The 144,179-nt window shown below is 36.8% G+C and overlaps 6 protein-coding genes across 9 annotated transcripts in view; 4 read left to right on the top strand and 2 right to left on the bottom strand.

Annotated features, from left to right (window-relative positions):
- Positions 1–9,442, top strand: part of LOC136841008 (GATA-binding factor 1-A-like) — a 149,074-nt gene extending 139,632 nt beyond the window's left edge. Inside the window, 1 exon segment of the mRNA XM_067108045.1 lies at positions 8,940–9,442. Within this exon segment, the coding sequence (XP_066964146.1) occupies positions 8,940–9,302 (363 nt within the window). The 3' untranslated portion in view covers positions 9,303–9,442.
- A 29,933-nt stretch (positions 9,443–39,375) lies between these two features.
- Positions 39,376–62,824, top strand: LOC136841007 (uncharacterized). The gene is made up of 3 exons (XM_067108044.1): positions 39,376–39,477; positions 50,135–50,297; positions 62,146–62,824. Exons 2-3 carry the CDS (start codon positions 50,135–50,137, stop codon positions 62,319–62,321), a joined length of 339 nt encoding a protein of 112 aa, XP_066964145.1. The 5' UTR covers positions 39,376–39,477; the 3' UTR covers positions 62,322–62,824.
- A 5,006-nt stretch (positions 62,825–67,830) lies between these two features.
- LOC136841006 (uncharacterized) lies at positions 67,831–97,718 on the top strand. Of its 2 annotated transcripts, none has more exons than XM_067108043.1 (11): positions 67,831–67,936; positions 89,288–89,416; positions 90,753–90,901; positions 91,778–91,927; positions 92,299–92,467; positions 92,932–93,009; positions 93,266–93,408; positions 94,338–94,487; positions 95,499–95,661; positions 96,284–96,334; positions 97,423–97,718. In XM_067108043.1, exons 2-11 carry the CDS (start codon positions 89,311–89,313, stop codon positions 97,611–97,613), a joined length of 1,350 nt encoding a protein of 449 aa, XP_066964144.1. In that variant the 5' UTR covers positions 67,831–67,936; positions 89,288–89,310; the 3' UTR covers positions 97,614–97,718. The 2 variants fall into 2 exon arrangements, with proteins under 2 accessions (XP_066964144.1, XP_066964143.1); XM_067108042.1 differs by lacking the exon at positions 67,831–67,936 and adding an exon at positions 84,042–84,440.
- Positions 97,719–105,137: 7,419 nt separating this feature from the next.
- Positions 105,138–126,785, bottom strand: LOC136841005 (alpha-ketoglutarate-dependent dioxygenase alkB homolog 6). 3 transcript variants are annotated; one of them, XM_067108039.1, is made up of 5 exons: positions 126,659–126,774; positions 125,175–125,226; positions 124,130–124,306; positions 108,137–108,241; positions 105,138–106,432 (listed from the first exon to the last, which is right to left on the bottom strand). In XM_067108039.1, the coding sequence occupies exons 2-5, from the start codon at positions 125,202–125,204 to the stop codon at positions 106,055–106,057; spliced, it is 690 nt and encodes a 229-aa protein (XP_066964140.1). In that variant the 5' UTR covers positions 125,205–125,226; positions 126,659–126,774; the 3' UTR covers positions 105,138–106,054. The 3 variants fall into 3 exon arrangements, with proteins under 3 accessions (XP_066964140.1, XP_066964141.1, XP_066964142.1); XM_067108040.1 differs by lacking the exon at positions 126,659–126,774 and adding an exon at positions 126,418–126,554; XM_067108041.1 differs by lacking the exon at positions 108,137–108,241 and having other exon boundaries at positions 126,659–126,785.
- Positions 126,786–129,862: 3,077 nt separating this feature from the next.
- On the bottom strand, positions 129,863–130,531 carry LOC136841200 (uncharacterized). Its single transcript, XM_067108237.1, has 2 exons — positions 130,112–130,531; positions 129,863–129,946 (listed from the first exon to the last, which is right to left on the bottom strand). Exons 1-2 carry the CDS (start codon positions 130,529–130,531, stop codon positions 129,863–129,865), a joined length of 504 nt encoding a protein of 167 aa, XP_066964338.1.
- Positions 130,532–140,593: 10,062 nt separating this feature from the next.
- The window catches only part of LOC136841199 (uncharacterized), a 272,290-nt gene continuing 268,704 nt past the window's right edge, over positions 140,594–144,179 (top strand). Inside the window, exon 1 of the mRNA XM_067108236.1 lies at positions 140,594–141,223. Within this exon, the coding sequence (XP_066964337.1) occupies positions 140,728–141,223 (496 nt within the window). The 5' untranslated portion in view covers positions 140,594–140,727. The remainder of the gene's footprint in view (positions 141,224–144,179) is intronic.

Raw genomic sequence — 144,179 nt, 5'->3', positions numbered from 1 at the left:
TCCATGACATTGAATGATGAATAATTGTCAACGTTCCGTGTCACTGAATAACGAAAAATTGTCAACATTCCATGACACTGAATAAATGAAAAATTGTCAACGTTCCATGACACTGAATAATGAAAAATTGTCAACGTTCCGTGACACTGAGTAATGAAAAATTATCAGTGTTCTGTGACACTGAATAATGAAAAATTGTCAACATCCCGTGACACTGAATAATGAAAAATTATCAACGTTCCGTGACACTGAATAATGAAAAATTGTCAACGTTCCGTGACACTGAATAATGAAAAATTGTCAACGTTCCATGACAATGAATAATGAAAAGTTGCCAATGTTCCATGACACTGAATGATGAAAAATTGTCACCGTTTCATGACACTCAATAATGAAAAATTGTCAACATTCCTTGACACTAAATAATGAAAAATTGTCAACGTTGCGTGCGACTGAATAATGAAAAATTGTGAACTTTCAGTGACAATGAATAATGAAAAAATTGTCAATGTTCTGTGACACTCAGTAATGAAAAATTGTCAATGTTCTGTGATAATGAATAATGAAAAATTGTCAATGTTCTGTAACACTGAATAATGAAAAATTGCCAACTATCCGTGACACTTAAAAATTAAAAATTGTCTATGTTCTATGACACTGAATAATGAAAAATTGTCAACGATCCATGACAATGAATAATGAAAAATTGTCAATGTTCTGTGACACTGAATAATGAAAAAATGACAACGTTGCCTAACACTGAGTAATAGAAAATTGTCAACATTTCGAGACATTGAATAATGAAAAATTGTCAACGATCCGTGACACTGAATAATGAAAAATTATCATCGTTCCTTGAAACTGAATAATGAAAAATTGTCAATGTTCTGCGACCAGTGAATTAAGAAAAATTGCCTACGTTACGTGATTCTGAATAATAGAAAATTGTCAACATTGGCTGACACTGGATAATGAAAAACTGTCAATGTTCCGTGAGATTGCATAATGGAAAATTGATAACGTTCCGTGATATTGACTTATGTGAAATTATCAGCCTTCCGTGACACTGAATAATGAAAAATTGTCAACTTTACATGACACTGAATAATGAAAAATTGGTAGTGTTCCGTGGCACTAAGTAATGAAAAATTGTCAATGTTCTGTGACACAGAATAATAGAAAATTGTCAACGTTCCATGACACTGAATAATGAAAAATTGTTATTGTTGCTTCACACTGAATAATGAAAAAATTGTTAGTGTTCTGTGATACTGAATAATGAAAAATTGTCAATATTCAGTGATAATGAATAATGGAAAGTAGTCGATGTTCCGTGGCACTAAATAATGAAAAATTGTCAGCGTTCCATGACACTAAATATAAAAAAATTGTAAATGTTCCGTGACACAGAATAATAGAAAATTGTCAACGTTCCATGGCACTGAATAATGAAAAATTGTCAATGCTCCATGACACTGAATAATGAAAAATTGTCAACGTTCCATGACACTGAGTAATGGAAAATTGTTATTTTTGCTTCACACTGAATAATAAAAAAATTTAAATATTCCATGACACTGAATAATGAAAAATTGTTATTATTGCTTCACACCGAATAATAAAAAATTGTCAGTGTTCCGTGATACTGAATAATAAAAAATTGTCAACATTCAGTGATAATTAATAACGGAAAATAGTCGATGTTCCATGGCACTGAATAATGAAAAATTGTCAACGGTCCTTGACACTGAATAATGAAAAATTGTCAACGTTCCGTGACACTGAATAATGAAAAATTGTTTATGTTCCGTGATACTGAATAATGAAAAATTGTCAACATTCCGTGACACTGAATTATAAGAAATTGTTAACGTTCCGTGACGCCGAATAATGAAAAATTTTCAATGTTCCGTTACACTGAATAATGAAAATATTCAATGTTCCGTGACACTTAATAATGAAAAATTGTCAATGTTTCGTGACACTGAATAGTGAAAAATTGTCAGTGTTCCTTGACAATGAATAATGAAAATTCTTAACGTTCCGTGACACTGACTGATGAAAAATTGTTAACATTCCGTGACACTGAATAATAAAAAAATTTTAACATTCCGTGACAGTGAATAATGAAAAATTGTCAACGTTCCGTGACACTGAACAATGAAAAATTGTCATCATTGCGTGACGCTGAAAATGAAAAATTGTCACCATTCCGTGACACTGAATAATGAAAAATTGTCAACGTTCCGTGACGCTGAATAATGAAAAATTGTCACCGTTCCGTGACAGTGAGTAATTTAAAATTGTCGGTGTTCCATGACAATGAATAATGAAAAATTGTTAGCTTTCCATGAAACTGAACAATGAAGAGTTGTCACAATTCCGTGACACTGAATAATGAAAAATTTTCAATGTTCCTTGCCACTTGATAATAAAAAATTGTCAATGTTCTGTGACTTTGAACAATGAAAAATTGTCATTGTTCCATGACACTTAATAATATAAAATTGTCAACGTTCCGTGACACTGAATGATGAAAAATTATCAATGTTCCGTGACACTAAATAATGAAAAATTGTCAATGTTCCGTGACACTGAATAATGGAAAATTATCAACGTTCCGTGACACTGAATAATGAAAAAATGTCAGTGTTCCGTGACACTGAATAATGAAAAATTGTCAACGTTCCGTGACACTGAATAATGAAAAATTGTCAACATTCCATGACACTGAATAATGAAAAATTGTCAATGTTCCGTGACACTGAATGATGAAAAATTGTCTCCGTTTCATGACAGTGAATAGTGAAAATTTGTCAACGTTCCTTGACACTAAATAATGAAAAATTAGCAACGCTGCGTGAGACTGAATAATGAAAAATTGTGAACTTAAGTGACACTGAATAATGGAAAAATTATCAATGTTCTGTGACAATGAATAATGAAAAATTGTCAATGGTCTGTGACATTGAATAATGAAAAATTGCCAACGATCCGTGACACTGAATAATGAAAAATTTTCAATGTTCTGTGACACTGAACAATGAAAAATTGCCAACGATCCGTGACAATGAATAATGAAAAATTGTCAATGTTCTGTGACACTGAATAATGAACAATTTCCAGCGTTGCCTGACACTGAGTAATAGAAAATTGTCAACATTTCGAGACACTGAATAATGAAAAATTGTCAACATTCCATGACACTGAATAAGGAAAAATTGTCATCGTTCCATGATACTGAATAATGAAAAATTGTCAAGGTTCTGCGACCAGTGAATAATGAAAAATTGTCAACGTTGCGTGACACTGAATAACAGAAAATTGTCAACATTGGCTGACACTGAATAATGAACAACTGTCAATGTTCCGCGACATTGCTTAATGGAAAATTGTTAATGTTCCGTGATATTGAATTATGTGAAATTATCAGCCTTCCGTGACACTGAATAATGAAAAATTGTCAACGTTCCGTGACACTGAATAATGAAAAATTGGTAGTGTTCCGTGACACTTAATAATGAAAAATTGTCAACGTTGCGTGACATTGAATAATGAAACATTGTCAACGTTCCATGACACTAAATAATAAAAAATTGTCAATGTTCCGTGACATTGAAAAATAGAAAATTGTCAATCTTCCATGACATTGAATAATGAAAATTATTATTGTTGCTTCACACTGAATAATAAAAAGTTGTCAGTGTTCCGTGACACTGAACAATGAAAAATTGTCAATATCCAATGATAATGAATAATGGAAAATAGTCCATTTTCCATGGCACTGAATAATGAAAAATTTTCAACGCTCCATAACACTGAATAATGAAAAATTGTCAACGTTCCATGACACTGAATAATGAGAAATTTTTACTGTTGCTTCATACCAAATAATAAAAAATTTTCAGTGTTCCGTGACACTGAATAATGAAAAACTGTCAACATTCAATGATAATGAATGATGGTAAATAGTCAATGTTCCATGGCACTGAATAATGAAAAATTGTCAACGTTCCTTGGCACTGAATATTGGAAAATTGTCAACGTTCCGTGACACTGAATAATGAAAAATTGTTTAGGTTTCGTGGTACTGAATAATGAAAAATTTTTAACATTCCGTGACACTGAATAATGAAAAATTGTCAACATTCCGTGACACTGAGTAATGAAAAATTTTCAACATTCTGTGACATTGAATAATGAAAAATTGTTAACATTCCGTGACGCCGAATAATGAAAAATTTTCAGTGTTCCGTGACACTGAATAATGGAAAATATTCAGTGTTCGGTGACACTTAATAATCAAAAATTGTCAATGTTCCGTGACACTTAATAATGAAAAATTGTCAGTGTTCCGTGACACTGATTGATGAAAAATTGTCAATGTTCCGTGACACTGAATAATGAAAAATTGTCAACACATATATATATGCATATATAAATACATATATATACATACATATACATATACATATACATATATACATATACATATACATATACATATATATATATATATATATATATATATATATATATATATATATATATATATATATATATATATTATATATATATATATATATATATATATGTATATTCTTTTTACTTTTCTGTAAAAGAAAACTATTGAGATGACTTTCTCTGTCCATCTGCTTCTTTTTTTTTTGTCTGCACTTTTCTTTCCACACTTTTTCTGTCCGCCTTCAGATCTTAAATACCACCGAGGCTAGATTGCTGCAAATTGGTATGTTGATCATCCACCCACCAATCATCAAACATACCAAATTGCAGCCCTCTGGCTCCAGAAGCTTTTATTTTATTTAAGGTTAAATTTAGCCATAATCATACTTCTGGCACCTCTATAGGAACCAACAACACAAGCCACCACCGGACAGTGGCTGATTTTCATTGGCCACGGTTAAGAGTTTCATGGGCCGTGTCTGATGCCATCAAAGGACCGTGGCTGAGTTTCATGGGCCGCGGCTGAACGTTTCTTACAGCATTATACACTGTGCAGAAAACGCGATTGCGCCACAGGAACTTCTGCGCATTTTTTACCCTCTTTTTTTTTGTATCCTTACATAGTGGTGGTCATAGCATAACCTGTAGGTTTATATTCTATCATCTCTTCAGTGGTGGTTGCGAACTATGGCTCTCTGCCCTTCCATCATCCGATCGCCTTGAATTTTCGCGAGTTAATATTTTCTGGCAATCATTACTGAGTAAGAACGACTTCTGCAAAGAAAGTCTGTGCAGTTTGTAGAGATACCGTCAATGCTTCCGTAATATTTTTAGTTTTCTGTAAAAGAAAACTATTGTGCCGGCTTTGTCTGTCCGTCCGCACTTTTTCTGTCCGCCCTCACACCTTAAAAACTACTGAGGCTAGAGGGCTGCCAATTGGTAAGTTGATCTCCACCCTCCAATCATCAAACTTACCAAATTGCAGTCCTCTAGCCTCAGTAGTTTTTATTTTATTTAAGATTAAAGTTAGCCATAATCGTGCGTCTGGCAGTGATATAGGACAGGGCACCACCGGGCCGTGGTTAAAGTTTCTTGGGCCGCGATCCCATATAGCATTATACCGAGACCACCGAAAGATAGATCTATTTTTGGTGGCCTTGATTATACGCTATACGGAAAACTCGATTGTGCCGAAGAAACTTCGGCGCATTTTTTTACTTGTTTGATTTCGTGAATAAATCGTTTGACTTTGCAGCATCATTGGCCGTCAAGTGTTTCTTTGCTGGGATTGAAAGAAAGTACTGAACTTTGTCTGAATCTCAAAGTCTTTTGTTAACAAAGAGAGTACTCAGATTACATCGATCCTGTAAAGATCATATATTTCAAAAATCCTAAACATACTTCTAAAATGCTTTAGTAAGCAAAAGCAATCGACTATTTAAGAGTTTTCAGATTTCTTCTTACTTTCCTTACAATCAGCGCATGATTCAGGTTGCTTTTAAAAGATGATTTTATAGTTATAAGTTCTCTTCTTGATCTTAGTTACTAAATCTTATATTACCTTTATCCTTCCATATTTGGTCGCCTTCTCTTTTCATCTCCTTGTCCAAATTGTTTGAATCAAAGGCAATTTCATTTGAGCAATGTCGCTCTCCTTATTTCGTTTTTAGATATTTTCCTATTCTGCAAACTGGAGATTCTCTGTCTCCTTTCTGCCGGTACTCTTTAATCATTGTTCCATTGACTACTGTCAGACTACCACCCCACTCATATACTGTACATAACGTACCTCAGTAATCCATGATTGTCCAGTGAAATGACTTTGTTTCTTTCCCTAATCTGCCAAACACTGGAATGCCTTTCTTTGCGGTTTCCCTTATTCTTGTAATGTTTCTTATTTCCTTCCGTGTGAGGCCTCACACTTGACTAAAAAACTGCAGTTTTTCCCTTCCTTTTTAAAAATCAGTTTTATTGTTGTATTTTGATTAAGGAAGCTTTTTCAAGTAAACTTCATTAATTGGGTGTCTTCGGGGCTTACGTCTTTTCTTGGATTTGTGATAATCTCTTCCATTTGCCTTTCCCATGTATTGGTCTAAATTAAGGAAGGATATACTCTCTCTCTCTCTCTCTCTCTCTCTCTCTCTCTCTCTCTCTCTCTCTCTCTCTCTCTCTCTCTCTCCAGGTCTTCTTTAAATCATCGCCACAAAAATGTAATTTTAGTGAATCCAGAGCAGTGTCAGATTTATCCGCATTTCAGTATACTTGTATTCGTGGCCTTGTCTTATTTGTTACGGCAGCTGTTAAACCTTGCTATAATGTTGTTGAATGTATTTTTTGACATGAAAAATCAAAACCAAGTAGGTATTACGAGAAATTATTCGTGGTCAATGAATAATTCAAACATTACCATTTGACATATTTAAGACTTATGTTGAAGCAGCTTTTCTGAAAGCTGTTTCTTTGCTGCAGTTCGTTACATATAACGTACCTTAGTAATATGTTAATTTTTTTTTTTTCAACATAAAAACGAACCATCCTGTTACAACTTCATGTCATTAAGATTAGGACCGGCAAATGCATGATTTCAAGAAATAACATCCACTGAACCAGAAAGAAGACGAAATTTAATGGAAACTTTGCTTCATTTAGCACTTCACTGAATCTGTCAGTCGAGGAGAGGAAGTTCGATTTGGCCGGTGGCGTCATTGACCTATACCGTCTACTCTAAATTACTTTTAACCCCAACCTCTCGCGCCCCCACTCTCCTCCGACCTTTCCTCCGGAAGTACCTTATGATCGCTGCCCTTATCAGCTCTTCCCCTTCACCCTGGGGCCCCTGAACTCTTCCCCTGCACCACTTCTGCCTCCCGCCCCCAATGTTTCTTCAGACCGCTTGGGTCGTTATCGCTACGCCAATCACCGCTTACCACCTGTTTTCGGCAACCAATCACCTATCAGCAGGATGATTTGGAGGGACCAGCGGCTTCCGCAAGAACATTGAAGAGTTAACGTTTGGCCTTTCAAAACCCTCTTCTTTTTTCTTCTTTATTCAAAGGCTGTCAGTTTACAAAGGGGTTCCCGTTTCTAAATCCAGGGGTGTATTTGATTGTTTATCTTGAATCTCACCAAGCAATCTATTCAGGTAAGATGACGTTAATGTCTCCTGGTTTCCAATTTTCTATTTTGAAGATGTAGCAATTTATAATTTATTACTGCAGTGTGTTTTATTATCCATTTTTGTTTAATAACGACAATATATCAAAGATGAAGCATTCCATCATAGAAATGAAATATTACCTAAGAAGCGCCAGAAGTATTGTGACTGACTAAAGAGGAGTTGAAGTGGTCTATTAGATTTACATTTCACTAGTGGTGAGCGTCTACTTGAAATCGATAGCTTTCATCTTGACTTAGTGAAGCAGATCTTTAATCATCTTTTCATGGGTTTTATCCCATGAAGACGCCGGCCGTGGTTAAAGTTTTCAGTCAGACACGGGAAGCAGAGGCTAGTTCTTTGATGTTTTTAGAGGCACTTCTCTCCCTTTAGACCTAAAGAAGGTCCAGCTCACCAGAAACTGTGTTGGTCCTTTTATGCTATTCGTAAAAAAAAATGAGTAAGCTAGTGTAAGAACAAGAGAGAATCCACGGCGATTGTTGGTGGATCTGCCCAGGAATGTTCACATCGTTTAAACGAGTTTTCAGCTCGTATTCCTTTGCGAACTTTGCTTGATTTAAGACTGTGGCACTCTCTCTCTCTCTCTCTCTCTCTCTCTCTCTCTCTCTCTCTCTCTCTCTCTCTCTCTCTCTCTCTCTCGTTAAGTTTAGCAAAGAAGTTGATCCTATGTTCGTAAACAATTGTTGGTCTTTCAGTGTGAATTTACCCGCATTCATTTGTCAGAACTTTTTCAGTTTATATTCACGGGCATACTAAATTTCTACGAATTGATTCCTAGCACTCTTCTGGTATATTTTTTGCTACATACTTAACAATAACAATATCTATACTTTGATAATGCATCATAAATCTACCTTAAGTGAATCGGCTATAGCAAATTAAGGCGAGTAACATAAGGGGCCTTTCCATCACTCTGATTGAATTATGCTTTTTAACCTTCTAATAAAATTAGACTAATATAATATTATTTGTAGTTTTTCAAGGCCGTATTTTCATTATTTATTCTAACAGCTCTATTCTTTTCCGTATTAGTCTGTTTACTAGACGAATAAAGATTACCATTTTGACATGCGAGTGTCAACAATTAACCTTTTTACATAGTTCTACCTTTTTTTTTCTGGTACTCTGTAGAATTGGTCTTTATTCTGTTATAATGTTGAACACAGGGAGCTTTCTTTAAAAACTACCATTCACCAGTATAATATAAAGGAACATCCATCCATTTTAGGTTTAACTAATGTTCGTAGTAAGACGCCTGCCGTAAGCCACGAGTTACTCACTTTCTCTCTTTGCCTTGCAGGTGCCTCGGCCGCTTTCCATGAAGAAGGAAGGCATCCAGACCCGCAACCGAAAATTGAGTTCTAAATCGAAGAAGAAGAAGGGAATGCTTGGTTTCCCTGATATGCTGAAGCCCTTGGACAAAGGAGGCTTCGGGGGTTTTGGCACGGGAGGTTCAGGCTTCGGATCCATGTCCCACTACATGTACGGAGGGCAGATGCACGGTTCTTCCATGGCCGGAGGCTTCATGTCAGCGCCGCCAATGCACGGGATGTCAATGTCCGGCGTGGGGCTGGGTCTCTCTTCCACATCTCAGATTCAGATTCCCTCGGCGTCCAGCTTAGGTCTCTCTTCGTCCAACAGTATAGTAGGTGCGATGGCCTAGGGACACGCCTCCGCCGACGGCCGCAGTAACCTGCTTGCCAGTCTCAGTCGGGAGGGCGCCGCAGCCGCTGCTTGTTTCGCTTCTGCCACGCAGGCGATGGAAGTAGCGGAACCTCAGCCTTCCTATAGCGGTGCCCACCTCTACTCCTCCGAGGGCGTGTCGAGTTCCTCCGGTGGTTTAGGTGGTGGACGCAGTGGCACTGGTCAAGCAGGATGCGGAGATGGGGGCACGAGCAGTGGTTACCTGGGGTCTAACGTGCCCCACCACCTGTCCTCCTCCTCGGGTGCCACCTGATGTGGTGCTCGCAGCAGTCGTCGCGCGGACCAACTGCACAGCAGCCCAGTCGGCGTCCAAGTCTTTCAGGTGCTAGTGATGTAGGCAGAGAGTGTCCAGGGTGTCTATGCTGTGTGTCCTGAACTCAAGTCACACTCGCAGTCACTCCCCCTTCAAGCGTGCGGTCTTCACCTCATTCCACTGACGCTGTGATTAGCATTACCTTTCTGAGGTCACTATTTATTAGAAGGCGTGAGAGAACTGACGGAGAAAAAACCAAGAGGAAAGGAAAGCCAAAAAAGAAGCATACTGGCGGAATGCTCCTTGACCAAGTGACAGATACTAAGTCGAATTAAAAATGACCTACGAAAGAGACGAATGCCCACTTCCGGAAAAAAGAAAAAAAAAGGAAGCACAGGCCTATGAATCAGTGATGAGCGGAAAGACATGGCTGAAAACATTTTGCCAGGTGTCGTCTGAAGCAACTTAGCCAGGTTGTGCCGGGCTTAGGCCTATCTGTCTGTTTCCTGGCCCACCGCTGGGATCTTTCCTGCATACCCAAATATTTTTTTCTGCACAGTGGCAAGTGTGGACTACTGAGTCTCCTCTTAGAAAGAAAAATACTTTATAAATTAACCCCCTCCTGACTTCTGAAGTCGGATTCTGATATTAGTAGCATCTACTAAACAGTGCATAATGTATAAAAACGAGCCAATGTTCATTGGAATTAAACATAAAAACAAAAAATCAAGAAAAAAAACTTGGTTGACCTTGGGACAGGTCAAAAGGTTAGTTTGTTTGTTTGTGTGTCCGACGACGCACGGAATCTTGTACAGTACGAATGGCGAGATGTAGATAAGTGACTGAATGTAAATTTGTTTATCTCTATAATTACTAGTCGGCTATTTTTATTATTATAACGTGTTTCCTTGCTGCATTTACCCTGGCCAAAATACAAATAATGTTACATTTTGAATAATATTTTGTCCAGTAACATGAATCTTTAGAAACAAATATATTTGTATATTTAAAGCAATGATATTGACTTTATATCACAAAGTAATTCAATGTAAATATAATGCTATATATATGTAGACTATGTGACACTCTTAGTGCACATGAGATTAGGTAAGTACATGGAGGGAGAAAAGGGATTTCAGTTTCACTCCGCTGAAAAACAAAACACGGAAAATTCACTTCTGGTGTGCTCGTACCTAAGGCTCATCTTCACTTGTCACAAAACGCGTCACTGGCCAGGGTAAGGACGAAGTTTCTGTGGTTTCTGGAATATTTATGTAGTATGCGAGACTTACTCATTTGTTTGTAACCATGAATAGCATTGCAAAAATCAACAAGAGATTTTTGTGCTGTACTGTGATGCGAACATCGTCCGGGGCTGATTAGCACTCAAAGGAATACAAGGGAGGAAGAAGAAGTCGTGTTCATCTGGGTCGGAGTCATCCGTTTTCTTTATGTTTTCGAAAGACCAACATTTTCGATCACAGTGCTTTGGTAGCTTTCGACCAGACGAACTGGACGAAGGTGATTCAGTTCTCGACTGCTTTGATTCCAAACAAGTATTTACTGATACACGTATATATATATATATATATATATATATATATATATATATATATATATATATATATATATATATATATATATATATATATATATATATACAGTATATATATACTGTATATATACAGTATATATATATATATATATATATATATATATATATATATATATATATATATATATATATATACTTGTGCATATATGTTCGTAAATACAGTTATATGTATTATATACGAGAAAACAATGTGTACATATATGCATGTATTTACTGTATAGATATGTGTATGTATACTCGTAAATACGTGTATATGTATCATATATATGCACAGGTATAGGTGCGTTTATATGTATATATATATATATATATATATATATATATATATATATATATATATATATATATATATATATATATATATAAAGATATATATACAGTATATATATATATATATATATATATTTGTATATATATATATATATATATATATATATATAATTATATACATATATCATATCTATATATATTTTCTGACTACGTCCAAATGCACGCATTTAACGGAAAGCTCGAGGCCTGTGAATAATACATAAATAAAAATCTTTAAACAAGGAATGTATATTTCACGCTTTAAAACCTTGATAAATACTCATGGTTTGAGATCTTCCGACAAAACTTAAAAGAACCTTTTTTTACAGTTTGAAATTAATTAATCATACCACCTTATTTTTTAGCTTATTAAGTGATACGTAAATTATGTCGTTCAATTTACCTCAGCATATATGGTATACATATTTAACCCGCATTTCTGAGTGTTAATCTTCTGAATTAAGTTGTATGTGTGTAAGATACAGACAAAACTATGTCAATTCTGTTTTTCATTTCTATCATGTTAAAACTAGAGTTTTTTTAATGGATGTTTATTTAACTACTTACAAGTCCAGTAATGCTAAAGGACAGTGAAAACTACTTAATGTATGTCTTTTTTATTGTATTTTATTTATTGATTTTTTGGTAGAAAGCCACGAAAATTTTGACAGCCTACTTAACTTGCGGAAAAGTTTTTAATTAAACCTTCACAGATCCACCAGTAAAATAGCGATAATTTTTGAGCAACAACGAATTTGCGATCCAGAAAATGAGCATTTCAAGAAATAGGAATTATGGCATCACGGCATTTATGTTTTGATTGAATAAAGATTTGTATAATGATCGGCTGTGTTTTATTTATGTGAGTTATCCCCCTTCGAGTATAACCTGTCTCTTGTTCTAGCTGCGTGCACATAACATGAATTGCAAAGTTGGACGCACAAAGGTCCGGCATTCAAGGAGATGATGGAATCCCAAGCTGATACTCCACAGCATATTCATTACTCATGAGAAGGAACATCACTCTGAACTTCCGCTGTAAGGAACATCCCTACCTAGAAAAGTAGAACGCAGGAACCATTAAGAACTTTAATATCAGCGGAGTGAACAAAGATAAAAAAGCGAGGCAAAATTCCAGCCGAATAGTTCAAATTATTGGGGCTTTCTTTCTTTGGCCTCGAGAAGTCACACACCATTTCTTGGTATTTTGTCGCTGTTAAACACCTCCCAAAACTAGTATCAAAGGAGAAATGATAAGATATGCATTCCTTTTTATCAAAGAGGTACAGTAGTGAAAATGGAGCAAAATCATACTGTTAATAAGGCCAGGCATTGTTCTTCCCTTTTAGAAGCAGGTCATGTGCTGGCTTCACATTATACTGTCTGTGGAAATGATTCCATAACCATATGCCAGTATCTGTAAAGTAAAAACTCCAAACCTGGAGTCGGTAAACAGCCCGAGGAGAATGACCTCAAATTTCCTCTTTCTAGAACTGTTGACACCAAAGTCTGATCAAAGTTGAGAATATCTCAGTCTTTCATTTTGTGATAAACAGACGAAAGTTTTTCGTACAACTTTTGCCAAGAAGCTTATTCGGTCGATTTAACTGTGGAGCTGACAAAAGTCCCTCTAAATTATATACATCCCTCTGGAAGTTCGGACAGAGCTATATCTCCTAAATTAAACTCGTCAGCATAACAACTAAACTGAAATTATTTGATTTAGCTGACAGCTTCGGATTCAGAAAATGTTTTGGGCCTTTTAGGACATTATCCATTGCAGGTGGTCTTTGTAATGAGCAGTCAACTAACCTTAGGTTTTTTTGTGTTGTGATATTCAAAAGTTCGCCTATGAATCCAAAATTAATGTTCGAAGAGATAGCAATTCCGTGATATCGAGGAAGGTGGCAAGACTGAAGGATATTGCTGCTTCTCCGCCTCTTACTGTTAGTATTTAATAAATAAATTGTTTAGCCCTTGTTTCGGAGCATGAACAAACCACCCGACATCGCATCAATAATCACAGCATTATTGATAGATTTACTACAGGCTTTAAACCTTGCTCTCAAATCTGAGGAAATTCCTATTTTATTCAGACTTCAACTAGTTTTTGGATGTGCTGAATCAGCTTAATGTGCTTAATACATTTTGTTGGATCACGTGCGCTTGAAATGAAAAATTTACTTTATTTGCACTTTATGCACACATGCTGATTGGTGAATCTGAAACATTAACAGAAAACATACGTATCATTAACACAACATCAAATCGATAGCACTTATCAATTCAGTCACCTGACGTCGATGAATTTAAATCAAGAAACGTAACAAGATAACGAAAGAAAATCATCAAACATATTAAGCAAATCAAAAACAAAATAACACCTACAAACTTATGTGTAATATTGTAAACACACGTTCCAGATCGACCTTAAGTGGATTTACTTAGTAAAGCTTGAAGTTGAATGTAAGTGTTTTGACTTTAGTTACAAACTTTTCTGAAATGGCAGCTACCGCTAATACAAAACGAGATGACGTTAAGCAAGTGACTTTAAGCGATAAAAGCTGCACTTCCACTGGCCATAGCAAGAACGACCGCTGTAAGTCAACGGCCCTACGACGACAGTGTTGGATTTGCAACAGAACAAAGATAAACTAGAATATAACAATTTAGAGGCAAACACCAACAAGCAAAATATGCTTGCCAATAATAATAACCGAAAACTACATAGTTAAACTCTTAAACAGTTTCGTATAACTTTAAAGGTACACGTTTTAAGATGTGCTTTTTTTTAAACAAACATAATTCATTTGTAGCTTACAACACATTTCATTCTTCAACCCAGTCACTCGAGGATGGCACTTTCGCCTCTCCTGACGACTTAAGCCTCATCCAATTGTTTGGTTCCTGCCATGTTGGGATCCTTTGAAATGAGCCGGTCGATAATGAGGCAAGAGCTTCTGCATTATTTGAAAAAGGGAAATATGAAAAGATTCCCCATTATGGTATGACGCATGGAAATATGAGATAGTTTTTAGCGTGGGTCTCTCTCATTCCATTTTAATAGGTTAACAAAGGTGGTCGCAACGGTGGTCGGGAAATTTGATCTCGAAAAAATTCATGCTGCTACATAAATGGAATGCGTAGATTTGATGCAATTATAGCTCGGAGTTTGTATGCGAACTTACTTGATGTAGAAACATTAGAATATGCCGTGATTAGCTTATCAGTAGAATATGCCGTGATTAGCTTATCAGTACAGCCTCTATCGTTCCTTGAATATGTAAGACAAAAACGTCCAGTATAGGTTGACTTTATGGATCCAATCCACAGCCCTCTAAACATTCAAGCATGAAAGATATTCGATAACAGAAAGACCGTCAAGTCCCATTGCCAGAACCTTACTTAAATTCTGTTACCCAGTGAAGTACTATCTGTTGATTAAACTTCCGTTATGGTAAAAATCTACTGGGGTCGGTGCAGTTTACATATTTAGTTTTCCCAGTGATCAGCATCAGAAGATTAGTTGTAACCCATTTCTCAATCATTTATCATGGCTTCTGAACTCTTCCTCTTGCAAGGTGTGATTTGCTCCTCCCTTTTGGCTTATGTGTCTAGGTCATCTACGTTCACATCAAAATGTGGAATCTAGTTCGAAGGTGCCCCTCCTGATGCTACTGTGAACAGCTTTCTTAGGCTTTAGGTGTAACCTACACTGGCTCTAGATCAAGGGGACCATGAGTAAGTCAGCCTCACGCAGTCTTAATCTCATACCAAAAAAATTTCAAACAATCCTTCATAACACTATCTCACCACCTAGATAAAATGCCTAGATAAAATACCTAGATAAAAGGGACAGTCACCAGAGTAATACCTGGATAAAAGGGACAGTCACCACAGTAATACCTGGATAAAATGGACAGTCACCAGAGTAATATCTGGATAAAATGGACAGTCACCATGGTAATATCTGGATAAAAGGGACAGTCACAACAGTAATACCTGGGTAAAAGGGACAGTCACCACAGTAATGCCAAGATAAAAGGGACAGACAGCACAGTAATACCTGGCTAAAGGGGACAGTCAACACAGTAATATTTGGATAAAAGGGACGGGACAGTCAACACAGTAATATCTGGATAAAAGTGACAGGACAGTCACCAAAGTAATACCTGATAAAAGGACAGTCAACACAGTAATACCTGGATAAAAGTGACAGACACCACAATAATACCTATATAAAATGGACAGTCACCACAGTAATACCAGGATAAAAGGGACAGTGACAACAGTAATACCAGAATAAAAGGGACAGTCACCACAGTAAAACCCAGGTAAACAGGACAGTCGCCACAGTAATAACTGGATAAAAAGGACAGTCACCATAGTAATACCTGGATAAAAGGGACAGTCACCACAGTAATACCTGGATAAGAGGGACAGTCATCATCCTAATACCTGGATAAAAGGGACAGCCACCACAGTAATGCCTGGGTAAAAGAGGCAGTCACCATAGTAATAACTTGATAAAAGGGACAGTCACAAAAGAATTACCTAAAAAAATGGGACAGTCACCACAGTAACCACCTGGATAAATGGGACAGTCACCACAATAACACCTGGATAAAAGGGACATACAGCACAGTAATACCTGGATAAAAGGAACAGTCACCATAGTAATATCTGGATAAAAGGGACAGTCACAACAGTAATACCTGAATACAAGGGACAGTCACCATAGTAATACCTAGATAAAAAGGGACAGTCACAACAGTAATACCTAGATAAAAGGGACAGTCACAACAGTAATATCTGAATAAAAGGGACAGTCACCATAGTAATATCTGGATAAAAGGGACAGTCACAACAGTAATACCTGGATAAAAGGGACAGTCACAACAGTAACATCTGAATAAAAGAGACAGTCACCATAGTAATATCTGATAAAAGGGACAGTCACAGCCTCTAATACCTGGATAAAAGGGACAGTCACACAGTAATAGGTCTGAATAAAAGGGACAGTCACCATAGTAATATCTGGATAAAGGGACAGTCACAACAGTAATACCTGGATAAAAGGACATTTACAGACAGTAACATCTGAATAAAAGGACCCAGTGATAGTAATATCTGTTGATTGGACACAACAGTAATACCTGGATAAAACAGACAGCACAGTAATACCCTGGTTATAAAAGGGACAGAGTTATCTGATGAAAGGAACAGTCACAACAGTGATACCTGGATAAAGGGACATTCACCAATAGTAATATCTGGATAAAAGGAACAGTCACCACAAAATACCAGTGACAGACACCACAGTAATACCTGAATAAAAGGTCATCTACAGACACAGTAATATCTGGATATCTAGGACAGACAGCCCCAGTAATGCTAGGATAAAAGTGACAGACAGCAGTAACACCTGGCTAAAAGGGTACACCACAGTAATACTGGATAAAAGGGACAGACAGCACAGTAATACCTGCATAAAAGGGACAGTCTTAATCTAATACCTGGATCAAAGGAACAGTCACCACAGTAATAACTGGATAAAAGGGACAGATCAAAATACCTGGATAAAAGGGACAGTCACCACAGTAATACCTGGATAAAAGGACAGTCACCACATTAATACCTGGATAAAATGGACAGTCACTCATACTAATACCTGGATAAAAGGGACAGTCACCACATAATACCTGGATAAAAGGGACAGACAGCACAGCAATAACTGGATAAAAGGACAGACAGCACAGAAATGCCTGGATAAAAGGACAGACATCACAGTAATACCTTGATAAATGGGACAGTCACCACAGTAATACCTGGATAAAAGGACAGGTCACCACAGTAATACCTGGATAAAAGGGACATCACCACAGTAATACCTGGATAAAAGGACAGTCAACAGTCACCTGGATAAAAGTGACAGACACCACAATAATACAGGATAAAAGGACAGTCACCACAGTAATACTGGATAAAAGGGATGACCATAGTAATACCTGGAATAAAGGGACAGTCACCACAGTAATACCTGATAAAAGGACAGACATCACAGTAATACCTGGATAAAAGGGACAGTCACCACAGTAATGCCTGGATAAAAGAGGACAGTCACCACAGTAATAACTGGATAAAAGGGACAGTCACAAAGAATTTCTAAAAGATAAAAGGGACAGTCACCACAGTAACACCTGATAAAGGACAGTCACCACAGTAATCTGATAAAAGGGACAGACAACACAGTAATACCTGATAAAAGGACAGTCACCAGTAATATCTGGATAAAAGGGACAGTCACACAATAATACCTGGATAAAAGGACAGACACATAGTAATACCTGGATAAAAGGGGACAGACAGCAACAGTAATACCTGGATAAAAGGGACAGTCACCACAGTAATATCTGGATAAAAGGGACAGTCACACAGTAATACCTGATAAAAGGACAGTCACAACAGTAATACCTGATAAAAGGACAGTCACAACAGTAATACCTGATCTGGATAAAAGGACAGTCAGAACAGTAATTACCTGGATAAAAAAGTCACAACAGACTGAATAAAAGGGACAGTCACCATAGTAATATCTGGATAAAAGGGACAGTCACAACAGTAATACCTGGATAAAAGGGACAGACAGCACAGTAATACCTGGATAAAAGCGACAGTCACCATAGTAATATCTGGATGAAAGGAACAGTCACAACAGTGATACCTGGATAAAGGAAGACAGAACAGTAACTGGATAAAAGGACAGTCACCACAGGATGAAAGGAACAGTCACAACAGTGATACCTGGATAAAAGCGACATTCACCATAGTAATATCTGGATAAAAGGAACAGTCACAACAGTGATACCTGGATAAAAGAGCTGGTCACCACAGTAGTACCTGAATAAAAGTGACAGACACCACAATAATATCTGGATAACAGGGACAGACAGCACAGTAATACTAGGATAAAAGGAACAGTCACCAGAGTAATACCTGGATAAAAGGGACAGCCACCATAGTAATACCAGGATAAAAGGAACAGTCACTACAGTAATACCTGCATAAAAGGGACAGTGACCACAGTAATACCAGGATAAAAAGAACAAAGTAACAGACATAAAAGGTACAGTCACCATACAGATAAAAGAACATCACCACAATAATACCAGAATAAAAGGGACAGTCACCACATTAATACCTGGATAAAAGGGACATACTAATACCTGGATAACAGAACAATAATACCTGGATAAAGGACAGTCACCTGAGTAACAACTGATAAAAGGACAGACAGAAACAGTAATACCTGAATAAATGGACAGTCATCAGAGATTAATGTTTAAAATGGGACAGTCACCACAATAATGGATAAAAGGGACAGACAGCACAGCCTGGCATAAAAGGAGACAGTCACCACAGTAATATCTGGATAAAATGGACAGACAAAAAGGAATACCTGGATAAAAGGGACAATCAGCACAGTAATACCTGGATAAAAGGGACAGTCAATTATATTACATGGATAAGGTACAGACCAGTAATACCAGGATGAAAGGGACAGTCACAACAGGGCTGGCCAGAAGGGATTGAAGTATTTTCTGGATAAGAGGGACAGTCACAACAGCAATACCTTAAAAGGACAGACAGAATAGTAATACCTGGATAAAGGGACAGTCATCAACAGTAATACCAGCATAAAAGGGACAGTCAACACAATAATACCTGGATAAAAGGACAGTCACCACAGCAATACCTGATAAAAGTGACAGAGACCAGTCACCACAGTAATACCTCGGATGAAAGGACAGTCACCTAACTGCATAAAAGGACAGCCAGCACAGTAATACCTTTTTAAAGGGACAGACAGACAGTAATGCCTGGATAAAAAGGGACAGTCCTTAGTAATACCTGAATAAAAGGACATTCAGAAACAGTAATACCAGGATAAAAGGGACAGTCACCACAGTAATACCAGGATAAATGGGACAGTCACCATAGTAATACCTAGATAAAAAGGACAGTCTCCAAAGTAAAACCTGGATAAAAGGGACAGTCACCATACTAATACCAGGATAAAAGATAGAGTTACTACAGTTATACCTGAATAAAAGGACAGTCACCACAGTAATACCTGGATAACAGGGACAAAAAGTGAGTCCACTCTGAACATAAAGGGTCATCACAGTAATACTGGATAAAAGGGACAGTCACCATAGTAATACCTGGATAAAAGGGACAGTCAGCACAGTAACATCTGGCTAAAAGGGCAGTCACCACAGTAATATCTGAATAAAAGGGACAGTCAACACAGTAATACCTGGATGAAATGGACAGTCACAATAGTAACACCTAGATAAAAGGGGCAGTCAACACAATAATACATGAATAAAAGGACATTCACCATAGTAATACCTGGATAAAATGGACAGTCACCAGAGTAATAACAGGATAAAAAGAACAGTCACTACTTTAATATCTGGATAAAAGGGACAGTCACCACATAATACCTGGATAAAAAGGACAGTCACCAGAGTAATACCTGGATAAAAAGGCCAGTCACCAGAGTAATAACAGGATAAAAAGGATAGTCACTAGAGTAATACCTGGATAAAAAGGCCAGTCACCAGAGTAATAACAGGATAAAAAGAACAGTCACCACTCTCATATCTGGATAAAAGGGACAGTCACCACGTAATACCTGCATAAAAAGGACGGTCCACCATAGTTATACTTGGATAAAAGGGACAGTCAGCACAGTAATATCTGGATAAAAGGGACAGTCACCATAGTAATACCTGGATAAGAGAGACAGTTACCACAGTAATGTCTGAATAAAAGGGACAGTTACCACAGTAATACGTAGATATAAGGGACAGTCACCAAAGTAATACCTGGGTGAAAGAAACAGTCACCACAGTAATACCAGTATAAAAGGAACAATCACCATACTAATGCCTGGATAAAAGGGACAGTCACCAGAGTAATACCTGGATAAACGGGACAGTCACCATAGTAGTACCTAGGATAAAAGGGACAGAGCACAGTAATACCTGGATAAAAGAGACATTCACCACAGTAATACCTGGATAAAAGGAACAGTCACCACAGTAATACCTGGATAAAAGGGACAGTCACCACAGTAATACCTGGATAAAAGGGACAGACAGCACAGTAATGCCTGGCTAAAGGGAACAGACAGCACAATAATACCTGGATAAAAGGGAAAGTCACCATAGTAATATCTGAATAAAAAGGGACAGACAGCACATTAATGCCTGGTTAAAGGGGATAGACAGCACAGTAATACTGGATGAAAGGGACAGTCACCACAGTATTACATGGATAAAATGGACAGTCACCACAGTAATGCCTGGATAAAAGGGACGGCCACCATAGTAATACCTGGATAAAAGGGACAAACAGCACTGTAATACCTGGATAAAAGGGACAGACAGTACAGTAATATTTGGATAAAAGGGACAGTCACCACAGTAATACCTGGATAAAGTGGACTGTCACCACAGTAAGCCAAGTCGGGTCTAACTAGAGCATTGGATAAAGTTACTATCATCTGTTTTTAATAAGTAAATTGACGTTTAATGTATTCTAGTAGTTTATGGGCTTGTTTTCAACGTTTATACATTACGTAGAAGGTTGTACGTCACTAGTGACACTGACTCCTAGATTTTTCTGACAATGCTCTGTCTGCTTACTAATACAGTAGGTCATATTTAACATTCTTGGTTTTATAATGGATGAGCATGATTGCATTAATATAGGTTGATGGCCTTGGCCATTGTACTGACCATTCAGAAATTTTCGACAGATCTTTTTGCAACTGTTTGTATCAGCAGACTTGTTTATTTTGCTAATCAGCCCCAAGTCTAGGTCATTTATGTAGACAATGGAGGGCACAGGATCAAGGCCCAAACCTCTAGGTTCTGTATCACTGATATTTTGTTAGAGATGTCCCGTTAATGAAGATGCTTTTCCTTCTGTTATTAGCTAGTGCTCTGTGAAATTTTTTCTCATCTTTAACGCCCAGACTCCTTTCTTTTACCACTAGAGTTTTGTGGGGCACCGTATCAAATGCCTCCTGGAAACCCAGATAATGTATGTCTAAGTTTCTCATTTTTTCATACGTACCAGACATGTTATGCACAGTCTAAAAGGTCGGTTAGGCACGGCCTTCCATTACGAAATCTATGTTGGCTATCTAAAATTAGGCTGATTGAATCTGTCTCATTATGTCGTCTGCTTTGATACATCATTGTATTTTTCGAGGAGCTGAAGACAGACTGATAGTCATGCATTTTCCTGGTTCATCCGTTGAACCAGTCTAGGATACTACTTTTCTTTTCTCCAAGGATGCTTTGTCTTCTTTGTTTACCATTGGATGGAATTCATCTGGACCTGAGAACTTACTTTGGTTCGGCTTTATAATGTTTGTTATTGCAATTTCTTCTGATATTTCTATTCCTCGTGAAAATCATTTCCTAGGCATCTTACTGGGGCATTAGGAATATCTGAGGTATCGCCTTCAGTGTACACACTGGGAAAGTACTCATTCCATAGATCTACTACAACTGTATCACTACTATTAATATTACCCTCTTATCTTTTGAACGCCTTATTATAGCCTACTTTTGAGTGGTTTTGTGATGTCCACAAGTGCAAAACATTCTTTAATGTTTACTTCTGCTCAAAATGCAGTCCTGTCTTCGTGTTAAAACAGTACTTTTCCATATGATTACTCTATCCTCCAGCAATCTTCTTTTATGTGACAAGAGAGAGAGAGAGAGAGAGAGAGAGAGAGAGAGATTAGCTTCCAGTCATGAAGTTCACAGTCCTGTTATATATGATTAGGCTAGATATATGATCTAACATCATTATTTCGACTTGGAATTTAAACCCTCAAACAATCATCTTTGTAACAATATAAATTCCTTGTGTGAGATTACCTGGATAAACGTCAATCCTCGATCAATGTTGATAACAAGGTATAACACTATCCGTAGATACTTTAACAATGTAAATTATCATTTGTCAAATAGAAGAGTTGTAAAACGACTCTCCTGTATAGCGAAAGGAATGAAACCGCAGTCAAACATCTTTGACGGTTTCAAATTTGTCAAATTCTCCTGGTATTTGACTCTCTTAGCAATTTATGTCTGAGATTGGCCTCACCGTCGAAGGAACGTTTAGCTTTAAAATGTACAAAAGGTAATCAAAATTGGTATTTTTATATTCTCCATTTATTTATTTATTTATTTATTTATTTATTTATTTATTTATTTATCACCAGAGCTGTCAAAGAGATAGTTATTCACTTCGCTTTGAGAAATCCCAACTGACAGGACATTAGTAGGCTATTGCATGTACATATAGACTCCTTTGTGTGATCTACACAATTTGACTATTCGGCAGGAATAATACAGTGCGAAGACGGCTAATTTTTCAGCCCCTTGACCTCAAGGATTAAAATCCAGGGAGTGCTTGAGTGTGTGCAACTGAAGTATAATCAAGAGTCGGTGCACATAAAAATATGTCCCTTTTTTGTACTAAATAAATGGTAGATGTAGGATTCACAGCGTAACTGATGGATTAATAACGCCTCATGGCCTTGTGTTTCCATTTCCATAGCCGTTACAACATCAATATCCGTGAATTACTCATTAATCAATCTTCCTCGGGTTCTAGAATAAAAGGAAACCAAACAAAAGAATTGATCTTCGGAATTATTCTTCCACTTCCATTTTCCCAATTTGTTAACATCCCTACTTCCATCGAAGAGCAAATTCGGGTCGCGACCCACCCTTTTCCATTGCAAATCTGTTATCATGAGGCATTATGAAAGATGGTCACTTGTTGCAATTCTGTTGTTAAAGCAAGATTTTCAGGAGAGCTCATTCTACTCTACTTCTAAAACCATTCTTTATCCTCCTTAATCACCCCCACTCCCTCCACATCCCCCCCTCCCACTCCCCACAACTATAGACTCCATCTCGACACTATTGATCGTTACCTTAGCATATAATCCAGTCAGTAATGAGGGGCGGAGTCTTCCCACATTCTGTTTTTATTGGTCCATTCCATGAGGTAGGTTATTTCACGATAGGTGATTGGTCGGTGTGAGGTAATTGGTGTCCGGCAAAGTGACAGATGGCTAAGGTGTCCGTCCATTCTTGTCTATAACGAAGCCTCAACGATGCAACTGTCGCTCCGTCTTACGTAAGTTTGGCTCATTAAGTGACTTTTTATGTTTCTTTTTTTTTATTTTATCCCTTTTTTGTGTTGTGACGTTGATCGGAGAGGCTTCCGCTTGTCATGCTTAAAGTCTTATGAAAGTATGTGTATGAGGTTGTCCATATGTAGAGTTCGAAAACTGAAATCAAAATATCTTTTGCTTGTTGTCGAATCATTGATTGTTCGGTGATTGTTATGAATGTACAAAAGTTTTGGGCTAAATTGTTATTAACAGGTCTTACGGATCTACCATCATCTGGGATTAAGAAACTTAGTATGAACCCTAATATGTTTTTTTAATGCTTTACCATCCAAATGACAAGTAGCCTATAGTTAGATGATTTTTACGGAACGTTCATGAGGTTTATTTAAATTACAGCCATAGATTCTAGAATATTCAGTTATACCATGAAACTCAGTGGAATCAGCAGAGAAGAGTAGGTGCTGTTCAGCAGTGGACAGTTACAAACGGTACTGTCTGGGAATTCTAATGTGGTCTTGTGGTCAGAGTACTTTTCCCACCAGCGAGTTTTAGGGCTCAGTTACCAGGCGAGATGGAGCTCTTGAAGCACACTAAGTTAAATTCCATCGCGCCCTTTCATCTAAACAGCAAATTAAGTTCCTGGTAGATAGATACCTGGCAGATGGATATTCTGGTGAGGGCACATTGTTCTTGAAGCTACTCAGTTCATTCAAGTCCTTCATATTTAAGACCTCTGTTAAGGTCCTTACTCGGCCGTGTAGTCCTCGTGAGTCAACAAAACTTCTTATATATAGGGACCTAGGTAAATCAGATTCAGTTGCAACTAAGAGCATGACTCTTTCAATACAAAACACACTCACGGCCTATTTTATATATATATATATATATATATATATATATATATATAGTATATATATAAATATATATATATATGTATATATATATATATATATATATATATATATATATATATATATATATATATATATATATATATATATACATATATATATATATATATATTTATATATATATATTAAGAGAGAGCTATTACTATTACATATTATATGCACAAATATATATATATATATATATATATATATATATATATATATATATATATATATATATATATATATATATAAAGAGAGAGAGAGAGAGAGAGAGGTTACGTGTTTTCCTATAGGCATTTTCTCCCTTAGAAGGAGTGGCTTGTATGTTTGTTGTGGGATCTGAGATTTTACATTCGTCAAACTGTTGGCAGACTTCAAACTAGGTTTGTCTAGAAGCAGCGTAAAAGAAAAAAAGCGCTGGAGCTGGGCGGACGATAGCACCTTCTACCTATTATTCACTAAGAGACGTCACTATGCCCGGTCTTTGTTTTAAATATCCTGAGACAGCTAACTGATGGGAAGCCAGAAATCCTGAATGTTTGGGAACCAACATATTTTTCTTTACTCCACGGTGGTCTTTTCAAGATCTCAGAGCTTGAATGGACAGGTCTATTTGACAGTATGGGAGTTAGAATATATGTCCTTCCACTGCTTATATCTCACATGCCGTCTGAGGGAGAACGATCAACTTTTTCCAAGTCTTAATCCCCTACTCAAGGGCAATTAAAGTTTCCAGTCAGAATCAGTTCACAAGAAAAGCATAAAATTCAAGTATTGTATTTAAAATGGTAGAATCGTAATTTAGAGTTGATTTATAAGCGTACTACAATTACAAAAAATCAACTCAAGGACCATGAGAAGGAAGTTAATGACCAAAAAAAAGTGGCCCTTGTCGAACGCAAAGGGCGAAACTTTTTCATATGATTCAAATAACCATTAGACCTAAAACAGGAAAAACACGAATTACCCTGGACCTTTTAATCTCAGTACTAACACGTAAAATATTAACATATAGAATTCTGTAATGAAATGCTCACATGTACCTTTATAAAGTTACTTGTATTCTGAGAATTATACCCTGTGTTACAGACCCACATACACAATGTAGAAATCATTCACACAAATAATCCGAGTGTCAAAGAAAACTGCCAATGGTAAAGTAAGATCTGCAGCTTTTGGACTAGATATCAGAATTGTACTCTGCCCTTTTCAGGTCCTTTGGAGCCACTGCAAGAAAAAATGAAGAACACTGAGTGGCATTCGCATTTAATAACGGAAATTCAGTTGTGAGCACGCAGTGTTCTGAAGCTACTCAGTCCATCCAAATACTTGCTAATTAAGCCCTCCGTTAGGGGCAGTGCTTTGCCCTTTTATCGCCATGAGTCCATAGGACATCTATGTTAATCATTGTTTTACATAGAGCTAAGATTATTTACAATCATTGTCTATAGAGTTATGGACTGGTGTGGCTTCCAGTTATTCTGAGTCCTTTGAAAGTAAGAGTGCCTCCAGACTTTGTTTATAAACATGAGGTTGCCTCACTCAGTAGGTCCGTAGATATATCCCTGACATAGGTTTTGACTTACTAAATTAAGAAATACATTTGACAATTTTGGTTACTGTCTTACCATGGCAGATCATAACACCCGAGCAACTAAAAAAATGGAATAACTACAATTATAAATTTCCTCTAAAACTCCATGCATATTTGGACACTCAAACGAACCAAATTTGCAGTGTCTGAGGGGGGTATTATGACTAAAATATTTGTCCAATGACTCACTTCCCACAATTACCCATTTTATTATTTCATTTTCTCAAAGGCCTTATGCTCTTACCCATTTTATTATTTCATTTTCTCAAAGGCCTTATGCTCTTCTTCTTTGATACATATTATTTCGGGATACTGTTCATTCGCAGTATATCACACATGCAGCACTTTTATTACACTGCAAATGCATCATCGTGCTTACTCAACTAGACATGTTATTGCAAGTGTTCTACCCATTATTTGAGCTTACAAGGTACTCTGAATTCTGCCATTTGTAAGTTCAGTACTAGTCAGTGATCAGGTGAGTAAAAGCTCTCTCGAATTTATGCATTCCCTTACTATAACAAATGCTTCCTTGTTGACAGACCCATGCTTCATTTTTCATAAATAGTTTCTTTGGTGAAAACACCATGTACAGAGACTCAGCTTTCATCCATTGAAAGCTGGAGCAGGACAGCACTTACTCCATAGCCCATGATCTGTGTAAATCAATGGCTGGCCTTCCAGTTGATTTGTCAATGGGGCCATTGATGTTGAGAAATGCTGGAAGAACTTTCAATAGAAGTCCAAACTACCAGGTTATCCATTGCCATTATATTGCAATGCCTCTGCCTAACTTTGATGGCCCACCCTCAGTAATGCTAGTGGCTCTCAAACTATGCACCAAAGTTAAACGGATAAAGCCCATGCCTATTTGAGGAAGGTTTGCCATAAGATTTTTTCATGGAGCTTCTTACAAAGTGCTTTGAAGTAGCAGTGTGCCATTTACTAGAGGTTACTCTTAGAGGATCGGGGACTGCAAGGCCCCTGATTTTCTCACATCCATGAATAACCTTTGGTACAAAAATTGAACTCCTCCTTGACTTCCACTGATGCTCCATTTTGGAGGCTGCCTCTGGGGACCACTTGTTGAGAGTCATAGTTTCTTTGGGCCAGAGTAAATCAGGTTCAGTAAACAACAATGTCAGGTAAAGTTTGTCTAGTTGCCATAGCTGAATGTTCCCGCAGTTCTGTGTTGTTTGCTATGCCAGACTTTATACTTGTCTTTGGTTCAGGAATAGGTTTTGCAGCCATAGACAATTTCATAGGTTTAGGAACAGGTTCAGCGGTCACAGACACTTTCGTCGAGTAGTTCTGGGCCTTTGGCATTTCCAGAATTATGCTTTTTTATTTTTTACTAATATTTTTGAATATTATTATTCAAAAGAGTGCTTCAGTTTCTTCTCAGCAATTCGTCACCATTACTTATGATTCAGTATGTGTTGTATAACCCTATATAAGTTTTTCTCAGGATAACCAGGAATTAGATTATCGAGGAGGTTAATCTACCATCTTCATCATGGTTCCATTTAGAGGCTCTAAATCGACAAACACAGCCTCCAACTTTCTACGGCGCTACTAGTAGCAGGCATTATGATTTTAGATAATGGTTGTAACCATGGATTCCTCTGCACTGAAAAGGCCATTTATATCAAAGAAGAGAATCCTAAATTGATTCACAATATGAGGAGCTATTATTTTACCAGCTCTAAAACACTTTCACAACAGTTCCTCGATCTCCTCGTTGATTGATCAATGCTTGTCATCTTCCCAGCCCCACTATCATCCACCTGCTTGACATTTTAGCTAACGTTATCCCCGATCGTAGATTGGTCAGTTTATATCCCATGTCAAGTGCATTTTATAAAGATGCCCGTGAGCTGTATTATTTTTGCTTAGTCTCTGCCGAGGATGAAGTCCGGTACCTTCAAACACGTCGGGATATGTAAAACTGTTTTAAAACTTCAATATTTGTATATGTGCTCTTGTGTATATATACATATATATATATATATATACATATATATAGTACGCAAGTTTAGGTGCAGTACATGTCTTTACTTTACGCGTGAATGTGTATATGAATGTGCTTGTGTGAGTTTAAACTTTTGTGCACACAAAAAACATGTACCTCTACGTTTGAATATATTCAGACACGAGAAAGAAAATAAACTATAATTCCAGATGAAAAAGTAAAATAAAATTTCAATGATATCTTTAACCTTCGACTTTCGGAACCTTAGTTGAAATACAAAACATTGCAGAATACAAATAACAGAATTAAGCGCTTCTAATTTATTTTGCTGCTTTACAACTGACGAGGTAAAAAAAAAAAAAAGACACGAACAATCATCAAGCGCACTTAATAGTCAGAATTTTCCTTTTCTCACAGAATGCCTTCAAGACTAGATTACAAAATTCTTCCGCATACAAGAAGCAGAGCATAATATGAAGAGAAAGGACAAAAAATCATACAAAATATTCATCAAAATTAGGGGTGAAGCACTTCGCAAGGATTGTGTAAAGCGATTTAGAGACCAAGAGAGAGAGAGAGAGAGAGAAGGTATAGGACTAAGAAAGCGCGAGAATTATGCTAAGGTTCCTTTCTAGAGCAATTTTCTGGCAGCAATTTTAAGAACAACAATCAAGATGAAATTCCTTCACTGGAGTAGGTGAAGAAATTTCACCTTGATTGTTGCTCTTAAAACTGATGGCAGAAAAGTGCTCTAAAAGGAGCCTCAGTAATTCATTTCATGTTGGTTGCTGGGTTGCTCCACCACTGATCCACAAACGTGAGGTCACAGCCCCCTGTAAGTCTGTCAGTCAAGCAAATCCATGTGCTGAGCTGAAGCGCTGGGTGATTTGACCAAAAGTGGTTTGAAAAACGTTGCTTTCCTCATGACTGCTGACTTTTTTTTGTGGGTTTATAAAGACAAATATGCATTAAGTGATGTGATGCACTCGGAGGATAATTCATTTTACGAGATCAAAGTTGTCACCACACCTTTAAACACGCTTACACCAAAACAAATCAGTCACTTCCCTGTATTAATAATTTGAAACACGCTTCACTTGTGTCATAAAAATGTTGAATCACTCTCAGCAACTTATCTTTTATACCAAACAGCTTCAGCGCCTTCCTAATTGCCTTTCTGTCACTTCTATTAAAAGCTTTCTCTGTGTATTCAACGAATACCTTTTCTCCTTACTTTCAAATGTCTCACATAACAGTTTTCCAGCACGAGGAATCCTCTTTCTATTCTAACCCTACCCTGTTCTTCCCCTCTCTCACTCAGAATCCCGACATTCACCTTCCCTGGAATACTAAGCAATGTTAAGCCCCCATAAATCTTGCAGTCTACCACCTGTATCTGTATATAAGGGTAACAATCATTCTTATTACATATTCTTTCAGAACATTTCCGTCACCCAGATGTACCTTACAAACCTCGGTCAGGTACTCAATACATTTTCACCATAATGCAATGGCCTATTACTTGTAATTTCGTGAACTCCTGGCATCTGCCGTCTTCACCCTTTTAAATTGGCCTTCCTATGTCATCAGTCTATTCTAAAAACATTCACAAACTTACAATTACCTTTTCCATTCTTTTTATTTTGTATATTTCACATTCAACAAGCCTCCAAAATCTAATGAGCCAGAACTGCAGTCACTTCACATATCTTTCCATTTGCATTTTTTATTCTGGTGGTCCATCAGTTCCTTTACTTTTCTCGTTGCATCTTGATTTAAAACAGTTTATTCTCCAGAAAGCCTTCTGTCTCCTCCTCCCCTCTGTTTTTATGACATGCCTCCTTTTTCCTCTCTCACTTTTTTCTTTTTATTTTATTAAAGAAATCCATATGGCCCAAAATATTACCACCAGATGTATCACGTAACTCTTACAATACCATTTGGCCTTACCTCCGCGTAATCCATTATCTGATCTCTCAGTCTCATGCTATGGCCAACATATGAGGCTGGATCATCCTTGCTACTTTCAGGTCAAAATGTGTTTGAGACAACCATTTCAAGTATTTGTCATGTTGCATCACGGAAGCTTTAGCAACATTCACTTGCCTCTTGTACTAATTTGATCAAGCACCTTAAATGTTATTCTAACGAAGTTTTACAATAATACAATGTTAGCCTCATATATACTTCAGCTTTCGGTAACCGAGGAAAGGACCAGATAATAAAAGATGAAATGGAATTATCGGAATGGAAGAGTCATTGTAAGTAAAAATGGAGTGAAATGAAATAGGATGCCATAACAGAAGAGAAAGATGCTTGAGAAATAATGATATCCTGTCTTCTGACACTAATCCAGTCAAACTCCTAAGAATGGCATTCTCTTACAGACTACTTGTATCACAGATATGGCTGATTTCTTCAGAAGGCAACTTACACCCAACGATATCCATCAGTAAGATAACAGTACAAATATTTTTTGCTTCAGCTTTACAAAGACAATGCCGTGCGTGTACCGGAAAATAAGTCTAATATGCAATACACATTACTGACAGCATGCACAGATGTAGATCATTTGAGAATTAAACAGTAAGAGATGTATTAGATGTGTTATTTATTTTTACCACTAAGCTGTTTCTCCCAAAGGGGAATCGCCAAGAAAAAATATCACAACAGTCACTGCCACATTCAAATTCCATGTACGTTGAGTATGTATGAAGCCCTTGAGTAGTAACTTCACACCCCTACACAGAAGGCTCATCAGCAGCACGTCATTACCTCAACCCTTACACGCATCCCGGCACCATTGATCTTGCTCACACTCTTGCAATTTCTTTTTATATAAAAGCCCTTCCTTTCCAGTTCCTCTTTCATTCCATTTATACAGAATTTTCTATGTCTTCCTTTCTTCCCCCTCCCTAAAAATTCTGAATTATATTATCTATCTTCCGAATTTTTTTCCACGTGACCAAATCATCTCGAAAAACTGGGATCCAAAATATAACCTATGATGAACTTGTTACCACAACGACATATCTTCATATTTATCCTTTCAGTTCTTAGCCTTGTATACTATGAAGACAGTTCATCCGGAGATCGTCAGCCTTTTCCTTTTCGTTTACATTAAACATCCACTTCATTCCATAAAGAAGATTGTCTGTACAATCCCTCATACATTCCAGCCTTACTTCCAAAGAAACTCCAAGTTTCTTCCCAGTCTTTCACACACACCTGCCATCATCCTTGCTTCACCTTTTCTGATACTCACTCTTATTTCATCCAGCTGTCAGATGTTAAATTTCCTCGCAAATACCTATATGAATCTGCCACCTTCATTCTTCCACCATAACTCATTAACATTCTTGGGTCCATCAGTCTGTTTTCAGATTTACTCCTAGATCCTACTAGTGCTCACATTTACTCTCAGCTTTCTCTGCTTTGCACTTTCAAACTTTCCACTAGCTCTGCAGTTCTTCATAAGAATCCACAGTCAGTAGGCTACTGTTTCATCTGCAAGTATGATCCATTGTACATACCATTCATGACTCATTCTTATCCCACAGCTTTGCACCCGCAGTATATCTAATTTCCTTTTCCTGACTCCTCATATATATCAGTTCATCCGCAAAGATATCAAACAGCCATGGAGACTCAAAACACCTTTGTTTCATACCCATTTTTTATATATTCCCATCTACATATTCTAACATGCTTTGATGCCGTCATGGAAACTTCTAATCGTTGACACCCAATCTACTATACCATGTATACGTCGTCAACACCCTTCACATTGCATCTTTAACAAACCTGCCATAACCATTTACTAGGTCCTTACATGTCACAAAAAAACTTTTCTCTTTACTTCCAAACTTCTCACATAGTTATTTTACAACAAACACTTGATCCTTGCATCCTCTTTCTTGTCTATACCACACGGTTCTTTCCCCTAACAATCCTTCAGTCTTACTCTTTCATTCAAAAGTGTGCCATATATACACCTTCCCTGGCATACTTAGTAGAAGTATGCCCTTATAATTCTTACTGTCTTCTAAGTTACCTTCATCTGTACACTACAGTGTAACAATTCTTATTCTCACCAATTCATTCGGAACCTTTCCCACATACCTTACAAACCCTGGTTATCTTCTCAGTTTCACAGTCACAACTGAATCACACATCCCACTTGCAATCCAGTCAGCGACTGATGTTTCCCATTCTTCAACATCTTATAATTCTTAAATGCCATCTACATGTCTTCAGCAGTCACTTCCATTAACATTCTCAAATTTACAAGATACTATACCACTCTTGCATTATATACGTATATGTATATGTATATATATATATATATATATATATATATATATATATATATATATATATATATATATATATATATAGCGAATTGAGGGTGGTTCTATCAATCCAGCAAACAACAATTTAGTGCGAGGGAAGGACACTTCTTTATTCCTTTCTAGGTGCTTTATTTGCTGCTGACGTTTCAAGACGTTCAGTCCCATTTTTCAAAGCTATATAATAAGAAACATATATTAAAAAACAGACTCGGAATAACATAACATAAAATTATAACATAAAAGTATCAGTATGTTAAAAGGAAGAGTGTTTATTACCAAGTGGTGCTGAAAAAGCACAGACCGAAGTGACAGTCCGGGTCAGGTTCAGCTTCGACGTGAACTCACGAGAGGTATAGAGGTGTTGAGGTGGTCTAAAGTATTTAGTTGGGGACTGGTTGTTTAATAAAAGTGATTCTAAAATTGCTAGTTGTTGGTCGTTGGGAGTTCGGCCTATGATTTTAAAATCTTTGTAGTTAATATCGGCTTTGCATTTCTTTGCATGTTCACGTATGCAAAGAGAATTCTGGGTTAGATAATTTAACACCCGTTCTGTAACTCACGCCTCGATGAAGATCAATCTCACTTTTAACAACCTGCGGGTGGAGCCGACATATTTCCCAGGTTACATCTGGGGCAATTAAATAGGTAAATGACTCCCGGGTCATCAAAGGAAGAAGACTCTCTTTGTGTTTGAATAAGGACCTAATTGTCAATGGATTAGAAGGTATTAGCTTTAGGTCAATTGCTGAAAAAAACTGTTTATTATCTGTAATTCTCGATAGAAATTTCATCATGGATGAGCGGGACGCTTGCGTATAGTCGTAATTTAGGTACGGTTGGTATTTTTCACATTTGGATGGAAAATATTATTTAGAAATTTGTAGAGATGTTTATGAAACAGTTTGGATGGAAGAAAAGCAGTTGTCAATAAAGTACTGGTGGAGGGTGAGTGTTTCGTTAAGTTTACGACTGAGTACGAAAAAAAACAAACTTCCTTTCCAGATGTAATGGTTTAGACACGATGATCATTTAATACTACAGTTTTTGAAAGAAAAACTTTTTTACTGGCCTGGGTTCTAATTTTTATAGTCATTGTTTTATCATTTTAAACTGAATTCTTTATCTACCCTCTTCCACAGGGCTTTCAGTATAACATCCGACTGGAACAATTTCCATAACGAAATCCTCTACCTCCACTGTACTTTATTGACAACACTTTCCATCCAAACTGTTTTTCATAAACATCTCTACAAATTTCTAAATAATATTTTCCATCCAAAATGTGAAATACCAACCGTACCTAAATTACGACTATACGCAAGCGTCGCTCATCCATGATGAAAATTTCTATCGAGAATTACGGCAGATAATAGCTTAGTTTTTCAGCAATTGACCTAAAGCTAATACCTTCTAATCCATTGACAATTAGGTCCTTATTCAAACACAAAGAGAGTCTTCTCCTTTGATGACCTCAGGAGTCATTTACCTATTTAATTGCCCCAGATGTAACCTGGGAAATATGTCGCTCCACCCGCAGGTTGTTAAAAGTGAGATTGGATTCTCATCGAGGCGTGAGTTACAGAACGGGTGTTAAATTATCTAACCCAGAATTCTCTTGCATACGTGAACATGCAAAGAAATGCAAAACCGATATTAACTACAAAGATTTTAAAATCATAGGCCGAACTCCCAACGACCAACAACTAGCAATTTTAGAATCACTTTTTATTAAACAACTTGTCCCCCCAACTAAATACTCAGACCACCTCAACACCTCTATACCTCGTGAGTTCACGTCGAAGCTGAACCTGACCGGACTGTCACTGATCTGTGCTTTCAGCACCACTTGGTAAATAAACACTCTTCCTTTTAACATACTGATACTTTATGTTTATAATTTTATGTTATGTATTTATTCCGAGTCTGTTTTTAATATATGTTTCTTTTATTATATAGCTTTGAAAATGGGAGGAAACGTCTTGAAACGTCAGCAGCTAAATAAAGCACCTAGAAAGGAATAAGTGTCCTTCTCTCACTAAATTGCTATATATATATATATATATATATATATATATATATATATATATGTGTTTATGTATATATATATATATATATATATATATATATATATATATATATATATATATATATATATATATATATATATACATATATATATATACATATATAGAGAGAGAGAGAGAGAGAGAGAGAGAGAGAGAGAGAGAGAGAATCATTGCTTCTTTGAAGCATCTCAGCTTTTCAAGCTTGGCAGATGAAATTGTTATTTCTTTATTTTGGTCATCAAATGTTTCATTTGCAATAAAAACGATACTGATCAGGTCAGTATTGTTCTCCTTGAAGCCGTTTTCAAAGGTGCGGTACTCGAATGTGTTAAGTTGTTATTGACTGGTGATCGTAAAATTACGTTTGCTTTCTTAAGAGGTGTATTTTTTAAAATTTGCCCTGTATAACATTTACATGGATAACAATAACCTGGACTCACCCATTCATAATAAAGTACCTGAAATCATTTTAAAGGAGTGAGTGATAAAGAACGAATATGGCCATGAGCGCAAAACCGTGAATTTAAAATGCATTGCAAACCTAAGTATTTTGATTTTGCAGTTACATTCATACTCAAAGTCAGTCAAATCAGGAGCTGAGGTTTTTTTGTTTACGTAACTCCTAACTGATTCACTACAAGTTGTTGGATGAAAATCATGGTGGTGGAACCGACATTTTTATCGAAATGTGGAATTCTTGTATTAATCACTCTGTTGCTAAAGCACTTTCCTTTGATTTATGTTACATGGTTTTTTTTTAAATCCTAAACCTGTTTTATTTTTGCTCCAAGGATGTGATAACATTATTTTCTATTTTCAATAAATTCCAATGTGTTCTTTTCAAACTTAGAAAGAATATTTTTGTCAGGTAAACCTTACGAGCAAATCAAAAAATTCTCTTGTTAGCAGTGTTTCCTATGCATTGACTCGTTTTGATTTTAATTGAAAGAAACAACGCTATTTGAACTACGTAATGAGGGGATAAACAAACATCAAACTATTTTTATCCTTAAAGAGCATAAACTCAGTTCTCCATTTTCAAACCGAAGAACATTCAGCAGCCCTCCGTTTATATACTTCCTGCAACCCGTCATGATGTAATCGTCTCTCATCGGAGTTCAATTGACATCAAGAGCCGAGTTAAGGTATCACGTGAGAGGTTATCTCTCTCCCTCTGCCTCTGCTTTGACGACATTACTTTTTGATGCTTCTCGATGAAGATGAAACGAAATCTTTATGGTGGGTCTTTGCTGGGCTGAGCCAGTCGCCAGCCCGTCACATGCCGAGCGTTACAGGCGTGTCACGATTGGCCAATCTTGCTCTCATCTTTGATTGGCTCATCGATACGGAACTCATTGTTTCATCAGCCAATGGCATCGCTCTTATCTGATGATGAGCAGCGTTGCCAATGCCTCCATCTATCGATACGTCTGGTTTTATTCCTTTCCGTTTTTCAGCCCGTTGCAAGTTCCCGAGGTACTGTAATGGGAAGCGTTGTCTGAGTCATGGCTATTCTGCCCTACTGAAAAATAGATTTTGATAAAAATATCTTTCATGCCGACGCGATTCGACTCGGAGAAAAAGAAGGCAGTGCTGCCACACCATACCATTGGCTCCTCACTCTGTTCTCCATGAAACAGAACAAAACGTTCATCTGAGCCTCCGTATCGTTGTGTTAATTGATCGTAGACGCTCCATTGTTCCCGTGGTGCGGCAAGTCAAAATTCACACGCGGTTTTTAACATCGGAATGACATGCGGGGCCACAATAACGAGGTCGGGGACGCTTGTGTGAAGTCGCCGCGGGCTATAGGAGGGATTTTGGCTGATGCCCATCAGGGCACACCAAAGACGATTTGAAATGAAGTGAGAACAGGCCAGGCAGGGGGACGGGGGAGAGGAGAGGGTTACAAAGGTGGCCTGTCCCCACACATTCACTCACAATTACTCTAATAGATGTTTCTTTTTTCGTCTTCACATCTTCGCATCGGTGTCAGATGTACACTTGTTTGTTTTTTGTTTGTTTTTTATCGTTTTCGTTAAGTAGATTGTGAAGACTCACCCAATATTTATAAATAATAATATACATACATACATATTATTCGTGTTAGGCTTCCATAAATTAAAGAATCCAGATTCTGAACCATCCCGTCTTCTTGAAGCCTAACACGATTAATATGAATATATAATATATATGCCCAGTGAAGTTACGTGGCTATTTTATGATAACATATGTATGTATAAATATATATATATATATATATATATATATATATATATATATATATATATATATATATGTATGTGTGTGTGCGTGCGTGTGTGTGTACGTGTGTGTGTAAACCTGAAGAAAGAAATTCCATATATGAGTAAAGCAAAGGGGAAAACAGAAGCGTTATATTCCGTAAAATGTATTTACGCCCCTATAGTTCTCCCATTCCTTTCATTTAAACTGATATTTCTTCTTCGTTATGATATATGTATATAGATATATACTGTATATATATATATATATATATATATATATATATATATATATATATATATATATATATATATATATATATATATATATATATACATTATATACATATATATATGTATGCATATATATGTGTATGTATATTTATGTATTATATATACATTTATATATACACATATTTGTATATATGTATATATATGCATACATATATATATATGTATATTTTTATGCATCTGTAATATATACATACAGATTATATATAATTACATATATATATATATTTATATATATATATATATGTGTGTGTGTGTGTGTGTGTGTGTATGACACTACTTTTATGCTATCAAATATTAAACAACAAATCACCCATTACTTCGAATTCAGTTTACCTAGGAAATAACTAATACCCAAGGGGAAATATAGATGATTAGTGCTCCCGCTCTATTTGGGTTCAAACATCCGATGGCAGTGCCTTAATGTACTCAGCCAATAAAAGATTTATAAGATGATTTCGACTTTACTGTACACTTTTTATCAAATTCTGGTTCTGGACTTAGAATCGAAATCAAGCCATTTACGTCGTGATGGATACATACATACATATGTACATACATACACACATACATATATATACATATATATTTACATATTAACTTTATCACATACACAATTGTTCTGTGCATTAGTAGAATTATTATCAAGTGTTTGTCCAAGAAAGCTTGTAACTTTTTCTGAATAAAAAACTCCGTTAGATACCATCCAGTTTGAATGAGGTCCTTTCAGTAATATGTACATATATATGTAAATATATATAATATGACAGTTTGTCACTTTACTCATCATATCTCATGCTTTCAAATAATGATTAAGTTTCAAATAATTCATTAATATCGAATTCACTTTGCCTTGGGGAAGTGAATCAAATATGATAAGAACAGAGCCCAGATTCGACTGGAATATTTACTGCAGAGTAAATACAACTTCCATCTCTTCTGATGTCCAGGAACATTAAATCAGTGTCGTTCAGGTTTCAAACTAGAGAGGTATAGGTTTGAATCATGATCAAGGTAGGAATACTCTCAGTACTGCAGACATCCATGAATGGGAGAATACTTAAGAAAGTAAAAAGAAATGGCGACGTTAAAGTGATGAAAAAGGCTTTTCAAGAATATGGATCTAGGCCCATCGAACTTCCAGACATTGGTCGTTCCCTGTTTTTTGTCGATTTTACTCAAAAAGTTGATGAGAAGAAATGCCCGCCGGCACCCTTTCTTTAAAAAAGCATCTTTGGATACGTTTTTAGAAACATGATAAACCTTTGGTAATAATTTAATAATTCACTTTTATATACCTGTAGTCTGCTTACTGATTACTTACGGCTATGTGAAGTGCATAAGAAGTTACAGCCCGCGCTGGCACAACTCCACCTTATTCTAAGAACAGTATTAAACTTGTTGAAACTCATATGCATAATGTATAGTGTTGTGGAACAACCCAAAGGAATATTCACTTGAGTAACAAGATTTCACACCAGTGAATGCCCTTGTGAAAAAAGAGAAGGCAAAGGAAATAGTATCTTAGGGGTAAAATTGATGTGCAGACTCTAACTCGTTTAGAATTATCAAAATAAATGAAAGGTAATATGCACATTCTAAGAATGAAAATTTAGTCTCTTTGCGATTGCTTAAATTAACTTTTATGCAACTCGTAACTTTGAAGATTAGCTAGGGTTTGTAGAAAAGCCTCCGTGACATTTATAAACAATTATGGCCAACATTCTTATCACAGGATGCTCGGATAACGAGATAAGGCCTCTTCGCGTTAGACAGTTGCTTCATTGCGAAATAAAGAATAAAAGGTGATCTCCTCATTTGTCTATATACTTCAGAAATGTGTTTATCTATCGTACCGACACGTACAAACAATGTGGCTGTAAAGAGGAACGTACGAACAGTAAAGACGAAAATACTGCAATAAAAATGAAATGTACAGAGCTACAATCAGTAACTAGCATTATCTCTGTTGCCCAACCAGACATTGGGTCCATCCTGTTGTACCTAAATGTCACAGTGGAAATTACATGTAGTTTTCTCCAGACAAATAAATAGTTAGTTTAATTCATCAAAAGGTTTCTGCAAATTTAACAAAGTTCCAATACAAAAATAGTGATTAGATCAGGGTTTCTGTTCAGTAGCTCTTTTTAATAACTGAGCATCAGGTGGCATCAAATCCATATCTACATCCTGTGAGACTCAAGGAGTCAGTAGTTTGAGTAATCCCATTCTGTGTCCGTCCGTCCGTCTGTCCAGCAGCCTCCTCTCTCAGCTCTCTCAAGAAGTCTTACTGGTGAACCTCTCCTTCTCCAAGGTATTTCCATTTTGAATTCTTGCTGCCGAATTTACAAAAAAAAAAAAAAAAAAAAATGTTGTCTGGAAAATAAGTGCTTAATAAATTTCTCTTCTCAGAGGACGACAAAGTCCATTTAGAACGAGAGGTTACACTATCTAGAAAAAGGGTTTACTTCTTCTTACGTATTCCAGCAATCTATTTTCATGTTACCAGTGTTGCCCTTCAGAGGAACATTGCTGTTTTTGAGCAGCAGCTTAAGTAGCAAAACTGTGAACAGGTAAAGTTTATTTTCTAACAGCTCATCTCTGGTTTCAATAACATAATGCATTCTGCCCTTCAGTGGAACTTTTCTAGCCTAGTACAGTTTACACTCATGCCCTAAAAGAAATATAAATATACATACATACAAACGAACATTCATATATACTGTATATGTATATATATATATATATATATATATATATATATATATATATATATATATATATATATATATATATATATATATATATATATACTTATGATATATACATGCATATATAAATACAGTATATATATATATATATATATATATATATATATATATATATATATATATATATATATATATATATATATATATATACAGTATATATATAAGTATATGCAGATATAATGTATATAAAGACAGACATATATTAGCATTATCAGTGCAATGGTGACGTCTTTACGCAAACATTTAACGTAGTAACGAAGTTCAACCACAGAAATAAAATCTTAAAAATAAGAGAGTAATGTCATATACTTCCAAACATTTCTTTCTCATTATTATGCAAATTTGAGCTGTAAAATTAGCCATTTTATTAAACTACACAAGAGCCTCATCAGCTGCACGTCCAACTCCCACAACAAACATCAACATTCTCTATCAGTAGTTTGGCTCTGAGGTCTCATAAGGGTGTGGCCATGTCACAGCCCAGAGATTTGTTATGTCTTTGTCTCTGTCTCTCTCTCCGCCTCCCAGGATATCTTTATTTTTGTTGTTGAGATATTAAAGCATTATATCTACAATAAATAAAACCTATTGCGCCTCTGAGTTCTTAACACGAGAGAGAGAAACTGAAACCCGTTGACAGGATGGAGATGTTAAACAGATTACTTGGAGGGATCTGAAGTGAGAGGCGCTCCCTCACTAAATTGTTATACATAATTTTTGAGCGCGTTTTCGTGAGTAGACTCTTCCACGCCAAAGGAATCTATCTATAAGAATAATTTTCATTGCGCAAGAACTGTTTGTTGTAAGTTGTATATTATGCCCAAGGCCCATAGAAATCAGTTAGGTAGGTAACCACGCTTACGTTATGATCCTAATTTTAAGAAGCATGCCTTGCGTTACTGACTGACAGTTGGGTACCTTTGAGTTGTTTTTTCTAGACTGACGGCTCGTCGTTGAGCATCATTGCTTCCCAGATGTGCCATGCCTGATCTGATACGCCTGTGTTACTGATTGACAATTGTATACCTATGAATTGTAATTTTTAAAATCAGGTGGCCGTTGTTACGACATTGCCTTTCAAACGTGTCATGAAGTCACAGGGCGTATACAGCATTCAGTCTTGTTTAGGTAAGCACTGGACCCTATGGTTAGTTCTTGCTCATTGGACAAGGGAACCTCACAAATTTTTCCATAGGCCTATTCAGCCATCTCCTGCTCGAAATATCGGAGTTCAGTTCTTCAGTCGAACAGGACCCGGTAGTGAATGAAATTTATTTCTGCAGAACCATTGCATTTGTTTGATGTTATCTCTCTTTTTTATTTATTAATTTCTCCCATGATTCCTCTTCAGTAAACTTAGATGGAATTGTGGGCATCTTAATCCATCCACAGACGTTCAAAATCCAATAATATTTGATAAATAACTACAAATTAGCATTAGACGTGCTGGGTTCGTCACTAATTCAGTTCCTCCATTTTCAGTTTACGAAAAGGTCATTGAACGCCAAGCAGCAGAGGTGATGCTGTCCTACCTATTTCGTCGAGCAGTTTTCATTTATTACTTCAGTAGCGTTAAACTGCTGTCAGTATTCAGCTCCTTCCTTAAATATTCTGTCATTCTTCATCTTGTGGTTCTAGTTCCTAACTTTCCTTATTTCCTGGATTTTAATTTCTCAAATTTTTCTTTGGTGTTCTCACTCAGGTCAAATTCAAGCTGCTTTGCATTAGTATTTTTAACACGGTTAGTAATGGACCACATTCAACTGCAATCAGGTTTTGAACGTAGTCATTGCAGTTATGGAACTTGTAGCAACATCCTTCATCGTAAATTGTTACTTGTTCTTCCTGTCACCCAGTTCCTACTCTGATCTTCATCTCAACCAGTTCCTACTTTTATCATCATCTCTTCCAGTATCTACGTTGAACTTCATCTCATCCAGTTCCTACTTTGATCTTCATCTCATCCAGTTCCTACTTTGATCTTCATCTCATCCAGTTCCTACTTTGATCATCATCTCATCCAGTACCTACGGTGAACTTCATCTCATCCAGTTCTACTTTGATCTTCATCTCACCAAGTTCCTACTTTGATCTGCATCTCCTCCAGTTCCTATTTTGATCTTCATCTCATCCGGTTCCTACTTTGATCTTCATCTCATCCAGTTCCTAATTCGATCTTCATCTCATCCAGTTCCTGCTTTGAGCTTCGTCTTACTCCAGTTCCTACTTTGATCTTCATCTCAACCAGTTCCTACTTTGATCATAATCTCATCCAGTACCTACTTTGATCTTCATCTCGCCCAGTTCCTACGTTGAACTACATCTCATCCAGTTCCTACTTTGATCTTCGTCTCAACCAGTTCCTTCTTTGATCTTCATCTCATCCAGTTCCTACTTTGACCTTCATCTCATCCAGTTCCTACTTTGATCTTCGTCTCAACCAGTTCCTTCTTTGATCTTCATCTCATCCAGTTCCTACTTTGACCTTCATCTCATCCAGTTCCTACTTTGATCTTCATCTCAAACAGTTCCTACTTTGATCTTCTTCTCATCAAGTTATTACTTTAATCTTCATCTCAACCAGTTCCTACTTTGATCTTCATCTCCTCCAGTTCCTACTTCGATCTTCATCTCATCAAGTTCCTACTTTGATCTGCATCTCCTCCAGTTCCTACTTCGATCTTCATCTCATCCAGTTCCTACTTTGATCTTCATCTCATTCAGTTCCTACTTCGATCTCCATCTCATCCAGTTCCTGCTTTGAGCTTCGTCTCATCCGGTTCCTACTTTGATCTTCATCTCATCAAGTTCATACTTTGACCTTCATCTCAACCAGTTCCTACTTTGATCTTCATCTCATCCAGTTCCTACTTTGATCCTCATTTCATCCAGTTCCTACTTCGATCTTCATCTCAAACAGTTCCTACTTTGATCTTCATCTCATCCAGATATTACTTTAATCTTCATCTCACCAAGTTCCTACTTTGATCTTCATCTCATCCAGTTCCTACTTTGATCTTCATCTCACCAAGTTCCTACTTTGATCTGCATCTCCTCCAGGTCCTACTTTGATCTTCATCTCATCTGGTTCCTACTTTAATCTTCATCTCATCCAGATTTGGCCGAACCGGTTGAGCTTCAGACTGTCATTTGATGGGCCGGAGTTCAATTCCCGCGGCCGGCTGATGAAGAGTTAGAGGAATTTATTTCTGGTGATAGAAATTCATTTCTCGCTATAATGTGGTTCGGATTCCACAATAAGCTGTAGGTCCCGTTGCTAAGTAACCAATTGGTTCTTAGCGACGTAAAATAAGTCTAATCCTTCGGGCCAGCCCTAGGAGAGCTGTTAATCAGCTCAGTGGTCTGGTAAAACTAAGGTATACTTAACTTTAAGTTCCTACTCTGATCTTCATCTCATCCAGTTCCTACTTTGATCTTCATCTCATCCAGTTCCTACTTTGATCTTCATTTCATCCAGTTCCTACTTTGATCTTCATCTCAAACAGTTCCTACTTTGATCTTCATCTCATCCAGATATTACTTTAATCTTCATCTCAACCAGTTCCTACTTTGATCTTCATCTCATCCAGTTCCTACTTTAATCTTCATCTCATCCAGTTCCTACTCTGATCTTCATCTCATCCAGTTCCTACTTTGATCTTAATTTCATCCAGTTCCTACTTTGATCTTCATCTCAGACAGATCCTACTTTGATCTTCATCTCATCCAGATATTACTTTAATCTTCATCTTAACCAGTTCCTACTTTGATCTTCATCTCATCCAGTTCCTACTCTGATCTTCATCTCACCAAGTTCCTACTTTGATCTGCATTTCTTCGAGTTCCTACTTTGATCTTCATCTCATCCAGTTCCTACTCTGATCTTCATCTCACTAAGTTCCTACTTTGATCTGCATTTCTTCCAGTTCCTACTTTGATCTTCATCTCAACTGGTTCCTACTTTAATCTTCATTTCATCCAATTCCTACTTCGATCTTCATTTCATCCAGTTCCTACTTCGATCTTCATCTCATCCAGTTCCTGCTTTGATCTTCATCTCACCCAGTTCCTACTTTGAGCTTCATCTCATTCAGTTCCTTCTTTGATTTTCATCTCATCCAGTTACTACTTTGATCTTCATCTCAACCAGTTCCTACTTTGAGCTTCATCTCATCCTGTTTCTATTTTGATCTGCATTTCATCCAGTTCCTACTTCAATCTTTATCTCATCCAGTTCCTACTTTGATCTTCATCTCACCCAGTTCCTACTTTGATCTTCATCTCATCCTGTTCCTATTTTGATATTCATCCCACCCAGTTCCTACTTTGATCTTCCTCTCATCCATTTCCTACTTTGATCTTCATCTCATTCAGTTCCTACTTTTGAGCTTCATCTCATCCAGTTCCTACTCTGATCTTCATCTCATCCAGTTCCTACTTTGATCTTCATCTCATTCAGTTCCTACTTTTGAGCTTCATCTCATCCAGTTCCTACTCTGATCTTCATCTCATCCAGTGCCTACTTTGATCTTCATCTCATCCAGTTCCTACTTTGATCTTCGTCTCATCCAGTTCCTACTTTGATCTTCATCTCACCCAGTTCCTATTTTGATCTTCACCTCATCCAGTTCCTTTGATCTTCATCTCATCCAATTTCTGCTTTGATCTTCATCTCACCCAGTTCCTACTTTGATCTTTATAACATCCAGTTCCTACTTTGATATTCATCTCACCCAGTTCCTACTTTGATCTTCATCTCATCCAGTTCCTTTGATCTTCATCTCATCCTGTTCCTATTTTGATATTCATCTCACCCAGTTCCTACTTTGATCTTCATCTCATCCAGTTCCTACTTTGATCATCATTTCATCCTGTTCCTATTTTGATATTCATCGCACCCAGTTCCTACTTTGATCTTCATCTCATCCAGTTGCTGCTTTGAGCTTCATCTTACCCAGTTTCATACTCTGATCTTCCTCTCGTGCAGTTCCTACTTTCATTTTCCTCTCATTCATTCCGTACTCTGATCTTCCTCTCATCCAGTTCATACTTTGATCTTCGTCTCATCCGGTTCCTACTTTGATCTTCATCTCACTCAGTTCCTATTTTGATCTTCACCTCATCCAGTTCCTTTGATCTTCATCTCATCCAATTTCTGCTTTGATCTTCATCTCACCCAGTTCCTACTTTGATCTTTATAACATCCAGTTCCTACTTTGATATTCATCTCACCCAGTTCCTACTTTGATCTTCATCTCATCCAGTTCCTTTGATCTTCATCTCATCCTGTTCCTATTTTGATATTCATCTCACCCAGTTCCTACTTTGATCTTCATCTCATCCAGTTCCTACTTTGATCATCATTTCATCCTGTTCCTATTTTGATATTCATCGCACCAGTTCCTACTTTGATCTTCATCTCATCCAGTTGCTGCTTTGAGCTTCATCTTACCCAGTTTCATACTCTGATCTTCCTCTCGTGCAGTTCCTACTTTCATTTTCCTCTCATTCATTCCGTACTCTGATCTTCCTCTCATCCAGTTCATACTTTGATCTTCATCTCATCCAGTCCTAATTCAAGCTATTTTTCATGGTAATGGCATTTTCAAGGTTCTCGTCTTTTTCTCCAACTCCAATTTCATTTCTGTGGAGTTATTCATAAACATTTAAACGTTCTTCCAGTCGGCAATTTTGTAAAGTCCCTCTGTTACAATTAATCTTTACCGATTCTGATGACGTCAAATGACGTCTGTTGTAAGCCCATCAGATGCTGACAATTTTTTCGGAAATCACTTTTGGTTCACTTTAACTCATCATTTTGACCTCTTATTTTTGTTGTTAAACATTTTTAGCAAAATACAGAAAAGGAAAATTACCCAACATAACCAGTATTATACCATGACAAGTAAAAGTAAGCGATGAAAAGTAAGTGAAAAAGGAATAAAAAAGGAATATAAAGCTGAGACCATGAGCATTCAGACTGTAACTTACTACAGAAAATTTCCTCCACCGGATTATAATTCCCAAGGGTTCATCCTCAGTTCCTATAAAACATACTCCTTAAGGAGATGGTAGAGATGGGTCGACTGATTCTGAGTACAGAATTTGAATTTTACTGGATAGTTGAATGGATAATGTTATTGTTACCCATGCATCAATAAACAAGAGCATAGGTTCAAATACTGTCAGGGTAGATGCATTTATCAGATAATAATTCAGTTTCAGTGTACGTTTTCCATGATAAAGTCAGTTTCATGTTAATGGGTTATTTGTGGTTTTATATTTGCGAGTACGAAAAAGCCATGTGTGAAATTGACAAAGCATTATGTATATATATGTGTGTGTGTGTATGTGTCTGTCAGGTTAGTCATATTCTAGTTGACCGCTTTCAATGTATAGTACTCAGTGCAACCTTAGCACTGCTGCTCTAGTGAACGTTTTTTCTAAAGTACCATATTCTAAGTCAAGAAAACGCAGTGTAGGACTGAGAAGGAAATCCCCCCCCCAACCCCACCCCTTCCCCTAGTCGCGTTCCTGTAGGAGATCAGGAAATAAAACAACTGTATTCTCGCACTCCTGTTGGGTGTGAATCTATCAGACGGCTGAGGGTGGCCGCCCCACACTCTATAATCATAATGAGAAAAGAAAATCATGGTAAACACAAAATCTAGTCTTTGCAATTTGATGTGCAAGAATGTAATAATGATGAAAGTGTTTGTATAATTGTTGATTGTGGTTAAGTAAAAAATGGAAGGCTCAATATCATGTCCCCTAATGAGACAAAAGCAAATGAGCTCGGTGGCCTGAGCTGCCACCATTTTATGCCACTGGGCAAAGGCAACACTGTATATCGTGTTTCTGATTCAATGCTTTCTTTTCTTGCAGAACTTGAAGAATATATCATCTCATGGAGACAGGAAAACTTGGCAGTGCTTACAGAGCGTTTTTTTTTTTTCCTACAGACCTTTCGTTTTACTATTGCTGTTATATGGTTCTCCCCCTTGGAGGCCTATATCCTCCATAGTACTTATCCTCTAAACAGGATTGCCATAAGTGGTTGTTTCCTTAGCCATACGAATAATTCCTTAGGCCATTGTTGCGAGATATCGTGTTCGGTCATCTTTCAGAAGTTATTTTTCAAAAGGAGACTAGATAGTTTAGCTCCTGTGCTTTTAGAATGATCGTGCATGGGTCTCCGTTGGGGTGGGGGTCAAAACGGGCATTCCCCCCTCCCCCCTCCTCAGAATGAGGCTCTCTCAAAAGGAATCCCCTTGTAAATGTTTTCATTAAAAACTGCACTATGTTGATTAACAAATTTATCAAGAAGACTACCATGAACTTGAACTTTTGCTAGAGAAATAAGCTGTTGTCAGTAATATGCAAATGACATTATTATTATTATTATTATTATTATTATTATTATTATTATTATTATTATTATTATTATTATTATTATTATTATTCCTGTGATGTTTGCCTTCCCTCCCCCCTGCAATGGAAACTTCATCGGATGTCCATGGTAATGGGTGCTACTTGGTTTTACAGAGCACTAAGCATTCATATATCTTCTGAGGTGATTTGTACCAGAGGTCTTTTATTCCCTATACTGTAAGGCCAGAGAATAACCTTTCTGGTGTCTAACTGATACTGTTGTTCTTAAGTTTAGAGGTAACTATAATCTTACTATAGAGTGTTTTACTCCAATACCTTGAAAATCCGAACTTTTACTACTTATGATTTTTCAGTGTATATATTTACTTTTGCTGATTTTTCCAACAGTATCAGTAATAAGCTATTTTTTCATATGACCTTACAGACCTCACAGACCTTACAGTTCGTTCGGGTTGCCCCAGGTCCCTCGGTGTGAGGCACCTCTGATGTCTGCCAGAGAATTGCTAATGCATCTTCCGGTATATTGGGGGAGTGGGGAGGACTTCAGAGAAAAAAGACAATAGTCACACTTACCATATACTATACGATCAATTTGTCAATAGCATGCAGGAGAGCTGAATCAATTATACCTTCACATCTTCCAACTTTAGCTTGCAAAGACACTTTTATTTTAAATATTTTCTATACACCCTACCACCTTCCTTGCATAAACTAATCTATCACTTATCTTTTTCGTCACATACCACCATCTGTTACATTCACCAGCAAATACCTACAGTACATTAACCTACTGCATTCTTCAGCAATCCATATTAGCATTCATTGTCCTATCACCCTGATTTCCAGCTACCTTGTCAACGTTGCTTTTGCTCACATTCTCTTTCAGGTTTTTGCTCTTCAAAGTACTTTCAAGATCTTTTATTACTGGATGAATTTTCCCTTCATTATCTGCAAACATCAGCACCTCCATTCACGTCCTCTTTTATCATCTCATAAATTTGTACCTACACCTGTCCTTTCCCTGACAATAATAAAAAATGAACAACAACAGAGACCCTTTTTCACACCTACATATATACCAGACCAATCACTCTCCCCCTCTACATATTTAAAAACATGCTCTTTTTTCATCATTTATCTTTCATCTGCTCTCAGCAGTTTTAGCTTTTGCACTATACATCCTCAACACCCTCCATGTTGCATCCCTGTCAGTATTGCATACAATTTTTGAAGGTCCATTTATGCCTCGTACAACTTTTTCCTTTTGCTCTCAAATTTCTCACTCACCTGCTTCATTACAAACACTTTATTCACATGTCTAAACCTGCTTACCAATTCCCACCCCAACCCTTCTTTGTGTTACTTTCTCAGTTATATTCATATTATACACCTTATCCAATATATATGAAGTAATGCTATACCCTTATCATTTTTATAGTCCTCTATCTCCTTTACCCTCATACGCGGGAATAGCTGCTCCTTTCGCCAATTTCTGTGGAAGCCTTCCCTCATATCTTACATATCTTACACATCAGGAGAGTTCCTTAGTCATGCCTTTATCACTGTTCCCTAACATCTCAATTGCAATATCCACTTGTGGAGCCATCTGTTCTTCAGCTTCTAAGCTGCCTCCTTACGTCCAACGGTCACTTTCATTAGCATTTTTAGATTTAGACTAATCTCTTACACTCCTGAATCAATTAGGTCTGCCTCTCTTCTGTCCCGAATATTCAACATCACTTAGACTGATTCTCTCCATCGGCGCTGAACTGTTCTCTTGAGACAGGTAGCTTCTCTCCAACAGTATCTAATTCCGTGAGCCATTTTGATATTTTTATTTATCTTTGCTTTCACTGAGTAATTAATTTAGCTTAACATTAATCTAAGCTACGCTTCTCTCTTTAGTCACAAATGGCCATTCTAACTTTTTTCAGCTTATTTAGCAGGCTAAATTGCCTTTTTAAGGCATTTTCCGTAATACTGTGGGCACAGGTTGAATAACAATAACTGGTCTCAATTTAGAACCAACTAACGTAAGGGAATATTAGACAACGTAACTTATGAATGTAAAGTTCTGAATACGACGAAAAAAATATCTGAGTTGTGATGGTAATTTGATACGGTGGAGAAGACAGATGGCAGACTGACGGCAAGAAAAAACTTACCTCACCTTACAGTCTGACCCAGATAAGTGGGTTTGAAGAATGACTATTCAAGTGAGTCTTCGCTTGGCTCTGAGCGTTCATGTTGGATTTCTTCACTGAGCTATAGCAGCACACCATATGAACTTCGCGTTCTCTTCATCTTGTAACCCATGAATACATCAAAAGACAAAATTAAAATCTATAACTCGGAGTTTTGATGGAATTGCAGATTTATGCATGATATTTCAATTTAAGACATTATTAAAAATCAGATATCTTTGCTTTTATTCTGTTAATTCTACCTCATTGAAATCAGTCGCCTAGCTTGATCAGGATGCATTAGTGGATCCACTTTCCGTAGTCACTTCTCGTCCTAGATATTCTTTCCGTTGCGTCAGTTCGCTTAGCGGATGATAACTTCCCTAAGCAGAGACAGTGTTTCTGTTTTTATTTAAAAAACTAGCGACAAAGAAGTTAATGTGAAGTTATCAGTATTAAGCCAACAGTAGTAACGCGCAGATCAAGAGCTTTTTTTATAAAACAACAAAAAACTGGGCAGAAAGGATTCACAAGCTTCAACTACGAAGGAAGCCATAAACCACCTCTTGAAGGATGGAAGATGTAAGAAAGTGAATGAAAATTTCATTGGAAGTTTTTTCCACAGATGACAGAAAAGCGATACTCGATCAACGAAAAGGTGTTCGGCAGGCACAGCGGCTGGTGTGGATACCGTTTCCTTCTAATCCTGAGTCTTATTGTGAGCGTCGTCACCTACACCGTAGGGGCCATTGTCACTGGAGTTGTCTTCCGAGCCTGGAATCGAAGAGGTGAGACTCCTGGAGTGATGTCTACATATTTCAAGGTTTTTTATTGTTTGATTTATTTGTCAAGAGATAGACAATAATCAAGGTAACTCCCTATTATATGTAAGTTTTTAAAATGATGTAGATAAGCACATGGGCTGAGAGACAGAAGGCCTGACTGAGAGATAGTGAGGCTAAACTGAAAAACAAGAATTCTTTTATCATTCCAAAAACTGGCATTTCCGATCACTGCCAGAGTTGTATATTTTCGGTTTTTTTATATGCATGCCTTGGAAATTAACACATGCAGTTGCCATACCAGACAGGGTTTCATTGTATGGATGTATTACTGTTTATAAGAAAGGGTCTTCTGTTATGTTTTGTAACTGCCGGAAAAATGCACAGATAGCCTGACAAATAATCATCAAAAATTAAAACTCAACTCAGCCGCATTTCTGGTGGATATCTGGATCAAATCCATTTACATTCTCTCCCTTATCAAACAAAGATGTGAAATATCATCCAGTCTTAAAAGCAGATCAGAGTTACTTTATAGGCCCCTAAAGCCGAACAGTTCGTCCTGGTATCTGCCATAGTGAACTACGGCTCACAAAATCTCCTAATCGTTGTAAGGAAGTTAAAAAAGATTTTAGATATAGCTAATAAAGCTGATGTGGAGACCCAGCTAAGTTTTCTGTTAGTTTTCAATGTGTAAGGTACCGTTTTCAAATCTCAAATTCTTAATGATAGGAAATTTACCAACACTGCTCCAGTGAGTCATGAAAGTGCTTATTGGACTGTTACAGACTGATCTCCTTTCTTCTGGTACTCTCAGAGTTACTGGAAATTTTGCCTTTTGAACCCATGTATAAATACTTTGAATCTAAACACTGATTGACCAACCAGTATCTTTACAGGAAGCAGTTCGGTAATTGTAATGTCATTTTGGCTCTAACTAAATATGTGCAAGCCAGCCTTGACAACTGATATCAGTCCGGACGTATTCAGATTGACTTTAGTGGCTTTTCATCGCGATTAAATAAAGCTTCTAATATACTGGCTTTATAATTGAGGTCTTAGGAGCTATGGATCTGATGTCTTTTCCAGTTTTTCCAGGTAACTGGCAGCAAAGTTGATGATTTACATTGTGTATGGGTAAGTCTCTGCCTAGGGATTCTCAGTATTTGACAATATTGAGTGTTATCTTTGACCCTAAGCTTTCCCAAAAAATTTCACATAATAATGCTAAATAAGGGATTGTTTGTAAGGCTTCTGTTACCTGCACTGATGATTAGTATCTGCGCCATATGCTGGGGATGTTTTGTTTTACTGTTGTTGCAAGAATATTGTTCTCCTGGTTGCAAATCTACAGCTTTGTAGAATCTTTTATCTACAGGACAAAATTGTTCGAAGTGGTGTCCTTCCTCCTCCTAGCAATGGTATTTATGATGTTGAGTTTTATACCTTGTTGGGCGATGTCCTGTATGTTCATCTTTCAGAAGTTCTTTTTCCATAGGAAATTTTATATTTCACCTTTAATGCTTTTGCCTCTGGAATTAGTACATCAAGTACTAATGTCCTTGACAGGACACTGCCCACCAGCAGAGATCTTTTATTCCTCATACTTACGAGCTATGGAACAGTCTCCATGTCAGTGTTCAGTATCTTGAGTCTTATGAGCTGAATGTAGTATGTAATGCTACCTTCAACTACTTTGCACCATTGCTTTTACTTTTTCTGATTTTCTCAATAACTCTTTATGTATTGTAAGTTTGTCCTTTGGCATTAAAGTATGCATTTTAGCTAGTTTATTTTCATCTGCATACTGTTCCACCTCTTTTTGCTATATTTCTTTCAAAATTTGAGCTTGTTTGGCAAATGTAATGGACTTTTTGACCGGTAAATATGAAGAGAACACAATATGAACAGTAATGACAAAATAAGGAAACAATATAGGTTCTCGTTTAATTGTACCTCAGTACAGCAAAATTCAAAAGGGTACTAAATGGTTAACTCTTAGTTTAATGTAATAAATGGTAAATTGTTACAACCCAGCTCAGGGTCTGTTTCAAAGGGATCATAATATTTACATAAACGTCTTCATTCAGTTTTCATAAAACAGTTGTGGAAGATGTTGCTCACAAGTTGGGCGATATTACCTTGAATAGTCATGTTCCTGTGACGGTGGTTTTTTATAATGATTCTTTTATTTGCTATTTCACTTTTTGTTTATTTGTTATCAATTTGATCCTTTTTGAATTTAACTTCCATCATCTGTTTTTCTCTGACATTCCTTTTCCCTACCAACATACTGTTTTGTGGAAGCTAATTCATAGAGAGTGTATGCACGTTATAGCAAGAATGACAACAGACATTTTCCTGGATAGTGTATGTTCTGTGTGGAGTTCTTCCATGATTTTCTTTTCATGGATCAGCAGTCTTTGAAATCAGATCGACATTCAAAAAAGAAATTTCCTTCTCAATTGTAAGATACAGCTTCAGACTCTCCTTTCATCTTTGAAACTTTAGTGGAAACAGCTAAATATGACACTGAAGAGTTAAGAATGCTGTTCAGTTGTTCTAATTATCTCCAAAGTGCATTAAGAGGCCCTTCTTACTGTTTAGAGAAAGTTCGTTCAAAGTGTCACTGGTGCGCTAGTATTTCAGCACTTGCTTTAGAAACTGGATCGTTCTAATAACTTTTAAATGATAGTTTGTTCTCACTCTGTTTCCTCATATGTTACTGTATGTACTTCTTCAGAGACTTATTTGGAATGACAAGAAGGGGGTTGCTGCCCCTTCCATCGAAATATAGTACGTTTAAAGTTATTTTCCCACTTCTGCTTTGCGGATGTTTTCACTTGTTTTGTGGAGGCTGATTTCTCGAGTCAATCAATATATTATTCTAATTTCTCATCCTTTTGACACTGGACTTCCGAACAACTTCATTATTCCATACATCTTATAGTCTGTCCTTGAAATGTTCAGAGTTTCATTTGCTTTGGAGTGTCAAACTTTAGGCGTCCTTTGACTCCTGCAAGAACATCTTGATTCTCTGCTTATGATTTACAGAACGATTCCAGCTTAGTCCATATGTTCTCAAAGTATTTGTTGGGATTAGTATTAAAATTTTTTTGGCTTATAAAGAAACGTCATTTCCCAAACTCCCAATAGCTTTTCATAGGCCTACAGCCCCCATAGTGGGGCGGATAAGAGTAATTTTTTAGAAGAATCGTGCAAATGATGATACAAGCATCAAATTTGTCACAATTGTTCGCCAAGGGATACTAATCAAATCTGCCCGATTGGCCAATTGAAAATCCAAAATGGCGGCCATTTTTCAAGATGGCCGCCAAAATAACCACCTGAAGTTGATGTTTTGCTTAGATATATTTGTAGTTGTCCGAGTTGCATGATCTAAGTGTGGATTCCTATGTTTTTAAGCCTGCTGATGTATATTTTCTAGTTTATAACATGGTTAAGGCACTGTATTAAAGGATTGATTGTCGGGCACTACCAAGGCAGATTGGTGACATCACTGCTGTGAAATTTAGCATGGGGTTCAGTGTCAGCTAAGTAGGAAATTTATGTTGGCATCATACTGCAACAACCTACTAGTATCCAAAATGCTGCTTAATCAACCCCAAATCAGTTAGGCAGCCACACCCGAATGGACAGGACGTGCCAGCACGGGAGAGCCGAACCAAGGATAACAGGGCTTTAGTTATCTGGATGGTGTACAGATCGCACGGGACTTATGACACTGGATGAACGATCGGACAAGGTGTATGGCACAGTGCAAGAACCTAGTTGTATCCCATACAGGAAAGCGCCTATTGTATATTACAGGACATAACAGGCCTATTATACTATTACATGTACAGGGTGGTAAAAGGATAAACCCTCGACCCTGAACGTCATCGTAATCATGGATGCAAACTCTACTGGACGATCATGGAAAACAGACTGGACCAAGTGTTGCCTATGTCAGGAGGTTAAGAAAGAAGATCTAAAATCTCCCCGGGCCAATCCTGCCAGAAGAGGGGATGATGGATATACGAACCTGGCAAAGAATATTCCTCTGTTTCACTCACTCAATGCACTACCAATCAAGCTAGAACCTGCAAGATTTGACGAAGGTTCTGGGATAGAGGAAACGTTGAGAAAAAATAAGGCACAATATCATGAGAGTTGCAGGCTTCTGTTCAACAACACAAAGTTACACCAAGCTGAAAAAGAGCAAGTTATGTATGTACTAGTGATGAGGGCAGTAGAAGTAAGATTCCACGAAAGCTCCAAGAAACTAAAACAGAAGAATGCTTCTTCTGCGAAACTGAAGGAGGGGAGCTTAGAGAAGCAATGACAATGCAAGTGAATAGGAGAATAAATGAATGTGCCAAAACACTCAGTGATACAAAACTTCCCACCAAACTAAGTGCAGGAGATGTCGTAGCCCAAGAAGTGAAATATCCCCCTGGCTGTTTGGTGGCATTGTATAACCGAGAACGGGCATACCTAAAGGTGCGGGAGCAAGAAAAAGCACAGGAATACTGGAAGGATGCATATCCAATTGCTTTCTCTGAACTAGTCACCTACATCTGCGAGATGAAAAATGCCAGTGAGAGGCCACCGATTTTCAAGCTTGCCTATTTGACCAAGCTTTACAAGCAGAGGCTGGAACAGCTTGGTGTTGACTCGCCTGATGTTCATCCTACTCGACTCAAGGATCAGCTGCTTTTGCACATTCCACAGCTGCAAGCTAATCGCCAAGGACGAGAAGTTCTTGTGGCTGTTGAAGCTGATGTAGGTTCAATCCTATCAGAAGCACCCCGTTATGGTGAAGCGATCCATCTAGCAAAAGCCGCTGGGATAATAAGACAAGACATGCTCCGTCAGAAGTCGAATTTCAGCAGCTATTTTCGTGACAAAGACTTAGACCAGGCTATGCCACCATCACTGCTTCAGTTTGTATGAATGATCGAACATGGTGCAGACATCAAGTCCCAACTCCATCATGGAGAATCAAAATCAGACTTTGCTTTATCACAACTTCTACAGTACAACTGCTTCGCCAAATACAAGAAAGGAACGGATGTCCACAGGCATTCCAAGGACCGGGAGCCACATTTTGCAGTCTACATGGTCCTGTATGTGCTTGCCAAGATGAGGAAGAGACAAATAATTGAAATGCTCCATGAGAATGGGCTCAGCATATCATATGACCATTAGGAGAAGCAGTTGTTGCACAGTATGTGGAAGATGAAGTAATCTGTCCCCCAGTCTTGAGAAACAATTTGTTCACAGCTAGAGCAGTTGACAACATAGATCATAATCCGACTGTGACCACAGATGAAACATCTTTACACGGTACAAGTGTGTCCATTTTCCAGCATCCAAACACAGGAAATCCTGGTGATGAACGTGAGCCACTCAAACTAGATATAGAGTCAAAATGAAGGTTAAAAGATGTGTGTGAAGCAGAAACGACAAGCACAGTCATTGTCACAAAAGGAGAGGATGCCATTAGCAACACAGTGAAGTCTCTGGATGCTGTGTCCCCATGTTGTCACGAAGAAGCTGACAGTCAAATATTTGTTCACGCTAGGGATGCAACGACTGACGGGAGCAAGTCTATAATCATCAAGGCTAATGACACAGATGTGCTAGTCATAGCAATACTTGTACTGCCATCCTTCCAGAAACTAGGTCTTCAGGAAATGTGGATTGCCTTTGGCCAAGGAGCCCATATGCGATAGATTCCAGTCCATGAGGTAGTTTCTGCAATCGGGCTTGAGAAAGCTGAAGGGATCCCCAACTTCCACACATTCACTGGATGTGACATTGTGTCTGCCTTCTGTGGGTAAGCAAAGAAATCTGCATGGCAGACTTGGAATGCATTTGATGATATTACTGAAACATTCATCAATCTCAGCCAGTATCCAACATTCATTTGTGATCTTGACATGCAGAGGCTGGAAAGATTCGTTGTCCTCATGTGCGACAGATCAAGCGCAGCCACTGGTGTGGACGAAGCAAGACTAGATCTGTTTGCCTGCAAGCAGAGGCCATACAACTCAATTCCACCAACACAGGCAGCCCTCAGAGAACATGCAAAGCGTGCAGCCTACCAGGCTGGGATCATCTGGGGCCAGGCAACCCACTGTAATCCACACATGAGCAGTCCAGCTGAATGGGGGTGGACATAGAAAGGAGAAGCATGGCAGATACATTGGACAACACTACCACCGATTGCAGCAAGCTGTCAAGAATTGACAAAGTGCTCCTGTAAGAAGGTTTGCAAAGGAAGATGCAAGTGCTCTCAGGCAGAGCTTCCCTGCACATCACTCTGCAGCTGCATATGTGAACAGTAGCAGATCGAGAGACAGCAGCACGGTATGCATAACTTTGAAAATGTACTAGCTGGGACAAACTTATGTAAAGAAAGACAAACATCTTGGTGGTCATCTTGAGAAATATGTCTCAGAGTGCTTTTTAAACAGGAAAATATAGTTCAGCAGGCTTCAAAACATAGGATTCCACACTTAGATTATGTAAATCAGACAACTACAAATATTTCTAAGCAAAACATCTACTTCGGGTGGTTATTTTGCCGGCCATCTTGAAAATGGCCGCCATCTTGGATTTTCAATTGGCTTGTATCATCATTTGCACGATTTTTCTGTTATCTGCCCCACTACCATAAAGTTTTGTAACTCATCTAAGCACTAGGGAAACAACTGGAGTGCGGGTTAAAATTACTTTACTGAATCCGACATTGTTTTCTTTACATATATGGTTTCATGTACCTATTCGTGTAAAAAATTTATACGCTATATGGCTATATAGTAATCTAATTCAGTCCGCTGCTTGGCCTCTTATTTTGTCACCTTTTCAACTATGTCAAGGGCGACAATAGCTTTTCCTCTGTTTGTCCATCTGGCTGTCCATAAGTGTGTCTGTCGTGCTTACCTTTTCACCGCAACTAATCGAAGGGATTCCACTCGACCTTAGTGCAAAGATAACTTCATTAATAGACATGCATAGATGGAAACTGTCCGGTGGATCCATCTTCTCTCCGTCGGTGTGCGTTTTTAATGTAAACTTTGCCAAAAGGTAAAATTATTGGTCTGAGTACCAAAGATTTTTACCAACCTTTAACCCTGGCAATTATGTTTGAAACACAAGATTTAGCCTTCATATTCAGCTAATGAAGCCCCTTCAGATGACATTCATGCTAAGGATAACGTATATGAGGAGCATTCCTGTTTTAGAAACACATCTTGTCAGAATAAAATGTCAAGTTGTCTCTACAAGAACCCAAAAGGTGTCTACTTCAACATTTCGCCATAAAGAATGCTTTTAGAAAAGTTGGTCGGGCTCAGGTACGGGTTGTATTGCTTTAGAAGTCTTCTCAGAACACATGTTCTTCTCCAGCACTTTGCCTCAATCATATTGTACTTAATTTTGTCTTACAAACTTAGCTTCCAATCGTGAGAGTATTATTCCTATTTACTTTGTGCAGAGGAGTTCTTGAGCTTGCTGAAATACCGAACAATTTTCAATTACCAGTGGGCAAGTTGCCCAGTAGTTAGCGTAGGAATATTTTCTGTTCATTCAGTCAAAAGGTAACGTGCTGAAATCGTGAAAGGATAAGAAACATATTTTTTGGTCATTGGTTGACATTTAAGTTCTTTAAAATCAGTTTCAAAATGGCTGAGGGCGAAAGAACCAAAGATTAATTTTTACAATAGTTAGGATGGTTGTTTATTTCAAAACTTGCGCATAAGGGTACTTCAAAATGTTTAGTAAATTATCAGTTTCACTTGTGTTCTAAAATCTACAAATCAGATTTCCAGAGTTTCCATCATGGCTACAAAATGGGAGATAAAAAAGTCCTGCTTGAGCTCAAACCCATAATCAGGCTGTTTAAAAGTTGATGATGGCAATTTACTTTAAAATATTTCAAAATTGTCATACTTAATTTGTTTCATAGGAGTTCTACTTTGCTTTTTATATTTTAGGTTTGTCTGAATACCCAATAATCCATTCTTTCAATCACTCTTTTCCTTCGCAATTTCCCTGTTTTTCAAGTGCTGGAAAGGCTATTTAGAGAGGAAGTTGGAGACAATCCTGTCCTGTCTGCCTAATCCCTTTCGTATCCATCATTACTGACCTTCCCTAGTTGATGTGGTAGTCCTGATGGTCTCCCTTTGTCTTGCAAGGTTGTCATGGAAGACGCTGTCGCCGTTTACCTCCAAGATAATAATCAGATGTAGGAATCTATTTTATGAGCAAATACTATCGTTTAAATAAATAACCTAAGTTTCTTTGTCCAGTTTACACTTTTGAGTTTTTGGTGTCTTACTTCTCTCTGGCAACAGTGAATTGAGACCTGTTCTTTCAACTCAACAAAAAGAATATCCAAGAATATGAGAATATCCTTGGCAAATTTTCCAGTCATGCATTGTAAAGTTTTTTATATGACCTGAGTTTTATGAACAAATATCTTGTTTCTAGAAATAAATATAAGGAAGAGTTCCTCATTTACGGGATCCGTGAGTCTCCTTTCATCTATAGTGCACCATCTTGCATGCACTAGATATGGCTGTTTTCTAGAAAGAAGGGCTCCTGTTTATCATAAGAGGAACTGTAAATGCGATTGCCATAGGAATGTCATGTGTTATCAAATATTAGAGTACTGTATTATGAGATTAGTTTACATCTGTTGTTACTAGGCTGCCGGGAATTTTTTGTCTGCACTTGTTTCCATAATTATGATAAAACAGCCTACTCTTATTCCTGGTAGCGTATTTGATCTCGGTCTAACAGCTGCTTCCTCCAAATCAGAGGCCATTATCTGCGAATATATTGTCATCTCTGCCCTTAGTGCTAAAGCAGCTAACATTTTAGTATATCATTATAATCCCACCTTCTAAATTGAAAATACAAGTGTGGTAAAGCTCTGGCAACTGATAAAAAGAAAAGGTTAAATGTTATAAAAACTTCTGAGACTAATGCTGACACCCATCCCATCAGACTATATCTCGAATTTCAGCTTGTTTCATTATGAATAAAGTAGCGAAATCCAAAATGAAGATCACTTGGATTGATAATTCGTACAGGCTAGGATGCAATCATAAAACAAATAAGTGCAAAATATGAAGACGTAATCGCTCCTAGTTGAGCTATCAGAAAGAAATAACAATGCTGCAACCATGGTGACAAATTGAACTGTCACCACAAACGACCAATTTCAACATAAGGAGATGCAGTTGTTCCGCTTTGAATTACCAGTACTTCGCTGAAGAGGCTTGGAATCAAACAAAATATACTGATTCCTAAAAGATATTAAGGAAATGCCATATAGATTAAAAACTAAACACAAGAAATAACTTACACTGATCTTTCGTGATGAAATCATTCATGTTTGAATATAGCGCATCTACCTTTGCTTCCCTTTCTTGGTTAATGACCGAAATGTTACCCAATTGTAAGACAAAAGCAGAGCTAATTCATAAGCATAAGGCCTTTATGGCTGAATAGCCTTTGACTGACGATCTTATTATGAGCCACTTTTGCCAAATATGCTTTCGATTCAAGAGCCTTTTTAAAGACTTTGAAATGAAAGGAAGTTGGATCCGTGGCAATCACTATGTTTTGTGGTGCCTATTCAGAAGGATTTTATGACCATTGATCAAAATAACTGTGAACTAGTCTCCATCCTTGCAGTCCTTTTCATGTTGCTCAAAAATTTTATCATGAAGCCCTTGTCAAATTATCTTAAATCTAGACATCTGCCTCCTAACAGCCATTATGGCTACAAGAAACAGTTAAATGCCATGTCTTTTTGGCTCTTACTATGGTCCTGCGCTCAAAGTTGTTCATATTGGTTTTAACAGTGCTATTGACTTACTAGTCTTATTCATTAAATTCATACCTTAAGCAACATACCTGTTGCCATGAACAAGTTTTAGAATAACTGCAGCAGAGAGATGTTGCTGAGGATGTCACTAGTGATTGTAGCACTGTCGCGTATGTCATTGCTTTTGGGTTTAACTGGCGACAGAATTGGTGACTTAAAAAAGAAGATAGTATAGTATACAAATGATATTGCTTTCTGAATTCTCCCATCCTGAGAGTCAGTGGGCTATGGCTCAAAACCACGACTCATTTGGGTATTCGATTCCAAACGAGTAGACCGCTCAGTGATTAACTGTGTACAGGTAACGCTATTCAAGGGATTCTGAATATCGGGAAATGCTTATGCATGCCCTAGATTCCAGGCTCTTTTTCACAACACATCAGAAAACGTATCCAATGATGGCAAAAAAATAGGTAAATGATAATCTCGATTTCGACTAGCCTATACTCGGAAGATATCCGGCCGGGCTGTATTTTATTAGCAAACTTCGCAATCGCCTCTGATGCAAACTACTCTCGCAGTATGTCAGCAAACAAAGTTTTGGAGGTACCATGATTTTATTTTTTTAAATACTATAGGCCTTTTATTCCTCTTCGTAGTTTTATGGATGTTCGCGTTCGGAAGTGAAGAGTCTCCAGTTCTTAAAAGAGCCAAGCCCCCTTGACCGTCATTTTACAGCTGCATATTTATGCATGCGAACATTTATTCACTTGCTAATTTAATCTTCTCGATTAATTTGTATGCTCTCATCTATATTTCACTGTGCTCTGCAGAAGTTTGTTAAGTAAGTAATGGCCTTTTTTAATAATAATAATAATAATAATAATAATAATAATAATAATAATAATAATAATAATAATAATAATAATAATAATAATAATAATAATAATAATAATAATAATAATAATAATAATAATAATAATAATAATAATAATAATAATAATAATAATAATAATAATAATATGCGTCACAATTACCGAATATTCAACAGAGAAATAAAATCCGATGCTGTGTGCTAGAAAGTCATTACTTGTAAATCAATTAGAACTCTAAAAACTGGAATTAATTTCCAGAATCTGTTCAGCTCCCATCTTTAACCATCTTCTTGCATGTATAACACTTTATAATTATTCAGTTGTGTCATTTATTCCACCAGTGGTAATGATGATAAAATTTTAGTTGATGTGGAAAGTCTGGGGAAAACATCAGGAATATTCATCATTATCATTATTTCAGCCTCCTTCATTTTCCTAATTTAATTTTAGGGGCAGATCTTTTCCTTTTCTTCTTCATATTATTATTATTATTGTGCTTTACGATTCGTTTGATTTGTTACTGAGTTCTGGGTTGCTATGGGAGCAAGAGCCCACGCTGGTGCAATGCTGGCTTCATATGCAACAAAAACAGCGACCTACTGAGTTCCATAAAAGGTCTAAATTATCAGTAAATTCTCAAAAACCCTGGGCAAGGGGACTAGACAGGCAATCTATTGAAAAGAAGAAAAAAGTTTAAGCATTTCCTCGTATCATAAATTCGTAGACTGAATAAACAGTGAATGAAGAATAAGCATTACATCAAACGAATGTAGAATGAGCACTGAATAAAAGGATTTTTTCTCCTGTTAGGTGTATTTATTGTATAGATTTTGTTCATGTTGGAGTGCAAATTTGTTATATCTCTTACTATATTTTATGTCTATTATATTTCCTATTATGTTGTATAAACTTTTTTAGTGAAGAATATCTAATTCTCAGTTATGTGTATTAGCACACAATTATCGAAGAGTTACGTAAATAAAAAAACTTAAAAGTTTGAAATATCCTAGTAGTCTGATTTTCTTTGAAGCTCCAGCCATGGTTTTCAGGGAAACTGCTTATTAGTAGAAAAACAACAATTTCTTATTTATTAACTGTCATGAAGCTGTTACACTAACCTGAACTCATTTCTCAGCCAACTGCACGGATGTCTCGTACGACGAACACGACAGAGAAGTTCTGAACGAGGAAATCTTCGACTACAACACACCTTTGGTGGTGGTCGGACCTTCCTTCATGGCCGTAGGGGGCGCCATCCTGCTCTTCTTGATCTTTCAGTGGTCTTTCTGCAAGCCTGCTGTCAAACGTTAAGACGGCAGTGCACACACTTCAAGCATCAGGACCGGGGCACCTTTTGCGTCTGGTGGTGGTAAGAACTCTTCCCCTTCGCCCTGGATCATTATGAAATCTTCACACCAGGATCTTGCTAGGATGCGTCCTATGGATTATTCTATTCATCAAAATTTATCCGTCTCATGGGAATTCAGTTTGATTAAGCAATCAGACTTCAAAACAAAATGTACAGATTACTACCCTAAAAAACCCCAAGTTTATTCTTTTTGTTAAGATGTAACTGCTCATTTTTTTTCCTAAAATGCATAACTTTACATCTTCGACCCACTTACAGAGACAACGCAAGTAATCCTGCACCGTTATCCTTTTTTTTTTTTGTTCCCCTTTGATGTGAGGTGAAGATTCATCGTTAATCCGTTCAGACAATATAAGGAAAGCATAAGTTTACTGAAGTAAACATTTGCTATGAATTATAAACATTTATTTTGCATGGACTTATTTAATATATATGTTAGCAAATATTCGCTGTATCCTTATCCACACGAAAATAATTGTCCTGCACACATTTCGCCATGCACCTCTATCTCGCACGCACTCTCTTTGCTTCTTGGATATTGAGGCCTTTCCTTTCCAGAACTTCTTTTTCGTATGTTCCAGCACTGTCTAGGCCTTGCTTCTCCTTCCCTCGCCTAACACTTTCCAATCATACACTATTTTCATCGACCTATCGTCCATTCTTTCTACATAACCAAAACACTTTCATCCATCCTTTCGCGTACAATCACCTTTTTACCATTTATAAGTGTCTCCATATTTCTCGCCCTTTCAGCTTTTCCTGCAGAACTTCCTTTGCAAAACATAAATCTCATCAGCCTCACATTTTTTTTTTTATTTATAATCAAAATCCGCCCTTCAGTTCCATGATGGAGAATTGATGCAATACGCCCTTCATAATTAATTTCTTACCTTAGATCCCATTGTCCTTTTAAGTCTCTCCTCAATTTTTGCACACACCTGCTACCTTCCTTGCCTCACCTGTCTTAACTCACCTCTTCTCTCATCATACCATCATTCATTACATTTACTCTCAAATACGTATAAGAATCAGTCACTTCCAGTCTTCAACCAACTACCTTAATATTCATTGCAAGATCTTCCTATTTTAGTTTACCCTCTTAAACTTTGTATTACTTCCATTTGCTCCTAACTTTCTCTTCTTACAAACTGTTTCAAACTCTTTCAGTGGATTCTGCAGTTTCTTTTCACCATCCTCAATCAGTACTGCACCATCATCAACATCGACCATTCCTCACTCCATTCACTGCTCACTTTCTTCCTTGGGTTTCCTTAATTTTCCCTGATTTCTCACATCACTCCATCCACAAAGATATTGAACAGCACTAGTTATTGTAAACGTTTTTGCCATATTTCCTTTATGCAAGTAAACAGTTATTCCTCTTACCCATTCCTTTAGCACCATGCAGACATAACCTACAGGCCCAGGCAATAACTCAGACCGTCATCGACATACAGCAGCATCTCACTGATAATCCCATCTACTTCTGGCACTTCCGCGTTCTTCAGTCTTTCAGTTCCCCTCCTCTCATCCTCAACAATGACTTCCACAAGCATTCTCAGGTTTACATTAAGCCTCTCCTCTGTCCTTCACATTCGTAATTATTCAGACTACTCAGTCCACTGACAGCACGGTATTTTTTCAGACAGCATCTTTCGATTAACATTCATATTATAAGACTCATTTAATCATTAATTTTTTTTCACTACATTTACTTCTCCCCAGTCTTATTCTTTCCTTACAGGACTCTAGGTAAATTCCCCCCAATTTTCATCAGCTCACATCCTTTTTTCTCTCACTACCTTACCTACCTGATTCATCTTTATTACCTCTGCATGATCTTGACTTTTTTCCTACAACACGCTTAATGCAATCCACATCGTTTCTTCACTAAACCTCCAATTGCATTATCATCCCACCAAATATTACGCTTTATCCTTCCTTCTTATGCACCTGGGAGGGACTGTGCTGACGCTGACCTCATACACTGCTTTCACTTCTTGTTAAACAAACTCGTGCCTTAACATCATCCTAATCTCATCATTACTCCTCAATGTGATTAGATTGCCTCTGTGCCTTAATCTCATCCCATATTGGGTATACTAATGAACATTCTTCTTTGAAATCTGTAATTATCAGCAGTCGAGACCCTTGGAAACACATTTCCACAAGACTGACTGCTGGCACTCCAAGCATAAACACCACTTTCTTTAGCACCCACCTTGGCATTCTCCTTTCCACTTTCTCAAAACCCAGCCAGACAAAGATCGGACTTCTCGATTACCTGGTTTTCCTTTTATATCTTTTCCATGCCTGTCGTTCTTTATCTCCTGCTACCCTCAGTTTCAACTACACAATCCTCTGAGCAGGGCCCAGCATTATTTGTAACCTAGTCACTCTTCCAACCTATGATGGATATCTATCAATTTACTTTGAGGAATCATACCTCGTAGTTATGCTTCACGTTACCCTGTGGATGGTCACCAGTTAGTAGTGTGCAAGTCACTGCAGCTTTTACTATTGTCTCCGTAGATTCCGGAATTATTTATACGTTGAAGGCAGAGGAAAATTTGGCAGGGTCTTTTTATAGGATTTGCTTGTGAGGATTTTCATGTGAAGGAGATTGAATGTTGCTGTGAAGATTACCGATAATAAGGAAGAAGGTGAAAAATGGATTAGAGAAAATAGGAATCAGTGAGCAATATAAGGAATGTTTCTTTCTATTTAGGGTTACATTCTACCTATAAAATTGTTACTTTCTCTCGATAAACTGTTACAGCTGAGTAAGTTTCAACAAGAAAAGCGCTTTGTTTTTCAGAAATGACACTTGCTTCCGTGATGACTCAGTAAACAATCCGGATTTCATGAGGCATCATCTATTTAAAAAAGTGACTATATATGCTGCTAACCGGAAAGGAACCAAACACGCACATCCTCTCTGAAATGTACTTAAAACTACAGTATAGTGCACAAATCATGCTTTCAGATATACTGTGCTGAATTTGCAATATTTACCTAAATGTGAATCATCCTGTTCAATTATATCCATGCAGGTAGGCTACCAAGGTATGTAAACGTTCCAGTATAAAAGATTATCGGTAAATCCTTATTTTGCATCTTAGAATCAGGAACCAATTAAAAGCAATTGAATTTGGTGATTTCAAGTCTTTAGAGCTTTAAAAAATGAAGACAATAGAATCAAACGAGATAGACTGAAATTCTAATATCAAATGATTTCACAAAGCTACTTGATCTTTACATCAGACTCTCCTCACGGCACATACCTCGTGTTTGCTATGGGGCGAAATAAGGGTTATTAATCAGGCAGTTTTCGAGCCCTGCGTCTAAAGCAAACTTAAAAAAAGCAAGCTAAGAGATTAAATTGCCTTATACAGGATTGAGTAAATCCATTCTAGACAATGAGCTTCTGTACTGTTGAACACAATATGATTTAGTTTGTGATTAGTCTGAGTCAAGGAGAAGAACTACCAGGAATTCGAATGTTGTGCTACCAAAACCTATTATTTATTACCATAATGCAAGCACTGAAAGATGGCTTGTAATGTATTCCCGCAATGAATACTGGTTGTCATTCAAGACCTCAAAATTTCTTGATGTACGCGCACGCATCTGGCAAGGTTAAGGGAAACAAAACGTGCCTGAGAGGATGGCTGCGCAATCATTCATGAAATTTCTCAGTAGTAAGAGAGACAGAAGTTCATTCATTAGATCAGTTTTGCAGTGACTAGTTTGAATTTGACCTTCGTTTTTTGAGGAAATAAATCGTATTACAAACATGCCTGTCGTTCATTAAAGAGTATAATAATACATATGCACTTGTCGCCTTAATGTAATCAAGCAACGATGATCTAAAATTCGTGATACCTGTTCAATTCTGGCTTCTGTCTTATAGATAGGAATAATTCATCGCTGCAATTAAGGCAGTCAGCATAGCAGCTTTGATCTGACCTTTGTTGGCTAGTAGGTATCCCATAGGCATCCCATTTGCACGTACAGGCTTCTTTAGGCTTTTCAGTAATTTTGAGGACAAAAACCTGTTGTTTAGTTTACAATTTTCGTCAAAGGAAAGCCGTCAAGTAATAGCTTTAATTTGCTCTTATTATTTTCTCTTCTGTTCTTTTCAGTTTATTTTTTATTTATTTATCTTGTGGAAACCTTAAAGTCAATTGAATGTCATTTTGTCCTGTTCATATTAAAAGATGTGGATTATGAATTTAAAGTTAATACTTAAACACAGCACCTCAAAGAAAGGTCGTGAAAAATGATGGAATTCAACCATTCATTTCACATTTAAAAAGGTTCTATTTTTAGGATCTGGACTTTTAATCAAGAAGGCACAGGACTATATTTCTGCATAAAACAATTTACAAAATCCATGCCAAACATAATAGTTAGTAATGCTCACATGCTTCTGCCTCTCTCTCTAGGCCTCCATAGATTATCATTCATGCCTGTGCAAACAAAGTGATTGTGCAGTCATTAAAATTTGCCACACACTGGCATGAATACTGAACAGTCATCAGTCATCGACCGATATTCATAGGGGTGAGATGAGCACTAAGTCTGCCTGTTTAGGGATAATCGTGGCATTGGCAACGATGAAAGATAAGAAAAAGAGAGTGTGGATGAAGGACTGGCACAAAAGGAGAAGTACATTCACACATGAAGCACTTCTAAAAGAGTTAGCAGTGTCATCTCCAGGTGACTATATAAACAGTTTCTCCGGATAGACCAGACAACATCTAATGAATTATTGAACAAGGTTGCACCCTTCATATGCAAGAAAAACACACAAATGAGAGATGCAATTGAAGTAAGTCCCATACATAAACAAGGATCACTGTACAAGTGTGTGATTGACAAATTGCCTGTTAGCTATCATTCAGTCATTTGCGCAACCTTTCAGTCATACCCACACACAATGGTTAAGACTGCTCAATCACCCATTTTGTGCAGGCATGAATGATAGTCTATGGAGGCCTTTACTCTCTCTCTCTCTCTCTCTCTCTCTCTCTCTCTCTCTCTCTCTCTCTCTCTCTCTCTCCGAGCAACCACGGAATGCATGGTAAACTAATTTTCCCCTTTTCTCCCGTTGGTTCTTATCCAGTGATGAAAATCTGACATATTTTCACATGAATGATTCATCATCACTGACGAATGATTTCGCGACCCTACGTCAGTGGTCTTCGGCGCCGAAGTTTCACAGATTGCTAATTTGTAACGTATTTGTGCCGAATAAAACAAGATGAAAATCTCTTAACTCATTTGTGTTTGTGCAGTCCACAAGCATATATAAATGCACTGAATGAAAGTATTTTTATCAGTTTATAAAAGTCGGATGAGATTAGAAAAATCGGATGAAATTATAAAAATCTGACTTTTAAGACAACGATACTAAGCGAGTTATTCGTTAGTGAAAATCAAAGTACCAGTGTTACTAAAGTCTTCCCAGTGAGTGCCCACGAGAAAGATAGTTGATGTATCCCACTGGTAAAGGAATAGTCAGTCACGATAAAAGGAATGAATTCCTAATGAGGTATGTACGTGCAAAGAAGATAATTTCCTAAAGATGTCTACGATTGTAATCGCCATCATTCTCAAAATAAAATAATAATAATAATAATAATAATAATAATAATAATAATAATAATAATAATAATAATAATAATAATAATAGGAGAAAAATTCGATTACAGAAATTTGTTTCTATCTTCTGTCTGTTATATACATATTTTTACACAAAACTATTTACACTACTGTTCTTAGCTGACGATAGTTCCTGCTTTCGTCTTTAGAGTTTCCTTGTGATAGTTTACGTGTGAAAATGTGCATATGGCGGACAGCAAATAGGAACACTTATTACAGCAATGGGCTTTTGTCAACTGTTATCAATTGAATTGTAATTATCTACTGATTTCTATCAATAATAATAACTTCATCAACAAGAGTATTGGAATTTGCTATCCCATTTTTCAACAAGCGCGGGCAACATTTAAAAAATAATAATAATTTACTGTGTGATTCAGTCAGTTTAGAGTAGTCATTTCTGTTCTTAGCTTCGAATATATCAGACAGTGAGAGGAAGGCAAACCTTCCCTTCCTTTCAAACACAAAGAACATAAAGTCAAGATAAATAACCCAAATTCTCGAAACTAAGTTTTCTCGTAGCTTCAGTGTTTCCGATTCTGATAATCCTTCCTCTACCTGTATTAAGAAACTGATAGGCTGCTTCCTCAAGGGTTCATTTCCTTCACCTTCATTAAACAAGAAACAAGTCTTTCCGACCTGCGTGTGAAAATTTAATTTCTCTCAGTATTGTAATATTATGGTTTTACTTTTCGTCTTCTTATATCTCCGTTGAAAACAGCTATTTTGTACCATTACTTGTGCCTCCTAGTAGTCCATGTACACGAAGAGAAAATTCAGAGTACATTTCACAGCTAAATGAAGCTTAAACATTATGTCAGTGGGACAAATAACAATAAAAAAGAGGAAATCAGCGACTTAATTACTGCAAGCCAGGCATAGTTTTGGGTATGACTGCAAAAGGAACCACAATGTACCTCCATTATCTCGCAGATAAAAAGCAAATCTGCTCCACTCCTATCATCATCTGCTATACTCTATTTTCTCTCTTTCCCTCTGAGGCTTCCACTCCGCGATCTGCTTCTCGCTCAAAAGGCAAATGAAAACGTCCTCCCATACAGAAGCTAGAGAGACAGTTCACGTTATCATCGTCATTCCTGTTGATTAACATCTTCTTCGTAAGTGGCTCTGTTCTATCCCATCCTAGCCGGAGAGACACGGCTCTTAGTCTTCAACGTGCAGGAACTTGTCATTTTTAACAAAGAACAATATTAGGTGGGATATGATAAAGCGCAAGGAGAAAGAAAAGGTGCTTTGTTAGCCTTGATCGTGTTTTGCTTTGTAACTGAATGTAAACATTCCCAGGAAGCGGATATGACGTAGAGATAGTTTTTAATCACCTCTTTTTAGTAATGTTTTGTTATTTCATACTATCAAATTTTGGTCATTTTTTTTGCAAGGTTTCTTTAACAAAGGATATTTAAGTATTACATAATAAAAGAAGGGTGGGTGTGTTTTGACTGCAGGCTTAAATGAGTTCTTCGCAGCTAATGACAGGAACACAATTTGATTCTCTTAAAATATCCTGATATGTGTTAAGCAAGATCCATTTTGAAGACCATAAATATGTTTTGAAGGCGCAAAAACTCATGAAGAACTTTTTAAAAGCTGCCAAGGTAAAGGCGATTACATTTCATAGCACTAGCAGCAGAAAGTACTCCTTGATGGAATAGAGCTCCTACTGATCAAAATATAACAAAGAAGATGATCAAAACTTAGAAAGAAAAACATTACCATCAAGTCTCGAATGTATAATTTACTTTGAACATCTACTGTATGTATTTTTTAACTCTTCAGAGAAATGTCTGAGGTGCTTTACGCCTGTAAGAAAAAATAGAACAGAAAGGGAAATTTCAGACGTTGTTTAGAACTTCGTAAGAAGGAAAATTCTTCAGGTTTTACAGTGCAAAGGACCACTGGTTCGTTATTCAACGGTCAATCGAAAAATAAATTCAGCATCAGAATCCAGTGGAGGCTGAGTATGTGATAGGAGTTGAACATGTAAGAATAAAAATGGCTAACCTAAGCATAGGTGAATCGGCTGTATCAGCAAAGGTAATCTGCAGGGCTGGAATAGTTGACGGAAGCTCAGTATTACTTGTGTCTGAAATACATGTGTAAAAATAGTGAAAAGGCTCCAGTAAAGCCAGCCCAATTATAATCTGCAAGTCTTAGCTTGAAAAATAAGATTTTTTAAAATGGAAACATTTTCATGGGTTAGTAAGAGTGTTGTCCTTCTAGTACTTGGATTTTGTAACTGCCGATATAATTTATTTCGCTTTCATTTCGTCTTTATTCTCAATAGCCTACACATTTATTGCCATATATCATGCAACATAGTTGTCAGTGTGTAAAATTACAAATAACAAATACTGATTATCAGATTGAGCATTATAGACATAATCAGTTATTGAGCAAGGTTATCCTGAAAAATTAACGCCATGTGCTAAATAATAAAAAAAAATGTCAGACTATAATTTGGGAATATGACTTGAACTTCAATGATACAAAATGAAATATGGACGAAACTAGGTGGTAGATTCAGCAAAATAGAATCAGTCACAATCCTAATAATACTCACTGAAACCTCGTGTTCGCTTAGTTAACCTAGTGTCGGAAAAATGGAATTAGCCCCAAGCAAAATTATTTATTTGATAATACAAAAATGAGTGTACAGCATCAGTTTAAGCCTATATCCCCTTAAGAATCTTTTTATTTTATATACTTTTTAGACCAGAATTTTTGAAAAATTATAATGTATTCATCTCTTGATATATATGAATGCATATTATATACTATATATATATATATTATATATATATATATATATATATATATATATATATATATATATATATATATATATAGATAGATAGATAGATAGATAGATAGATAGGTAGATCGATCAATGATGTGTATAAAGTCAAATAACAAAAGTACATTTATTAAACAAAGACTAAAGACAAATATATCTGGTCACCAACGCTCATTCAAGTACTGACCAAATAGAAGTAATATTTATTTACTTGTCTTCAAGCTGGTTGTTGAACAAGGACCACCAGTTTTCTTTCCGGAACAGCCTTCATTTCAATAAAACCACAAGTTGCTGACTCATTTACCTCAGAACACTTGAAAAGCCAGGGTCCGAAAAATGAAAACCAAATGTGTATGTTATGCAAACGTTATATATTTAGATGACCTAAATAGTACGGAATATTTGTAATGCTTTTCGTGTTATTTGCTGTATTCACCAATTAGCTCCAGCTGTTAAGAGCTCACATGTCTCTCTGTTAAAGCACTGGAAAGATTAAAAGCTGAGATCCCTGCTGACTCAACAACCCCATCCTGAAATCTGAAACATTCTTCATTTGCTCCATTCATTTCTGTGCTTTTAACCATTTTTTATCCATGCCCTAACTTTTTTATCTCTATCAAACTCCCTTGTTCTAAATTTCTCTCATCAGGTCTTTCTATCAAACTCAAACAGAGATCAGGTATACTCCAGCCACTCCTCTTCACCCTTCCATCTTCTCTTTACTTCAATATACTCTAATAAGCTCTTTCCCACGCCACTTTCTCTTTCCCAAATATACTTGTAAATATTTTACCTTGGAAACCACTATTGAAAATAGTGGTTTACCAAATATACAGTATATATATATATATATAACTTTTATAATAACGGAAGGTGAAATTCTCTTCGTTTATTTTCTGCTCAGACAAGCTTGTAGTGATAAGCATGTTCAAAAACTATAAAGAAATCGAGAAATTAAGAGGCCATTTTCACTACTGAACTTCATCTTAGAGCGCAATATCCTCTTAAACGCCATGACACGATGGTGCAGATGGGTGCGGTCAGCTCTAGTAAAATATATAATATGCATGAGTTGAACGACGCTAATATATGTTTTCAAAGCACAGCATGGTAGTTCTCTCTCGCCTGAACCTCTGTGGGTGGATTTGAATCCTGGCACGAAAGGTGAAAGTTTCTTCATTTATTTCCTGCTCAGATGTAGACTTTCAGTGAGGAGCGTATCCAAAAAGCGCGAAGAAGTCGAAAAGTTCATGAGAGCGGAGTTACTGAAAAGTCAGGAAGTTCAAGGAGCTTTCATACAGACCAGTTGCACGGTGAGTAATTTCCTCTTTTACAGGAAAAGTCTCTGTGTGAGTAAAGCCCCTTTCCCAACAAAAATTATATAAAAACATAGGCTACAATTTTAAGCAGATAACCAGCCTAAACCAGACTGAACCAGGCCCATAAATAGGTTTTCCCAAAGCTCAGTATTTTGAAGACCAGTGGTAATGGGTTTCAAAAGTTAATAGATTACAAAGAAGCCTGAAATAATATTACGTGAAAAGTAGGAATAAGTTCTGAAATTAGAGGCAAAATTCTCAAATAATATTGCGTGAAAAGTAGGATTAAGTTCTAAAATTAGAGCCAAATTGTGCTTGTTAAGGGCAGAGAAGCTGTGAAGGCAGTATTCAGAAAACATCTGTTGATTCCATCGGAATGTAATCTAGTAAAAATCTAATATCTTCTGGGCAAGAGAAAGAACAAAATCACCTAAAATACAAATATATATATATATATATATATATATATATATATATATATATATATATATATATATATATTATAAACATATATACATATAATATATATATATATATATATATATATGTATATATATATATATAATATATATGTTTGAACTTGATCTAATGATCTTCCTATATATCTTTCTAGACATCTATCTAGCTGTATATATAGATATAGATATATAGATATAGATATAGGTTATATAGATATATATATTTATATATATATATATATATATATATATATATATATATATATATATATGTGTGTGTATATAACTCCCAGAACACCGGACTTATTATCAACTAAAAATTGCCAGAATATACAGCAATGGGCATCAGAGGGAGACGTCTTGCAGCATTTCATTAATTTATTTGACAACGTTTCGAGGCTAAGCCTCCTCATCATCAAGCTGAAATATACAAACATTAGCTAATATTACATTGACTCGACTAATTATAAAAGGAAATTTATTTGAAAAGAAACTAAAAAACTAAAAGGGAAGTGCTAAGTACTTTTCAAGGAATAGGAAGGAAGACGAGTGACAGTCACGAGACACGTAGGTTAAAAGTCAGCTCATGCCAAGAAGAGAAGAGAGGGCTGGAGGTCGTTTGACTGTTTAACTCTGGAACTAATTGTTTAATAAAGAGTGATTCATAGATTGCAAGTTGCTGTGGAGAAGAGGCCCTTGTAAGAATTTTGAGTTGGTCATATTGAATGTTAAATTTACATTTATTGGCATGGTTCCGAATGTTAGAGTATTCTGGAAACGCCAATCGAACTCCAGTACGATAACTCACACCCCTATGGCAATCAATGCGAACTTTGAGGAGCCTACGAGAGGATCCAACATATTTTCCCGATTACATCGGGGACAAGTAAATAAGTAGACCGCATGTGATGCCAATAGGGCAGTGGTTTTCAACCTTTTTGTGCCCATGGCCCATTTTTGACATCCATAAATACTCATGGTCCACTGCCCTTCAGGAATGAGTAATGATGATAATAGAATTATTATAAAGCATTTTCAGAACACTTAATTAGTTTTACATTTTCATTTATGGGATTATTTTTCAGAACACTTTATTAGTTATACATTGTCATTTATGAAAGAAAGCACTGGCCTGCATTTACTGTAAATAAATTATGTGCATTGTAATCGAAACTCAAATTACACTTTTTCATTCATGGAAGAAAGCACTGGCCTGCCTTTACTGTAGGTGACTTTCCATTTTTAAATATTATTTTGAAGATGTCTGTGGCATGGCCCCCTCCTCAGAACTGCCCATGGCCCACCAATGGGCCATGGCCCACAGGTTGAAAACCACTAGGATAGGGGATCAAGTATATCTTTATATATATATTTATTGGCATAAAATGCGGTTTACTTATTTACTTGTCCCCGATGTAAACCGGGAAAATATGTTGGTTCCTCTCGTAGGCCCCTCAAAGTTCGCACTGATTGACATAGGGGTGTGAGTTATCGTACTGGAGTTCGATTGGCGTCTCCAGAATACTCTAACATTCGAAACCATGCCTATAAATGTAAATTTTACATTCAATATGACCAACTCAAAATTCTTACAAGGGCCTCTTCTCCACAACGGCTTGCGATCTGTGAGTCACTTTTTATGAAACAAGTAGTTCCAGAGTTAAACAGCCAAACAATCCCCAGCCCTCTCTTCTCTTCTTGACATGAGCTGACTTTTAACCTACGTGTCTCGTGACTGTCACTCGTCTTCCTTCCTATTCCTTGAAAGGTACTTAGCACTTCCCTTTTAGTTTTTTAGTTTTTTAAATAAATTTCCTTTCATAATTAGTCGAGTCAATTTTATAATATTTAATGTTTGTATAGTTCAGTCCGAAGATGAGCCTTGGCCTTGAAACGTTGTCAAATAAATAGATGAAGTGCTACAAGAAGTCTCCTTCTGATGCCTGATGCCCTTTTGCTGTGTATATATATATATATATATATATATATATATATATATATATATATATATATATATATATATATATATATATATATATATATATATATATATATATATATATATATATATATATATATATATATATATATATATATATATATGGGTGTGTGTGTATTTATGTGTGTGTGTGTGTGTGTGTTTCGATCAAATATAAAATGAAATAAGTATTAATGTGTTAAGGGGTGGGTACATGTACGTAGTCTGCTCACGTAAGGTTAGTTGGAAGCTATAACAAGAAAAGTTATGCAAAAGAATCCCCAAATTGCGTAACTGTTATTTCTGTGTTGTGAACACAACAAAAGCAAATAGCCCGCTCAAACGAACTATGCGAAGGCCGTATCAGAAAAGGATTTCCTTTGATATTTCTGCTCAGCGAGACTACGCTTCATACGTGATGAAAGCCAGGTGATGACATAACCCACGTGCTAATTTTCCAGTTCATTACTGAGTGAGAGACTTTTCCTTGCTTATGTGAAGCTTTAGAGAATGAACTTTTTCTTCAGACGTACATTTCAAGAATGTCTGTACTTGGTGATATTTATTTGTTCACTTACATTCAGATACTGTACTGTTCATTACAAGGGAAAGGAATTTTGACTTCTGTTATATCTCGCTAATATCATTTACAAGATAACAGAGCATTATTATATTTTTACTTACAAATTACCATTAAATACTTAACGAACTGAAACAGCGTACTTGACAAGCCAATGGCCGTAGAAACTGAGACCGAGATTAAAGAATGATCCTTTTAAGGCCTTATTGCACCTGGAGATTTTCTGGAATTCGTCTTAGGATTACGTCTGGTCGGGTTGCTTTGCCCTTGAAGAACCAGTGACATAATTCTGCGATAACAAAAAAGGGAAAAACAATCGAATCTGCTGTCCAGCATTCATTCATTTTCTCTCCATTAGGAATTCCATATCACAGGACATGACTTCGGCGCCGGAAATGATTGCGTCTCTTTGTGTTCCAAGACTTCCATGTCCTTCACCCGTTTTAAGAACTGGTCTTCGTCATTTGGGTCTTATTACAGCAATGTTTTTTTCACGTAACTAGCCCAGGTGGGGGTTTCTTTCCACCGTTACTGCTTTTGTACAAAATAAGCTAAAAGAGGTCACGTATTTGCTCCGTGGTAGAGCAGTGGTTTCCCACTTGCAAGTCCCATAGCACTCTCCAACCCTGCTGCCCATCAGCCGACCCACCTGGATACCAGCGACTGCTGGGGTCAAGAAATGGTTGTAGGGCTCATAACCTCATACACTGAGAGTTCTGAGAGTCAGAAGATTATGGTCTTCGGGCACCAAACCCTCTGAATAGGTAAAAAGACGAATGGACATGTATAACTAAGTAATCGTGGGATAAGTTTTTTTCTGGCATGTGGTAGTAAAATAATTTAACCAGATATATTTCTAAAAAAATAAGTAGCTTTTATATATATATATATATATATATATATATATATATATATATATATATATATATATATATGTGTGTGTGTGTGTGTGTGTGTGTGTGTGTGTGTAATTGCATATACATGTGCGTGCGTTTTGAAGAACCATCTGTGCGAAGATGTTGAGTTCGTTTCTTCTGCAACACAGATTAAATGTGCGAAAGAAAATTCAAAAGCGTTTATTTTCATTGTAATCAATCCGCCTCCCTCGCTAAGGCCGTCATCAATGCATTCACGTAATTCTTTTACGGTCACTCTCTTTAGAAGGTCATTCACACTGTTGTTAACATAAACTGGACCACCTAAAAATCATAGTTTTAGACTTCATCTATAACAGGGAAGGGCATACAGTAAAATGGTAATGGTAAACACAGTGTCTCTTCACCAGAACTGTGAAGGTTCTTCATAGGGAACCTTTATTTTTCCTTACAAGAGAATGTCAGAGATCTAGCTAGACCGGACAAGGGTTACAAATGGCGATTGTCTTGATTTGCTAGGTGAAATGAGGAACAGAATTTCAGGAATGTAGAGAAATGCAGGAGGATGGACAAGGGGTGATAGTATCTTTCAAGTATTAGACAAATGTAATCGATGAAATTGGTATCATGTCTGAGGCGGTATCATGCGCACATATCGCGTTTTGTTCCTACAGTTTTTAGAAGAGATTTTGAGGAAGGTGATTGTAATCTTTTATGATGTGGTCAAGGTGCACTGAAGACAAATGACAAAATGGTAATGAGTTTGTTTCTGTAAGAATTGTGCTAGTTTTCTTCTTTACCAAAATATGACCAAGTATCACATGGTGACCCTCAGATGAAAATTTACGGACTACACTGCCAGCTGTTGAGAAAGTATTTTCTAAATAGTTATATTTAACCTCCCGTAACATTTTCCCATAGCCTTCCTTCCATGTTGTTGCTTAACGAATCAAGGACTGAATTTTTATCAAGATAATGCAACAAAACGAGCTGGAAGGTTATACAGAACAGATCAAGATAAGTTTTACATTTACAATTTCTGGAGAAATGAATTAGAATGACATGAAAGAATTCACTTCCCGTAAAGTCGTGTGAAAGAGCTCCTTCCTTTGGTCCTGTTCATCTTATACTTGGTCATAGATTTAGATCTGTGCAATACATAAAAGACTTTAATAATAATAATAATGATAATAATAATAATAATAATAATAATAATAATAATAATAATAATAATAATAATAAGTATCATGTACAGTACTAGATAAAGCCCCGCTAGTAATAAATAGATTGCACGAAATATTCTTTTCTCAAAGAAAGGTAAATCAAATCCTTTTGAAATGCTATGGCACATGTAGGACGTTACAGTCCGGGATATGAAATTTCGCTACTTTTTCTTTGAAGATGAAAGTTTTCGAAGGGATAAATGAGGCAAGGCATGCTCATTTTAAATTACCTCCCGATCGAATTAAACCATGGTGCATTCTGTTGCGTGCATGTGATCAAAATATTTATCTTTATGAAAATGAAAGTGTGGAACTAAATTTCAAAATGGGCTTGAAGCTAAAGGTCTCTTAAACAATATTAAACTTCATAGATGAAGCTGCATCTGCAAAACCATTTCCTGATAAACCATTTGTCATTTAGCAGAAAGTTAAGTAATAGCTTTCAAAAAAAGAAGAGATTCCAGTACCACTAAGTTTTGAAGAGAGATGCAACCACTGAAATCATAAAATGTATGAAAACTGGAACACATTTTAGGGGCTTGTGAAGCCCAAGTTGTTATAAGAAATCGGGATAACTAGAGAATAAAGAGCAAACTATCATAGAATGATACATTTTCTGCAACAGCTCGTGTACACAGATGTGTTGTTGTGGATACGCTTAATAAATTTTATGATTGTTAAGTTAAGAAGTTCGCTTTTGTTACTGTGATAAAGATAACGGAAATTTTAGTGTTATTTTGATATATTATGAAAGGTTCAATACTTTCTAAAAATGCTTCGTATCAGTCTTTTGTCTCATATGCGAGAATTTTGTTTCAAAGATCAGCTGGTGATTTTCTAACCTATTTTACTCAAATTTGGTCATCCTTACTCCTGAACTTTTGGAAATGTTTCTTCTCTGCTTCTGAAATCTCTAAGGCATCTGAGCTCACTCTTTTCCTTCGTAAACTCATTTCAAGTTTCTTGCGTGATAGTTGTTTCTGCTGAAGTTGGCGGTTTCATATTCCCTCAGAAATTGTGTGGACGTCGTGAACTTGAATATCAACTATTTTCAAAACAGTCATTCATACAGTTCACTTTTAGAACGCGGAAATCACTGCCTTCCCGTGTGTTTCCTACATTATTCAACATTTTTTTCTACCGGAGGGTTTTTCATCACATGGGAAGTAAATTCCATGCACGGTAGTGATCAATGTTCCGTCTCTTCATTATTAAAAACTAGTTACAAAGTTCCACATAGCTTTGCTAGATGCAATTTAGTAACCATGGCTAAATCTTGACGATATCTGCCAATTTGCTCTATCGAAAAGAATTTGATTTCTTTAATGTTAGGTGGCAAAAAATGGTTAATCAATTCAAATTCAAGCGACCTGTCCTTTTTGCCACTTTTCTTTAACTTTGCTTCTTTTCACCTTCATATCATTATCTCCAAAATTGCAATCAACCCTTTTGTTAAAATACTATTAAAATTAACCATTACTTTTGTGAACATTGGGGTTTATTCTTTTCATATTATTATCCTTGTTATTCACTCCAACTTTTTCATCAGAGCGTGAAATTTGACAGGAATGATTTTTAGACCAAAAATTAAAAGCGGCAGAAATCATCCCAAACCAGATACAAATACCTATCTAGATATAATGATTTCAGAATAAAATCTTGATATCGTTCCACTTTCCCGCCAATTCCTGATCGTTGGTCAACCCACGGCCTTAGAGCGTCTCCTTCCAAAATGGCAGAAATGGCGGATTGTGTCAGATTCCCATGTTATCGAGAGAGATCCTTTCACACCATTCTGCAACGTTAGTCCCAGCACTGAGCTGATGTGATCTCAGAAATTGATCGGAAAGATTTAAAACAAAGCTGCAAAACCAATAAAAGAAATAACTCACAAAACTGCCACAAGAGACGCGTGCTTAAGTTAACGAAGTCTAATTTGTATTAGTTGTAATTGCCTTGACTCAATAACTAGGCCAATCATTTTTATTAATTCACGAAATTTTCATACTGCGTCTTACACCAGACTAGTATTTATACTCTAATTGCTTTACTATATTTACAAAGAAAACTGTTTACGGCATTTTCGGAATTGCAAATGAGGCAACTGAAACGTCAACGACAACGGGAAGTTTAACCTCCGGGAAGTTTAACCTCTGTCAAGGAAATTAGATGCATTAGGCTGGTTACTAGAGCCACCTTAGGAGTCGTGTTTCCTTGATATACAAAATAAACTTCACCATACCGATGAAAACAAGTTGATAACAATAACACACGGAATTATTTGATGCACTGACACGAGACCAGGCATAAGAAGAGATAAGCAACAGTGAAATGGAGAGGAAAAGCCGCACAGTAGAATGCAGCGATGTCATCGTATCTGATTTTATCTTTTCCTCTTCTCTTTCATCGCTCGTTATCAGAGAGCGCTTCTTCAACACTACCTGAATTTGAAAAAAATCTGAGCAGCCAAAGAAACCTGTCCAATGGCGATATATTACGTTCATATTTGCTGACTAGATTCTATTAGCTGTTCAGTTACGTAAAAATAAAAAAGCTGAAATTTTTACGTTTCGTTAGTCATGTTAGCGACTTGTATGGGTTAAAATTCATGAATAAGATTCTAGTCCATACATAAGTAATTTGATCACGTCGACAGTGAACAGCCTGAGGCTATCAGCAGTGACACGTACATAGATTAATGGTCATAAAATCTAATTCTTTTTTCATATGTGTAATTGAGTCTCTCATATTTTTTTTTTTATTTACGTGTCCTTTCAATTTACTCAAGCTAATTATATGAAAAAACAAGCATATGAATTCTAATCGCAAATATCTCTATTTTCGAGCGACAAAATTCATTTTAGAGAATATCGGCCTACTGAAGAGATTTTGTATTATAAGCATTGCCTAGATAGTGAACACTCTTTTTTCTCAATGTTTCATCTCCTTAATGTTCTTTGCTAAGTCTGTCTGCAAGCAAACCTGTCACAACCAAAATTTTCCCGTAAATAATAAGTAAAATATGCATATTTGGTTCCATCTTTTTTGCACACAGGTCTTGACTTTATTCGGAATCTTGTAACTCCTCGAAAGTTATTTCGCGCTCTTGGGGTGCTTCTTACTAACATCGTTATAAGGAAAAAGCTTCAACACTATGACTATGAGCATTACAATTGGCGAAAATAATACAGCAAACTGAGCATTCTCGGAATGCAGATAACAACGGTGATAACATCTGCGTCCGCCTCAAAATGGTATTATTTATTGACTGTTGTTGTTGACGTTAAATGACTACTTCGTAAGTGGATTATATATATATATATATATATATATATATATATATATATATATATATATATATATATATATATATATATATATATATATATATATATATATATATATATATATATATATATATATATATATATATATATATATATGTGTGTGTGTATGTATGTATATATAGTATATGTATATATATATATATAGGTATACATACGTATAACTGAACCACGTTGATATGGAACGTGATGAACGTATAAATAAAGGCAAATGCCACGAAGGAAAAAAGTGAAACAACGGAGTGGTTGCCAGGCCTTTCGACTACAATGGTCCTTTACTAGGAAAAAAGTGAAACAACGGAGTGGTTGCCAGGCCTTTCGACTACAATGGTTCTTTACTAGGAAAGTGAAATATGGAGTGGTTGCTAGGTCTTTCGATTTAGTACAATGGTCCTTTACTAGACTGCTAGTAAAGGACCATTGTAGTCGAAAGGCCTAGCAACCACTCCGTTGTTTCACTTTTTTCCTTTGTGGCATTTGCCTTCATGTATATATATACTGTATATACTGTACATATACCGGTACATATATATACATATATATGTATGTATATATGTATGTATATATGTGTATGTATATGTATATGTAAATGTATATATATATGTATACATCAAATGGGAAGGCAGACAGGAATACCCTTGAATAATCATTTGATTACATGTTCATTCCCAACGTTTCATAATCCATGATTACATCATCAGGGGTTCTAGAATTAAAAGCAAAAAGTTTGACAATAAGAATTACAGAAAAAACACACAAAGGCAAAGTCAGAACATAAAGAACGACAATCGACTTAAAAGGTAAATTTTACACAAAGGGCACCGAGGATTAGGCAAAACACTGAGAAAGTAATTTAAACAAATAGAACGTATAAAAGACAATTAAAACAATTATATTTAAGGTATTTATATTTTAAAAACACTTAAATTTAAAATCACATTAAGAAAACGAATAAATAAATAAATAAAAGTGACTAAGGGTATGGAGCCAACCTGTCAGTACGACACAAATACAGAAAATGAGGAGTTCGAAAGAAAAACATAACAACAAAAACATTATTTTTACGACAGGTGTAAAGGAACAGCTGAAGTTTGCGTGTTCAATTTCGGAACAAGCTGTCTTATCGTCAAAGACTCGAGTATTAGTGATTCCAGTTGGCTAGAAGTTCGTCCAATTATGCAGAAATCTTTGCTTTCAATGGGAGTTTTACAAAATTTCGTATGACTTCTGATGCTGGAGTGTTCGGGGTTCGAGATCCTTAACCCCGAACGAAAACTTACCCCCTTATGTGAATCTATGCGTACTTTTAGAAGTCTCCGAGTGGCTCCCACATAATCCCCGAGTTACACTTGGGGCAAGAATACTTATACACCACTCCGGAGGACATCGTAGCACAAAGCTGATCCTTAAATATAAAATAATAATGAATAATGGAAACACACCATAAGTTAATGAGATGTCTGTGAGATGCTTTGGCACAGTGGTAATAGCGTAGTGTGCTTGAGTGGGTAACTTGGTTTTTCAACACATCTGGATTCAGGAAAGCTTTTGAAGGAATGAGTGAGAGGAATAAATGTTGCAACAATAAAGGTAAAGATGATAAAGACAAATGTAAGCACTGAACGGGTATAACATTCGTTAGTATACCATGGGAGGTGTACGGTAGGATTCTGATTTATGAAAATTCGGCTATTAAGCCAGACACTGGTGCACTTTCAGCCATTCAGTGCTCAAGACAGTACAACAAAAAATAAAGGAAAGAGAATAGAGGCTGGACAGAAAGAATGAATAAAGAAAGCGGAGTGGAGGCAAAGGAAAAGACTGAAAAATGAATGCAGCCAGGAGTCGAAGGGACGCTTCAGACAACCTTTAGTGGGGCCTACGGTGCACCACCTAAAATGCACTGATGGCACTAACCCCCTACGGGGATGGTGCAGTTTTAAATGATAAAGTAATACAGATGGCTGATAGAGGAAGAAATATGCTGATTTAGACAGGGAAGAGTACTGCATGTGTGGATCAAGTGTTCATTATGGAACAGCTATCCAGTCAGTTTGACCTAGGAAACGTTGATATTAGACGAACTAGAGAAGTAATGTTGAGGGTGGTGAGAATGTATGGAAAAGAAGATAAGTTACTGAAAGCGTTAGGAGTTTTTGATGATGGAAGTGAAGAGTAGGCTATATGTCGGTAGGAAATTGACTAGTTTTGTGTGAAAATGGGTCTTAGAAATGATGAGTTATGTCTGCAAGTCCATTCAAGATCTTCTTGTGTATCATTGTAAATGGAGTGTGGAATGAATGATGTTAGCAGACTTGTTTAGGATAGTAAAGTGAGTCGTCAGAAACTAGTAAAAGGTTTGAAAGAAGAGAAAGTTGAGAGTAAATTTGAGAAAGAGTAAGGTTGTGATGGTAATCAGAAACCAAGTACTCGAGGTGATAGATGGTGGTAGAATAGAAGCCGTTGAATCGTATTAGTATTTGAGGATAATTATAATGGGTGGCAGAATGAGAAAAGAGGAGAGTCACAGAATAAGTGAAACACAAATGGTAGCAGGGTGTGTGCAAGAATTTGGAAAGAGACTTGAATTCTCTAACGTAGCCAAGGTGGGGATGTATGACCAAAGTCTAGTGAGTAAACTTAGAGCCAACCATAAAGAAGTGTTGTTAACGAAGGTAAGGTTATCCGACGCTGACTGCCAAATGTTGATTTGCCAGTTGCTCATTCACTAAGAGTATCTCGACAGTGTTATAAAAAAAACATTTGCTACCCAGTGCGCAAACTCTCATTGAACATATGACAAGCGCATATCTTTAATTTTTCAGTATAATGGAAACGTAAGGCAGCCTAAATCAGATCAATATTTATTAGTCTTCGTAAGGTGATAATTTTAAAGTTAGCTCAATTAATCAAACAACAAACATTTCACTGTATAAATACGAATCATTAATTTACAATACTACCTGAATACCATTATTCAATCCTAGTTTAAGACAAACACAAAGAGAGAGAGAGAGAGAGAGAGAGAGAGAGAGAGAGAGAATCGTTCGCTGGAGTTTACAGCAACAAAACAGCTTTCATTACCAAACTAATTGTGATGCTTATCCAAAACATTATATTGATTTACTCATCATTTATGTTTGAGTAAGTGATATTTTTTTCTGTTATAGAAAGAAAGCCTTTAGTTTGGAATTTTTATTTGTTACATACAAATATTCTTGTAACAAACCAGGATATAAAAAAAAAAGAAAATTTGCCTTCAGTTCGAAGTAGATTCGAGCCTAAAAAGGCTGTGACTTGATGACATCCTCATCATTTCTCTTTACTCGAGAATTCCACCTCTAGGTTTCACAATATCCCCTGGATTTACAGGTAAGAAAATTTCGGCATCCGATGCCCACACACGCAGTGGAGTCCTGCATCCCGCCAGAGGCACCGTTACCCGATGACGCACTTATGACGTCATCAAAGCTTTTTTGGATTTCTTAAGACTAATCAAACTCTTCACATTGCATTTTACGCTGTATCGTGATTTAGCCATAAAGCAGTTTTTTAATTGCACTCTGTGGTACAAATGATGGTAACTATGTTTCGTTCATTAACTTGAGTGAGTCACACAAAATTAATGACGTCAGGGTTCAACTTATGACATCATTTCCGATCCGGAAACAATAAATGACTATTGCTCGAGACTCGAGTAATTCCAAAGCATTGTTGGCTATCAAAAGCTTGTGAGTGGACGTCTCTGTTTCTCTTCTTCATTCTTGTGCTGTTGTTGGATTTACTCGTACTTAAAAAAAAGGTAAGGAAAATGTTTTTGGAAGTGTTGGCTTCGCTCTTGGTACGTTTTATAAGATTTTTCATCAAAAGAAACATATACCGTAAGAGTGCAACTTGAACACCGGGGACTTGTGTGCATCCACGTCTTCTGTTGAGGTACACTTCACTCTTTATCCTATGTTCCGTTAAAAACAGATGAAACAGTACCACTTTGAAATTAATAGTTCATTTATAGTGCGGTTGCTCTCTCTCTCTCTCTCTCTCTCTCTCTCTCTCTCTCTCAGATCCTTCTTACTTGACCAAATCACAACTAAAACTAATATTTCATTCACTCTCTCTCTCTCTCTCTCTCTCTCTCTCTCTCTCTCTCTCTCTCTCTCTCTCTCTCAGATCCCTTCTTACTATGACCAAATCACAACTAAAACCTAATATTTCCATTCACTCAGAACTCTCTCTCTCTCTCTCTCTCTCTCTCTCTCTCTCTCTCTCTCTCTCTCTCTCTCAGATCCCTTCTTACTATGACCAAATCACAAATAATAACTAAATATTTTAATTCACTTAGAATCTCTCTCTCTCTCTCTCTCTCTCTCTCAGATCCCTTCTTACTATGACCAAATCACAACTAAAACCTAATATTTCCATTCACTCAGAACTCTCTCTCTCTCTCTCTCTCTCTCTCTCAGATCTCTCTCTCTGATCCCCAAAATCACAACTAAAATTCACTATTTCATTCTCTCAGATCCCTTCTTACTATGACCAAATCACAACTAAAACCTAATATTTCCATTCACTCAGAACTCTCTCTCTCTCTCTCTCTCTCTCTCTCTCTCTCTCTCTCTCTCAGACCCTTCTTACTATGACCAAATCACAAATAAAACTAAATATTTTCATTCACTTCTCTCTCTCTCTCTCTCTCTCTCTCTCAGATCCTCTTACTATGACCAAATCACAAATAAAACTCAAATATTTTCATTCTTCTCTCTCTCTCTCTCTCTCTCTCTCTCTCTCTGTGAGAGGTGTACTGGGAACTCCACTTGGGCCATGGGATATTCTGGTATTTTGCTTTCCCGTTTTCAGCAGGACCAGTTGTTGACTTAGTCACTGCTGATTCACTCACTGTGTTTCGACGATGGGATGAGATATTCTGTAGGATAAATATCTAAAGAAATAAAAGAATATCAAACAATTTCATGGAAAGTAACAAGACGAATAGAATTGAGAGGAGACTGGACCGGAATGAAGTGACAAATTTGAGTAATTTCATACGCAAAGCCAGATTACGCAACGAAAATGAGAGAGAGAGAGAGAGAGAGAGAGAGAGAGAGAGAGAGAGAGAGAGAGAGAGAGAGAGAGAGGGCTGATTTTTTCGTGCAAACTTTTTACGGTGCCATTTTCGACTGTGCTGAGAGAAATCACCATGACTGAATATGCTTGATTTGAAGTTTTTTTACGTTTTCTTGGTTCTTCGTTCCCCATACTAGGGAGTGACTTCAGAGAAAAACCAGCTCAACGATCAATGCCAAATTAATAGTCAAGATGCTGGATTGTCGATGAAATGCCTTGTACAGAAAATTCCCCCACCATTAGCCACTTTGCACACCTACGCATGAAGGTTATCAGCAGCACATTAAATCCCTTATACACTGAATAGTTCACCTTTGATTTGCACGTACTCTCGCTCTTCTTGAACATGAAGGACTTTCTTTCCCAGTACCTCTTTCACTCCATTCATCCACCTATCAACTCTTCCTCTCTAGCATTTCCGCACTATACGCTTTTCATCAACTAACCCCCACTAATCGTTTTACTTCTCCAGCTACTTACCTCTTCATTTTTCACCTCTCGGTTCTTCTTGCAGTTCATATACAGTTCATCTCACCAGCTTTGATCTTATTTCTTCATTCATATTTACCTTCCACAATTCACTTCCAGAAACGCGAGGTAGTTGGACACGCTCCAAGACTCCATTCTTCACATTGCCTATTAATCATTTCTTCTCTCATCCCACCATTTGTCATTTCATTTGCTCCCAAATACTTGTAGGAATCAATCGCTTCCATTCTGCTAAGATCCTTATTTACATTCACCGTTCCATCCTCTTGGCTTCCATTCATCTCAATTACCTTACCTAAGTCACATCTAATCTCAGTTTACTCTTCTTTCAAACTTTCAAACTTTTTCATTAGTCTGTAGTTTCTGCATACTGCCCCAAGTCAGTGACGTATCATCTTCAAACATCAACCACATCGCACACCATTCCTTACTGAATATTTGTCCTACAAATTTACACCCACTTTTATATGCGTTCTCTAACTTCTCGTATCATTCCATCTCTAAAAAGGTTGAATCTTCCGAATATTTAGAGAACATAGATATCTTCCAACATTTAGGAACAAAGATATCGATTACAGATTCTGGATCTTTCCCAGATAGTGACCCCAAGGTTTTCGGGGGTCGTTATCTAGGACTAATATTTCTTGGTGTCATTATATTTATGATATTTGCAGCCTTTTGTTTGTTTTTACGGTAATCCGTTTTGTTTATGTTTTTACGGTAATCCTTTGAGTTTAAATTTAGTAAAAGAATAAAAAAAAAGCAAATGAAACAACGGTCAGCCGGAACAGGATCTGAAACTCAGGCAGATTAATATCGCATATGAAATTAAGATTATTTCTGCGTAAGTCCAGTATGATCTGTTTTTTATATGGACACGAATCCTAGCAGCAATATGAAGTTATATATAAAAGATTTTGTCGATTTTAGAATGAAGCATTAAGAAGAACATTAGGTGTTAGACGGTGCTCAGTCAGAGATGACACCATAATGGACATTACGGAAGTTACCTATGAGAGAATAGTACGTGATAATGTGAGCTTGTTTCCTGTCGGACAACATAAGAGTCTGAAAACCCAGACCTACTTGAATGAGAACTATGAGAAGGGAGACTGGAAATGAGCGGAGATTTGTAGATCAGGCGCCGGAAAGATATGAGTGAAGAAATTTCACAGAAGCCCTTTGCGTCATGTGGCGTTTGAGGTGGTGACGATGATTTTTCACCTTTTAGTACTGATTGGTTTCTGATGAAGTTTCTCTCTCTCTCTCTCTCTCTCTCTCTCTCTCTCTCTCTCTCTCTCTCTCTCTTTACATTAATACAGAATGTTGCTGTTCGGATATAAAACATATAGTTTTACCAGTATAACGCTTAAATTTATATTGTCTGAGTATAAATCATCATTTTTATCTTTTTTTATTTTAAAATGTTTAATTCCAACCCTTAGCAGCCAAATGTTTTGAAATTCTTTTCGGCATTTGTTGTTTATAATCTAAGGTAGTTTATGTCCATTATTTTGGTACGTTTTCTTCAATGGAAAGATAATTCAAAGAAAACGACTCACCAGTTAAGCTCATAAAGCTATTCTGGTTTTTTAGTCGTCACCATGGCCGGGCGTAGATATGGTTGGGGGGGGCCCCGGGCTGTTGCCCTTCCCACCCCAGTAAATAATTCTTATTTTTTCATTAAGTTATCGTAGATAGTTAATTTTGTAAAAAGAATGGAAATGCACCGACTTTGTGGTTTATTTCTAGCGGTTAAAATAATGTTCAGAGTCCTGAAGATTAGCCTACTTCATTAGGAATTACTTGAATTTGAAACTGTTGTAATTTCTGGTTAGCAAGAGGTAAATAATTTGCTTGCTAGTAATTGTATCTTACAGTGATCTCCGTGCCATCAGCCTATGTATCAATGTCTATTTCTTACTTTATGGTTCTATTTTTATAAACATAGAGAGAAACACACACAATAGAACCGTAGGCTACGTATAGAATGTGTTTTTATTTATTTATTTATTCTTGCAATTAAACCTTTTTATCTTCAATTAAAACTTTGTGAGTGATGTAATTACTTTCTTTTACTTTGAAGAACAAGAGATAATGATAGTGTATCGCTGTTACCTATTAGACTTACCGACATTACATGTTGATTGCTTGATTAGAGAGAGAGAGAGAGAGAGAGAGAGAGAGAGAGAGAGAGAGAGAGAGAGAGCCTTCAATGGCCCGGATATGACTTAAAACGTCATACAGGTGCTGTGAGGGGTGGGGGCCCTGTAAGCCAACCATTCGCGAGTAAAGCAAGAGCAGAGTGAAATCCCTTACAATATTCTTAGTATGACGATCTCTTCCGGTATTCCCAACCCAGTTTCCGTATGATTCACCACATTTTTTTCTTATGATTGCCAAATCCATATCGTGAGCACTGTTATAAATTTGTAAATCTTGTAGTTAATAGAGGGATGACTCATATATATATATATATATATATATATATATATATATATATATATATATATATATATATATATATATATATATATATATATATATATATATATATATATATATATATATATATATATATATAATATATATATATATATATATATATATATATATATATATATATATATATATATATATGCTCATTATTGTAGATTTATTATTATCCTAGAACTACATGCAAAAACACAAGTGTATTTGCTTAATATACTTTGTGTGTACATTAAGGTTTATGACTTTATATTGTACTTAATAAACTTATAGATAAAATAAATCATATCCCATCACATTCAGATTTTTATGTTATTCTTACCAACTGTTAGATCAGATCTTTATTGTCTAAAGAAAATATAGCCTCAAAATTTTCTTTTTTCGATAGATCAATGTTAATAATAATTTGGTTTCCCTAGAAATATTTCAGACCTGAAACTAGATGTATACAAATATACGCACATACAGAAACGCTTATGTACGTACCCTCATGTCTACACAGAACGCAGTAAAATTCGCTAATTTATAAGTTTGTTTCCTTTGCAGGCGTGTCTCTTCACGCAGTCACAATGGGTGTCTCGGCATTCTCAGGAAGTTTAATCTGTGTGCTTCTCGTGACAGCACAAGTGTGTTTCTCCAATCCTGTTACTCAGACGAAGACGAAGACAGTGCTCCGTAAGTATTTCAGTTTGTCTTCAACGGGTTTAACTATAGTCCTAACATAAGAGGTCGCAAATCTGACCGAATATTTTGTACCTAGCAGGACCCACTTACATAGGCACCTGACGGTATGGTCCTAATTATAGCGCAGATTCTCATAAGTAAATATCGTTTACTGTTTAATTTGCCTCGTAACTGGGAGGATGGAATAGAGCCAGTTTCATGAATAAGCGAAACTGGAGCTGGAAGTGAAATACAATATGTGAAGATAAATGAGACAGACCCACATGCTGTTTTTCTGTCCACTTTCTATCAAAAACAGGTTATAATCGCATTCTTTCTCGAAAACTAGTTATTCTGTAACAACATAAAGAAACACATTCTCCCAGATGTACAAGTTATGAAAGAAAAAGGCAGAAAAACTCAGTTTCTAGAATGTAAGAAATTATATCTACTTGTATTTTTCAAGGTTATTGCTATTTTACTCAGAGAGAAAAGTTATGTTGTTCTTACAAAAATCAAAGATGAGTGGTTCATTTTTACGCTTAAGATTACTAACACCTTAGTTTACTTATGGCCCACAAGTGGCCAGCTGTAAATGGGCGCAAGTGTCTGCTGAAGTCAAAATAAAAAGGCTACCAGTCTTACCCAAAAAGACTCGCTGAGAAACCAGAAGGGCGTAACTTTCTAGCAGAACCTCCTGCAAAGGGGAAAAGGGCATTTGGTTAAAATGTATTTGTGCTCTTTATCTCCACCAATAAATTATTTCCCAGAGTAAGAGACAGATCCAGAGAAATGCAATATAACAGTCACTGCCACTAAGTGCTTTAATTGCTGAATTAAGAAGAGCCCCATATCGAAAGATTTCCACAGCTTTAACCAGCGTGACGATCCTCCTACCCACTTCGCGCTACCCACATCTTTCATGCATCATCTCACTCTTCCTGCACATTAAGGGCGCTCTGATCCTGGGTCTCTTCCCTCCATCTAGTCAGTCTTTCATTATTTTCTTTCAATATTGTTGAACACCCACATTACACTTCCATGATGGAGAGCTGGCTGAATGATCCATAGACACTCCATTTCTCTTCCTAATCTTTTTGTGTATGCGCAAATATATATATATATATATATATATATATATATATATATATATATATATATATATATATATATATATATATATATATATATATATATACTTCCAGAATAATGACTATTTGTTCGTTACAAAAATCCCAAAAAGAATAAAAAAAAAACTTTGTTTGTTATAAAAAAAAATCATCTTTGTTGTGAATCATGAAAGTAAATGTTGTGAAATCTTGATTTTCCTTTTATGTCTTCCCAACAGCTTATCCAGGATGTTATAACTACCTCGTGGGTGAGAGAGTATTCTCTAACCACGTTGTTGCCTTGGACCACACTTTGACATTCTTAGTCAATCCCAGCCACCCAGCCGTTGTCTTCGACATAACGGTCTCCTCTGAAGTGGCTTACCAGGTAAGAAGCGCGGAAATAGTTCCTCGTTAATAGAATGGTTGACCTTTCAACTTCCGCATGGAGGCAGTAACCCTTAGGTTAAAAGAAAACCGGCATACCTTAAAACCAAGGCATGAAAGGCTAGATAAATACGAAGGCAGAAGATGTGTCAAGAGTAAGATTTTGTGACCTATGAATTAACATACATTTACACTATAACTAATCATAAAAGCTTCATCATTAAATGGAGTCATAAAAATTTGTGCTATAGCTACAGGTACGTGATATAAATGTTTAATACTATATAGGTGATAGATGCTCTTTTGTGTTGAAAGGGTATAGTTAAAATCATGTGACTGAAAGTAAAGAACTGAAATAGGTTTGTGCACTTATTCTGCATGCAACAGTGATTCCTTTTCAACGTACCGAATTCACCCTTTTCTTTCATCCATTCTTTTTAATTTTTAGAAAGACCGAATAGCTTAACCTAATTCGGTTGTTTATTTTTACTAAAAATCATCTCTGAATTTAAAATTTGTATCCCAGTGCATGTTTAATTATAATTTTAATAGCTGTTTATACATACTCACTGAATGATTAAAATGTCTGTATAAGAAAACAGGAAACGACATTGTCATATTTTTAAAAGTAATCTCTCGGACCCTCGTCGAAGGTTGGAAAAAAAAGAGGTAGTTCGTTAGAAAACATTATGGTTTTGTTATTTGTTTCATCGATAGGAATATGTCTCTTCCCTGTGCTGAGGTACTGCAGTTGTGATCGCCTTTCTATAGATAGTGTATGCATGCATACATCCACATAATTCCAAATTAATGGATAAATGCAAACCAAATTAGGCCATATTCAATAATAGATCCAAATCGGTCCTTTTCATTCCAGGCGATAGTGGAAGGCGCCAATCTGAGACTTCAAGAGTGCGACTTAGATCGAGAGCACTGCCAAGTTATGCAAGAAGGAACTTCAAAATCCTCCAACTTACTTGACGCTAACCAGTGGAACGGAATCAACGTCACCCTCGAAGGAAGCACAGTAAGTTGTGGTTCAGAGCGTAGTTTAAGACTATAGTATCAAGTGATAATTATTGTGCTCGGGATACTCAATGGGATAACAGAAGAAAAACAGTCGTTAATCCAAAAGTCATTTCGTAGCTTCATATATTACAAAGAAAATCTGTGACAGGATAAATAGATTAGCGCTTAGAAAACACTAATCGCAAAATGGATAACAGTAAAAAACTGTTCTGCTGCCTTAGGTCCTTGATAAATTATGCTTGGAAGAGCCTGGATAAAATAGGGCATGTAGAAGCATAAACAAAGAAAAATTTTCCTTAAATTCCTTCAGTAAATGCCAAATAAAGATACGGTTTAGCATTCGCGTATATACATAGTCAATATTTGCAGATCACAGTCTCCGTCAACCAGAAGAAAAACATCACGGGAACGCTCCAGTCTGTGGTCTGGGAAAATTCCCCGAAATCCAAAGGCGGCATTTTGCACTCCAACGTAAAGGTGTCTCTTCTTCCAGTGCAGATTCCCGGTTACTCTCTGACTGTCAATCTTTTCTGTAATGGTAAGTCTGCTTCTCGTGAAGATCTGGCATTTTTGGGGATGGCTGATTAATTGACACTAGAACTGGTGATTTTATTTAAGTCGTTCTTATGTGCAATGCTGTTTCTTTCAAATGCTGTTCTTATATAGTTTTATCGAAGATTTTTCTCAGATACATTTAACCGACATTACTTTCTTTATGTCGTCACCTTTTCCGGCTTTGCATCTTGTCTAGTATATCTTTTGTGCAAAAATATCCAAAGTAAAATATTATCAGCTTATAAGGAATTCCTCAATAAGTTTCTTTATCATAATCAGCTTTCTTAAAACTTGATATTCCGAATACATTCTTTGTTAAATAAATGCTAATTTTATATCTCTAGAGGGTCACATCTATACTTCACCAGCAAACGATCATATAACTTACTACACCATGAGAATAAAAGAAATAAAGAAGACAAGGTGACAAACAAATATTTCTTGCAGGGACCCATTACCCTGAAATCGAAGAGGTGACGATGGAACCACGCCTGCCCGATGTAGTCACTCAGCCACCGCCAGAACGTAAGTTTATGCTGCCTCCTGACTATTTTTCCACTGAGATCAGTTGATTGCTGATTATCTGGTGTAATGGGATTCCAGTGAAAATGCTTCATTGATGATGCTTTGCGCAACTTAGTCATGCAGTTATCACTTCTTATTCCTCTTTGATAGACATTTGCTGGTCTTTAGACCTTGTCCTTTTCATATGGTCAGCTCAGAAATCAGTCTCAGCGAGCTAAGTGTTCATTGCCTTCTAACGATTTCTTTTGATTTGCAGCTTTCCCAACCTGTCCAGTCCATCAAGTGACCGAAAGCCAATCCTTGGAGGGGCTAAAACTGGAAGAAAAACTCGTTATGGCAGTTCTCCCATCCGTCCCTTCCCTTCAGATGAAGGTGTCGTTCAGAAACAAATTATATCAGGTACGAATTGCTTCGGAAAATTCCTGTTCTGTATAATGTCTTACAATTCCAGAAGTTTCCTGGTGCTGAGCAGTTAGGCAGGTCTGCGTTTACATTTAAGTTTCCGGTCACTATGCAAAAATTTTTTTCACATTTTTTAGGAAACGAAGATTGGTTGAATGCTAGACAGTTGAATTTTGACATTTAAAGCAAATAAGTGAAAATACTGACACTATGGTAATGTTTCATTTCCTTTTTAGGAGTACTTGCAGAAAAGTTACAAGATAGGCGCATGTCCAATTACCTCAATAATACCAAAACTGCTGATAGCTAAATCGTGATTTCATTGAAATAGGAATCACCAAATGGCAATTCTTTGTTCCCATTGACTTTCTAAGACTGAAATGAAATCCGGTGATATTAGTTTAGTTTTCCACACACACCCCCAAGAAAAAAAAATTAACTTTTTGGAAGAGCGAGTGTTCTGACAAACACTAAAATACACATATCCATCGCATAAAACAGTAGAGTATAATGATCTTTGGCGGTTTTCTTCCTTGTTAGCTTCATATTTCGCCAGTGCATAAAACTAAGCCGGTGGCTTTAGGCACTGCTGCGATTTTGAAATCGCTTCTGAGGTCATCTTTTTTTGTAACATAAAGGCCAACTCATAGCTTCTATGGAATTTTAGTTTGCTCACATGAAACGTAATATTTACTTCCTACAGTAAAGAATTATAAATCACTTACTTTGTTCCCATACCGCTGCTGAGACAAATTGTCTCATATAATTCAGGAAAAATTTTATATTTAAGTACAACGCAGATAATTATTCAAAGCAGAACAGTATTGTTTCATATGGTTTCCATTTGAATAGTGAACTTCACGTACGGTTAAAATTTGTGGAAACTTATTATATTACTTTCTAATGTCTTTTTATCCCACCAACAGGCTACTATCGATGGGTCCATGACAGAGGTCCTGAAATGCAGCCCTGACGGAACTCATTGCGATATGGTCGATGCCGGTGGTGTCAAGGGATCGGATAGCCTCATGGCCAACAAATGGAATTACGTGACTGTGTCTCGCAATGAAGGACAGGTAGGATCCATGGGGCTTTGGTGTCACTCCTCCGCAGGGAGACTGGCAGTTAGTGAAGAGTTGGTGTTCGATGACCCATTGTTTCAGTTTTTTCCACTGTTGCTGGAACATGTGTTCGGAGTTCCATCCTTCAAACCCGAGTGCATTAGACCATTGCAGTACAAACAAAAGCTACATATCAACAAGATATGAAGCATTTCTGGTGTAAACCAAAAGCACAGTCATTCGTTTCCTGACTTCGATGTTTACATCTACTCTTGACACGCCAGCCGTTTGTGGTGTTAGAATTTCGACGATGGGAAATTATAAAGCGCATTTTTAGGCTAGCTAATATTTAAGACTAGAAAATTGATATCCCGTAATTTGTAAAGAAAATTAACTTTTATTAACATATATATATATATATATATATATATATATATATATATATATATATATATATATATATATACATATATATACATATATACATATATATACATATATATACATATATACATATATATACATATATATATATATATATATATATATATATATATATATATATATATTTATATATATATATATATATATATATATATATATATATATATACGATGATATCAATATAGTCACGAATCGTTGAGTATTTTGTAATACCATAAGTTTTTTTTGGGGTGGTTAATTTTGTGAATCATAACGAATACTATACAGCTACGGTTGAAATTTCATGTTAATTTGAAGTGGTGCGCCCCATGATCTTCGAGCTATTGAATAGCCACCACAGTCAGGTAATGAAGACATCACACCTGCGCGCTGATAACACAGATTAATTGTTTTCCTGTTCTAGTGCTCCAGTGTTCTTTTCCAACATATTTAGACTTTCAACATAATGCTGAAAGGGTCTGTTATGAAATTCTAAAATCTGTTTTTGTTTGCATGAAATAAAGTGGAACTACGTCTAATGTTAGCAGGTTCTCTAAACGGAAAAAAAATAATAAGCATTTTCTTAATCTTCACCGATTCCAGGTGACCTTCCAAGTCAACTCAGACCTTGACCTTATGGGTAAAGGTATGTCCTTCGGCCCAGATGACGAGTACGCCACAGTATCCGTCCTCGCAACGGCAGGCATCTCCTCCGACATTTCCGGAGGGACTGACAGCGTCATCAGAGTGAACGTCTACTGCGAAGGTGAGTGAACGGTTTCAGTAGTCGGTCAAACTGCAGACTTTAAGAACTTCAAAATCATCAGTATTATCCACCATACATTCAAATAATTATTTGTGTAAATCACACGTATATTAATGAAAACGTCATGGGCTCTTTATACCTGACCTTAGTGGAAGGAATTCTCCATCTGAAATATTCAAATGGTGTTTTAATAGAATAGTTTGTATATTTTACTTCAAAAATTAAGGTATTGACTTTCAAGGCCATTCAGTAACCTTGTACCCATTTTGTTTTGAGTATTATATCGCACTAAAGGTACTGCTAAAGACAGTGAAATCAGTCAGAACACGCCCAAATATACATGATTAAAAAAAGGTGTTGTAATTACTCCACCAGTTTTGATTCCCTTACATGACTTTACAGGAAGTGAACGTTTGTTTCATTGTGGGTCAGGAATGGTGGTGTTGTCCGAAAGCTAGATTTTCAATTTTACGTTCTGTAATCTCCGATCTTGGTGAATTGTTCACGATCAGTTCCAAATAAAAAGTCTCAATCATGCCCGAAAGTAGTTTTGATTTTTATGCGGAATGTTTGTTCATAATGCTAAAGTTTCAACTGCAATGTTTTCTTATTTCTTCAACAGACGCTGACGAAACAACTATCAACATTCACTACACACCTGCACCCGTTGGAGGTGAGTTAACAGAACAGAAATGCATTAATTAATCCAGGAGTTTTTGAACTTGTGCTTTGTGGATATTTCCTTAAGCTTATAGAATCACACAATTTGCTTGATTATTTCTGGACCTGAGACCGAAACGGGCAAGGCTGCCAAAAGCGAGTTCTGTCCTGCTAGAAAAATGTGAATGGACTTCGTAGACATGACCCACCTACCTTCTCAAAAGATATTGATTAAGCTGACATTTTCAACGACAAGAAAATGCAGGAGGCTGCTGTCGAGAAGTTCTTGAGAGCAATGTCCTAAATAATATTTGTAAAATGAGAAAAGGGATGAGACCTTATTAAAATGTTGAGGTGATTTAAAATTGGCAGTAAATTCAGAACTAGGTCATTTATTAGCAGGAAAAATTATTATGTTATTATCTTAAGAGAAGAAGTGTCTGAAGGACCTCCCCGAGGAAGGGAACATTACCTCGAACAAGAAACAGTCATACATGAATCTGAGGCAGTTACCCTCAGAAGTGCATATGGCATCTGAAGAGGACTTACCCAGGCCTATAATGTCTTCTTACCATGACATGCTACATTCTAAATCCAAAACGTTGCTAGGTCGAAGGGTTTCAGTTCTCAGCCACTGACGTGATAGTAGGAGGTCTATGAAACAAAGAAATGAATGAAGGCAGCATTAAAACTATCGGAGATTTGTCTGCCCTGTTAGGAGGAGGAACTATTCGGATCCGCATTTAAAAAATAGCGCAAGCTCAAGTAAGACCGAAGACGGGTGAGGTCGAAAAAAGGACAGTTCGTGAAATATATTGTGTACTTTAAAAATAAGTGTGTATATACATATAACTGAAAGTTCATTTTAATTTACTACCTTGTATATTCAAACATGAATAATAAAAGATTCTTCTTTCCTTTTTATGTTGATTTATCAACACTTTTCACTGTAGTTTTGGGAGCTTTTTGTTTTATTTGTCTATATGTTCATGTTTAATTGCTGGACCCCGACTTTACACTTACTACACACATATGCACAAAGTACAGAGAAAGTAAAAGTATGTTGTCACTCATTGCTTCCATCTCCATCTTTGCTTGCAGAGACGACAGTCGCTCCAGATGACGCTCATGACGACTCACATGTCTTGCGAGTCATAGCCATCATCTTGGCGATCATCATCGTCATCTTGGTGATCGCTTTGGTCTACTATTGCTACACGACAAAGTGCAAGAAAGGTGGCGCCCAGTCTTCCTACCAGCTCCAAGAAGATGCCCAACAACAACAACATTAGTACAAGTAGTAACGAGGGAGGGTTGAACTATGAATAGTTAGGTTAATCCTAAGTTTGACAATAATAATAATATTAATTATGATAACAATAAAAATATATATTTAACCACTGTGTCTTATCCATAACTTTAAAATTAGATCATTAAACAGTCCCCTTTTGTGGCTACAAAAACAAAGCTTTTAGTGGTCTTCAGGTAACAAGTGGGTTTGTCCTATTCTTTCCTCTTAGCCTTTATTTCAAAATTATTCTCTTTTTTTTTCTCACATTATTGGTGAGCAACTGCTTCTGGTATGTATTGTTAAGAACTCTTCAACAAGAGCCACAAATTATTTTTTCTTTTTTAAAACCAGGTCCTCTGTTCAATAAATCAATTGCCAGTCCAGACAAAGACTTACCACACACTAGACTTTAGGTAAAACGCACTCAAAGAGGGTGACAAAAAAGATCAAATGCCTAAATTTAACACTTGTTTATTTACAAAACAAACTTATAATTAAAGTGTCCCCGAAAACCTGCTTGAGGAACTAGAGAAAAAAACATACAAGCACATACAATACCTTCACACATACCTCAATCTCCTACCTAACTTTTATACCGAAGAGTAAGAGAGAAATGTCATAGTAGTAGAACGAAATCAACACTCACTCACATGCACACGATAGGCGGGGAGACAGTGAAGAAACTTAACACTAATAACTTACTTTTTCCTTAACACTAATATTTACAAAACAAATGAGATACACGTTAATTCATACAATTAACAAACGTTCAACAAATATGGTGAAAATACACTGAAACTGCTTCAGTCAGGGAAACTGTTTATAAAAGCTCCTACGGGGGCTTCCGCTTGATGCTTTGAAGCAATACTCCGACGGGGTAGTCCACTCACAGAGAAGAACAAATATAGGCAAAAGGGGATGCTCACCTTTCTCCGGCCTCAGAAGGCCTCCTGACGATTCCCGGAGGATACAGCAGTGCACTCGTCAACGCAAAGGATGGACCTCGCTCACAGGTGGGCAAAAGCAAAACCCACAGACAAGCCCGCACAAGAGGGCACAAGGCACACCCTCTCCACCAACAGCAGCCTCACGTTGAAAAAAAGCGAGCGTCTAAAAGTCCTGGCCTTGGCCAGAAAGCAGTGTTGCAGCCACCAAATGACGAAGAGTGCAGTGGAAATATAGGATGCTGAACCTCCCTTCGGGGAACCTAAACTATCAATCCTCGCCTGATGGAAAACTCCCCCACATCAAGTAAGGGCGACGAGAAAAGCAGCGAAAAACCATCGGGCGAAAGAGGCAATTACTGAAGACGATACTCCGCTCGTTGAAATATGAAAAAAAGAAACAAGCGGATAAATACAACTATATAACAATAAATACAAAATACTTGAGAGGAGCGAAAAGAACCAACAAGCAGTTTCTCGTGACTTATGTAAAGATGAAAATTTAATTTACGTTAAAAGAGAAACCAGAGAAAAAATTTAATTGGTAGTTACAGTATAAATAAATAAAAAATATATGAAGGCTTCCATATGCAGATAGTAATGATCGCCATCTTGAACTTCCGGCATCATTACCTTCACGCTTTAAAAAGCAGGTCTGTCTCCTCCACTGGAGTCAAGCCCACCAGTGTTACTTCTCTTCCATTTAATTTTCCTCGCTCCATTGGTTAGATGGGGTCATCATACGTTCCGTCCCATTGGCTTCTGTGTTTATGTCTGTATGTTATTTGCTAAAGGCCGCCACAAACGTGCAGTGTGCCTGTGAAGGCATACCTTCACCACTAACGGTACAGTGTTTTTTCCGCAGTTCTCTGCAGCAGCCATGGCGCCATCAGACGATGCTCTGTCAATGGTTGGCTTGCTAATGACAACAAAAAGTAATGAACTTCTGAAAATAAAAAAAGATGTCCAGTGAAGGCATGGCTGTTATTCATTGTTAACATATGATGTTAACAATGAATGAACATACATAATAATCTACTACTGCTTTATTTTATTTTATTACTAAGTTGAATAGTGATTTGTTCTCATTTTAAAAGTGGATTACGTACATGATGCATAATCATGAATACGCGCAAATAGGCCCATTCTTGTTTTACATCACTTCGCTATATTACTTGCATATATGGTTTATTACCAAGGATAAACACGCTGCCCTTGTTAACAGCAGAATCATTCTCCTTTGGTTTTTCTACTAATTTAGAACATGCAGCCTTTTCTTTTAATTTCTTATGGTAGTCTTTGCATTTTACCTGCTCAAGAAAATGCTCGTTCTCATAGGTTTCAATAACATCTGCAAGACATTCAGGAATGAGGCTACCACTTGCAACCTTCATTTAACACAATTATTCTTCCGGTGGATAAATTGCAAAATTATAAATATGTATTAATTTGACAGTGCTATGCATTATAAAAAAAAAGTAACCCCAGTATATCATTAATTTATGTCTAAGACCATTTAGATTCAATAAAGCGCAGCGCTTTCTGTTCCTGACTGGTGAAAAACTGAGCAAAAAAAGTTGCCTCCTCAGTCCAACGTTCAGGTGCTCCTGAGCAGTCGTTTCGACACAGGCACATCGACTGAGAAGAACTATTTGCTCAGGTCACCTGCGTAGGCAGAAAAAAACTGTACAAGTTATCCAAACTGACGTTCAGGTGTACCTGCACAGGTCGACTGTGTATGCACACCTGTGCAGGTATAACTGAACGTTAGTAGCGGCCTTAAAAGCAGCTCGGAAACAATGACCGTCTTCAAAATGAGGCAACTCAATAGTCGTGCTCTGCTAAAGGAGGGGGTTACATTATATCTGTGGATTTTAAAAAGGCATTTGATATAGTACCAAGATACGAAATTGTAAGGGAATAAAAAGAGCACTGAAAGCCAAAGGACTCACTGAGCAAGTGATGGTACTGTATTTTAACACTAGATCTAGAGTTGAGGGAGTGGCAGTTTTACCAGAAGAATCTGAGAAAAATTCAAGTCCTTTACAGATCATCATATTCAGTGGATGCTGCTACTTGGAAGTGAGTAAAAAATGGAAGAGTTGGACGATGAAGAGAGGAGTTAGAATTAATTAATATAAGCAAAATCAAGCTTGTGGCAACTGGAAAGAAAGCTGAAGAACAAATCTAGTCACTAGTCAGAGATTGGTCTAGTGGATGCAGTGAGGGAGACTTCGGAATGACTCCAACACTACTGTGAAATGTGAATATCTAAATGGAGTAAGGCAGCCCTGTCAGGGCCTGGGGACGCATGCGGCCCTCAAAGGCTTTCATTGGGGCCCTTTCTCCTAAAAATTAAATAAGCTATAGTGCCCTCAGCAGGAAAGATTTTATTGTACTAATAACAAGTAAAAACGCAAGATTTGAAAATAACTCTTATGTTAATGATCCCAGTTAACCAATAATAAGTAATTATTTAGTACATTATAATAATAAGGTACGGTAGCCTTCATTTGCTCATCTATAGTAAGGAAAATACTTTTGTTTTTCTTATGTTTGTGATCCTAATTTAAATAAAATCAGTAACAAACTAATCATCTATCTTTGAGATGTGAATAACATGAAATAGTAAGGTTAGTGGCCCTCCATACCAACATCAGAGTCGTGACTCGTGGCCCTTGGGAAAATAGGTTGCACACCCTGAGTAAGGGATTTTCTGGTCTGAGATGTGAAAACAGAGAAGCAGAAGATAATGTGGTGAAAGCAAATGTCTTGGAGAAAGCAGAAATTTTCAGTTATCTTGCAGCATAAAGAATTAGGGAGTTGGTACTTAGAGGACATACGTATTGTAAATTTCTATTACAACGTGTCATTCCTCTGAAAACGTCTTGTATATAAAGCGTTAAAATGAATTCCGTAGGGTACCATACTGGAAGATGAGAGAGATGAACGTTGTATAGTATGATCATTTAAGTTTTACTGAACGTTGTCTTTTTGCATGAATGTCTTTTTTGCAGTAATTATTCTCGGACAAATTGCATACCACCTACATACAGTATAGTGTATATACCTGGCTAATGAGGTAATTGGTTTGTTGTAGCCGTATACCATATGTACTGTCCTGCACACAGAAAATGGGATACATAGGAAATGCAAATACGAGGGCATTCTATGTAATAAACATGAAGTATGGACTGCAGAATCACACTTACATGTGCACCACCGTTCAGCATCACTGGTAAGTTTCTTGTTAGACTTATACATATATAGTATTCCTTCAGCATGTAATACGTACGATACAACAGCTATGGAAGGGTAGGCTGCTGAGACTTACTGAATGACACATTTTCCTTGCTAGTGTCATATATTTTTGTTTTTTTTGTGTTCAGTATGACCGTTGTAAAGAGACAACCAGAAAAAATTTAAAAACTATTTTACTTCAAAAGATTATTGCATTTTGGTCTTAAAAATACAATTTTCCTATGTTTTAATGTGTGCTTTGAACGTTTATAACATTCACATTTTGATATCAAATGCCTACTTTTAGATAGTGGACCCCACCCTTGTATATTGCAACTCGGGGGCCGCAGTGGGAAAGCGGAGTTTTTGGGTGAGGAAAAGCACAAAATGAGTGAAATACAATGACCTTAACCCCATTAATAGTTCTCATCCAGATTAAGGTAACTTTATGGAATGTTTTCAAATTAATATTATGCACTAGGGTAAGGACCTGGTACCCCAGACTAGGTCATTTGTCAACAAAACGAATGCCAGAAGTAGGAATATTATATTTTAAAGGCCAATATGCGATAATGGTTTAAAGGGGGGGGTTGGGGTTAATGCCATCAGTGCACCCCATGTGGTGCACGGTAGCCATTCTAACCTAAAGGATGTTTGGAGCGTCCCTCTGGCACCTTACTGCACAAACTGTTAAACCTTATGCTTTATTTCCATTCCCACTTCCTGTCTTCAATCGTGTATCCAACCTCGTAACTATTATTCTAAGTGCAAATGTGAGCTCTTCTCCTGGTTCTTGCCTTTATACTATATTATATATATATATTTATATATATATATATATATATATATATATATATATATATATATATATATATATATATATATATATATATATATATATATATACATATATATTATATATATATAGATAGATAGATATCAGGGGCCATCTAGAAAAGACATACGCACATCGAATCAAGTTTGTTCTTGCTAACGGCGTTTTGCAATGTCGCATCGCATTATCAGGTGATATTCCAAGAAGCCGTTGGCAAAAACTGTGATGTCATGTCCGATGCCATTTTCTGAATGCCCCATTTTACTACCATGAATGCCCAATTATATGAGTTTATATATACATGAATATATATATATATATATATAATATATATATATATATATATTATATATACATATATATATATATATATATATATATATATATATATATATATATATATATATATAATATATATATATAATATATATATACAAATATACATATATATATATATATATATATATATATATATATATATATATATATATATATAACTGGGTCATATAACTGGGAAAACTCTGAAGGACTCAGAAAAACTTTCCTACATCTCCTATGAAATGTTTTGTTGTGCTTTAAATAAACATGATAATATATATATATATATATATATATATATATATATATATATATATATATATATATATATATATATATATATATATATTACCCCCTATAAGGAACATTCTTGCCTCCTTTTTTAAGCCACTTGAAGATTCTACTGGTACCCCTGATCACCTGAAAAATAAAATAAAAAAATCCTCTCTCTCTCTCTGTCTCTCTAGATCACATCTAATAACTAACTAGGCCACTGAATCAAATGCTGAGATACAAAAATAAATTTTTATTCAAAAAATCTAACCAAAGCATTAACTGGTCTAAGATGTGTGAGTCAATAATCTGACTTCCAAACAAACAAACTAAAAAAGATCAGAGAAAACGGGATCTCAAAAACATGGCAGGAACTAAACCAAATGGTAAGACCAAAATCATATTACTACCAAAATATTTATCAATTATTACATAGTTAGCCAAAAACAGTCTTAGTCGTTTCAACGACATGATCATCACTAATTAAGTCACAAATTCTGTCATTATCATATACCGTAAAATGCACCATTTCGAATGTTCATTACACCTGAACATTCTTATCCCAAAATACACCATGGGTCCATTAAAACATCCCTGGGAAAGGGATAAAAGTATCTCTATTAAGCCCCAATACATAGTGCATCAAAAAATACATGTGAAACAAACAATAAAATAAAAATAAATGCATAACAGAAAGATCATATGAGACACAAGACAAACAGAAATGTGACACCAACTGTAAAGAACAAATAAACTTAGATTTTCAACTCACTCTCAACAAGGGGAAACATCGTTTTCCCTGCGTGACCATCATGGCTTCTTTGTGCTAAGCTGCACCCACACGCCACAAAACACTGCAAATCAAAGTTCGGGCAAGAATGAGAAATTTTCTCACATTTCCTTTGCAAGAAGGCATGCAGTGAAGAACACACGCACGCACACCCATCATGACGCCTGAGGGGAAGATTCCATTAGTCATCCCAGAAGATTCCAGTACCCACAATGCAATACGGGTCAGTGGCTGGCACGCCTTATCATATGACAACCGGACTTCCGATCACATCACCTCCATGCCCCAATCACGCCTTGAGGCACTGAGCTCGAGCGAGGTGAATGTTAACAAAACACATGAATTTTAACTTTAAAATGCGAACGAAATTTCGCATAGTCTCTGGGCAAAAATATAGTTAACAAGCACTGCAAGTGACTTCAATACACATCATCCCCCCATCAGGCCCGGACACCTCAAAGATACCACCTGTACTGCTAGTTCCAGTAATTTCCAGGAGTCAAATTACTGAACAACTGTGATGATCCAACTCACTTGCAGGAAGGCCGGTTAGACCTACTCTTTGCTCCAGTAATCTGCAAGATGATGTGACCTGGCAGTTGCAACCATACTAATCAGTGACCATGTTTTCTTGCAATCCACCTTACATCTACAGATTCCACCCTCTCCTCCTCCTCCTCCTAGATAGAACCATGAGCTTGTAAACTGAACCACCTGTGAAAACTTTGACTACCTGGTCTATATAATACTTGATTGTCCCACTTTCTATATTTTGCAGGATTTTTGCAACATTGTAGCAGCAGTTTTGCTGTTTTTTAATTTAAACATTCCCATCTCCCAGTTAAAATTCTTTTATGTTGCATAAAAAAAAGCACTGTTCTGGCCGAGACCAACTATAAGAGAATTCTTTGTACCGTAATTCAGTTGGTCTACCTTACGGAGCTCTGAGGGGACCACGAGACTGTAACTCCTTTGAGGACGAACAGCGGTTACACTATAAAAAAAAATATACAGTATATATGTATATATATGTAAAATGCAGTGTTTCATATTTTCCTGAGGTATATCGTGTCCATGAGATTTGTAGCTTGGAATCTGAAGTCATTTTGGATAATCAATGCAGCCTTTGCAATTCTTATGTTTTATTGTACATGTATTCTTTCTTGCTTCAAATTAACATGACTGGGTTCAGCAAATCAAATTAATTAAACTTCAAATTATTATAATTTAGTAACAGGCCAGATTTGATTTAATAATTTCAATTAATCCTCAATGTGCACAGAACAGAATTTCTTTCCTTGATAAAGATACAGAAAATTATGTACTCTACAGTATATGCAATTTACATTTATAGTACTTGGAAATTTCATCAAAACACTAAATTCTTCATGACAGCAAAATATTTAAGAGCTAACCACTACCTTAAAATGTATAATCAATTCTGACATATCTAATATGAAGTAGAATAATCTTACAGTTCATTTCCAGAAATGAAAAACAAGATTGAAAATATTTATACTGCTGTTAAAAAAGAGTACTTTTCAGTTTCATGCATAATTTTCTGCTATGTTCAAAGAAACTAGAAAATGAAACAAGTAACTACAGTACAAACAAACTAATTATATATATTCACCCATGGAAATTAATGTATTTTATATTTTTTAATATATTATTTTCACTTTGGCTGTGATTAGGCCTTGCTCCAGTATATTGCTTACTAACTGATCAGCCAATTTCAGTGGAAATGATTACAAATAATTTTACATTTATCACAGCCAGTAACCTTAGAAATTAATTTAATACAGCAAAAATCTGTTCACTTGTCACAATTTGTAAACATTTACACCGTGCTTAAATACAATGTGGGACTATTTATATTCCTGTAGTATAACAGCGAAAATCCACACACAAAAATCCATGAAAATTTTGGTAAATCAATGGGTCATTAATGGCACCATCACATTCAAAATGCAGTACTTTGTATAACATGCACTGTACTTAGGAAAATGCTAATACAGTACTGTATATCCAAACTTGATTGGTCATCTCCTCCTCCCAAATATCATATTAGCTTTCACAACTTTTGGCACATGTCTTATTGTTAAAGAAATCCTGGTGTCCCTAACTAAAACATCACCAATATTTGATGAACACAGCTCTATATTAAAGATATCTTCTGATAAGACATCTTCCGTAACTTGACTAATGCCATGCAAATATGATGTGTACATGTCCTCTTGTAGGATTAAGAGACTTCTTGGTTCTAACAGGAGTGAACCAATGTGTCGTTCTGACAGGGACTGAGAACTGTCAGCTTTTTCATCATCAGGTTTTACTGGTCTGTAGAATTCTAATATAGTGTGACTGCCAACATTTACAGTGGTTATGGTAGGGTAGAATAAGGGACCATCTTCATGAGGCTGGAACAGATGATATATTTTCATTACTATTACCATCAATTACTTGCATACATTATCATTATTAAAGTTATGATGATAAAGACCAAAGACATTTAGGACTGAACTCCAATAAATCTTATCATTAGGTATGAAAATCCACCACTAAAAAAGGACCAGTAATTATAATCTTCTATGTTGTAAAAACAAAATTATTTTACCAATAAAATGGGTTATTGTATTTTTAAGACAAATAATTTAATAAATGCAAAACAATGACTAGCTCATTCGCACACTTCAGTTCAATGAAGATGATCATACAGTATGCACATTTATTAAAAGAAGCCCTTGCTACTCTAAGTGCATTTATGCACTACACTAAACTCCAGTGGAGCAACAAGAATGATGCTGCCTAAGCTCCCACTGATATGTCTTAAAAACTCTTTCTGAGCTGGACAAAGCTATCCTAATATGGATTCTAAGGTCCGTCACATACTTGATGAAAAGCATAGGCACCTTTAAATAAAATTGAGGGTTATACACAAAAAAAACTTTTCTCTGTGTATTTTAGGTTATAAATGTACCGTTACCAATGGAAAGGTGAGATTTTATTCTAACATGTTTTTACGAAACCTCTGCTATACAATAATGACGAACATTGTTTTAGAGTTGGTGAGCGCGAGACAATAAGTTTGTTGCATTTGCTTGTCCTTGTCCTTGTCCATGTTGAATGGTCAAAAAACTCATTTTACAAAAATCAAATCTAATACATTTTACTTTATGTTGTAGATCATTCCTTTTTCAACAATGATAAACATGTAATTCAATAAGAATTAGTATTTCATGTGACAAAACAATTTATACGTATTCACAAGACATTCCATTCATACACATCATTTGCAATACTGTACTGATCAAAATCTGCAAGGTTTTTTAAGTCAGCAACACATTCTAAAAAATGTGGTACTCTGTATACCAGGTCCGCAATAATATTCAGTGGTGAATTATTGTTGATTTTATAAAAAAAAAAAGTTACAAAAGCTTTCGAACCCTGTCCTGAGTTCATCTTCAGTGGTACAGTAATGCATTCATAACTGCATTTGGAACTCGCTAAATTATTACCGTATGTAAAGAATCTCGTTTTCAAACATAAACTGTATTGTTAGTTTTCAAGTTTTGATAACTTTTGATAACTTTTGGTAAACTAAGTACTGTACTATCTGTAATAAGAATTTAATTAAGAAAGAATATCCAGATAAGGCAAAAGACACAACTGCATGGGGGAAGCCAGATTAACAGTTACCTCTGCTGATCACCTAATAGTCAGACTTTTCAGGCTAAAAAGTGTTTTATTCCCTGAAGGAGCTGCCACAAAAAAAGGCATTACTTAACATAGGAGGCTACCACAGTATGTACAAGTGGCAAATGTAATGCAATAAATATGGTATATGAATAGTAGAATAATTTAAAAATTTTTAATAATAGGTAAAATCTACAGATTTTCACAAATGAAGAAAACAAAATTCTGAAGGAGGGTTTCTCCTTATGAAACAAAATTTCCTTAAGAGAATATTCTAAAAATGTAAATCAGAAATAACACGTCACCTGAACGAATCAGAGATTTATGCAGACAGACATCCTTTATCAGTTCCTCTACATAAACTTCTTCGGTGATATACACATAATTTTGGCACTTTACATGAACAAAAATAAGAGACTATACATTACCATAATACCCTGACCAGGGAGATATTCATTCACAAGTACATGATTAGGTTTGTGTTTTCCAAAGACATTCAGTGATGATATCTTGTCCATCTGTTCTTGTAGCCACTACAAAAGATAAAATATTTATAAATATAATATAATATATATATATATATATATATATATATATATATATATATATATATATATATATATATATATATATATATATATATATATATTATATATATATACATATATATACACAATATACATACATATATATACATATAAATGTATATGTGTGTATTTATAGTATATATATAAATATATACATATACAGTATACATATATGTCTATGTATATATGCCTATATATATTTATATATACATATACATATATATATATATATATATATATATATATATATATATATATATATATATATATATATATATATATATATATATACACACAATATGTAATTGTAAAAGGCACAATGCCCACTTGACTTCTCAAATTCTTAGTGCTTTCTCGATACACTTGTCACTACAAAGCCTTGGATCCAAGTTCAAGAAATATGAAGCAATTATGATGTCCCGTAGCAGAAAACAAACCCATATCTCATAATCACAATGTTGTGGTTTTATTATATATATATAATATATATATATATATACATATTATAATGATATGTACTTTTTATATATTTTCTCTTGTATTTATCATGTATTGACTGTAATAACTATGATGATAGTGTTTGCTGGAGATGCTAAGTGTCAGATCTTGACTGCGTGATTTTAGGACTAAAATACATTTTGCTGTTAGGATTATGTTTGTATAGCTGGCTCTTGTGGACTCAGGTGTTCTACCAGAGTAATTCCTCTCCATTTCGAAAGGAAGCACTTAATCTGTCCTTTAAGAGATATGTGGGATGACAGGTTGGGATAAGCTGGTTCGCCTCTATGTTTGTACAAGTGTGCATACAGAAACCCTTGTCAATCAACCAAATAAGAGGACAGGCCTATATAGCTCTCTGAGCCAGAGAATAATTTCCTTATCTTTTTTCCCCTCTTCAGGGGAAGAAACTGTTTATTCCATTTTTTTCCAGGGAAGCTTTCCAGGGTGACCCCTTTCTAAAAATGCCTAACTGCCAACCCAGGTTTAATCTCATAGAAGATTTTTGGTAAAACTGATCAGTTCAGACTGAGACTCTGTAGAGGTTGGTCTCTCTCTCTCTCTCTCTCTCTCTCTCTCTCTCTCTCTCTCTCTCTCTCTCTCTCTCTCTCTCTCTCTTCATTCAGAAGAGAGTAAGATTTGTGGTCACTCTCCCAAACATATAAGTTTTTGGAAACTGTAAATAATGTTTAATGCTCCCTTGGTAGGATCTGACATAAGGAAAGAGTTAGCAGAGTGACAGGCCTTAGATAAAAGCGTATATTGCTGCAGCAAAAATGGAGTTGTGTAAAAGTGTTCAGAACTTTGTATAAGGTAGAGTGGTTTATTACTTAGTTCTTACCTCAGTAAAAAGGTAGATACTTTAAAGAGATTTTGCCTTAGTGAAATTATTGTTGATAACACTGAAAGGAATGTAGGAAAGCAACTACATAATATATAAAATTCCATGCTTGGACTGCCCCTCTTTTTATATCGGCCAATCCAATAAGGATTTAGAAATATGAATTAAACAGAGCATAAGTATTCTGTCAAAATTGGGCAAACATCCAATACAATATTCATTTTAATGAAAACTTACACAGGATAAATTGGACTGAAAGCTCAGTGATTGCCAGATTGAAAGATTTCTCTTCACGAAATCTTTTAGAATCTGTTATTATACAGCTTCCTTCCAGTTGTAATTTTAACCTTAGCACTGAAATGTATTATTTGGACCCCTGTATTAGTAAAATGTTCAAGAATGACTGTCAAGATAAAATCACTGACTTATTTACTCATCAGTTACCTTATATATAATTTCTATGTATTCGTATGTTCAACATATTTTTTGTGAAAAATGTTCACCTTGCAAAAATTTTTATTGTTTACCATAAAGAAAATTACTGAGTTGTATTTTTATAAAATATGTAAACAGCTTATTCTTTCCAAGGTCATTTTTTAGTGGTGTCTCTTTCCCTGTATAATCTTTTAATTGACTTTTCCCTGCTTCCGAGCTGTTAAGCCTAATCATTGTAAAACCTCTTAGATATTTACCCCCGTTTTGGTAGGCCTACTAATTCTTCAACTGCACTGGATTCCATGTACATATTTTCCTTTATAATCCATACCTGTCATTTATACGAGCTTTCTTAGTAAACTTATTTTTATATTTTTATCAGTCTGCTAAGTAAAGGCCCACAAGTTGAAAGACCTAGCACCACTCCATTGTTTCACTTCCCTCTGTGATGTATATATATTTTTATCTATTTCCTTGGATTTCTAGATTCGTAAGATGCTTTACAGGCCGGCAACGGGTCTTTCTTTAATTTGGCCTTGGAAATCTGACTTTACGTTAAGGAAAATCATAAAAAGAAAAAGAAAAATGGGGATGATTCAATGAGCTTAGGGCTCTACTTCATGAGGGAATGTTACGTAAACACTTTGGTTAAATTAAGTAATTATATTTACATAAAAAAATCAAAAGGAAAATGGTTAAATGAATTATTAGGAGGCTTGCAATGCCTGAAGATCTTCCTACTGGAGTCCTAAATGATGACAAGGCACAGTCCAAGATGAGTACGCAGCAAAGTCCCTCTGCAATAGAAAGTTAAACAATACACGCCAGTAAAGGAAAATATAACACATACAATGACTCGAGGCTGCACTGATGGTGCCAAGGGCTCAAGGAATGAATGGACACTTTACGCTGGAACACAGAACATTGGCAATGGCACTAGATAAAATGGCACAAGGACAGAGCGGAATACTGGTACTCAATAAACTGTCGTGACTGAAAGGTCTTCACTCGTATTTTACCTTAGGGGAAGTGGGTCTCAGACGAATACTGACGGGAGACAATCTCACAAATGGCACAGCACACTAATCACTTGGATGGTCCGTTCCGAGGTTGACTGTAGTCGGATGTGGACAGGGGGGAGGGGCCTCTCAGCACCTCTCACGTGCGTACGACTGGTCTCGCTAACTGCAAAGATCTCTCCTGTCCTAGCCCCTTTTAAGACCTCTGCCGAGTATGTTGACCGTGTGCAGAGACCTCCTGAGTATGGTGACCGTGTGCAGAGATCTCCCGAGTATGGTGACCGTGTGCCAAGATGTGTCATTTTCCAGGTGTTCTGGCCATCTGCTTGTATCTCCCCAGATATCCTGTGGAAAGACAATTCAGCCAGCTCAATCTGCCTTTAGAAAGGTTGCTTTAAGCAGCTTCGTTGGGCTAAGCTGCTCAAGGGAGTGGCACTCAGCCTCTTATCTTAGCCCTTTTCGACCGTGCCATCTAAATATCTGTTTCAGGTAAAGGAAGGGGGACAGATCGAAATGTTGATAACTTTTAGTGTGTTGATATCTAGGTCAACTGGGATCGGCTATGCAGCGACAATTCTACTTTCGATAAACTAAGGGTCGGCTGTGCAACGGCTTCTTGTAACTTATAATAATATATATACACATATATATACATAGATATATATATCACTTAGTCCATGCCGGAAGGTGAGTGAAAACCAGTACTTTGAACAAGTACTTTCGTAGTTTATTCTATATTTTCAAGCTCCACTGAATACAAAGAAGTTGACAGAGGTTTATATACAAAAACAGAAGGTGGGGACGGGTTACAGTTCAAGTTAATCTGGGCAGCATGTTCTTTAAACAAAAAGACAGGGACAAAGGATCAAGGGATAATCCAGGTAGAGATTAACATTCCTGGTGGAAGTAGACAGATGAAGACAGTCTCTAGCAGATTTCTTTTATGGTCGTTGACCTTGTAGATGACCGCTGACTTATTCCAGTTCATCCCATGGCCTGTCTTAAGCCAATGATCCACTTGCATAATCTAGAATTACCTACCAATGTTATTATTAATTTGATATCCCTTTGTATAAAAAATTGTAAATTCACTTTCAATGGTAATTTTAATGAACAAATATTTGGTATGGCTATGGGGAACCCTCTTTCGCCACTTTTGTCGAATATTTACATGGAATTCTTTGAGTCAAGACTTATTCCAAGGAATCACTTCTCTAAGGCGTTTTGGGTTAGATATGTAGACGATTGTTTTTGTATTGTAAAAGAAAATGTAAATATTCCAGAATTCTTGCAAACAATTAATAATCTTGTACCATCCATAAAATTCACATAGAATATGAAGAAAATAATTGTATACCATTTCTGGATGTCTTAGTTATTAGAAATAGCACCCATTTTTGTTTTAAAGTATATAGGAAACCCACAAATAATTTGTCATATATTCATTTTTACTCTAACCATGCTAAACAAATTAAGATGTCAAGATTTTCCAGTATGTATCTTAGAGCTCTTAGAATTTGTAGTCAATTTTTGGAAGAGTTTAAAATCATTGATAAAATACGAGATTCATTATGTTACCCTCAATATTTTTTAGAACTTTGTAAAAATAAAGCAAACAAGTCATATTATAATCCAACCAGTGTTAACAACTAACTTGAGAATATTCTCTGTTTACCATTTCATCCTAATTTCATTCCTGCAGTGCCCATTTTAAAAACTATTGATATTAACTTAGTATTTAAATATAATATTTTGAGAAATAAACTAATTAAGAATAGCCCACCCAATTCAAACAATATTGTATACAGTATTCCTTGTAAAGAATGTAATAAGAATTATATTGGTCAAACATCAAAAGGATTAAAAGTAAGAAGCTCCCAACACAAATATGCCCTTTCTAGAGGCTTATCAAATAATGGCATTGTGGATCATTGGCTTAAGACAGGCCATGGAATGAACTGGGATAAGTCAACGGTCATCTACAAGGTCAACGACCATCGAAAAAGAAATCTGCTAGAGACTGTCTTCATCGAAGCTACTTCCACCAGGAATGTTAATATCCACCCTGGATTATCCCTTGATCCTTTGTCCCTGTCTATTTTGTTTAAAGAACATGCTGCCCACATTAACAAACTGTAACCCTGCCCCACCTTCTGTTTTTGTATATAAACCTCTGTCAACTTCTTTTGTATTCAGTGTGAATTTGAAATGTAGAATAAACTACTAAAAGTACTTGTTCAAAGTCCCGGTTTTCACTCACCGACGTGACTTAGTGATATTCTCAAGCATGTTCCTTCATGCTGCATTGATATAGATATATAGATATATATATATATATATATATATATATATATATATATATATATATATATATATATATATATATATATATATATATATATATATATATATATATATATATATATATATATATATAAAAATCATATAACCAAAATATATACTTCCTTCATGGTATTGCCTTTATATATATATATATATATATATATATATATATATATATATATATATATATATATATATATATTATATATATATATACAGTATAAAAATATTTGTATATATATATAAAAAGGAAAATAAAAGGGAAATTTTTAGTTCATATATTTTTTCAATACTTAGACATTTCTCCATTATTTTAAGTACAGCTTTTTAACCTTCTTGGCATTGAATGTGCTAAATCTTTGAAATATTGTGCATCCATGTCTTCAAACCAAAACTACGGATGGTATCCTTCCAATTTGGGAGGGACGTTTTTTCTCATCTGCTAGTGCCTTTCAGTTTCCGTTTCATGTATGCCCAGCAATTTTGATGGGTTTTAAATCTGGTTAAAAATCCAACTGAAATAACCTTAAAAATCAGCGAATTTCACTTGCATAAATCGTGGTATTGCCTTTTATATTATATCCATATATATATATATACCCCATATATAAACATCCCCCATGCCATCACATAGCTATATAGTCTTATATGTATTTTATATAGCGGTTAGATCCTTGGGGCCTCCTATGCCAGCGCTAAGAATATAGATTATATATATACCCTTTATATACAGGTACTTAAATATTTTCTGCAAAAAAGCCAGTTAGGCTTAGTAATGGGCTGCTTTGCAACTTACGAGACCAAGGTCTTTCTAATCGATGTTGGTCCGTTCAGATTAGCAATTAATATCGAAATTTTGGCTGGCATTGATGGATGTTCCATAACAATCCTTTTAAAATGTTATCCGTTTGAAAATATGTATTTTAAAATTCCTGTCTTTGGTGACCACAATGAGAGTGCTTTTAGAAACAACGTTTTCCATAGGGTCACAATTTCTGCTTTCTTCAGGCAGCAAGAGCCAAATGCTTGATGACGGCGTGAATGGGGCGCGGCATACAACGCTGTGATAGCTGAGTAGGCTAGAAACTCATGGGAATAGGTACATTAATCGGGCGTGGAAAATGAGCCAACCTTATTCACTTGCCCCGACTGTATTTGTGTCGGAACTTAAAATAGGGGATTAGTAATTAATATCGATGCGACAATATTTTGCAATTTTTGTGGGTGAGACTTTTGTAAATACAGGTAGTGCGAAAGGCTGGAATAGGTACGATAATTGCCTTATCGGTAGGTCAGTGTTCGTTTTTGCAATTTTCTGAGTTTGGTCGATGGAGTTAGCAATTATACTGCACGACAATATTTAGAAAATATTTTTAAATTTCGAGCGGGCACAAGCAACAGTGTACACTACAATTGCCGTGAGAATCAGGGAGCAAGAAAGACCAACTTACAATAGACCAACTTCTTTTCTCCATCTCTTTATTCCATGTTCTAGTTAAAAAGTAAGAGAATAATAAAAGCATTGTTAGTAACCTTATACTCTTGCGAAAATCGTATAGCCATAAACAACCGAACGAGACTCTGTTGTTTTGTTAATAACCAAATCGATAACAACTGTTTTGCTTGTATTTCAACCATCAATGCGGTTAAACAATTATCGTAGTTATATTAAAAATGACGCAGTACTGATATGTTTTTACACTACCCTTATCCGCTTTGGAGAAAAAAATTAGCAAGGAAATGTACTGCTGCAGTAAAATTAAGCTGCAAGTTGTAGCTGACGCTGAGAAAGAATGTTCAAGCTGCTAATGACTATAAATTATCGTACATTGGCAACATGGATGAAACTCGACCGCAAATAAAATTGGAAAGTATTTTAATCAAAACTACTGACATGAAAGAACACATATTACTGCTGTTTTCACACGATAACAGATACATACGAAAGCTCGTGGTATGATGATGAAATCAAGAGAAAATAGCGAACGGAATCTTGATATTTTTGTTTACATAAAACAAAGGGCCAGCCGCCAACGCCATCTACTAACGAAAAATGGCTAAAATAATTTTACAACGACATATTTAAGTTATATTTCGACATAAAAACATCAGTATAACGAAAATACACATGTCCCTTATAAATAAAGTATCTAGAGATTCATTTACGCTAACTTGAGCAAGAAATGCCCTCTGAACTGAGTTAAATGCATCGAAATAAAGACATGTGATCGATTCCAAACCAAAGCATTTGATCGCTATGATCGAATTTATAATGCAAAAGCAGTATAGAATATTTACGATTGATAGAGTGTAGTAAAGCATAACATTTTAAAAGATCCATGGAAAAGATGCACATTCGTTATTTTGATGTTTGTATAATACTTATGTGTTATGTGAAAATAGAATACAGTATAATGTAGGCCTAGGCTACCGCATATGATATACGAAAGTGCAGGCCAGGCCTTCCTTGTTTGTTATTCAATTTCTCTTAATACTGGCTTATCATGTCAGTCTGCATCGAACCTGCAGAATTAGCTGACACTAATAATTACTATACCATATATGTATAAAGTATACTGTGGTGTAGGCTAGGCTACCATATATGTATAGATGGTACTGATTATGTAAGGACTGGGTTATTTTGAGCGATATACTGGCTGGGTGTTAACTGGTTTATTGGAATTGTTATATATACTGAGATAAATGTACAGAATCTTGAAGATGTTATTATGTACATACATACATAAGCGGTAATATATATATATACACAGACAGGTAAAACGGACATAAAAAGGTTCAGATATCTGTGTTTGTCGGCAGACAAACAGATGGCGATATCAAGAGACATGATTAACATACGGTGATGAAACATACATCAGTGGAAGGGTCAGGAAATTCTACATATGCAACATTTAAAATTGTGTTTTATGAGATTTAATTCACATTAACTGTGGTATTACAGGAAAAGATACAGCATAATAAATGTGAAATGGAGAGACCTTTATGCCTTCATAAATAGAAACATACACACAGTTTGATACAGAAGATCTATTGGAACATTATATATATATATATATACATGATTAGAATATTGCATGGCAATGCAAGTAGTTATAAATGATTTGTACATACTGAACTCTTTAAGACAACAATGCTTAGGAGAAACATATGAAATATTGTATGGTTGAAATCGCGTATCCTGTAGAGAAAGAAAATATATAGATATATATATTTTGTCCTGTCGATATATATATGATGATTTATCGATAACACAATTTATACATATATATTAAGAGACAGTCGCCACGGCGGTCCTGACGTTCAAGCATTTCAAATATATTCATCAGAAATTATTTTTCCCCAAGACGCAAGAAATATAACATCTGATTGTTTGAAGAGATGGCGTCGGGCGACGGGCTTTTCAATGTTCCCCAAAGCCGGCAGAATAATCTTATGAAGCGGAAATTGTCTTGGCGACAATTGTAGTTGGCATCGGCGGCTTGGGCCAGGGGCGGGTAGAGGCTGAAGTTCCGGCGGCACCGCCAGCAGGAGCTCGAGGAGGACGGAGCTGGTTGGAAGGGTGATTTATATATTTATATATATATATATATATATATCGAGGCTGAAGGATGATATATTTATGATTATATACCAGCTCGAGATATATATAGCAGGCTGAAGGATGATATGGCTGGTCCTTCGTATGGTCAGCTCGCCCAGTACGAAAAGCGGGGCGGCTTCAGGTTTTTATATATAGGATATATCCATATATCCGTGGTGGAGTGGGTCATATATATATATTCGGACTAATACTGAGAACTCAGGAACGGCGTGGAAAAATATATATATATATATATAGGGTCTATCATATATGGTCGTCATCTTATATATATATATATATTTCCTTTCGAATATACTTACCCGGGTATTTATATGCGGCGATATATACCGATATATATATACTATTTGGGTGTTAACTGGTTTATTGGTTGTTATATTATATGAGATAAATGCCAGAATCTTGAAGATGTTATTGATATATATATAGCGGTAATATATATATATATATATATATATATTTAGACAGGTAAAACGGACATATATATAGGTTCAGATATCTATATTTGTCGGGCAGACAAACAGATGGCGATATCAAGAGACATGATTAACATATACGGTGATGAAACATACATCAGTGGAAGGGTCAGGAAATATTATACATATGGCCAATTGCATGAGATTCAAGACATATTAATGGATATAATATAACAGCATAATAAATGTGAAATGGAGAGACCTTTGGCCTTCACAAACAGAAACATATACACATTTTGATACAGAAGATTTATATATGGAATATATATATATGAGTACATGATTAGAATGCTTGCATGGCAATGCAAGTAGTGGTGATTGTACATACGTTAAGACAACAATGCTTAGGGAGAAACAGACGGAAATATTGTATGGTTGAAATATATGCTCCTGTAGAGAAAGAAAACGATTTTATATTTACTGCCTTTTGTCCTGTCGACTGATTGTTAAACTGAGATGATTTTTTAAAAGTTAACAATGACAGTCTACATTACACATATCCTTGGAAGAGACATATCTGTGTGCTCTACAATTACGCCTAGCTCTAGTGTACCTCCACCTAGCCTTGGTCTTTCTCTGGTCCCTAGTTCCAGATATCCGTTTTTTACCTCTTTGCGTTTTTTTTTTCAATTATAAACGATGGGTTTTTTGGAACCTAACCTACAACCATCTAGATGAAGTAGTGGGAATACTCTGTATATATATATCCCAACAGTATTTAGCTATATAGTTATAATGCCTTATGTTATATAGTTGTATATACGCTCTATATATATATATATATATATATATATATAGTCTATATATATATATCTAAATCTGTTACCTCTAGCATACATATATTCTAATATATATATATATATATATTCCTGTTGATAAATATATTTCTTAAATATATGTTATATCCTTTATGTAGTTTTCCTTGCTGAATAATATAAGCCAATATAATCCTATTTTTTATTTCTATATGATATATGGTATATATATATGCCGAATTTTAAATTCTCCTACCCTCTTGACTTAGGATATATATCTTAACTTGATATTTTCATTTGGTTATTTATGTTTTTCTAATAAATTGTAGATCTTCCCTTTCTCCCTTGTAAATGATTTAAAATATCTTGCAAATTTATAGGTTCTCTTTATTTAGCTTTTGCCCACCTCTTCTTTAAACCATTCCATAAAGATGTTGGCTAGAATTGTTCACTGGCAGAATATTTGTACCAGGTGAACAGGGCAGGGCGCTGTTGGCATTTTTATTAAAACGTCATGATCTATGTGGCATGAAATATATAGTTGCAACATTTAAATAGTGTTTTATGGGCCTTTATATTATATTACACTGTATGTATTACAAAAGCCATTCGGATACTAAGCCTACCCATTTTATTATGTTGGAAAGAATTTCTCCAGCCTCCTCTTTCAACATAATGGGAAAATATATATATAGTATATTTAAAACATAACATGAATATATGAATTATCCAAACACCTAAAAGACTGCAAATTTGCAATTTTACTTCCCTGTTTATATATAAATATATATATATATATATATATATATATATATATATATATATATATAGCGGCCCTAGCGTTAATATATGAAAACCATTAGTTACAAAAGTTATAAATGGATTTGTCTTTCACCAATTTAGCCAACCTCTGAATGGGTTTTTAGGTTCTTCTCAGGTAAATGGGGAAAATATATATATATATATATATATATATATATATATATATATATATTTTAGAAAACATATAAACTAAATATATAGTTCATATTAGAATATATAGGAATATATATATATATGGATGTCCTATTTATAGAATTTATATATATATATATATATATATATATTTATATTTATATTTATCATATATATATTAATATATTTATATTTATATTTATATATAGTTATTTTATATTTAATTTATATATATATATATATATATATATAGAAAAATATTTTATATATATATATGAAAGGAACATTTATATTATAAATATACAGTTCGGATATATTGCACCCATCAATAGGAAGCTAAATATATTTATTGATAGGCAGCTATAAAAACACCATATAGTTGGGAAACAAAAGTCGGTAGAGGGGGAAGATATATATATATATATATAAATATTTATATATAAATATATATATATACAATGCAGAATTTAGGCATTATAATCCAGGCGCCGGCAGTTGCCAAACACTATGGGAAAATGATATAGAATAGACTGGGAAAATATGAGTTATATATATATATATATAACAAAACATTAGATATATATATATATCATATATATATATATATGGCAGGGAACATATATTTATACATATATATATAAAAATTTATATATATATATATATATATATAATATAGAGAATATAAAAACGGATATTCTGGAACCAGGATATAGAAAGACCAAGGTCATATAGAGGTATATTGGAATAGCTAGGCGATTATATATTATATTTATATTTATATATAGATATAATACAGCTGGCTATATTTATATTATATATATATATTTATATATGGACTGTTTGTATAGCTTGTAATATATAAAAATCCATATATATATATCCAGTTTGAATATATTTATATATATATAATACAGAACAATTATATGATAAATTTTATATATATATATATATATATATATATATATATATATATATATATATATATATTTATATATATATATATTTATATATATATATATATATATAATATATATATATATATATATATATATTTATATATATATATATATATATATATATATATATATATATATATATATATTTATATATTTATATATATATATATATTATATATATATATATATATTTATATATATATATATATATTTATATATATATATATTTATATATTTATATATATATATTTATTTATATATATTTATATATATATATATATATATATATATATATATATGTATATATATATATATATAATATAATATTTTTGTTTTTCCTGACAATCTAGTTTGAAATATTCTCTGTGAGATAGGTGGCAACAATTTCAGATAATTTAGCCTTGTGATTCTGACTTCGTGGGTCCAGGGAAACATAAAACAAGAGGAAAAAGGGGGAATTTCATATGAGCGTAAGGCTCTTACTACTGAAGGAAAATATTACGTAAACACGTGGGCAAACTTACAGGAGTGTATTCACATAAATAACATTAGTACGGGAAAGAGGAATGCAAGTAGATTATTGATCCTGAAGGGGATTCCTATGGGATGAATGAAAATGGGGGGATTCCAGACACAGTCCAAGAAGATTCCACGATATAGGGTCCCTCTGAAATGAGAGATATGCACATTATATGCCAGTAATGAAAATAGACCAAAGAATAATGAATTCGAAGCTGCACTGAGGGTGCCAAGTGGCTTCGATGAATTAATAATGGCTTAGCACTGCCGACACTCGAGGAGCATGGACATTTGACAAGAGATTCGGTGATTACTGGCACTCAAATTAAGTAAATGTTACGAGGAAAAGCGTGACTAAATGGGTCTTTACAGGGCACTTTACCATAAGGCAGATTTGATTCCAGCGCAGAAGGTGGTCCGTGGATGACTTGCAATTTCCAAGTGCGAGTTTTCTTCCACGTGGTAGGGTGCAGGGGCTTCACGTAAAGGGCAAGACAATGGGGACTTCACAAACGCCAAGCAAATGGAGTGGGTCATCGTCCAGCCAGCATCAAGCGGAACACGGGCTGGCGGGTGGAGTGCACAAAGGGAAAGTATACTTTAAAGGCCACGTGGTTAGGAGCTAAGGGCATCGTTGGGCCAGGGCATGGCGGTGATTGTGGGGTCGTCCTTACACCATCTTGTCCAGCGCGCGTCTGAGAACGAGCCTTGGTCTGTTTGTCGCTTTTATCTCCTCCTATGGGGCAGGGGGCATGTCCAGCGCCTAGGGAGGTGAGGCATTTTCCACTGGTCTGAAAAGAAGCAGCCAGACAGATTCACTTTTGCCTCAAAAAGGAATTACCTACTTAAAGGGAGTGGCCTACAATCGGTTCTAATCCCTTGTATTCTGACCGTGTGAAATATTGATTGGCAGACAGTAAATGAAAACAAAAAAAGGAGAAAGCAATTTGCTAGCAAGTTCTTGCTAATTATAATAATATATATATAAATATATACCTGTATTTATATATATATACATATATATACAGGCAGTACCCAGTTACCAACGGGGGTTCTGTTCTGAAGGCATGATGAGTAGCGAAAATCGCCAATAACCGAAAATCGGCGATTTCAGCACTTATTGGTGCCAATAAGCGCCAAAAATCGGCAATTTTCGTTTATCAGCGCCTCTGTTAGGTATGTATTGGCGCCAATACGCGAGTATTGGCGTCAATAAGCGGAAATCGCCACATCAGCGCCAAAAATTGCCAATTTTCGTTGCTAGGCAAGCACCAAAAAACCAGATCGCCAATAACCGAGCCCGCTGGATAACTGGGGACTGCCTGTGTATATATATATATATATATATATATATATATATATATATATATATATATATATATATATATATATATATATATATATATATATATATATATATATATATATATATATATATATATATATATATACAGCAGTAAACCAGTAGTCGCATTCTCATGATTCACAGACTCACCCATTCGCTGGATTCTCTGTGGAACATATCTAGCCATTATTCGTGGAAAATTCGCCCATTCGCGGTATTTTTCACTGAGAAACATTCACTAATTACTGTATTTCATATAATTTTCATGAATAAGTGCACTTTTTGTGATAAAACTATTAAAATACTCAGGTATAAGCATTTTTACAAGATATTTCTTGTGTTTAATCTATCAAAATGGACAGTTCTAAGTGTTTTTAGAGGGGTTCTAAGTATTCGCGGATTTTAGCTATTCGCGGGGGGGGTGTGTGTGGTACGTATTCCCCGCGAATACGGGAGGTTCACTGTATATATATATATGTATATATGGTATTATATATATACAGGCAGTCCCCAGTTAACAGCAGGCTTAGTTAACGGCAATCTGGTTTTACGGCACTTGTCTAGCGACGAAAATCGGCAATTCTTGGCGCTGAAAATCACAGATTTCCCCTTACTGGCACTGTTAATTGGGTATTGGCACTGATACATACTTAACAGAGGTGCCGATAACTGAAAATCAGGGCTTTTTGGTGCCAATAAGCCCCGAAATTCACCATAAAAGCACAAAAATCGCCGATGTTTGGTTAGCGGCAATTTTCGGTTATCATCACACTCTCAGAACAGAACCCCTGCCGATAACCAGGGACTGCCTGTTTACAGTATATATTGATATATATACCTGTTTAGCAAGACAAAATGTATTTGCTAAACAAGGGTATCAATGTGGATCCTTCTATTGATAACTGAGAAGCATGATACGGTGTTTTTATATTTCACATAGGCTATATATGTGTGTGTGTGTGTGTGTGTGTGTAATTGTCATAGCCACAATGACCTCTTAACTTCTCGAATTCTTCTCGCTTTTTGGAATACACTTGTCACTACAAAGCCTTAAGATCCAAGTGCAAGAAATTTGAAGTGGTTATGATGTCCAGTAGCGGGAAACGAACCTCATCATGATTATGTGACGCGGGTTCGTTTCCTGCTACCAGACATCATAACTACTTCAAATTTCTTCCGCTTGGATCTTAAGGTTTTGCAGTGACAAGCACATCCAAAAAACACGAAGAATTCAAGAGTTGAGAGGGCATTGTGGCTATGACAATTACATTTGTAATTGATAAAAAGTGACTACTAGATTTACACATGTATACAGTATATATACATATATATATATATATATATATATATATATATATATATATATATATGTATATATAGTATAAATATATATATATATATATATATATATATATATATATATATATATATATATATATATATATATATATATATAATATATAGTATAAATATTATATATATACTGTATATATGTAATATATATATAATAAAGAGAAAGAGAGAGAGAGAGACAGAGAGAATAGATTAACTGGTCCTCTAATGCATCCTCACTAAAGGACATGAATGTACAACCTAAAAATCTAAAAATCAGAAGCATTTTAAGCTTAGTATTACAAATATTCATGAAAAGTGTCTTTACTACCAAGATCTACATCAAATTCAACTGAAAATCCTTTTCATATTGCTTATAAGTAAATATTTTATACAAATTATTTATTACACCTGTTAGATTCAGAGTCCTACCTTTTGGAATTTCATTGAGGCCATTTGCAACATGAAACAATGGAGGCCATGATGATGATGTAAATCTGAGCAACTGAAATACTTCATGAAGTTTTACAAGGACATATGCAAACTGGGCTGAAAATCACTCAGTACTGGAATTCAACAAATTAAAAGCATAATGTTCAGCCATAACTGATTTTTTTCATACCAGTTATTAGGCTTAAAACAGAAGACATCGATCAAAAATATTTCTCTATATAAGTGACCTTCCAAGAAATACATATTGTACCTGAAGTATGGATCCTTATACAAATTTTTCCAAACCTACCAAAGGAATATCCTCTGCCACCATTCCCTTAGGATGAGGAAGTCCACCCCAATTCTGAAGTCTTCGGTGAGATAGTTCTTTCCATTTTGGCTTTGGGGATGAATAAATATTACCCAGAAGTTGCTTTTCCTCTTCTTCTGTGATGAAATTTGGGATGTAGTATGCACACTCTGGTGCCTAATGGAAAAATGACAGCATAAGAACAGGCAGCATCTCCAACTGATTATTAATAAAAACCCTTTTGAGCAAAGCTCACATGTGAATATTTCATCATTAAAAGTAACACCAAGTTTCTAGAATGATTGTCTCAAGAAGCTAAGAGTAGGAAATGTATGACATGGCATATCAGAATAAGTGACTGAAGCCAACAAACACCCACTCCACAAACTACAGTATTGCCTCCTTGTCATCTTTCCCCTTAATATCAAATACGCATCTTTTGACTTATCTCAAGCTGGTAACATTAGCAAGTTGTCTCCTGACCTGCAAATCTATTCAGCTCTGCCCTTAATGCAGAGCAATCTGGTTCCAGCTTCATCCATACTTTAAAATGCAGTTTTTCCATTCACCTTAACATTTTGTTAATACTCACATAAGTTTCAGTATATAAGACAACTTAAGTAAAGGTGCTCAGAGATCGACAACAGCTCAGAGCCTACAATCCCAGCCCCATTATTTGAAATTTTTCTCACATGACTTGCAATGGGTTACATACTATTCAGAAAAACTTGAAATTATAATACATTATAAAAAAGCTACATGTGCAATGTTTACCTTGACAAAATACATAGATTATTCAACAAATGTTTATATCAGATTCTATTAGAGTATATTCAACACCCAACCAAGCCAATCAGCCTTTCTGAATTAACAAAGAAGACATTTAATACAAACAAAATCATGGATATATAAAGTGCACTTGAGCAAAACTGTTATTCAAAAGAGAGAGGGAAAAGGAGGATTTGCAGCATTTGTAGAATGAATCCCAATGTCAATTTAAAAATCAATGTTGAGTTGCCAAACACAACATAATTTCATTACTTACTTTGCAAATTTTGTATTCTGTTAGATCCATCCTGGGCTGCTTTATACCACCTCTAGAAATTTGAAGAAAAATAAGCTTAGTAAAGGTAAACTTTCATCTGACTGCAATCACAAATAGTCACTTGTCCACTTAATAAACAGTAATTACAGCCATTGCAAAACATTTGAGATTTTTATATGGCACAAAAGCCATAATATCATTGTAACAAACACGGTGCTCATAACAGTGGTTGTGGTAGTAAAGTTAAAATGGGCAGACTCACTTGGAAAGGGGGCAGTTGAAGCTCCCCCCTTCCCCTTGGCCAGGTTTGGGTACAGCATCTGAGGTTAGCTTAAGACAAGTCTGGCTAGGTCATATTCCCTCAGAAATACTTACAGTAGCCCTGACCCCTCACTGCACATTCACTCAGGGGACAAATGCAGAGTAGGGAGTCTGGGCTACTGTAGGCCTAGTAAGCATTCAGAGGGAATATAACCTAACCCAACCTATCCTTGGATGCCATGTTCTAACCTGGCTGGAGGGGGATTCGCCCCCGCTGGACCCTCCTAAGTAATTTCCTACCTCCTATTCACTCAGAAGCTGTCCCCTCAACAACATGTGAAGGCAGTCATGCTTATTAGTACAACATATGAGCAACTGAACTGTACTAAAATGTAAAATGTTGGTCGAATTGTCCATTTCACCCTCCCGAGTCCAGATGCTTCTCTCTTGTCGTCACTGTGGAATCTGCTAGATTTGAACTTAACCTACCTTCACCCACCTCTGGAATACAGTATGCACAGCCTTTTACGGAGCCATGCATTAAGTCAGCCTAGCCGTCCTGTAACACCTTTGGTATTTCTAAGTAACAGGCTCCACACAGACTGCAGGCTACAGAACGGTTCCACGAATAGGAAAGTCATTAGGGAGCCTATGTTCAAGATGGGATCTGTTAAGGAAACCTATTATAAAAGGGGACATACTAACCTAACGTACCTTAACCTAACCTATTATAGTAGGCCGTGTAAGTTAGCAGGGGAGCTTCGCCACCCCCGTGAAGGAAACTCCACTTTTTACCAAAAGTTCCCCAATAACACTGTGCATGTGCGATAGCATTCCAGGATGGCCGGCATACAAAAACATTCAGCTCTGATGTTAATTACAGTCGATCGACAAAAAATATTTAAATTCTTGATAAGCAAACCAAATATCATACTATAGAAAAAGTCAATTTCCAAGATAATATCCGATGGGGAGCTCTTACTTGGTTCTACCGTAACTTCTTTGTCAAGCATTGGTTAAGGTTAACAGTAAGCTGGTCTAAGCCCCAGCCCCGGTCACTTTAACTTTGGGCACTCCCGAGCATCTCGGCCTTACATTCGAGTACTGTGCTCCCAATCTAGGACGATAGTAATTTTGAGCCTTCAAGACATGACACCTAAAAGAATTATGATAACACTTCTCTGTCGTGTACTTGCTATTAACGTGACACATATTGTGTTTACCTAATTAATTAATGTTGGCTCGACGACAAAGTGTTGGCGGAAACAGTTGTAGTAAAACCAGTAATAACAATTTACGAGTAGTAGTGGTAGTAGCAATGGTATTTCTTTAAAACGGCTCCTTTGTTCGTTGTATTTCGCCTAAGTGTTCTTAGTTTTTTCTATGGACCCAAATGTTTTGTAATACACTCTTTTCTATTTTTAGTTTCCTTCAAAGAAACAAATATGATAGTAAGATGGTAGCTGTTAGTATCTCTTTATCTTCCAAACATGCCCGCTGCAAGAATCTAAACCTATTCCTAATGTTCTAGTATGCTGAGCAATAAGGTTAGAAATTTTCAAGTTTTCCATCACCTTTTCACTCTACGCACATGTAGCTCTGGTATTTTCATTTTGGCTCTGTTAATCAGGAAGTTTTTTTTCGGAGTTTTCATACTGGTTTCTTGTCATATTATTCATAAGTTTACCGTAGAGCTTGCGTTGGTTCGTCATTTATTTCTTTTCCATGTATTTTGCCCCAAAATTTTATAATTTAATTCAGTTCGTTTAATTTATTTCAATTTTGCTTAGATTTAAGTTTAAATCCTTCATATACGCTTCAAGTCGCAAAACCTAAAGGATTGTTGAGGGCTTTCTGTGTACTCTGGTACTTTCAGCGTTGTCTTAAAAACTTGGTTTTCTGTTTGTTTTGCAATTCTTTTTTTTATTTTTTTCCTGCTAAACAAACAAGCGTTAAGGACGCCATGGAAATAATAAAGCATAGTGTGCTTCATTATTTTCATAGCGTCCTTGAACGTTGGCATTGCTAGTCCCTTCCAGCATAGCTTCCTCGTTACCACCCTGCTATAGTTTTTACATGTGATTGACTGTGCCTTGAGCTGAGCCCTTTCAGTTCTATAAAAAAATGTTGAGTACCTGGTTATAACGCCTAGATATTTTATCTGCTTTACTGTTCTTAGTCTTTATTTTTAGTATATAATACAAGTGATATGGTTGTTGGTCTGGAAGACAATAATGTTCAGTATGTCGATGATACAACACTTTTGGGTATAGTAAAATCTCCACTCATGAGAAATGGAGCTTACCTTAGCCTTAGTCGCGACTTGGAGCTGATTGGTGAATGGTGTAGCTGAACTCCGGTAAAACGAAAACACCGTTGATTACCAGATCTCGTACAGGTTTTCCACCCCACCCTCCCTTTCAGGTGAATGGGACTTTGCTGAACGAGTCTGAATCTTTAACTATTGACGTAATTTTTACTCACATCTTACTTTTGAGAAACATCTAACGAGAGTGTCATCAAATGCCGCATGAACGTTAGGTATTATATGCAAGCCTCATATATTTATAACAGTGATAAATTCATTGCAACCTGTTTTAGATCAATTGTCCTTCCTTTACTAGAATACCGATCTCAGGTGTGGATGCCTGCTTCTGCCAGAGATTCGTGGTGGTAGGTTTCTGTTTTCAAAATATTAGCTTGGACTATCGACGAATGGTCTCTTGTTTGTCAATTTTTCATAAGTTGTTTTCTAACAGAGATCTTCCACATTCATAATTGATCCCTGATCCTCTTTTCCCGCCTAGAGCAACCAGATTTGCTGATCAGCAGCACCAATATGCAGTAAATATGCCGGGCTGTCGAACTTCTCAGTTCCAGAGGTCCTTCATTCCTCCCACCGTTGGACTGTGGAACAGTCTCCCTGGTGGTGTCGTGCATTATTAATTTCTTAATTTGTGTTTCCCTTTTTTATTAAATGATCTGATCTTCCTGTATTTCTCATTACTTTCTGCTACCTCTAATAATAATATATAATGATAATAATAGCTCGTCGACGGACTGGTTAAGCAACATTGGGGCTGGTCAGTTGTTGGATGGGTGACAGCTTTTCCTCTGCGTTGATTCCTTGAGAAAGGACCTTTACGGCAATTTCTTCAGTCTACTCAGCTGTAAACGAGTACGTATTCCCGATGGGGTATGGTCCAGCTATGGCTCAAACAACCAACCTCAGCAATGATGGAAAGAAATGAAAGAATGAACGACAACGACGTAAATGGAACCTCTGGCAACAGAGGAACTTCGTCCGGCAGCCAGGTATACAGCCCAATCGACGGGGAGGACGGTCAGGTACTTGGAGGTCGACATCCAGCAACTGACCACCACAACGACAGTAACCAGCAACCAGAGACTGGAGCTACAGCAGTTGCGATTCTAGGGGGGGCATGGGGGGCAGCTGCCCTCCCAGATTTTGGTCATGCCCCTGGTTTGCCCCGCCCCCCCACTTTTTTAATGAAATATTATATATAAAATTAATTATTATTGAATATAACAATAGCCACTAACTAGTCACACAACATGATTTGGTTATATTGCTAACACTCATATTGAGTGAATCAGTAAATATACAGGAAATAGGAAATCCAAAACTTAAATCACAGAGAGACTTACACCAGTTCGCGCTTAAAAAGCAATGATATTTGAATTAGTATCACATGAGGCTATGAAAACCAAAAGTTTTCTTTAACACTATCACAAACAGTGTCACACATATTACTGCAGTTATGAATGTTACTATCTTATGCTGCATATCAAACTAACAAAACTCTCCATTTTGATGTATTTTGTATCTATAATTCATACATCACTTGAAATAAAGGTAAATGTATATCTATTAAGAAATAAGAAATTAAGGTATTTTGATTATTCGACTTCAACACCACAAAGTTACCACAGTATATTCGCTGGAGCATGCCATGAAAGTGTACGTGAAAACTCCAAGCTAAATGTAAATATTACAAAGGCCTGTTTCCAGCATAACTGCTGCACCCATGTACCATTGCATAATGTAATCGATATTAGTAAGTATCCCTAACATACACGTTGACAGTCCCGAACAATGTTTATAGTAGATTAGAGTTTTTTATTTATAGCTCTGTGGCTTGTTCAAGTCTGAAGTGCATCAGCAAATACAAGGAAGTCTCGGAGCCTTTCTGAGTTCCTTGCTTGTTTGTAAACATACATGTTTTGATATTTGGCAAAGAAGTAAACATTCTGGTTAGGTTGCCTAAGAGATATCTGTTGCATATGTTACTGTTACAGAAGACATTTTGGGAATAGGTAGGCATATTATGATTCATTAATTATCATTATATACTTAATACTGTACAACTTAGACTTCCTAATTAGCCTAGGCTAACTTTAGCCTATCATAGGCTAATCAAGATCAAGACGTAGGACCCGGAGGGTGTGATGATGGTGGTTTTGGGGATATCCTCTGGAGCAACTGGTACCTGGAAGTAAGATTTCAAAAGGTCTAATTTAGAGAATATTTTGGCCCCATGAAAGGAGGCCATGAGATCTTGCATGTTTGGCGGAGGGTAGTGATCTGGTTCAGTTGCGAGGTTGAGCTGCCTGTAGTCGTCGCAGGGTCTCCAGGAGCCATCCAGTTTCTGAACCATGTGGAGGGGAGAGGCCCACGGGCTGGAGGCCTTCTTGCACATGCCCATCCGCTCCATCTCGGCGAATGCATCCCTGGCCTCCTGAAGGCGCCGAGGGGGAAGCCTCCAGAACTTTGCGTGTGTTGGGGGCCCCTTCATCTTAATGTGGTGGTAGATTCCGTGCTTTCCTGGGGACCCGGGTACCTGGCACAGTTCGGGCTTAAAAACGCTGGGGAACTCCTCCAGAAGCTGGGCGTACTGGTGTGGGGCGACGGAGCAGATGGCAGGCACGCTGGGTCCTGGTGCCAGGGGCAGGGACTGGCAGAAGTCGGTGTCTAAGAGACACTTGCGACCAATGTCGACTGCCAGCCTGAAGTGGGTGAGGAAATCTGCGCCCAGGAGTAGGGTCCTTACGTCCGCGACGATGAAGTTCCACATATATCTCCAGCCAAGGATGGAGATCGACAGGAGCCTGGTGCCATAGGAGAGGATGGGGGACCCGTTGGCGTATGTCAGGAAGGCAGCCGGGTCCGGCGGGCGTTTGCGGTCCTCCCTGGATGGCGGAAACACTGATTGAACGGCCCTGGTGTCAATCAACATCATCCTGCCGGAGACGGTGTCGTAGACGTAGAAGCCTAATGGTTTTGGGCTCCTGGGTTCCTCTGCTGCCATGGTGGCCTGTTCTGTTGGCCGCCGCCTCCCCCGTTTTTTGGATGGGCGAAAGAGCAGGGGGATTGGCAGTTCTGGGCGTCCTTGCCATACCGCTGGTGGTAGTAGTAAGGCCCCGGTGGGTTTTTCTTGTGGTGGTATGCTGGCTGCCTTCTGGTGACGGCGCTTATCTCCTCCTCTACGTTATCCTCCAGTTGGAGGGAAAACGATGGGGTGTGGGCGTGGATGCCCGCTTCGCTGCCCGCGGAGTCCGTCAGCCGTCGCGAATGCCCTGATCAGGTCCTCGAGCAGCTACAGTAAGGGTCAAGGATCTGGGTTCAGACCTCCGGGAGTAGCTGACGGAGGAGGATCTCCCTTGATAGGCTAATCTCTGACTGCCTACCGCTGCTGTCAGTCTCGGGAAGGATGAGGAGATCCTGGATCACACCCCAAGTCTCCAGGATGTTCTGGTCATGCCGCAGGTTGTTGATGAAGTCAAGGGTGCCGGCGGCCCTCTTGGAGTCTGGCAGGAAGCAGGTCTCGACGAGAGAGGTTTTTAGATGCTGGTAGGCGACGGGGCATGCAGCAGACACCCACGGGACGAGCTTTCTGTAGACCTCCTCTGGTAGGGCGTTGATCACGGCTTCGGCTTGCAGCACCTTATCAGTGAGTCCCGCCAGTCTGAACTGTCCCTCGACCCTGTAGAGCCATGATGATGGGTTGCTGTGCGTGAAGGGCAGCAGCTTTATGGTGAGGGCGGATTTAGTCTGTTCTGTTGGGAGGGGCAGCGCGCGTGGCGTGAGTAGCGGTGTGGAGGAGCGTGTGATTCATGGCGTGGGGGAGGGCGCGGGTGGGACGTGCGCGAGGGAGATATCTGTGTCCATGAAGTTCGCGGTTAATTGTATGTGGGAGGGAATGTCCGCGTCCATACTCACTATCGCCCTCTTAATTGGAGTTGGTTACTAGTGTCAATGCTCACTTGGGAGCAAGCCGTGTGGGTCCGCTAATGATGCTGGTGATTTGCCGACGAGAGTCAGCACGCCCGAACGCTGGTTACAGCGCTGTGTTTAGTCCGTTAGGGGCGTGGGGTAGTTCATGGAGCCAAGACTAGGTCGCCGTATGAGTCCACTAATGGCTCCGGGAACCACTCCGGGGTCACCACTTTAAGAGGTGCTAAATAATGAGCAGGAGAACAGGTACTGCTACTTTATTCGGAACGCAGGCCGCTTATAAAGCGACGTGCGGATGTCACGCAGAGGAATACAATAGAATTTAGGTGACCTGAGGTCAATTACCCTCGGCAATATTTACAGTGGATAAATACAAGTAATGTAAAAAGTGAGTTCACAAGAATTGACATAACAACATTCTAACACATGTGCAGAAGAAGCAGATACAAATGAATTAGTAATAGATACATATTTATACAGGAAAAATATGGCTAATTTTGCTTGACCCGATCCTATAGGAGCGGGTTGAAGAAAACGGGTGGTTCATCATAGAAAACTCACTCAGCGGGGACTTTACACACTGTCCCCACTACTCTTCGTAGTAGCCATGATTCCCATGACAAAAGTACTACAGAAGATGGAGGTTGAGTACCAACTCAAGAAAGGAGGCAACAGAATTAACCATCTGATGTTCATGGACAACATCAAGCTGTATGGCAAGATCATCAAGGAAATAGATACCCCAATCTAGACTGTAAGGATTGTATCTGGGGACATCAGGATGGAGTTTGGAATAGAAAAATGCGCCTTAGTCAACATACAAAAAGGTAAAGAAACAAGGACTGAAGGGATAAAGCTACCCGACGGGAATAGCATCAAGCACATAGATGCGACAGAATACAAATACTTGGGAATAATAGAAGAAGATAATATAAAACACCAAGAGGTGAAGGACACGATCAGGAAAGAATATGTGCAGAGACTTAAGGCGATACTCAAGCCGAGTTTTATGCTGGAAACATGACAAAACCCATAAATACATGGGCAGTACCAGTAATCAGATACAGAGCAGGAGTAGTGGAGTGGACGAAGGCTGAACTCCGCAGCATAGACCACAAAACTAGGAAACACATGACAGTACACAAAGCACTACACCCAAGAGCAAATACAGACAGACTATACATAACACGAAAGGAAGGGGGAGAGGGCTACTAAGCATAGAGGACTGCGTCAACATCGAGAGCAGAGCACTGGGGCAATATCTGAAAACCAGTGAAGACAAGTGGCTAAGGAGTGCATGAGAAGAAGAACTGATAAAAGTAGATGAAGACCCAAAAAATATACAGACAGGAGAGTGAAAAACAGAACAGAGGAATAGCATAACAAACCAGTGCACGGACAGTACTTGAGACAGACAAAAGAACTGGCCAGCGATGAAACATGGCAATGGCTACAGAGGGGAGAACTCAAGAAGGAAACAGAAGGAATGCTAATAGCGGCACAAGATCAGGTCTTAAGAACTAGATATGTTCACGGAACAATAGATGGAAATAGCATCTCACCCATATGCAGGAAGTGCAATATGAAAGACGAGACCATAAACCGCATAGCAAGCAAATTTCCGAGCTTGCACAAAACCAGTACAAAAAAAAGGCATGATTCAGTAGCAAAAGCCCTCCACTGGAGCCTGTGCAAGAAACAACCAGCTAGTTTGCAGTTATAAGTGGTACAAACACCAACCTGAGGGAGTGAAAGAAAATGATCAGGCAAAGATCCCCTGGGACTATGTTGTAAGGACGGGATTGAGTGACATACCGGCTGGGTGTTGGCTGGTTGTTGTTGCTTTAGATTTAGCTGGCCTTGTGCCAGCACGGGCGCTTGCTCTTAGAGCAGCCCGTAATTGTCTGGTTTATTGGTGGTTCCTTATATTGGCCGGTGCAAGCCGCAAAGTAGTATCTACACACAGACAGGGCAAAACAGATAATGTTTCAGACATCTGTGTTTGTCGGCAGACAAACAGATGGCGATTGTGAGAAACATAATAAATATACAGTGATAAAACATATATCAATGGAAAGGCCAGGAAATTCCACATATGGCCAATTGCATGAGATTCGAGACGGATTAATGAATACAATGCAGTAGCGTAAGGTATGTGAAATGGCGAGACGTTTGGCATCTTCACAAACAGAAACATACATACAGTTTGATACAGAAGATTCGGTGGAACATTATGAGTACATGATTAGAATGCTTGCATGACAATGCAAGTAGTGGTGATTGTACATAAATCGAGTCAACAGTGGTTAGGGAGAAAAAGACGGAAATATTGTATGGTAGAAGTTGCGTTCCTTGAGAGAGAGAAAACGGGATGCTCTTGTTTTAGTTTTGTCCCCTCCAATGGATGACGAATACACATGTGTGCTTGAAAGAGCCCGCGATGGGTCTCTTACAATACTGCCCCCCTAAGCAAGGCGTCAATGCGGAAATCGTCTTGCTGACAACTGGAATGGGCGTGAAGGGCTTGGGCTTGGGGCGGGTAGGAGGCTGAAGGCGGCGCTGGCAGGCAGGAACTCGAGGAGGACGGTAGCAGGCTGAAGGATGACGTTGGCTGGTCCTTCATTGATCAGCTTGTCCGGTACGAGTTCTGGGGCAGTGTCAGGCTTCCTGGAGGAGGCGTCCAGGGCTCCGTGTGTGGGGTGGGTCATCTGGAAGGGTTAGACATCTATTGAAGACTCGGGAACAGCGAGAAGCGGGAGGTGGCGAAGGGTTCGTTGGCGCGTGGGTCGTCATCTTGGGTCGGACGTCTACCATCGGCTCCTTCGGGTCACTCAGGGGTCACCAGTGTAAGGACGGGATTGTTAAGAATTTGCTTCATGTTTGGCTTAGTAGCAACTACCATTTCCTGACCCATAGCAGAAAGTACTGTCAGCAGAAGGTCCTCATTACTCTCAAATTTAGTCCTGATTTCTGTGCCCAAGTCTCCTTCTGGAATTTTAATACCGTCACGGAGTTCGCCAGATTCCATTATCAGTAAGGGGAAGCCATCATCAGAGATATCAAGCAACTGGTAGTCAGCACGTTTCACTACAGGTACATCCATGTTTTTATCTTGTCCCCTACAATGGATGACGAACACACACGTGTGCTCAAAAGAGACCGCGATTGGTGGGATGTCTCTCTTACAATGTTATCAGAACAGATGGGGTGTTACAGACCAGACATCACGTTGATTGACAAAATCAAGATGAAAGTATCACTTATTGATGTAGCAATAACATGGGACACCAGAGTAGATGAGAAAGAAAGGGAAAAAATTGATAAGTATGAAGACATGAAAATCGAAATAAGAAGGATATGGGACCTGCCAGTGGAAACTGGAACATTAGGCACGATGCCAAGATCCCTGAAAAGGAATCTGGAAAAACTAGAAGCCGAAGTAGCTCTAGGGCTCATGCAGAAGAGTTTGCTACTAGAAACAGCGCACATAGTGAGAAAAGTGATGGACTCCTAAGGAGGCAAGATGCAACCCGGAACCCCACACTATAAAAACCACCCAGTCGAATATGATGACTGTGAGACAAAATATAATAATAATAATAACAGATTCACAATTTCGTGAAAAACAATCTGGGAACAATTATATAATAAATATATTACTATGTAAAATAAACCAAAGACTTTCGAACACTTGAACGGTGTTCCTCATCAGTGCTAACGTTAAAATGTAAGTTAGGGTAGTTTTCTTAAGAACAGTTTTTTAAAAATGGGGCGGGGTGGGGGGGCGGTTAAACGAGAAGATAACAGCCCATCACGGAAGTGCTGGTTCGGGTTTATGTTATTCCAAATTCAACAGACAGTTGCACCAACCCTCCGTCCAATAGTTGCCACTTGTAATGCCCCGCAGAGTGTTCTTGCCTCTTGGTTGGCTTAGTCCCTTAGCCAATTACTCGGCACCATATCTGATGCACACCTAATACACTCCTCCCATTTCACTGACAGACTACGGAATTTTAACCGTTCCGATGGTAGGATGATTAGCCTCGATGTCACCTCTTTATTTACGAATGTTCCGCTTGATTTTGTTTTGGAAAATTTAAAGAAAAGACACGGAGAAGGGACTATCAACTTTCCTATTCCTTGCGACCAATTTCTCGACTTGGTTAGAATCTATGTTGATTGTACTATTTTCACTTTTAATGATGAATATTTCCAACAAAAAGCTGGTGTTTCTATGGGTTCACCACTGTCACCAGTTTTAGCCAACCTGTGCATGGGGTTCACAGAAGTTGAAATATTAAAGAGATGTAACCCAACCTGCAAGCCTGCTTTGTGGGCGAGATATATATTTATTATTTTTTTTCGGCGACGACGTTGCTTTAGACTGCTTACTGAATACTGCCAACAACGTTGTCGATTCTATAAAATTTACAGTTGAAAAAGAGGTTAATGGCAAGATTTCTTTCTTAAATGTTTTAATTCATAGGGATATAAACAGTAACTCCTTTCAAATTTTCAGTTTTTAGAAAAGCTACTAACGAAGAAAATTATATTCATCATTTTTCCCACCACTCACAGCAAGTTAAAAGGAATGTTATTAATAGCTTTGTTGTAAGAGCACTCCGTATATGCGACCCCGAATTTCTAGACGAAGAACTCTCCCATGTCGTAGACACCTTTAGGTCTGTAAAGTACCCGGAACATTTTATTACTGACGCCATCAGCCGGGCTAAAAGGAGGTTTTATATAGGTCATGTTAATAAGGAAATGAATGACAAGAAACATGTATCATTATAAGAAGTCTCAAGAGTGGGATATAAAAAGGATATAAAAATTGTTTATACCTATAAAAACACCTTGGCAAAAGCCCTTACCAAGAATAATAGCACCAAGAGAAACAACGGTGTTTACAAGGTTCCCTGCCATGATTGCAATGGTTGTTACTACGGGGAGAGTGGTAGGGGACTGGATGTAAGATTAAGGGAACACAGAAGGCCTATGATTTTCATGCACAGGGGAGCGCTTTGGTAGCTCATAGTTATAATTTAGACCACATGGGAGTATCTTTTGAAGATAACAAGTCATTTACTAATAAAGACCCTTTCATCAACTGGTTTATTGCCAAACACTACATAAAACATTTTAATTTCAAAACTGACGTTGACCGTGTGAACCCTGATGCTCTGCTTCCTTCTTCCCCTCTCTCTCCAGTTAGCCGACGTCCCTGTGGATGGTTCCGACTATGGCACCTATGCAGCGCAGGCAGGTGCAACATCGCAAGTTCGAAGATCAAGGAGGTTGGCGCAACTGCCTGTTGAATTTGGAATAACATAATACCCGAACCAGCACTTCCGTGATGGGCTGTTATCTTCTCGCCCCGCCCCCATTAAAAAAAAAAAAACTATTCTTAAGAAAACTACCCTAACTTACATTTTAACGTTAGCGCTGATGAGGAACACCGTTCAAGTGTTCGAAAGTCTTTGGTTTATTTTACATAGTAATACTCGTATATTGACTATATAATTGTGGATTTTTATTACACAATAATAATAATAATAATAATAATAATAATAATAATAATAATAAAAGACTAAAGAACTGGCCAGCAACGAAACATGGCAATGGCTTCTCGCTTTTGTTTTAAATTTGAATTAGACATGTATGAGGTGGTGATCAGATAAGTCGTACATAGTCTTTCAATCATCAGTTGCCGCGTACTCAGTGTTTTTATACAGTCCTTTGGCTATTCCTACCACCGCAGTCTTGCCTCCTGAAAGTTATGCTTCTTTTTTTTCTTTTTTAATTCTCTTTAGCTTGTCCTTTACATCTGACCTTAATATTCTATCCATCTCTCTCTTTCTTTGGCGGTCACGTCTGACATAGTTGATATTTTTCTGTTTAATTTGATATCTTTGTGTGCTTTAACTGCATGGTGTTTTTCAAGAAGTTCCAATTTTCCTTTTCTTTAAATGATGTTACCAGGCATTGGTCTCCTTGGTATCTCGGTGCTTTGTATTTATTTAGGGCCTGTATTACTTAACTACTTCCTTTGTTTTCCGTTCTCCTTTATTCTTTAAATTCTTTTGCAAAAATTTCCTTGCAGGTTTCTTCTTGTCTACAGATTCTTTTCGCCACTTCTTTCTTGAGTTTGGCAAACTAAATATTATCATTTTCCCGTTCCTTTATCCTGTACTTCTCTTATTTCTTCCTGTGTTGCTTTTCTTATATTGCTGTAAAGGTCCTCTTATGTCTTTTTAGCAATACTCTCCTTGATGCCTGTTGCTTTTGCTTCGATATGCTCTAATCTTTCTGTTAGTAGAAGATCCACCTTCGAATCTGCTTCTCAGATTTCTTTTCTTCTGCCGTGCGTTTTGTGCTTCTTTATTTAAACTGTTGGTTTTAATTAAGCTAATCTATCATATGCCCTTTCCTTGTTTCTATTTTTACTTCATCGTTTATCTGGGGCGCTAATATATTCGCTGCTTAATCATATTTACTCAGTATATTTGGTTGCTGCATAATTGAGAACTTATTTTTTTCCGATGTCGGCATAAAGGTTAAACTCCTAATAAGAATTATTATAACGTCTTATCATTCCCTCACAAACAGCTAGTTTCATTTTCTTTGTGTCTCACTTTTAAGTTCATTTCTATAGTATTACTGACTCTGTTTATCTTGAGTTTAGGTTTTAATGAGTTATACCACTCAGTTGAACTTGTAAGGTGTCAAAGAAACGAGCAGGTAAAAGTTACTGCTACTTTATTACAGATCCAGGCAGTTTATATAGCGGCCGACTGACGCCGGCCCGCGAGAGACAATGGAATTGACTGTGACCTGAGGTCGAAACAATAAACAATAATATGCAGTGAACGAGTACAAATTACAATACAAAACATACAGAACTACAATATGGATACAGCCTTGATGCCTGTGAATGAAGAAACATGTGATACACAATGTGTGACATTTGTATAAATACGCATAAAGTAAAAATGATTAAAAATGCGTGACCTGGCACGTTTTAGGCGTGACTAATTGAGTTTGAAGAAAATGGAAGTCACCAAAGAAAACATGCTCAGCGGAGACTTAATTAATGGCGCCGCCGAAACACTTACGCTGGCGCCGATGTGGTGACTTTACAAACTAGTTATATATATATATATATATATATATATATATATATATATATATATATATATATATATATATATATATATATGGTAAAATTTTACAAGTTGCCAATAAGACTTCAGTTAGTTATTTTTGCTTCATGAAAACCATTTTGAGTTTTTCATGCAAAAATGATTATGAAATAATAGGGCACTAAAAGAACCTTAAAATACCAATATAACTTCACCAACGGGTGTTGACTGGTTACAATTTTGCTGTATTAGCTATGGAGGGAGGGTATTCTTTCCTTATAAGTCGTAAATTTTCTAATTTTTTATTTGTCATTTGCGAATACTGTTTATGGGGTTCAAATTAATGAGAATGAAGAGCTCTTTTCAAAAATGTAAGTTACAATTTCATAGTGTGTATTGGCAACTTATAAAATAATACCTGTAGTATTACAGGAAAAGACATTCATATATATATATATATATATATATATATATATATATATATATATATATATATATATATATATATATATATATATAACTTGTGTATCCTTAAAGCTTATTTTCCTTTCATATCTGCTTTCCGCATTTCAGTGACAGCTTTATCCACCTTTTCTCTACGTTTATAGTTACATAAGTTTTTTATATTTTATTTCATTGATGTTCATGTCTGATATCTTCATGTGTTGTTTATTCTGAATAAACTTGGGTAATTTTCATAGAATTATTTTATAAATATTTCTTTGGTAACATTTCTTCCATTCTCCAGCACATCTCACAACATGATCTAATTCTTGATGTCTCTGGCCTTGCACCAATATGTTCTTATTTTTACCCTTGATGCATTGGCTGCTGAATACATTAGTATCTCCAGTATTGTTCAATAGACCTGTTTCAGCATCTCTGTTTCAGTGCATTCTGTGATTTCTGCTGCATGCATAAATTGCTTCCTGGCATCCAGAAAATTTCTCCAGTTAATATTCTATCGCAAGAAGTTGCTGTTGTTGAATAAATTATGATTGCATGCTTTTTGTTTTCATTTAAAGTTTCTTATATTCTTTAAAACATTATCTCTTGTCTGGTATGCTTTCAGTGTGCTTCTTAATTATCTTATTCAGTTCTGTTATTTTAGTATCAAAGAAGGTATTTATTACTATTACACTGAAGTGATAGTTATGAACAGTGCATATTACATATACAGTATATCCTTGAGTTGTGCATTGTTTCTTTACTGAGTTATTTTTATCTTTTACATAACGGCATAATACCTCCACTCTTTTCATCCTCCTCTACCCTCCATACAACGAGTGTCCTTTGATCTCATTTTTCTTTTAGTTCCCTGTTGTGCACTAGTGGAACATTGTATTTCTGTTTCAGTTATTGAATCCTCTAACATACTCACCTTCACTTGTGTTATTCCTTGTATGTCTTTTTAACCTTATTCCCATTCTATTCTTTTCCATTAGTTTTGTTACTGATGTGTCTGTACTTCGAGGTAATGTATATGAAGTTACTGCTGTGGCATAATTTTTAATTTTTTTATGTCCTAGCCTGTTACCTATGTTCTTTTCTTCCAAAAAACATTACTAGCATTCTGTTTTTTCCCTTTCTCTCAGTCTTCGGCCAGGAAATTGTAAAATCTCTGAATTTTGTTTTTGTTTTTGTTGGGGGGTTTCATCTTTAAGTTAAAATGCATTACTCTTTGTAATTCTTTGACAGCCCGTAATTTTCAAATCTGACCAGCATCGCCAAACTTTATTTACAAATCTCATTGTAAAACTGTGAGAAGAAGAGTAGCGTGATTAGCAGAGAATGTTTGCAAACAAAAGGACAGCTATCTGTACGGTTAACACTATGGCCCTCTTCTGCCATCGAGTGTTATACCGTTTTATGGCTTGAATATCCACAGTGTAATATGGCTGAGTTAAACGGGGAAATTGGAAATGATGAAATGAAAAATGGCATTCCTTTTGGTGGTGAATTACCCATGTCAGGCCCTATCGACATCGTTGGCAAGGCTCCTCCTGTACCTTCTGCAGTGCCTCCAGTGAACGATCTCAATTCAGCCAGGACAGGAACTGAGGGTGCAGATATTGTTATTGGCGATGCACGTAATCCTCTAAGTATTGTGAAGGAAGGGAGCTGCGCCACTGGAGATAAGGAAGAGAACTTAGCACCGGCGATAAACAACGGTGGAGTCAGCGACGAACCCTCTGCTGCAGCAAACATCATCCAGATCAAAAACTTTTGTGATGTTATTGCGAATGGAACTGGAAATCTGGAAGTGGAGGAGAACGATCATTCTTCTGAGCAAAGATGTGATAAATCGGAAGGGGAGAAAGTTTTTGATGAAGATCTTTCCAATAAAGTGAAGGTTGTGTTTAATTTGGATGGACTGAAGGAGGCCGGGGGTAAGTAGACTGCTTTAGATTAGCCTTATCCTTCGAGGCTAACTGCTAGATTTAGTTAGGCTATTACTTTTTAGCTGTTGATGTTATTTCCTGGTAATTAAAATATTGGACTCCGCACCTGTTTTACTTTTCAACTGTTTTTTTTTTCTGCTGGAGAATTCTTTTAGGGGTTATCATACTGGTGGTCAATTCATCTTTAGTTGTCGGTCAAATGGAATGTTCTTCGCCATGTTTAGTACTACTGGGGTGGGGCTGCTGAGGTTGCCATTCTTAACAAGCACCTGTTTTACTTTTTGCCGGGGTTCACGTGCATCTGTTTGTTGTGGATTTGGACGGGTGCTCTGGTCTTTTGATGAGTAACAAGCAATTGCACTTGCCCGTTGTGCCTGGTCTGGGTTAACTTGTTGGTCTTGGGTTAATTACAGGGTAATTACACTCGAGCGCCAAAAATTAAAGGTACATTCATAATTAGCAACCAAAAAACTGTTGAAAAAGTTAAGTTAGAGGGCAGTCGCTGCGGCGGAGCTACTGTATAGTTCTACCGTTTCTTTATTAAATGGAACCCTGTATAGGCCTATATAGGCCTAGTAGCTGTACCCACGAAGCCTGGTAGATAAACTGTCATAAATCCATTGGGCCTAGGTCCTGCTTAGGTAGAACTATATAGTAGCTCTGTGGCGGCGACTGCCTTCTAACTTAACTTTTTCTACAGTTTTTTGGTTGCTGATCATGAATTTACCTTTAATTTTTGGTGCTCAAGTGTAATTAACCTGTAATTAACCCGTGAAGTCCATCCAACAAGGGGTTTCCATACGCAAGTTTCACAAGACAGAGCACGGGTACGTCTGTTTCGAATGGTTCATATCTCATCCGGCAAGTGCAATTTGTTAACGTATGGGTAACCCCCCACCCCCCAGGCCAGTACTAAACACAGTGAAGGGACATTCCATTTGTCCGACAACAAACAGATGCACCGCCAGTATCAGAACCCCTAAAAGTGTAGAAAAGACCAGTTGAAAAGGTAAAAACAGGCACGGAGCTAATATTTAGAATTACCAGATGCAAAAGGAATGACATTGCTAGAATGCAAATGTTTGTCAAACACTTCCTGAGAAATATAGCTGTAACCTAAGGGCTGTCTGCTGGGATATCCCCATTGGGAGGTCAGTGCCGTCAGTGCACCTCACGTGGTGCATTGTAGGCAGTACTTAAGGTTAATTGTAGCATCCCTTCTGCCCTTAGCTGCAACCCCTTTCATTCCTTTTACTGTACCTCTGTTCATACTCTTTTCAATCTGTCTCTTCACCCTCTCCTAACGATTGTGTCGTTGTGCAACTGCGAGGTTTTCCTCTGTTACACCGTTCAAACCTTCTTACTGCCAATTTCCCTTTCAGCACTGAATGACCTCATAGGTCCCAACACTTGGCCTTTGGCCTAAATGCTACAGTATATTCCAATTCCTACTAGGCTATGAATATCCTTAAGCTACTTGAGCATGTCCTAGGCTAGGCTGAATACCTAGTTTAACGACTGCCCTCTAACCTATGACACTGTACTGATCATCATCTAGAATCTAGGGTACTGGGCTGGTGCTTGACTTGTTCTATGTGGCTCTTGGTTGACTGACGCTTTATGTACAGTTCTGTTCTCTGTAATGCCATTGTAGCATAAGGTGCCTATGTAAAAAGCTAAGTTAAAGGTTGATTTGGCAGGTTAAGTTAGGATGGCCAGGGCTAGTCCTAAGCATATAAAGGTGGGGTTGTGCCAGGCCTAATGGTCTTAACATACATAGGCAAGGAATAAACACTTAGCTTGTTATAAGAACACAGCATATAATAGTCTTAAATCCAAGACTATTCCAATAATAATCTAACAGTAACTAGCTTAGTGATAATGTGCTGATATGAGGTACAAACTATTGCTGATAAAATGCCCTTCTTTACTGGTCTTCAGCTGAGTCACTGACTGGTATAAGTATTGAATGAGTTATCCTTATGGGAGCCTTTCCATTCACTTGCCATTGCTATCACTTTGGCAGCCAGTGAGCAAGAATATATCATGATCATTGTTTGTTCCGACACAATATACAAACCCTCGGTCCTTTACATTAGGAGATACTTTCAGGCGTAGGCTGGAAAACGGCTGTTGAACTTCAACAAGGTGGTTAGGCAGTTACTGTCCGGGAGGCGGGAGCACCGCCTGCCCGGATGTAAACATTCCAATTTGCTTTGGGCCGTCGTAGCGCACGGACGTTGTTCTTCGCTCTCTGCCTGACTGCATCTTTTCTCTTCATCATTCTTGGTGGGAATTTTCCTTTTTCTTTTTTGTTGTTAGGGATAAATCATCTAAATCCTCCCATCCCCCAGCGTGTGTCCTGGGGTGGAGGAAAAAAGTGTAATTCTTTTTAGATCTAGAGTCGATGTGGACCCACACGCTCTCTGCACATCTTGCAGGGGCGGGTGTGTTCACGCGACTCTACTTGTAATGAGTGTTGTTTGTGGTCCTGCGAGCAATGGGGCAAGTTCGAAGGGGAGGAGATCTTACCGTCGTAAGCCTACCAAGGAGTCGTCCGAGGGAAATCGCCCCGACGACCCCGTTGGTGGCGATGTTTCGGTTCGTTTCTACCTCCCAGCGAACTTCCTCTTCTTGCTCCCCTCCCCTGGTGGTGATTCCCCTCCCCTTCCTCTTACGTTTCTTCGTTTGTGGAAGGGCACGGGGAGAGTTGGACCGCGGCTTCATCTCGGAAGTCTCTTCCCGTTCCGGAGGAGTTTTTCCTTCAGAGCGAGTGGAGGCTTCTTCTATTAACCCGACTTTTGCTTCAGGTACCGGGCTCGATAGCCAGACGATGATACCAAGCTCACCCTGGCTGCACCGGGCCTACCTGGCTCGGTTCTGGAAGGTTTGGCCCCATGGCCCCCTCCAGTCACGACCCACACGGCAGCAACAGCCACTACCA

The sequence above is a fragment of the Macrobrachium rosenbergii genome, chromosome 8, assembly GCF_040412425.1.
Source record: "Macrobrachium rosenbergii isolate ZJJX-2024 chromosome 8, ASM4041242v1, whole genome shotgun sequence".
In the NCBI taxonomy this organism is placed as follows: domain Eukaryota; kingdom Metazoa; phylum Arthropoda; class Malacostraca; order Decapoda; family Palaemonidae; genus Macrobrachium; species Macrobrachium rosenbergii.
The sequence above is the reverse complement of the archived record's forward strand: the minus strand, read 5'-3'. Positions and strand labels throughout refer to the sequence as shown.

Bases quoted from the DNA above. Each gene is read 5' to 3' on its own strand.
- LOC136841007 (XM_067108044.1), top strand. From the start codon at position 50,135: ATGACAGAAAAGCGATACTCGATCAACGAAAAGGTGTTCGGCAGGCAC. The intron at 50,298-62,145 runs GTGAGACTCCTG...CTCATTTCTCAG, and splicing joins CCGAGCCTGGAATCGAAGAG to CCAACTGCACGGATGTCTCG.
- LOC136841006 (XM_067108043.1), top strand. From the start codon at position 89,311: ATGGGTGTCTCGGCATTCTCAGGAAGTTTAATCTGTGTGCTTCTCGTG. The intron at 94,488-95,498 runs GTAGGATCCATG...CACCGATTCCAG, and splicing joins TGTCTCGCAATGAAGGACAG to GTGACCTTCCAAGTCAACTC. The intron at 96,335-97,422 runs GTGAGTTAACAG...CTTTGCTTGCAG, and splicing joins CACACCTGCACCCGTTGGAG to AGACGACAGTCGCTCCAGAT.
- LOC136841005 (XM_067108039.1), bottom strand. From the start codon at position 125,204: ATGGATCTAACAGAATACAAAATTTGCAAA. The intron at 124,307-125,174 runs GTAAGTAATGAA...TTTTTCCATTAG, and splicing joins CAGAATACAAAATTTGCAAA to GCACCAGAGTGTGCATACTA. The intron at 106,433-108,136 runs GTAATGTATAGT...CATCTGTTCCAG, and splicing joins TCCCTGGTCAGGGTATTATG to CCTCATGAAGATGGTCCCTT.
- LOC136841200 (XM_067108237.1), bottom strand. From the start codon at position 130,531: ATGTGGAACTTCATCGTCGCGGACGTAAGGACCCTACTCCTGGGCGCA. The intron at 129,947-130,111 runs GTTCAGAAACTG...TCTTACTTCCAG, and splicing joins GGGCCTCTCCCCTCCACATG to GTACCAGTTGCTCCAGAGGA.